The 144,179-nt window shown below is 42.2% G+C and overlaps 1 protein-coding gene across 1 annotated transcript; it reads left to right on the plus strand.

The window, feature by feature from the left end:
- Positions 1-30,530: 30,530 nt before the first annotated feature.
- On the plus strand, positions 30,531-111,730 carry LOC126162002 (uncharacterized). The gene is made up of 4 exons (XM_049918226.1): positions 30,531-31,599; positions 51,046-51,222; positions 98,241-98,339; positions 109,749-111,730. Exons 1-4 carry the CDS (start codon positions 31,492-31,494, stop codon positions 109,797-109,799), a joined length of 435 nt encoding a protein of 144 aa, XP_049774183.1. The 5' UTR covers positions 30,531-31,491; the 3' UTR covers positions 109,800-111,730.
- The last annotated feature ends 32,449 nt before the right edge of the window (positions 111,731-144,179 follow it).

Genomic DNA, 144,179 nt, shown 5'->3' on the forward strand with positions numbered 1-144,179 from the left:
CCGTTGTTAATTTTTGAAATTACTTACTGTTCTAAAGCACCCTCAGAGCGTATATTTCAAACATTCCCAGCTTATATTACTTATAAAACGCTTTGCTTTGTGCGTTGAATAGCAGATTACTATTCTAAAAAAGGAAGAATGACGAACGATTAGCATAATCCGTGGTTATATCTGTCTGTCAGCCTCCTGTTTCCTCACATGCCTGTCAAGAAGTAAAGCCTTAACATCAGAGTTATCCACTGTGCCTAACAAATATTGATATTGATTTAGTTAATGGACCAATCCTTGTTTATGTATTTATATTAGTAATAGATGGCCACATAGGACAATGAAGACGAGAGACACGGTCGTATATGTGGTATTGTCTGGATAGAAACTTGAGACATGTATGAACTCGGCACACTTATTGAAAATGCGTCTTCAACGACAAATACGGGAGAGAGTGAATAAATGATCAGTAAATAAATGATTTCTGTTGCTGTTGTTGTGCTCTTCAGTCCTGAGACTGGTTTGATGCAGCTCTCCGTGCTACTCTATCCTGTGCAAGCTTCTACATCTCCCAGTACCTACTGCAGCCTACATCCTTCTGAATCTGCTTAGTGTATTCATCTCTTGGTCTCCCTCGACGATTTTTAACCTCCACGCTGCCCACCAGTACTAAATTGGTGATCCCTCGATGCCTCAGAACATGTCCTACCAACCGATCCCTTATTCTGGTCAAATTGTGCCACAAACTCCTCCCCAATTCTATTTAATACCTTCTCATTAGTTATATGATCTACCCATCTAAACTTCAGCATTTTTCTGTAGCACCACATTTCGAAAGCTTCTATTCTCTTCTTGTCTAAACTATTTATCGTCCACGTTTCACTTCCATAATGGCTACACTCCACACAAATACTTTCAGAAACGACTTCCTAACACTTAAATCAATACTCGATGTTAACAAATTTCTCTTCTTCAGAAACTCTTTCCTTGCCATTGCCAGTCTACTTTTTATATCCTCTCTACTTCGGCCATCATCAGTATTTTGCTCCCCAAATAGCAAAACTCCTTTACTACTTCAAGTGTCTCATTTCCTAATCTAATTCCCTCAGCATCATCCGACTTAATTCGACTACATTCCATTATCCTTGATTTCCTTTTGTTTATGTTCACCTTATATCCTCCTTTCAAGACATTGTCCATTCCATTCAACTGCTCTTCCAAGTCCTTTGCTGTTTCTGACAGAATTACAATGTCATCGTCGAACCTCAAAGTTTTTATTTCTTCTCCATGGATTTTAATACCTACTCCAAATTTTTCTTTTGTTTCCTTTACTGCTTGCTCAATATACAGATTGAATAACATCGGGCAGAGGCTACAACCCTGTCTTACTCCCTTCCCAACCACTGCTTCCATTTCATGACCCTCGACTCTTGTAACTGCCATCTGGTTTCTGTACAAATTGTAAATAGCCTTTCGCTCCCTGTATTTTATCCCTGACATCTTCAGGATTTGAAAGAGAGTATTCCAGTCAACATTGTCAAAAGCTTTCTCTAAGTCAACAAATGCTAGAAACGTAGGTTTGCCTTTCCTTAATCTTTCTTCTAAGATAAATCGTAGGGTCAGTATTGTCTCACGTGTTCCAACATTTCTACGGAATCCAAACTGATCTTACCCGAGGTCGGCTTCTACTAGTTTTTTCATTCGTCTGAAAAGAATTCGCGTTAGTATTTTGCAGCCGTGACTTATTAAACTGATAGTTCGGTAATTTTCACATCTGTCAACATCTGCTTTCTTTGGGATTGGAATTATTATATTCTTCTTGAAGTCTGAGGGTATTTCGCCTGTCTCATACATCTTGCTCACCGGATGGTACAGTTTTGTCAGGACTCGCTCTCACAAGGCTGTCAGTAGTTCTAATGGAATGTTGTCTACTCCGGGGGCCTTGTTTCGACTCAGGTCTTTCAGTGCTCTGACAAACCCCTCACGCAGTATCATATCTCCCATTTCATCTTCATCTACATCCTCTTCCATTTCCATAATATTGTGCTCAAGAACGTCGCCCCTGTATAGACCCTCTATATACTCCTTCCACCTTTCTGCTTTCCCTTCTTTGCTTAGCACTGGGTTTTCATCTGAGCTCTTGATATTCACGCAAGTGGTTCTCCTTTCTCCAAAGGTCTCTTTAATTTTCCTGTAGGCAGTATCTATCTTACCCCTAGTGAGATAAGACTCTACATCCTTACATTTGTCCTCTAGCCATCCCTGCTTAGCCATTTTGCACTTCCTGTCGATCTCATTTTTGGGACGTTTGTATTCCTTTTTGCCTGCTTCATTTACTGCATTTTTATATTTTCTCCTTTCATCAATTAAATTCACTATCTCTTCTGTTACTCAAGGATTTCCACTCGTCTTTTTACCTAATTGATCCTCTGTTGCCTTCACTATTTCATTCCTCAAAGCCACCCATTCTTCATCTACTGTATTTCTTCCCCCCATCCTGTCAATTGTTCCCTTATGCTCTCCCTGAAACTCTCTACAATCTCTGGTTCTTTCAATTTATCCAGGTCCCATCTCCTTAAATTCCCACCTTTTTGCAGTTTCTTCAGTTTTAATCTACAGTTCATAACCAATAGATTGCGGTCAGAGTCCACATCTGCCCCTGGAAATGTCTTACAATTTAAAATCTGGTTCCTAAATCTCTGTCTTACCATTATATAATGTATCTGAAACATTCTAGTGTCTCCAGGGTTCTTCCATGTATACAGTCTTCTTTCATGATTCTTGAACCAAGATTAAGTTATGCTCTGTGCAAAATTCTACCAGGTGGCTTCCTCTTGCATTTCTGAGCCCCAATGCAAATTCACCTGCTACGTTTCCTTCTCTTCCTTTTCCTTCTGTCGAATTCCAGTCACCCATGGCTATTAAATTTTCGTCTCCCTTCACTACCAGAATAATTTCTTTTATCTCATCATACATTTCATCAATTTCTTCATCATCTGCAGAGCTAGTTGGCATATAAACTTGTACTACAGTAGTAGGCGTGGGCTTCGTGTCTATCTTGGCCACAATAATGCGTTCACTATGCTGTTTGTAGTAGCTTACCCGCACTCCTATTTTTTATTCATTATTAAACCAACTCCTGCATTACCCATATTTGATTTTGTATTTATAACCCTGTATTCACCTGACGAAAAGTCTTGTTCCCCTGCCACCGAACTTCACTAATTCCCACTATATCTAACTTTAACCTATCCATTTCCCTTTTTAAATTTTCTAACCTACCTGCCCGATTAAGGGATCTGACATTCCACGCTCCGACACGTTGAACGCCAGTTTTCTTTCTCCTGATAACGACGTCAAAATGTTTCAAATGGCTCTGAGCACTATGCGACTTAACTTCTGAGGTCATCAATCGCCTAGAACTTAGAACTAATTAAACCTAACTAACCTAAGGACATCACACACATCCATGCCCAAGGCAGGATTCGAACCTGCGACCGTAGCGGTCGCTCGGCTCCAGACTGTAGCGCCTAGAACCGCACGGCGACTCCGGCCGGCGATAACGACGTCCTCGTGAGTTATCTCCGCCTGGAAATCCGAATGGGGGACTATTTTACCTCCGGAATGTTTTACACAAGAGGATGTTATCATCATTTAATCATACAGTAAAGCTGCATGCCCTCGGGAAATATTACGGCCGTAGTTTCTCGTTGCTTTCAGCCGTTCGCAGTAGCAGCACAGCAAGGCCGTTTTGGTTAGTGTTACAAGGCCAGGTCAGTCAATCAGCCAGACTGTTGCCCCTTCAACTACTGAAAAGGCTGCTGCCCCTCTTCAGGTACCACACGTTTGTCTGGCCTCTCAACAGATACCCCTCCGTTGTGATTGCACCTACGGTACGGCTATCTGTATCGTTGAGGGACGCAAGCCTCCCCACCAATGGCAAGGTCCATGGTTCATTGGGGGGGGGGGGGTAATGATTTCTAGGAAAAGAAAATCTATCAGTATTCTTCGTATTCGTACCTTTTGGTGTAGTGAGTCACAGTACATCAACCATTCACGCTTCGCCACAGGAAATCATTGGGAAGTGTCCAGTGTTATTATAATTGTGTATTCTTCCACGTCCAGAATCAATTGACAGAAAAGTCTTATGAGTATGGCAGTTAAACTGTATTAATGAAATTGCTCAGTACTCTTAATTTTAGTAATGGTTTGAACTTGAAGAACTTGGGAGATAATTGGACGAAGAATGTATAAAATGTTAAATAAATTTTGAGTGGGAGAGAAGCACTGCCTTAATTTTAACATTGTTGCAGTATGGCTTTCGTCACGCGGCAGCTGAAAATCATTGGCCAGATCAGAAGAAGTGTCATGAGGGGCTGGCGCAGGGAGCCATAGACAGGGAAAGAAGCAGTGTGTAATTTTGCAAGAACGTGCAAACGGAGTCTCTTCGGACTCCATCAACACCACTGACACTTTGAAACTACAGAAACAGCATGTAGCAACGACAAACTGGTTTCACCACACATCTAGACCCAGTTCCAGTCCACTTCCTTGTCCTGTGTAACAACGAGTATTGGCCTGGTTGAACCACCATAAATACTGCCCGATTCAACTATGCAGTGTCTGTCGCCCCCCTGTAGCCTTCTAAGAGAGGTTGCCAGTCGTCTAGTTGCTGGTACCAGACCCCGCCTTTACTTACTGTGGAACTACTGACAGCACCTAGAACTGGTGCTTTTGGGAGAAGAATTTGTGCCTTCCAGCTGAGAGACCATCTGCTGGTCGACTTCTACCGACTTCAGGGTGTCTGCCTGAAGATCCATGGTTCGCACCTGGGCCTGGCTGGCTGCCGAGCTGCTGCTTGCATTGCGCTGGCACAGTCCACTAATGTAGGCATATATCTGCGAACCACTGACGCCACATTTTATGGTGGGATCGTTGGTTCAGCTCTGTTTCCTGCGTTGTTTTTGGAGAGGTGGTCTGCGACGATTTGTACGCTTGTGTTTACAGCTAAGACCCACGACCGACCACTGTTGGCATCAGTGCGGCTTGGTGGGGTCGGTACGTTATAAAGTTTCTGACTTTGTGCAGAGAAACATTTTTCTCGGGGACTCTGTTCCAGTCAGCTGGAGATAGAAGACGTATTGTAGCAAGTGGAGATCAGTCGAATTAAGAGTCCTGAAAGCCCGGACAGAGTTTGATAAGTGCTGATCCAGACTGCTAATCGATATAGCTCTGGTTCGATATGGGGTCTTATCGGAACATCGTCAGTGGTTGCAGCTCTTCGGGGTGATCAGCAGTTCTTATTGCAGCCTGTAGTTCAGCCCATTGCTGGTAGCTGACTCCACACGATTCGAGCATGGCGTCTGGTAAAGTATTTGGCAGCTCCGCCAAAAAGGGATTCAATCAGTTAATCTGACGCCATTAGCACCACGTCTTTTTACACAATGCCCACATCATCCAATTTGCATGTGGGGTTTTACACTCCTGGAAATGGAAAAAAGAACACATTGACACCGGTGTGTCAGACCCACCATACTTGCTCCGGACACTGCGAGAGGGCTGTACAAGCAATGATCACACGCACGGCACAGCGGACACACCAGGAACCGCGGTGTTGGCCGTCGAATGGCGCTAGCTGCGCAGCATTTGTGCACCGCCGCCGTCAGTGTCAGCCAGTTTGCCGTGGCATACGGAGCTCCATCGCAGTCTTTAACACTGGTAGCATGCCGCGACAGCGTGGACGTGAACCGTATGTGCAGTTGACGGACTTTGAGCGAGGGCGTATAGTGGGCATGCGGGAGGCCGAGTGGACGTACCGCCGAATTGCTCAACACGTGGGGCGTGAGGTCTCCACAGTACATCGCTGTTGTCGCCAGTGGTCGGCGGAAGGTGCACGTGCCCGTCGACCTGGGACCGGACCGCAGCGACGCACGGATGCACGCCAAGACCGTAGGATCCTACGCAGTGCCGTAGGGGACCGCACCGCCACTTCCCAGCAAATTAGGGACACTGTTGCTCCTGGGGTATCGGCGAGGACCATTCGCAACCGTCTCCATGAAGCTGGGCTACGGTCCCGCACACCGTTAGGCCGTCTTCCGCTCACGCCCCAACATCGTGCAGCCCGCCTCCAGTGGTGTCGCGACAGGCGTGAATGGAGGGACGAATGGAGACGTGTCGTCTTCAGCGATGAGAGTCGCTTCTGCCTTGGTGCCAATGATGGTCGTATGCGTGTTTGGCGCCGTGCAGGTGAGCGCCACAATCAGGACTGCATACGACCGAGGCACACAGGGCCAACACCCGGCATCATGGGGTGGGGAGCGATCTCCTGCACTGGCCGTACACCACTGGTGATCGTCGAGGGGACACTGAATAGTGCACGGTACATCCAAACCGTCATCGAACCGATCGTTCTACCGTTCCTAGACCGGCAAGGGAACTTGCTGTTCCAACAGGACAATGCACGTCCGCATGTATCCCGTGCCACCCAACGTGCTCTAGAAGGTGTAAGTCAACTACCCTGGCCAGCAAGATCTCCGGATCTGTCCCCCATTGAGCATGTTTGGGACTGGATGAAGCGTCGTCTCACGCGGTCTGCACGTCCAGCACGAACGCTGGTCCAACTGAGGCGCCAGGTGGAAATGGCATGGCAAGCCGTTCCACAGGACTACATCCAGCATCTCTACGATCGTCTCCATGGGAGAATAGCAGCCTGCATTGCTGCGAAAGGTGGATATACAGTGTACTAGTGCCGACATTGTGCATGCTCTGTTGCCTGTGTCTATGTGCCTGTGGTTCTGTCAGTGTGATCATGTGATTTATCTGACCCCAGGAATGTGTCAATAAAGTTTCCCCTTCCTGGGACAATGAATTCACGGTGTTCTTATTTCAATTTCCAGGAGTGTATATTGAATCCTATTACTCGATCAGTTTGTTAGGATAACCTCTCACTCATAATAGAGTAAAGGGAACTGTAGTCATTTGACAGGCGCCCACATTCAATTTTCCAACTGATAATTCACCAAAACTTGTTTCAAGTGTCACGTACTCGAATAGTCATGATTTGTCATAACATCTGAAGACTGCATTCATTTGTGCCTAAAATCAATAAACCTCAATGTGGTAATAAGTTTGGCTATCGTTTCAGTACGTTATAGAACCACATTAGGACAGCCCGCATTTACACACATGTTTGGGAGAAGTTATTGAGTATATTGTTAATTACGTAACGGGGGTTAATCCGTGAATTATCGTTAAAGACAGAGCCAAACAGATACTTAAGCTTTCTACCATGCTTACGTGTTGTAGGGAGAATGACCGTTCCTGGAGGTGGTGTGTATCCTTACAACAATGAGATACAGGTTTCATTCAAATCAGCGGACTAGTTTCACCGCGTCACCAGGCAACCTTTCACTGTTACATGAAGCCACTGTTTGAGGTAAGCAACATTGTCGGACCTGGACCAGCCTGTATCTCAGGAGGCTATCACTGTCTAGCAACACTACAACTGCTGTATCATTTGATTGTAATAAGCTTATCTATGTGACTGTTGTTTCTATGACTCACCTCGGAGATCCTCCTGGCTTCAATCTGCTAATCGACACTCAACGTCAACGCAACCTCTAGCGGAGTACCTGAACTCATCTGCCATCCTGACGCTCCATATCAACTGGCAGTAGGAGTGGCTGACTGCTGACAACTAGAGGCAGATCTGGCCAAATGGATTTGAAACGATATCAACAGACGCAATGTACAGTTTTGCGGACACAGCCAATTGAGTACAGTAACTATTTTCTTCCGTGTGCGATTCTTCTGAATGCATTATGGCGCATATATTAAACTACCTTGGCGATGTGCCAAAGATTGAGCTCATTTGGTATGTTTAATGAAACCTACTTGAATCAAGAAGCATGGCTCAATCATAACTTTCAGTTTATCTTGGCGTTAAATATGTACAACATCTCAGGTGGAAACATAGAGTTACACGAATAAGTTTTATTACAGTTGATTGCCAAAACAATCGTAGATTACACGTTTGTAATTTTTTATTACACATTTCCCTGGTGGAGTTCCTTCAGATAATCTGCAAGTACACGTTGAGGACAAGATTATAAATATCTGACGTGATCATATTCTGTACTACCAAGACCATTTAATAGTATAAATTGAGAAGAGAGAAAAAGTATAAAAGTTTGGGGGCTCACTTTAAAATTAATTCCAGGTACTTTTGTCACATGGAAAGGAAGACCAGAACTGAAGACATTACAGATGAAAAATAAACAGAAGTCATTTGGATAACGAAAAAATTAAAAAAAGACACTTGCCTGTGCAGTATTTAAAAGATAGAATTACCAATTACAAACGTAGTCATAGCAGCAGAGAATACACAAATGTACTAAATTTGAATAAAATAAGTAAGTTGTCCAACAGGTATAGAAACTTGAGAAGGGTAAATGGTGGGAGGATACGATTAGTATTGTTTTTAATATTATTTGTGGTTCCTAATTATTAATTCTGACTCTCCATATTGATTACTGCAGTGGTAGATTCAGCTACTTCTTTTTGACTAGGGAATCGTTCCCTCGTCACCTGTACTGACCTACGCTTACCTTTCTCCTCTTTTCTCCTATTAACATGCATTGCTCCCTTGCTAATCAGCCTTGATGTTAAGCCTAAACGTCTCATAAGCGATGTGTCGCGTCATCGCACAGTGCCCAGGTGATTCTGGAAGACTCTAAACTTCGCATCCCCCGCACGCTAAGAATACACCGTTGTATCTGCTACGGAAAAGTCGCAATCGTGTAGTAACCACATCTATTTTCATTCGCCTCCCGGAGTGCAGTGTGTTCGTTTCCTGCACTTCCGTATACTGTTCCGGAACATTTTCGCTCCTCCTTCACACATTACATAGTGCATCATAATTACGCAACCCTGATACAGCAGATGAGTGAAGATGAGTACTCCATAACCAATGATTCTGAAGTCACAAACGATGTTTAGGATAACGAATCAAACCAAAAATGTATTAAGCGAAAAATATACAAAAGCTACGAATGATGCTTAGGATGACAAATCAAACCAAAAAAGCATTAAGCGAAAAAATATCTCCTGACAATTCCAGAATCAGGTTCTGGCCTCACCATTCTGTTTACACTTACCAGTTGTTGCTCAAGTTACCAACCTTAAGTTCTTCCATTAGTAGACACACCAGAATCATAAAACTAATCCATGCCTTATTCGTCTCCAAAAATAAACAACGAGTTTGTCCCTATTTTCTCATCCTCATATATAGCAAAGCTATGAAAGCTTTCTACAAAAAATTGTCTGAATGTGGAATATTTTGTCTTCCAAGACTTTCTCCTCACATAATGTGTACCTTAGATACCGAGTTGAATTGCTGAGCATGAATCACTGTTGGTTCGCCCTGTGTTGCGTATGTTAGCTGTATCGTGGAACAAAACTTTAAACTTCATTCAAAATTTGAAATTAAGAAAATGATTTTAATTGAATCCCAAGAGAAAATAACGGTGTGCTCAGCCAAAACCGTGTAAATAAAACTCAGTACCGAAGTACCTTATGAACGTTGCGTGACACGAAGTGCAGTGTTTCACTAGGAATATGCACAAAAATAAATTACAGCTCTACTCGGAGAAAATAACTGTTTGAAATTACCAACAATCTTTCCTAAAAATTAACCTACTTGCATCCACCACACCTGAAAATGCAGAATACACACTGTTTCCTCAAGAATGCAAAGTTGGATCTGACACGAAATAAAAGTTACGTACTTCATGCTCAGCATGCTGCTTTTGTTTCTGGGGTACCGACTTTCTCGAAAGCAAATACAAATCAGCCGATGCAGCAGTTAACGGAAAATAAACTAATCACTACTAATTTCTTTATTTTTGCTTGCAAGAAACCACCCGTGACTTCATGTGTCGTAAGGTGCAATGCACACACGACAAAATATTCAGGTCATGTAGGTGCCGATGGTGTCGACATTGACGGAGCCAGCTTCTCGCGGATTTGGGACTACTGGGACGCTCATGGAAGTACCAAGAGCAGCAGCGAACAGGAACGCTGTCCCATCAGGCTGCAGTCGTGGGTTGGAGCAGCAGCATTCACTGCTGTCTCAACGATGGATGTTTCGTCGTCTACACCGTCAGTCCACGCAAAGGTGCATGGATGGTGTGCGTCTAACGGAATATCTGTCGAGTCAGAAGGCGTTGTCACATCGGCGGTGGAAGACTGGTGCTGGCTCAGCTGCTGTTCAAAGCACGACGCCAGGCGCATGAGGAGGTGGTAGTATTTCCGAGGGGTGACAGGCTGGTGCTCCCACCACGGATTCGTCCATCGGGCGAACATCTTGAGATGTGTGATCCTCATCGTATTCATATTGCATCCTGCAGGTGTCAGACTTCAGGCTTCATACCTGAGGGTTCATAGTTCGTGCCTGGACGCAACTGATTGTTGAAACATGCTGGATATTACATGGACCACTTGCTGAACTAAGAACATTTATCCGACTGGGGTCAGGATGCGCCGCAGCCTGCTGACCATCACCTGAAAACATTACGACTGTATCCTTCGTTCGGAATAAGCGAATCTGTTTAGTATGACTTATTATCGGACTTCCATCTACCTATATGAATATGCCACACTGCTAACGCCACTGCAACCTGTAGAGGGATACTTGACCTCACACACCATCCTGACAACCAGTTAGAATATTTTATACCACGTATTGTACTAATATGTCAAGAGAGGCCGTATGCTTCTGAAAGCGACACCCTTTTTCCGAAGTGCTATGCGCACCTTCAACAGCAATCACGTATGGTTGGCATGTGAATTGCTCAGTCGGTCGGTAGGTACAGAGCGAAAATGCCGAACAATATGGTACAATGCTCAGAAAATAAAAAAAAAAAAGTGATGGAGGCCGATGAAGACTAATTATGACTTATAATTACGCTAATTCTGTCACAAAGACAAACAAGTCTCCAGAATTTCCGCTGTACCTCCCAATGCAGTTCGTTACTTGTAACGTTATAAATTATTACGAGTTGTCGTCTTGCATTGAAGACGTAGCTTGCTATGGAACTGGGAGGAGAGCAGATTTTGGTTCGCATGCTGGCACAACTGACGCTGGATACTGGACTGAGCGAGACGTGTACTTGCCTAACGCAGCATTACGTTACACATATTTTCTGTGAATATGAAGAAGTACTGTTAAGTATTAATCGATCATTTTCATACATAGTATACCAAATTCTACGAATAACACTACCATACTATTATAAAATTTTAAATGAATAACTTCAATACTTTCGGAGGTATATATTTTTACCTAAAACACTTAATAACCATAATAGCACTGGGAAACTGAATTAGGAACTGTAATATACTCATCTACAGTATCAAGTGAAACTACGACCATGATGATAGGTTCTTATAATCCAATTTTATGGATTTTTTTTTAGTTTCATTACCATAGATTTGTGCCCTAATTAAAAGTACTTTGGAAAACTATTATTTCATCGTGTTCTGGTTGTGTGAGTGTTTTGGAGAGACAGAGAGTGAATGGAGGACATATGTAAAGTGAGAATGTGATATTTTATTAAAATTACGTAAACGCATGACTGAGAAAGTTGGACAATAGGGGAACTTCATACTTATGTCCGAGTGAGCTTGATTATGTGAAAGACAGCCAGAAGGGGCGTTGAACATTAAATTTATTAGTAATTTACTTTGTGGAAAGCAATCGTATTTTGTTTTCATTAAATGTTATTTAGTTTCGGAAGTACGAGATTTCTATTCTAAATTACTTGTGGTAATCTGATTGGCTGACATTAGAAATACCGCGAGTATGGTGCTCGAAATGATCTGATTGGCTGCTTAACATAACAACCTACAGGATTTCAGCATTTTCCGCACGTTTGAGTAGGGGTTTGTGCCTCAGATCTAAGAGTCGATATAGTCATTCGGCAACCGTCTTCTGGTAAACATTTGTGTTAAACCACGCTGATCAAATTTGTACCAAAATGGGGAAATTCGCTTGTTTGATCAGTTCTCGTGTCGGTGACAAAAAACCACTGCAATATTGAGTATTTTGAAAAAGTTTGAACTTTGTGAGTGGTATATTTTAGGTGACTATCTCGTGTTATCATCTCATGTTGTACGAGGGTTCTCATGTTGTACGAGGGTCAGTCAAATGAAAACCTTAAATATTTTTTTAAATATTATTTATTGTGCAGAAGTGGTGCAAAGCTGTATCACTTTTCAACATAATCTGCCCTACGCTCAATGCAAGTCCTCCAGCGCTTACAAAGTGCATAAATTCCTTTAGAAAAAAATTCTTTTTGTAGTCCGCGCAAACACTCATGCACCGCGTGGCGTACCTCTTCATCAGAACGGAACTTCTTTCCTGCCATTGCATCTTTGAGTGATCCAAATATATGGAAATCACTTGGGACAAGGTCTGGTGAGTATGGTAGATGAGGAAGACACTCAAAATGCATGTCTATGATTGTTGCAACTGTTGTACGAGCAGTGTGGGGCCTTGCATTGCCATGTTGCAAAGGGACACCTGCTGACAGCAATCCACGTCGCTTTGATTTGATTGCAGGCCGCAGATGATTTTTTAGGACATCTGTGTATGTTTCACTGGTGGCAGTGGTCCTTCTAGGCATGTAAAGCTCCAAAATGACGCCTTTTTTGTCCCAAAAGAGAGTCAGCATAACCTTCACTGCTGATGGTTCTGTTCGAAACTTCCTTGCTGGCTCTCTTCGTTTCCGGTTGGTGGAAGTGAACAGAGGTTTTCTCCCCAGTAACGATTCTTGCAAGGAAGCCATCGCCTTCTCGTTCAAAGCGCCGAAGTTCTTCACAAACATCAACAAGTCGTTCTCTCATTTCAGGAGTCAGCTGCCTTGGCACCCATCTTGCAGACACTTTGTGAAACCGGAGCACATCATGCTGAATGTGGTGTGCTGACCCATAACTAATCTTTAAACATGCTGCAGTGTCATTCAGTGTCACTCGGCGGTTTTTCTTCACTGTGGCTTCAACTGCTGCAATGTTCTGTAGAGTGACAACTCGTTGTGCCTGACCTGGAGAGGAGCATCTTCCACTGAAGTCACACCATTTGCGAACTTCCTACTCCATTCGTAGAGTTGTAGCTGTGACGAACATGCTTCCCGTACTGAACCTGCATTCGTCGATGAATTTCAATGGGTTTCACACCTTCACTACGCAAAAACCGAATAACAGAACGCAGTTCTTCCCTGGTGCAAGTCGCAAGTGGGGCGGCCATCTTTATACTGATACTGTGACGGTATGTGTACATCTGCACTATGCTGCCACCTACAGGCCATTCTGCACGCTGTTTGTAGCACGCTTACCAACTTACAAGATAACGGCGCGAAATCTCGATTTGTCATTACAAATTTAACGTTTTCATTTGACTCACCCTCGTACATAGACTCCAGATGGGGTGTTTCGTGCTGATTACGAGATATATGGCCAGCTCTTCTTTACAAGAAGTCTACTAAATGACTGCATGAGTTAACTTGCAAGTAGTCGTGGGTCAGTGACGGTTTAGGAAGTTCAAAATGTCGGGTCTGACTAAATATCTTCCGGCTGCTTTCAGGAATGAACTTGTAACAGAGGCAGTCAGTAATACTGCACAATCGATGTCGGGATAATAAATACGGACTTGATAGACATTTTCGGTCTTTTAAAGACAATAAACCAACCTAAAGGATATCTTAGACACTTTTTCAAACAAGGCATGCAAGAATTCCGAACTCTCTATAATTTAAGTTTCAGCTACTGCCCATTGACTGGAGTTATGTGGGTTTTGCGTGGTTGGTATTTAGTCGAATTTTCGTCAACTTTGCTTTTGTCGGCTAACCCAGTATCTATCATCGCAGAGCGAAGGGGCAGACAACCTGAAACCTTTCCAGGTAGGTGAACTGACTTTGCAGGATAGTGAGACCAACCCGTCCCGCCGCATACTCCTTCCGAATTCGTTTTTCATTTTCCAAAATAATCGCTTTGGTGCATGACCTTTTCTTCCTCAATGAAAATTGTTTCCTTAAGACGTGAGACTAAATTAACAGATGTCAAATGGGCAGATACACACTAAACGTAGTAGCTTCTTTCAATGTTACTAAGTACCTTCTACGATTAAATCAAGTTCTTCATTTTAAAAGAGCTGACATAGTATTCGAAATAAATTCATTTCTGTTGTTTATAAGATGTTTCTCTCACAAGTAGACATTAGCACATCTGTAGCTGTAGTACATTAATAATTAAGAAATTTGCACGGCCTCCATATTGCAACGACACAGTACAATGACATATTATCGACATGGAATACATTTCTCGAACAAAAGTAAATCATGTTCAGTTGCGTTTTGTTACTATATCCACAAGATGTATTTATTACTTAGAAATTTAATTATTATCTGGCACCTTGTGTGCAATAAATGAAACCACAATGCATTACGTTCTGAACATATCGAATCAGACGGGCTGTGAACGATTCCTTGAAAATATTGCATTGTTTTGTATTTTGGCTCCTCTAGCAGCGTGCGACAATCGAAACTTAATGGCTATCCCTTGAATGATCTGCCATTCGCTAATATCTCTCCACCACTTCTTCAAACCTGCCAGTCCAAATATTGGTGCTGTAAACATCCTTCAGTTCCATTATATAATTTGCCTGTGTAGGCGAGCAGTGTCGTTGGGTATGTCCGATAGAACAGACACAGTGCACACACAGGGCGTTCATTTTAAGTGAAGACACCGAATATCTCGAAAAGCTATAATTCCAATTTCTTTGTCTCGGAGGGGGACATCCCACGATACCACAATCGACCCGCCACTCCCGTGCGGTTGAGCCCCCGTTTTTTATTGCACATTACGATTCTACTGAGAAACCTACTTACGTTATGTCTGAAGCCTTTCCTCAGTTTCGCCACAGTTGGCGCCGTAATCGGAGGAAAAGGAATGGGTGCACTATCGTAATTTACCACATACTGCTCAATGGCCCTGGAATATCCAATGACACACCGAACTCCACCTCCATGCTGCGGGGGTAGGACAGGCAAGTATTTCATAACTTATAGCTTTAAACCCAATTCCCAACGTTGTATTCTTCCAACATTTCGAACAGAAGATCACTCGACACGCCACCGTGGCCGTGTAGCGAACTACGACGTATCATAACAGACAGTACACAGCTACTGGAGATTACGTATCCTGCAACTGTCGACAAATACCATTATATTTCTTGCGGAGTGTTTATTGCCTAAACACCTTCCACTTTGAGAATAGGCATGTTACAACTACAGCAGACAAAACAGAAATGATCCTGATTTGCGGAGAATTTAGGATTAATGTTGCGGCTACTGTTGTCTTGTATGCCGAGCGTTTTCCAACGAAAGCACACTCGCGTTCGTCCGTTTATAAGGCCTTCAAGTCTGATAGCAGCTTACAGTTGGCAAAAGGAAACGAAGTTAATGAAATGGCTGTACGAGCGGTAGTGCACCGCAACCCACGGGTAAGCACCCGGCAATTACACCACTTTTCCGTTATGTCCGTAGGTAGTATTGTCACAATCCTACATCGTCATAAGTATCATCCACACCACATGTCACGGCATCAATAACTTCATGGCGCCGATTTTCATAACCGGGTAGTGTTTTGTGCATGGACACGTTCTTTGCCGAGGTACTATTTTTCGATGAGCCTACGATCACAAACTACGCTGGCGTTAACCGGCGTAACATGCAGTACTGGAGTGTAGAAAATCCCCACTGGTTACGGAAAGTTGACGATCAACGTCCTTGGCTTCACGGGAACAAACTCTTTGGTCCGTATTTAATCGACAGCATGTTGAACGGACGCAAATGTCGAGTGTTGTTGGAACAGGAACTACTGGTACCACTATAGAGAGTCGCCTGGACGTTCGACAACGAACGTAGTTTCAGCTTGATGGTTGCCCAGTCCATTATGCAACTGGAGCACGGGAGGTATTAGACCGTATTGATACTGGTCGGTGAATCGGCAGAGATGAGCCCTATTACTTGCTCCCAAAGGTCGCCGGATTTGACGTCGCCGGATTTCTTTCTTACGGATATTTAAATAAGGTGCTGCAGCAAGTGCTAACATGGCGTACATACATGGTCGACAACATCAGAAACAACTGTACTGACGTTCCCGCAATACTGTTCTGTCCTGTGTACGGTCACTTTAAAAGCGGATCACTAAGCGTATTGCCGGCCGGGGTGGCCGAGCGGTTCTAGGTACTACACTCTGGAACCACGCGACCGCTACGGTTGGCCGGCCGGAGTGGCCGTGCGGTTCTAGGCGCTACAGGCTGGAGCCGAGTGACCGCTGCGGCCGCAGGTTCGAATCCTGCCTCGGGCATGGATGTGTGTGATGTCCTTAGGTAAGTTAGGTTTAATTAGTTCTACGTTCTAGGCGACTAATGACCTCAGAAGTTAAGTCGCATAGTGCTCAGAGCCATTTGAACCATTTTAACCGCTACGGTCGCAGGTTCTAATCCTGCCTCTGGCGTGAATGTGTGTGCTGTCCTTAGGTTAGTTAGGTTTAAGTAGTTCTAAGTTCTAGGGGACCGATAACCTCAGACGTTATGTCACATAGTGCTCAGAGCCATTTGAACCATTTGAACTAAGCGTATTGAAGTTGGCGATACTACGTTTGAACAATTACTCTAAGTGGAAAAGTAGAGTAGTGTTCGCCTGGAGCCACGGCCGCCCGCATCTCGTGGTCGTGCGGTAGCGTTCTCGCTTCCCACGCCCGGGTTCCCGGGTTCGATTCCCGGCGGGGTCAGGGATTTTCTCTGCCTCGTGATGGCTGGGTGTTGTGTGCTGTCCTTAGGTTAGTTAGGTTTAAGTAGTTCTAAGTTCTAGGGGACTGATGACCATAGATGTTAAGTCCCATAGTGCTCAGAGCCATTTGAACCATTTGAGCCACGGCCACCGTGGCGCGTCGAGTAGTCTACTGTTCGATACGTCGGAGGAATACAACGTTGCGAATGGGGTTTCCAGTTAGAAGTTACAAAATACTGTCCTGTTCTACCCTTGCAGCATGCAGGTGCCATTGGATATTCAAGGGTGATTGAGCAGGATGTCCTATATTACGTTGTATACCCATTTCTATTTCTCCGATTACAGCGCCATCTGTGGCGAAATGAGGATAATGCTTTACACAAAACGTATGTAGATTTTTCAATAGAATAGTAATTAGCACGAAAAAACGGGGGTTTCAATTAAAGATTTAAAAGTTGCCTCCACCACCCACGCACAGTGTGGGTTGGCGTGTCGAGTGTGATTTCGTTTGACGTCACGCTCCGTGACAAACAAATTTGATATATAACTTTTTTTGACCTGATTTATAGTTTTCGAGATATTTCAATGTCTTCAGTAAAAATGAAAACTCTGTATGTGTATATACAGGGTGTCACCTAACGTTACCGCTGGATATATTTCGTAAACCACATCAAATACTGACGAACCGATTCCACAGACCGAACGTGAGGAGAGGGGCTAGTGTAATTGTTTAATACAAACCATAGAAAAATGCACGGAAGTATGTTTTTTAACACAAACCGACGTTTTTTAAAATGGAATCACGTTAGTTTTGTTAGCACATCTGAACATATAAACAAATACATAATCAGTGCCGTTTGTTGCATTGTAAAATGTTAATTACATCCGGAGATATTGTAACCTAAAGTTGACGCTTGAAACCTCTGATGTTCAGTTGCGTGTTGTAACAAACACGGGCCACGGTCGGCGAGCAGCATCTGCAGGGACATGTTTACGATGACGATCGTGTTTACGAGTGTGGCTGTAGTACACTGTTGTTGTTTGGTCTAGCTGTCGCAGTGTCCGCATGTAGCGCTTGCTGCTATTGTTATTCTGCGTTCGTCTCCACACGCAGACCAACTGTAGTACACCGTGTTACCAGACGTCTGTGATAGTGTAGTGTTGTAGGAACTGTGACCATGGTGTATTCGAACTCTGAAAAGGCGGAGATGATACTCATCTGTGGCGAGTGTCGACGAAATGCAGCTGAAGCCTGCAGGGTTTATGCAGAACGGTATCCGGACAGAGAGCATCCAACGTGCCGCACATTGCAAACATCTACCGCCAACTGTATGCAAAAGGTATGGTCGTAGGACCCAAACGGGTCCGTAACAGGCCCGTCACAGGAAAAGCGGGTGCAGTTGGTGTGTTAGTTGCTGTTGCCATGAACCCACACATGAGTACACGGGACATTGCGAGAGCCAGTGGACTGAATCAAAGTAGTGTCATGCGCATACTGCATCGTCACCGCCTTCATCCGTTTCATGTGTCGCTACAACAGCAATTACATGGTGATGACTTTAATCATCGAGTGCAATTCTGTCAATGGGCATTATCAGAGAATGCGTTGCAGTTCTACCTGTTTACCGATGAAACGGGTTTCACAAACCACGGGGCAGTGAATCTACGGAACATGCATTTCTGGTCCGTGGACAATCCTCGCTGGCTCAGACAGGTAGAGCGACAGCGACCGTGGACTATAAATGTATGGTGCGGAATCATTGGCGACCACCTCATTGGTCCTCACTTCATTGCAGGGGCCCAAACAGCTGCAACATACATCGCGTTTCTACAGAATGATCTGCCAACGTTGTTCGAAAATGTCCCACTGAAAACGCGTCGACGTATGTGGTATCAGCATGATGGTGCACCTGCACATTCCGCTATTAACACTAGGCTGACCCTTGACAGGATGTTCGACGGGCGTTTCATAGGACGTGGAGGACGCATAAATTGGCCAGCCCGTTCTCCTGATCTTACACCTATGGACTTCTTTCTGTGGGGTACGTTAAAGGAGAATGTGTACCGTATGGTGCCTACAACCCCAGAGGATATGAAACAACGTATTGTGGCGGCCTGTGGCGACATTGCACCAGATGTACTGCGGCGTGTACGACATTCATTACGCCAGAGATTGATTGCAATTGTGTGCAGCAAATGATGGCCACCACATTGAACATCTATTGGCCTGACATGTCGGGACACACTCTATTCCACTCCGTAATTGAAAACGGAAACCACGTGTGTACGTGTACCTCACCCGTCATGGCAATGTACATGTGAGTCAGTGAAAAAGACCAATAAAAAGGTGTTAGCATGTGGACGTAATGTGCCGTTCCAGTCTCTTCTGTACCTAAGGTCGATCACCGTTCCCTTTGGATCCCTACGTAATTCGGTGCTCTCCGATACACACGATCGAACAGCGAAGGAGTGGTACTAAAGCATAAACTTTAGGTTACAATTAACATTTTACAATGCAACAAACGGCACTGATTACGTATTTGTTTATATGTTCAGATGTGCTAACAAAACTAACGTGGTTCCATTTAAAAAAACGTAGGTTTGTGTTAAAAAACATACTTCCGTGCATTTTTGTATGGTTTGTATTAACCAATTACACTAGCCCCTCTCCTCACGTTCGGTCTGTGGAATCGATTCATCAGTATTTGATGTGGTTTACGAAATACTGTATATCCAGCGGTAATGTTAGGTGACTCACCCTGTATATCTTCAAATCTATGAGCGTGACCGCTCTTGCAATTATTTCAGTCGGACGTACATTACGTCGGAATCAGGATGAGCTGGCAGCAGGAGGAGAATGGACAAGGACGCTACTTGCGTACGACAGGACAGGAATTTGGGTCGGATGGGAAGCGTGCCAGGATAGCCGAGGCGGTCAAGGCGAGCGCTCGCTGAAAATCCGGGTACGAGTCCTGCTTCCTCAAAGATTTTCACCTGTCGTCGTTGGACTTATTTCAAAGACGATTGCGGCTAATGTCGTGGGTTTCACTTACCTAACGTTAGAGATAGTTTTTATAAGACTTAGGCGTTTCACTGTATTGATCTTTTGATGAGCACACAGCAATTAGCCTTCTTAAAAAAACCACGGTCATTACTCCGACGACGTTAGATCAATGAAACGACTGGGAGTGGTACCAACATGCAGAGTGGAGAGAATCAAGTACAGTGCTCTAAGAACACAGGCTCAATTGACTGGAACGTGAATTTAGCTACAATTCTACTACTTCGAATGAAGTACGTGAGAGTTAAGAAAACTAACAACATAATCACGAAACCTCTTGCATCATTTAAGAGACGACGTGTCATCATCCTTATATTTCATGACAGCACAGAAAATGTCACTTATTTGTAAGTTAATCCATGAGATCATCGTTTATATTTATGATCAGAGATTGACCTTTGCCAATCTATCATTGAGGGTGTAATTCCGTGGATGAGAAATCATTTCCTCAAAGAAACTCGAAGTTTCCTACTTAGGTGCTTGAAGCAGTCCTTTTGCACCAATGATAACGATAATGATGATCAAATATTACATTCTTCACATTGCATGATAATCAACGAACGCTTCACATCTAATATTTAAAGAACGTCACAGTGCCCAAGCTGTGTGCTTTTACCTTGCAACGTGGCTGCTACCTCTTTGGCTTATAGTTCAAGCTTCCACCGTTAGTCGGCACTGCAGCGGCAGTGCCCGCAGTCGCGGTCCTGAAGTCACTGGCGGTGGTCAGAAATTCAAGAACCCAAGATGGACAGCGATAAACTAAAGGAAATAAGATCAGTTTGGTACGAAATTTAAGATCTTTAAGACGCAAGATGATAATAAGCAAATAAATTAAATAATTACAAGAACTGAATAACTTATGACATCCAAAGTTGGAACTAGCCCAGTTGTGCATTCCAAACCCTTCCCTCCTTGTCACTTTGCCCCTACACTCACTCTCCAGTCAATCACATCCCAGTATCTCAGTAGCCATTAAAATGAAACAGCCAGTCACAATTTGGCCCACAGCAGGCGTCTTGGCTGTGCTCAAAAGTGTACGGATGATGTGAATCTTTTGCACTATGTCCAAAAGCATTTGTCCCAAAAATTCAAGGATTGGTGTATCTTGTAGTATCTAAAATATATCAGCAACACACACACACACACACACACACACACACACATATATATATATATATATATATATATATATATATATATATATATATATATATATATTAACTGAAAATTCAAGAATTGGTGTATCTTGTAGTATTTTTACATCTAAAATATGTCAGCAACGCACACACACACACACACACACACACACACACACACACACACAAACATATCAATGAAATGTTTAATACTATCCCCACATCTAAAATATGTAAAATGTATTGCAAATTCTATGAACTGCTTTCACCTGACATTTCTACAAGTGCCAGTTTAGAGAGAAAGAAGACAATACGTCATGTTCTCTACTAGAAATGATAGTCGATTGTAGGGAACGGCAATTATTGCTTTTTATTACAAATATTTCAGGCTTTTCGAGGTTACATTCAAAACCAACTTTGGGAAAGACTCCAACGTTCACTGGTCGGAAATATGCTGCCAAGACCCTCTAAAATTTATTTCTCAAGATTACGAGGGCTATTCAGAAAGGGAGGAACGATCGGTCGCGAAATGGAAACCACTGTGAAAATCCGACGAGGCTTTTCACAGACGTTTTGGGCAATGTCTCTAGTATGCCCGTCGATTGTATCAAGATGCTCTTTTCTAGTGTGAGTGCACTGTGAGCGAGTAGAGGTGCCTAGAACAACAATGCCTCTCACCAAGTAGGAGGGGCCGCTGAGAAGCTTCTCCTTAATGAATGCAGCCCACCTAACACAACTATCACGTATTTCCTTCTCCATAGTAATTCTCAGCCGCACACTGCAGGGGCAGTGAAGACGCTCCTGCAGCCTTTTCGATGGGAAGTGTTCGATCACCCACAACACAGCCCTAATTGGCTCGTCCTGAGTATCATCTCTGTTCACATGAAACGCTGGATACGAAGACAACACATGAACGCAAGATACGCGCTATAGACTAGCGTAGAGAATTATCGGAAACCAAAGGTGGCTGCCTTCTATGTCGATGGAGTTGGAAATTTGGTATAACGCTCCGAAAAATGTCTAAGTCGGAGCGGCGACTATGTAGAGAAGTACCTGGAAGGTGTAGCTAAATGTGCAAAGAAAACGGTTTTGATTTTCACTGTGGTTTCCATTTCGCGACCGATCATTCCTTACTTTCCGAACAGCCCTTGTATTTACGAAACAAAAAGAAAGATCTAATCATTATACAACATGTAGAAACACCGACAAACGAAGTAGTCAAGTACTTTATAGGGTGAGGAGAATGTGTTTGGACGAGATAATTGTTGTTGCGTATCGCTTAACCTGCATATTTTCCATATATGCAAGGGGAACTTCATACTGCAAAATTTTGAAATACAGTACAACATGACCCAAGACAGAGGTGGACTGGAATAAGATGAGATCTGATTGAAGACAATTGTAGGATAAGATAGAGATGAAAGGTTGACATCTCAAAAATACAGCAGAACGGAGTTGTCAAAATAAGTTAGGATTTTGAGCGTACACAGACGCCCCCTCACGCGCGCGCGCACACACACGGACACACAAACACACACACACACACACACACACACACACACACACACACACACAGGTTTGATACAAAACACATGTGGCCTTATAGTTGTAACTTAATTGTTCTGTGACATTTAAAAAAATCATATGACTTGCATATTGGTACTACTGATAAAACTCTTAGGTTAAGCAGCACTTTTTTGATGACCAATGTCAGATTTCCGTACAACACATTGCAGACACAGTGGAGCCTCAAATTAAATAATTCACACCAAAATTGTCTGAATTTCTGATCAAAATAGACGTAGTTCGATTATTGGCACTACTGAAATAAATTAGATATTAGTCAACGAGCATAATACGACATTTTTACCACACATTAATTTCATAAAAATACATAAGAACTGGCTATATAATGAGATATGGTTAACTTACAGTTTAAAGTCTACATATCGATGAAAATATGCTGCCAAATGACTATTTCGAAAGTACTCCTGGTGGACAATAATGGTCAGTAGGGACAATGATGATCAGTTCGCAGTGCGACCACCATTACTTCTGTGAGCACCTTGATGGTCATTTTACAAGGTTACAACTTACCCCTAGGTGGCAATTTCTGTTATTTTACAGGATATCCACCGTTATGCCTGAGGAGCAAATGACGGTCTGTTTACAGGTGACCCATGTGGCAATAACGGTCAATTTACAGGTGACCACCATTACGCCAGGCTGTCAATGACGGTCACTTTACGATGTTGGTAAGAAAGGTGTCAGAATTTCATTCACACAGTCCATTAAATAAACAGTCGGAACACCCTCTATGTGTTTTAGACATAAAGATATGACTGTAATACTTGATATAAACAATGTGTGTGTGCGTGCGTGTGTGTGTGTTTTGTGTGTGTGTGTGTGTGTGTGTGTGTGTGTGTGTGTGTGTGTGTGTGTTGGGGGGAGGGGAAGCACATCGATGTTTTTTGGAATGTAAGAAAATGATATTGACAGAACATTATGTTGCTAACATATTTTTCCAGACATTTTAGTATTAGAAAGAACATTGTGAGACTTATAGTGTTAAACATGGCTGTTGCTCAGCAACCATATACTACTTTCAACATAGGATTATACGGCCAACTGGCTACATATAACTGTTTGGTACATTGGCCTAGGTTTCGACATTTTCATTAATTGACTAGAAGAGAAATTCTTCAATAATTTTTCAACTATTGATCTTGGTACTTTGTCTTATGCTCGGTACGTAGACAGTATTTTGATCATGTACAGTGATGCCAGGGAAGGAATTCGGTATTTGTTTGAAGTTTCTAATAGTCTTCATGAAAAAATCAGCTTCACTTGTGAATTAGAAAATAACGACCGTAAGCCAAACAACTGGGACAACGACAGACTTTCTTTCGGTATTTTTCGAAAAACCACTAGTAAAGATGAAATTCTGTGCGCTAGTTCAGTGCATCCTCATTCCCATAAGAAATCATTTTTCCATTCAGCAATTCATCATGCAGTTTCCGTATCTTTGTCATCAGACATACTTAATAAAAATATGAACATAGTAAAATCTATTGCAGTTGATAACGGCTATGATTCCACGTTAGTTGACAAGATCTTCAAAGTTAAAACTGACGCTAAAGTGATAACTTTAGTCAACAGTACTATTTCTGGCAGTAACGAGTACAAAATTGTTTTCGCCATTTCATTTTTAGGCCCTATTTCGTATGAAATTCTTCGTCTTCTGACTAAAAAATACGGATTCAAATTTGCCTTTTCCACGAGCAATAACTTAACTTGCAAAAGAATCTCATTCACAATCTCATGTCCACAGTTGCTCCTATACACAATCCAGGTGTATATAAAATCACTTTTGATACGTGTTCCGTTTATTACATAGGACAGACTGGAAGGTCTTTCAGTGTCACGTACAGGAAACATATGTTGGGAGAAAGAGGCACAATTCTACTTTTGCTGATCATTTGCTGATTTCCGGACACAAACCAAAATGCACTGAAAAAAATTCCATTTTACATAGAGAAAAAAATGGTCTTAGTCACTATGTACTCGATGAGCTGGAGAGTTTAAAGCATATTTCTAAGAACGATGGCCTCATCCTCAATGAATAGTTACAACTACGTAACTAAAATTTTTTCAATGGTTTCAAACCACTCCTCGCTGAACTTTGATTACTGTATATACTATTTTTTAATACATTTTTCGTGCTTCTGTTTCCGGATCATCATTTTCTTCGATTCTCATTTATATCTTCTGCTAAAGTTACCTTCACGCAAATGTTTTCGGGATTGTACAGCTGTTTGGAAATCTGTTCTATATCACTCTGTTCTTTGCGCAATAGCAACTACTGTAATGCCTAACAGATCTCTCTTAGTTATACTTAATCTGCTTGACTACTGTGTATTTTCAAATAGACATTGTGCTCTCTTCCTTTATGTTTTTTTTAATTAACTGTCTTTTTACATTTATTTCTGTTATAATGTTTCCACAGGGGACGTGTCACTCTTCGCACCTGATAGGCGGGCAGCTTGTATTGTTTTCGTGGCTGCAACCTAAGCCTCTGGGCCGATCAGTCTGATATTGTTCCCAGTTGGGGACATGTGGCAAAGGTTGGAACGTTTTATTTCACTTTTGACTTGAGCATAGCTGCTCTAAATTATAACTACTGCTTTTTAGTAATGTAATCTTGCGCCAGTAACTTTTGTATGTGAAAAAATTTTCATTTTGGTCAATATGTTTTCGTCATAGCTAATTTTCTATGTATAATTTAATAGAATTTATCAACATTTCATTTTGATGAAGACATCCTCAGTAGGTGTCGAAACCTAGGTCAATGTACCTAACAGTTATGTGCAACCTGTTGGCTATGTAATCCTATGTTGATTGTGACACTTGAAAAGCGTCACAGAAGTTTCGATGGTAAGAGACGATATATTGTTGTAAATAAGGTTGTTCTGACCGGTTCCGAGTCGTGCTTGGGTAGCTCAGGCGGTAGGGCACTTACTCACGAAAGACAACGATCCTGGATTCGAGTCCTGGTGTGCCACATAGTTATAATCTCCCAGGACTTTCCATCATAGAACAATTTAGATGTGGAAAATATTTCATTTGTGGGTCAGTTGTGCCCTATAATTTGGTACAGTGATCAAACTCTATGTTCACAAGTGCTGCTTAACATGTAAGTTCGTAGCACAAACTTGTATGTATGTGTGTGTGTGTGTGTGTGTGTGTGTGTGACTTGCTGTCTTATTTTAAATGTGGAAACACTAAAAGTTGCACTCTTTTTATAATTGTTTTGGATAAATGTTTTTGAGCATGGTGTAGAAAATTCAGATCGTTTGGATACTTTAGAGCCTGGCCAGTATGAGTGCTCAGGAACTTCACTGTGACTAACTGTTTAATTTCAATTGCTGCTAAAGTACTAGGCTGTGATTGGCTGGAGAAGGAATGTAGGCGGATGGGGAGGAGGGAGGTACAAGGCACAACTTGACTGGTCCCACCATCGTAGAACATTTGATTGTTAAATATATTTTTTTAAAAAACACAACCTTTTATTTTGCTGATTTCTAATATAATCGAACTAACAACCAGCGTCACACGAGCACAATCTTGGATTGTCTAATTTCCAGCAGTCCTCTACTGTCAGCAACTTCAGCGCCGATTGTAGGTGGGTGCTTCAGCTGTGAGCCTAAGATCTGGTATTCAGCTGTACCCAATAAAAAAGGACTATCTGAATTAAACGTCCACATTTAAGGCAGTATAATAAACTGGAGAGGGTCTAAGAGGCGAAACTGACCCTGGCATTGCTGTGCCAGCACGCGCGTAAAGTGGATTATGGGAACATCTTCAACTTCTGTAGTCCTGTCTTCCTCACTTGCGTGTAATATTACGGGTAAATTGATAATTTTTCCTTTTTGGACCGTCTGACTACAACTGAATGAAACACAATTTTCGTGTCATACGCGTTTCGCCTTTATTCTGTGCAAGGTCCACCCCCGGTAGCTGAATGGTCAGCGCGACAGAATGTCAATCCTAAGTGCCCGGGTTCGATTCCCGGCTGGGTCGGAGATTTTCTCCGCTCAGCGACTGGGTGTTGTGTCGTCTTAATCATCATCATTTCGTTCCCATCGACGCGCAAGTCTCCGAAGTGGCGTCAAAACGAAAGACTTGCACCCGGCGAACGGTCTACCCGATGGGAGGCCCTGGTCACACGACATTTTTTCTCTGCAAGGCTTCTTCAGTGGCAGGTTGCGTGGACGATATTATACATATTACGCTTCTGTTCCTAGTGCTGTGAATGTGTTAAAAACCGAAAGTGGCAGTTATAAGAAGAGGAACGGCATCACAAATGGAACAGAAGTGTAATATTTAGAAAATCGACCACGCAACCTGCTACTGAAGATGCCTTGCACAGAATGAAGGCGAAACGCGTAGGGCACGAAAATTGTGTTTCATTCAGTTGTAGTCAGACGGTCCAAAAAGGAAAAATTATCAGTATACCGTAATGGATTATGGGAACTCGTAGACAAAGAAAATCTTGCAAGCCCTGCAGGGATTCCAGTCTCAGCCTTCCGAAGATAATTGTTTGAACTATTGTTCCGATCTGCTTGATAGGTAATTTAGGATCAGGTAAGTTGTCACGTAAATAAAAATCTGGGGAGATTCCATTATTGTTGCATCGTTGATGATTGGAAATTGTCATAAAGTAATTCCCTGCATCCTGATACGGCCCCTTGGCGACGTTTCAAACAGAAACGTATCGACGCAAGCGACAAGAAGTTCATGTGAGCTATAATGATGTCACATTGGCACTAAATTTCACCAAAATTCTGCCCGTACACGTGTCACACAATGGGAAGGTCATCACACACCTATTTAACTACATTTCATCCCTTATTCTGAAGCCTATGTGATGAAGCTCAGATGCGTGACACCCACATTTGAAATCACGCAGTTTCCTTAAGGGCCACCAAGGGAAAGATTTGATACACCCTGCCGCTCAGAATACACACGACAAATCCTTAGGAGGTGTCATAAGGAACGTCAGTGAAACCACCCCGTCCCTTTGGGCCTTGGTTCCCACAGTCCCGCTGTTGGAGACGACAGTTCGCTGTGCGATGAGCAACAGGACGAAGTTCTTGACTATCTTTGGCACTGCTGACACCTCCCGTACGCTTCAAACCTTCTCTGGCGTCAGGGGTCGTCAACTGCGCTAAATGTGATTACGTCCATTTGGAGTGCAGGGCGACCACAAATTTGCTCTGGTGTGCAAGGTGGAACCACTAGAGGCCTTTCAACGAAATCTTAATGCCGAAGGAGCAAAGGTGTTTACGCTTTCTCAATTCTCCTGTTTCATGCCTTGTTGTGGCGTGATAACAGAGAGGCGCACCACTGACAGATGTGCGAACAGAAGGGAAAGGCGTTCTTCTAAGACCCCTCAGTTTGGCAAGTCTCGTTGCTACTTACCCGACTTTGTTGAGCATTTAAAAAAGTATCTGAACAGAGACACCACGTCTCAGGCAGGCAACCCCCTGCACACCACTTTGATGCCGGAAGGCCCACTAGCAGGCGCAAGAGCAGCAACGTAAGCTGCTTGCCTGGGACTGTCGCCATGGGTTCTATCTCTTGAGGTACATTTTTCAGGTACCCTACAAATGATATCGAGGGTGTTCCCGAATGGGTGCTCGTACAGGGACACTTCGCCGTTTTGTTTGTGCTCGGGTGCACGGGTGTGATCATATCGCAGTAGGGTGCGAAACAGGAGGGCTGAAAAAGGATAAACACCCCTTGCTGCTTCGAATCACGTTCAGATTTCTTCGAGAGGTTTCAGACGGTCCCCACTGATTCAGACCCGTACACCAGCCCAAACATTGCAGTCGTGCTGCGCTCCGGAGTGGTGCGGTCACGTTCAGTAGTGTTACTGGCCCACAGCGCCTTAGAGGAGGGCTGGGTCAACCGAAGGATGTGTGCTGTGTCAGTAGCTCTGAAGAACGTCGCTCTATTGCTGATCCTACGCCCAACTGTCGTCTTCGGCCGCGTAGGAATCGATGCCCAAGGAAAGAATTTCTTCGCCACCCGTAAGAAAACTGAGTAATTGCAACGCTGGACGTCGCGGCTCTGACTTCTAACAACCCTACCACAACAAAGGTCAGCATTTAATAACGATTGTGGTGTTGCTCACGCTGCTAAATACCGCATTTTCGGGCAACAACAGTCATATTACGTGGCAGGTGTCATTAGAGCACAGTTAAAATAGTCATTTCATGTAATGATGAAAAAACTAGGCACTCATCTTTTTGTGTTTCCCACGCTGGTCTCGTTGTATTATCATGGCTCAATCGTTGAAAATATAGGTGGTTATGATTCCAAACTCGGATGCAAAGAGGCCTAGGTTTTATCCTGCTATATTCAAAAGGTTTGTAGATGCGCTTCACAAACTAATCTTGAAGATTACACTTTTGCTGGATAATGGTGATGTAAAAAAATAATCAGCAGCCCGAAATTAAGTTACACTTCCTTTTAATTGCATTTATTGCAATATCACGTAACACACAAAACATCACTTCACAATACAAAACATACTTGAAAACATCTTCCTCACAGTCACTGTTAAAGTTCACATTTTATAAGCGGACTACGTTATGCTTCTTTCCAACATGACGTCCAACACTTGACTTGGTCCGATTCTCTAACAAGTTAACAACTAACTAACTAATAATCGATTACGCGCCCAAAAATCAGAGTTACAAGTACGTCAAAGATCATAGTGACAAAAAGAAAGAATACGCATAAGAATAATATCATTGCAGTATAAACATATCGATGTATCAAAAATGAAATCAAATCTGAATGTTGTCTCAGAAATATGTTAAGTACTTTGCAGAAACACAGTAGAATATAGCTGGTATCGAGAGGTTCAGGTGAGGTGCCGTAATGGTTGCGTAATTCAAGTACCATTACAGACTCCATCCCAGAAGCGTCAAAATAAGGGGTGAATGCGAGTAACAGGGACTGTGATGACCTTCCAGTCGTGTGACACGTCCGCGGTGCCGTTGGGCAGAATTGAGGTGTAATTTGGTACCAATGTGAATTCACTACAGCTCACATGAACTTGAGAAGTGTATGGCTTTTTTTTTCGCGTGGAGGGATACCTGTTGGCAGTGTCGGTCGCCGAGCTCGAGGTTGACGTCTCAGTATGCCACCCTTTCTCACCATTACAGAGGAAGGTTGTAAGCACCTTTGAGCCAAATTTCGACGTTATGCGTTGCAGTAGGAGAAAAATACAGCGTTTCGAAGAACTGAATCTTTAATTTCGTTGCGCAGTTCGAAAGCAAGGAATAGTGCGTGGATGAAAATGGAGCCATATTTGGTGTGTCGATGTTGTTCTGAAGCAGTGGCTTGAATAGTCCACGTCTCCAGGTCGCATAGGACACCCAGTTGATATGGAGCAACTCAAATCCTGCGAGCATATTCGGTCTAATTCTACTTGAATGCTCGGGCTCGTTTGCCAACGCTCTAGGAACAGATCGCTGAGTCGATGGTTAACTGCTGAGCGGAAATAACTCCAGACAACAACATCCATCAGTAAGTGTGTGGGCGTAGGCACCACCACACAGGCCGTCGCAGCCAGCGTGAACGTCGCAAGCCTAGCCTACTAGGAAGGCGTCAGCTTACGCGCTTCTGTAGACCGCGTGGGCGGTGGGAGGGGATGCGTGGCCTGCTGCCGCTGCCGGGAGGCGGAGGTGGCGGAGGCGGAGGCGGCTGCGGCGGACGTGGCCAGCGCGGCACACCGCCAGTGCCAGCCTCGACGCAGGGACCGCCAGGTGTCTGCACACGGCCGTTGTGGGACCCCTCCAGCAGCGAGGACACAGGCTGCGTAGCGAACCTGCACGTGACAGCCTTAGCTCCAAGATCCGGCCATATCCTCGGAATAAGTCACGGTGTAAGACGGATCAGTGCAGAGTCTTTGACCGATTGTGAATGCAGTGTCGGCGTTTAATTTCTACGTTCTGTTCGTTAGTTTAGAGCACGTACAGTACCGCATCAATAAACAATTTTCCAGGGCGTAGATGGCAGTAAATCCAAAAAGCACATGTGTTTGTTGCGGACAATTTCTTTTCGTGTGCAAAATGTGAAGAAGACTGGAGACCTCTAGGTAAAATAGCCTGATCCTGTAAGTGAAGCATTCCAGTAAATATGCGATGTTCATGAACGTAAGAATACATGTTTAGTGATTTCGGCGAAAGATCGTTGAGCTGTAAATAGTCAGAGTGTGCGAAGAGTTTTCCGCTCTAATGTGCGTATATTACTCCCGCTCGAATTGTCTTACAGTTGTTCATTTTGTGCTTCTCATAAACATCATATGTACAGACTGGAATTTCCCTTGAGAGATCAGTTGACATTTAGGAGCTGTATCGTGTAATCAGAATAAGTCGGCATGTAGCCTGACGAAAGAGCTGTTGACACTCCTCTTTCTCTTGCCTGCTCAGTCAGCTGTCTTCGAATGAGCTCCAGTTACCATCTTCACCGGAGACAACGTATTGTGGTAGATTCTCCCCTCATTTGTCCGCATATCACTATTTTACGACAAGAGTGAAAGTGTTTACCGTAAAATCCGTCGTAGCTGTAATTATTGTTTTCGTATCTTATTAAAGAAATCGAGTGCCTGAAATGGTGCAATGTGCGACAGATGTGAACGTAGTTAAATATTTGGTACTTGTAAATACCTGCACCGAAGTTGAGGAGGAATAAGGCAGACTGTTCATCGAAAGTGAAGGATGATGCGAGAGTGCTAGTCGTTCCATCGCCCACTGGCGGAATGCTGAAAACGGTTTTTATAGACGAGCTTCCATTCGCCACAGAAAGCTCACTGCTGTGAGTAGCAACACCGGCGTGCAGTCTGGAGTGTGACTACCCGCTGGAGAGTCGTGGCTGCCCAGTGATGGTGGAATCGACGCAGAGCGCGGGCGCCGCCCCTGGAGGCCAGTCTGCGACCGGCGGCAGCGATGAGGCGGTCCCCAGCGCGCCCACCACCCGGTCGCCGGAGTCGGTGAGTGCCGCCGCACACGTCTTAACACTCTTATGTAGGCCGCAGTGCTTCGAACAAGACATGTTACTTCAGTTTTCCGACCCTAACAACTGGCAGTTTCGTTAGATTCAGAGAGACTTGAAACTTCCTGGCAGATTAAAACTGTGTGCCGGACCGAGACTCGAACTCGGGACCTTCGCGTTTCGCGGGAAAGTGTTTGCCCGCGAAAGGCAAAGGTCCCGAGTTCGAGACTCGGTCCGGCACACAGTTTTAATCTGCCAGGAAGTTTCATATCAGCGCACACTCCAGTGCAGAGTGAAAATCTCACTGAGAGAGACTTGATCGTTTCCAGGTTAACCACACACAGCACAGATGTTCATAATTGCAACATATCTTACTGCGATATTTTCCACATAAGAAGAAATACATTTTCAATGGACATACTTGTATGTGCTTCATTGATTATGTTCTATTTCCTTACAGCACAATTTGAAATGCATTTCACAATGCATAACCGATTTCGACAAGCCAATGGTTGTCAACAGCTTTCGTTCTTTTGGGTGAATTTAGAAAAGTCTAGTTGATCTGTAAAGGAGACGACATTCCTCGATTTTTTGGGGTCCCCACCAGTTCAAAAAAACGGCTCTAAGCGCTATGGGACTTAACATCCGAGGTCATCAGTCCCCTAGACTTAGAACTACTTAAACCTAACTAACCTATGGACATCACACACATCCATGCCCGAGGCAGGATTCGAACCTGCGACCGTGGCAGCCGCGTTGTTCCGGACTTCCACCAGGTCAGATTAAAGGAAGATATAGAAGTAATTCAGAGGCGTGCAGCTAGATTTTTTACCGTTAGTATTGATCAGCATGCAAGTGTCGCGTAGAAGTTTCGTGATATTTAATGACGATCTCTGGAGGGAAGACGATGTTGTTTCTGCGAAAAACTGTCGTGAAAATTTAGGGAACTGGCATTTGAATCTGATTGTAAACAGATGCTATTGCCGCCATTTCGCGGAAGGACTCTAAAGACAAGATAAGAGAAATTAGGGATCGTACGGAGAAATACAGAGCGTCGTTGTTCCCTCCTTTTATTCGCGACTAAAGGGAATGACTAATGAAGGTTACCGCGTAAGTGTGTAGACGTAGGTGTAGAAAACGTTGCAGTTCTTTTATCTAGAGTAGATGCATGCAGCACGTGCTTTTAGTCTAATGATGGCCACTAGTTGGTCGAACCAGTTGCGCATTGTCCAATACTGTTTCATAGAAACGTTAAAAAGTAAAAGAATATTTTCTTTAGTTTACGGAAGCTGACTTTCTCAACACCTTATTAAAATTAGATCAAATGTTCGTTGTTATTCAGAAAAGTTGCTCAATTATGCATACCATTTAGGCTTTAATTCGCCAAATATTGCAAGAATTACACTACAAAATAGTTAACGTTATTAATCACCAAAACTACCCAAGATTGTTGCAGAAACTGTGATATTATGCTATTACTGAAACAGCTTCACAATATACTCAACACAAGAAACCTACAGCTTTCGTTTTTAAATACGCTCGTAATCAGCTAGTTGTGGTGAGTGGTTGATTTGTGATTCAAAACAAAAATATTCACCCAACTGCACTCTGTCTACCTCAAGACCACTACTATATGTCTACTTTATGGTAAGTCACACGAGGAATTGAGTAAGCTACTTCAACAAAAGTAGAACATACTTCTAGTTAGGTTTAATCCGTATTGACTGCAAAAAGATATGCATTCTTTATTTTCATTTTTCGTAATTTCAAAATCACATCCACTTTAGAGTGTTTATGTTAGGATTTGTCGGTTCACAATATGTCAGTCATTCATTTTCCACTCTGCTGCTGCGAATGGTTTCGGTATTTTCCCCTCTACGGCTGAGATTAGTTTTGGTACTATGCCAACTCCTTGCCTGACTCGTCTTTCAGTTCTGAATTTCTCAATATGCTGATAAAAGTCTAATGGAAACTGTAATAAGCAGGTGCATAAAATGGCAGTATGCTAACATAGTTTGGACTGATGCCGTTAGTACAGACTGGACTGAAAGACAGTTATAAGTTTTCTCGCCATCTGTGGACCCAACGCAGAGTGCTAACTCATACTTATCGCTTCACTGAGTGTGTATAATTCCGAATTGAAAATGGCCCTTGTGCTACATCCCTTCCTATATCCCTTCTATGGTCAACGTACTCCTACACTGAATGAATCTTGCTCTATTAAGGTCCTTCATTCGATATTAGCACTTACCTACATTACAGACAACCACTACAATGTAAGTACCAAAACAAAGGTGGCTCGAGCATGTTAACATTACACTACTCCTTCAATTTATCAGTTTAGGCGATAAGGAAATTCCTTGCCAGAAATATGTTTTGCTTAAGAATTTCTTTCTATTTTGTTGAAGTGCACAATGATTGCAAATTTCATCACATCCATTTCAGAAATGTTTACCGCATAATGTTTACAAACACTTATATGTTTTTTCTCTTTAAAAAAGTGAGTTATTATAGAGAATGGTCACCTTCACCACGGTAGATGACACAATGTGTGGGAAATAGTTGATTGCGACCGAATCTGACGCCCAGATCCAGCGGAATTCTGGACATGCTACAGAAGCACACTACCATCACATCCGACCATGAGACAGTGTTACACAAAATTCATGGAATCCGGAAGTATTATAAAGAGTGATGCATATGTAGAACGGATGCAACATGCGTTTATCCGGAGCCCAACCAAACCAGTCCGTCAAGCGCCTCGACAACTGCGACTGCCAAAGGGATGATGCGCATGGTGTTACACAAGAGACTGAAGCTCCATGTCTACAGAATGCAGCTGCTGCATGCGACTCAGCGTGAGAGACCAAAACACAATGCAATTGCAAATTTCATCGACGATCACACAGACTATCCGAAAAGGTTAAGTTCACGAATGAAGATTTCTTCCATACGTCCGGGAACATAAAACGAACCAATGTCAGAATATGGATCTGTGCGACAGTCGAAAGGTAAACATGTGATGTTGTATGTTTAATTACAGTATGGTGAGACCGTTTTGCTCTGCAGAGGCGTCCATATCTTTTACTGTTAATCTGGACTTGTTGGAAACGTTTGCATTTACACTGGTCGAAGAAGTGCAACCTTACATCGGGCTGCATCATGACGGTACCACTGCTCACTTTGCATCGATCGTTCAGGTGGCTCAGGGCTACAACTTCAAGTGCGCTGGATTTGCAGAGGAGGACCTTCTTCTTCGCTCCCAAGGCCTCCGCACGCAAACCTGCTAGATTTCTTTTCTTTGGTGATTTGTGAAGTATGCTGTGTACCAGAACGCGGAGCGTGAACTGCAGGAACCGTGAGCTCGAATCAGAGCAGCAAATGCACATGTTAATGAGGACATGTCAACGCCGGATATGGGAGGATTTGTAATATTGCTTAGATACACAGCGTGCTGCATATGGAGCATACAGTGAACTCTGTTAAACGGCTACTAAAGCTTCAGCTGTGTGTGAAGATTATGGCGCCAAGCTTACCTTTCTACCAATCCTCATTTCTGAAACATACGTGATCGCAATTGTAAAGATTATTCAGGAACATCCTGTAGTTTGAATCAATGTCATTTATGTCGAGCACTGTCAGCGGAGACATTCCCATAACCTAACAAAACTCATTTTACCTACGTTGAAAGTTCAGCTCATTCGTAAGAGGGTGAACACGAGAGCTGCAAGTATAATTACTCACGTACAATCATATAAAAGAAGGAAAGGTTAGAAAACTGTAGAATAGGAACGAAAGCTCTGAAATAATAGCTACAAATGACTAGGGTCGCACCTGTGGGTTAAAACACAAAGTAGTGTTGTTTAATGCCAAATTGTGGCAGACGCACTACTAGAAGTGTAAAAAGTTTTACTGTCTAAGAAGAAAGTTTACACAAGATATCCTAAGCATCGTAGATATCAGAAACTGACACTGACAAACCATGGTTTCTCTAATTAGGGGCCTCTATTGATTTCAAATGCTCCTGTGGAGTTGGGGGGTGACACACAACATTTTGAGGAACATTGTCCTTCGACTAGCACACAGCTTCACATACGAGACTGGTTTGAAAAGTTCTCGGAACATCACTGAAACTTCTATTTATCGGTATAGTCTCCCTGTAGAATAATGCACTTGGTCCAAAGATGTTCCAGTGACTTGATGCCATCTCGAAAATGTTCCCTTAAGGGCTGCAAAATAGTTGTCATGTCCTGCTATCAGGTCTTCTTTTGAAGTGAATATTCGTCCACCAAGAAAAAGTTTGTTTTGGGAAGAGATGGAAGTCTGACGGAGCCATATCAGGTGTATAAGGCGAGTGTGGCAACAATTCATACCTTAGTTCGTGTAATTTTGCCATGGCAATGGCACGTGTGTGCGGGCGAGCATTGTCTTGATGGAAGATGACTTTCTTACTTGCTAAACCTGGTCTTTTTTCGCGCATCTTTTGTTGCAATTGGTCAAGAAGGTTAGCACATTACTCTCCTGTACTTGTTTGCCCAGTTGGGAGATAATCTACAGACAGAATCCCCATCGCATCCCAGAACACTGATGCCATGACCTTTCCCGCCAAAGGTATTGTCTTTGCTTTATTTAATGGCGGAAAATCAGCATGTTTCCACTGCTTTGACTGTTGTCTTGTCTCTGGCGCATAGTAGTGCACCCAAGTTTCAACTGTAGTCACAAACGGAAAAAATCTTGTTCGTTTCTCATAAAACGGGCAAACATCGTTCCGATATGTCCATTCTCACGCGTTTTTGATCCAGCGTCAAGAGTCGCGGCACCCATCTTGCCGATAATTTTTTCATTTCTAATTCTTCAGTTAAAAAGTGATATACGGTTTTTGATGACATCTGGAAAGCGTGAGTAATTTCACACACTTTCAATCGGTGATCCTCGATGGCCACTTTGTGCACTTTTGCAATGATTTCTGGAGTAGTGACACATCTTGGCCGACCACTGCGCGGATCATCATCTAAGCTCTTCCGACCAACTTTTCATTTGAATATGAAGGAGCAGAGTGCCCCCAGTGTATTCTGGAAATCGGCATGAATGTCCTTTACTTTCATACCTTTCTTTACGAAGTATGCTCGATTCTCGATTTTTTCCAACTTCGAAAATCACTAAGCGGGAACGATAAAAGAGCCACGTCACCGCCACAGCTCTCTTCCAAGAGCACTGACGTGGCACGTGTTTACAGGCAACAGTCCAATGAATATCACTTGAACAACCCGTTGCGCTAGCGCTGAACTCTCGCGGTGATTCCAAGTATTTAGGTGATTTTTGTGTTGTTGCAACAGTTTCGTCTCTACAATTCTGTTGAAGTAGTATGTGAAATAGCTGAATTTAATTCAGGGAACTCAAATATTTGGTAGTCAGACACGAAGTCATTGGCAGCCACTCGCTAACAGCTTGTCTCCATTATGACGACAACCTGCTACCAGAAAGTTATACAGTGTCCCTACGAACAGCATTTACACTAAAATTCAGATACATTGTTGATTCGCGTTCCGAAAAGTCAATGTCGATGTTGACTTGTGGCTATACACTGTGACCTGCTGATCTTAGTCTATTAATTTTAAAATCAATATTTGATGACTAAATTTAAAGAACCTAGCCTTGATTATGACGTTACTATATGTAAGTGGCATTTGTAGCACTCTCTAAACTCACAAGATATTTGATCTTTGAAAGTGTAAGGAGATTTAGCAATTACTTTCACAGCTAATGACTGTAAAAATTGTGATAGCCGACATCTGGACCATTGCTGTTCTCTGCAAACACGGCGGTCTGTCGGTTGACTAGTGTTGTCAATCGCGGAGTCAGAGTGGCAGAGGTTTGTTTGGTCCTGGCAGCGGCGGCGCGCGGCCTGTGCTAACCGTGTCAGAGCGGCAGGCCGCCGCGCCTTCCTCTACTATTTCTGTCCCCCGGCTATTGCGTACACAAGCTGTACCTGTCACGCAGATACGCGGACAGAACTGCTCTTTATCCTCGACTTTCGCAAAAGCGTTCAAGCAGTCCCAGTTATCCTTCCTGCAAATTTTCAAATCAAAGACGTTAGACGGGGTAGGGGTGGGGCGCATTTACAAGAGAGTGAACAAACTGTCATCCCGTAACACCAATTTGTGGGGAACAAAATTCTCTCTTTCTAGATGTGCATTTTGCCGAGAAAAAGTCTGCAGATTTAACTCCCAATTCAAGATACGTACAGCGTTTATTGCTACTTACATTAGATAAGGGTTCACTAAGTTGATGGGCAGATTTTCCCAAAGGCAGTGTAAAAATCTCACATTGATGACTATGTCATGAAAATTGTTCAGAACAGAACTGGATCTGGATCTGATATCATGAGCAGTCACATCTTTTAGGCCCGACCAATAGTTTTCATTTTACTACAACCGGAATTTCTTCTATAACATACATCACAGTAGTTCCTCTGGAGGAAGATTCGCTGTAATATTGTGGCTGGAAACCCATTTCTGAATATAACAGTCTTTATTGCTTCATTTCCTTTATTGGGAATCACATTGTATTCGAATTCGTTAACTACTAACTTTGTCATCAAGACTTCAGTCTTATATGTTCATTTAGCTTAGTGATTCAATTATTCGTGTCTGCCAGCGGTTGTAGGGATGTTAACGCGGTCGTACTCAGCCGCTGTTCTCCCCATTGGTCGGAGTTCTGCACTGCGTCTCTTTTTCCAATTTGCCATATTGGTTCATCTATTCCGGTCTCTTACTTTTTCTTTCCTATTTCATGCCTTTCCACCGTCTTCAGTATGTAATCTGAACACTCCTTATACTGCTCCCTGACCATATATCGTATTGCAACCGGGGACCTAGAAACAATGGGGAGGCTCCGTCCCCGCCCCAGCCGCAATGGTCCACAACGCCACGACGACTACCACAGTCCACTTCACCCCTCCGCCGCCCCACACCGAACCCATGGTTATTGTGCGGTTCGGTCCCCGGTGGATCCCCCAGGGAACGTCTCACACCAGACGAGTGTAACCCTTATGTTTGCGTGGTAGAGTAATGGTGGTGCACGCGTACGTGGAGAACTTGTTTGCACAGCAATCGCCGACATAGTGTAACTGAGACGGAATAAGGGGAACCAGCCCGCATTCGCCGAGGCAGATGAAAAACGGCCTAGAAACCATCTACAGACTGGCCGGTTCACCGGACCTCGACACAAATCCGCCGGGCGGATTCGTGCCGGTGACCAGGCGCTCCTTCCCGCCCGGAAAGCCGTGCGATAGACAGCATGGCCAACCGGGTGGGCCTGACCATATATCACTGAAAACTGGCAAAAAACGATTTCGAAATATCTGAGGTTGCTATAGATGCTTTCGGTCTCCATGTCCTGAAATTTATTGAAACATCCTTACTCCACTATGGCCTAAAGTTGCAGCACGTACTGCTACATCTCTCACTTCTTCGTTGAAATAAAAGACGTTTACGGGTCCGCCAGTTTGATTCATAACATCGCAGAATTTACAATACACGCGCTCATCAGAAGCTATTGCTGCAGCCATCTCACCTCCTTGTCTTGCCGACATATCTTGTAATATGAACTTGTATCACTTATGCGGTGCGGCCCTCTCACCACGTCCTTACTGGTTACTAATACCGATACCACACACAGCACGCAGTTTGTTCACACGATCACGATCACGCTCAGGCACTGGATAAATACAACTGGCACGTTATAGAAGGAAGAGCGGTCATCTCTGCATGGCTACCCGGAGTGAACTAAACTCGCCTCCATGCATGACATGTTCGCTCTCACTACTGTCAACCCTTAACTTCCTTCCTCTTTTACGACTATCGAATATAGCAGCCAGGAATTTTCAAATGACATTCATCACTCTTGAAGATCGACGTTTCTGATTTTCTATAACATCATTCCATGGCATTGCATTTCATTGTTTCCATGACTTCAGTTCAGTTGTAATTACAGGTCATTTCCTATTGCACAGATTTGAGTTTTCCTATAAAGTACACTAGTTGAAATATTTGTTGACTCCTATTTTCTCTTCTACAACAGCTTCCTTTTCATTGTCCAACCCCGTATTTTGCTCTGATATGAGTTTACATTTTTCTTTACTGGTTCCATCAAAAGCTTCTCGATTTAGTTCTATCGTAACTGTAACTACGGTTTTAGTTTCGCATTGCTTCACATTTAAAGAATCTTGACACAAAACTACTAATTATGAACTGGAAACCATAACAAATGCATGCCAGTTTCTGATAAACATTGCAACAGAGATTCTTTGTACACTGTTTCAAATCCTGTTACTGAGCGTAACATTTATATGCGCTACAGAGAGCTAGAGTCTGTCATAGAGAAGTCATATGGCACTGGTGTTCACGACCGCAACTGTTGCTCAATAACGTTGTAGAGTATTAGTCATCACTTCAGGCAGGAACTTACTAGACACTCTGCTGTTATGAATATGCCATCGCCTAAGCCATGTGGCGCATTTTCTACTTAAAAAAGTGCTCCTATCTTTCAACGTATGCCCTTGCTTACTGCAAAACTTTTTCTTGTTCTCATCCGGCTATCTCATCCCACAGTATCGAAAGCAAGAAGCTCGCAGTAGAATAGATTTGTTTCACAGTGTCTATGATGAAGAGGTGCTCGTAACTCTCAAGATAAGTACCTTAGAGCCCATGTTTACTATGCATTTTTGCTTCGAATGATCATTCCTGTCATGTCCCCCCTGGAACACCTTGTTAATCGAAAAATCATTTTTTATTGTTTTACGTCTAAGACCCTTAAGGGTAAGTCGTACAGCGTCAGAGAGTTTACATGGGCTTAAATTTCGGTAAAAATTAATTTTTTACGGAAATAACTGGGCTCTTGCGGGACGTACAGATCGAACTGCCATTATACATGGTGTTACAAAAAGGTACGACCAAACTTTCAGGAAACATTCATCACATACAAAGAAAGAAAATGTGTTATGTGGACATGTGTCCGGAAACGCTTACTTTCCATGTTAGACTCATTTTATTACTTCTCTTCAAATCACATTAATCATGGAATGGAAACACACAGCTACAGAACGTACCAGCGTGACTTCAAACACTTTGTTACAGGAAATGTTCAAAACGTCCTCCGTTAGCGAGGATACATGCATCCACCCTCCGTCGCATGGAATCCCTGATGCGCTGATGCAGCCCTGGAGAATGGCGTATTGTATCACAGCCGTCCACAATACGAGCACGAAGAGTCTCTACATTTGGTACCAGGGTTGCGAAGACAAGAGCTTTCAAATGCCGCCATAAATGAAAGTCAAGAGGGTTGAGGTCAGGAGAGCGTGGAGGCCATGGAACTGGTCCGCCTCTACCAATCGATCGGTCACCGTATCTGTTGTTGAGAACCACATGTTGTGTCGTACTTGTAAATAAAGGCACATGTTCTAGCAGCACAGGTGGAGTATCCCGTATGAAATCATGATAACGTGCTCCATTGAGCGTAGGTGGAAGAACAAACTAAAATGAGCTCTAACTTGGAAATTAAGCGTTTCCACATAACATCTTTTCTTTATTTGTGTGTGAGGAATGTTTCCTGAAAGTTTGGCCGTACCTTTTTGTAACACCCTGTATTTATGCAATCCTCTTATTAGCTGATGTGTGCTACAAATTTTTCTGTACGACATTTACCGATAGCTTATGTATAAACTTCGCCAGTATTCATTTAAAGAACTGAAGATTTCTTATCCTCTGCAGATGTCTGTTGTTGGCAGCCACATCGTCTTCATCTCGAGGTCTTATCCCTTGTCTCTGCGGGATCTGCTTGTTATTTCGGATGTGACATTTGGTAATAGTGTGTGCCTGTGTGTGTGTGTGGGGGGGGGGGGGGCAGCGATGTCCTTCCTGAAGTAACCAATCCCTCCTCCTACACACCCCCTCGGCCCCTTCCCAGGGCGAAATTTGTGTACCCCATCGGTCTAAGTCTGTTGTTATGGCAGGTACCAGTGCGACAGCGCATTATAAATGTTTCTGAACTGCGTAACTGAGGCGCGACGTAGGTAAAAGTCTGTATTCTCCATGGCGGTTATGGGAAATACTGACAGCCTAATATTCGCTGTCAAATACACCTCTACCACGTAGCTCGAACATTCACTTCATCGCGCTCGGCACTAAACGTAAAGACTATAAAGGAAAGGATGAAATGTATCCATAACGTAAACATATCATCCAGTTTATAAGTTTCAAACAGTACATTTGCATTCCTTTGAATTCTTATTTCTTGGTAGGTTTTGGAGAATATTGTTGTTATGCCGACACATCTGTTAAATATTTCCAAAGAACTAATAATTACTCAAAGAGTCCAAATATAATTGCGACATGTTCAATTCATTGATACTTCTGACGTAAGAGAGTGGATGACAAGCCAGTTACGTAGAAAGATGTCCCAAAGTTTCACATATCCCCAACTTCTTTTGTAGTGCGGAAATAGAAACTTTACTCACCTCTACCAAAGATTTATGGACTTCTCATTTCAGCGGTTGCACACTGTTTTTTTTTTCCCGCGGAGAGTGTTTGTGTACTTCCAGCAGGCTGTATCTGAGTACGACACAGCACGCGGCCACGTCCCCTGGTTGCTATTGCGTATAGATCGGAAAGCGGACCCGTTCATTATATTGAAAAGTGGCTATTTTATTCTATGACATGCCACCTTTTAGCGGACAAGGAATGATGGGTAAAAAGGTTCCGAGCTTTACCGCGCTAACGTTTTACTCATATGTTCACCTGAAGATGTGGCTTTTAGTGCCACGAAACCGGTAGTGATCCACTAATAAAGGACTAAATACAGCTGAAGCGATTATTACTACCAAAGATAACTACTCATAGCTGTGGTTTCCCTACCTACCTGGCTGTAACAGTTCTTTTACACGTTTTTGACATGGTTTCTGCATTTTAGAAAATCCCATTTTCGGCTTGAAACTAGTCATCGAGTAAACAAAAAAAGGGAAAACTGTAACCTTGGCTAGTCTTTCGTTGTACTAGAGCCTTTTGTCCTGGCAGTGACAGGAAACAACAGTAGTTGGTGTAGCAAGATTGTAGTCCTGTTAGTATGGCAATAAATTGGATATCTCATGTAGTCAAACACAATGTTTTTCCAAATTTGAATTTCTTTCCTATACAGCTATCATGAAAGCGCTACGAGAAGTGTCAATATACTATCATTTTATAATAGCTATTAACAGCTGAAGAACTTTATCAGGCTACTATGCTACTGATACTGAGAATAAACTGTTCATGTCATGCATCTCACCACCTGAAGTTACTACATAGTAATAACTACATCATTAGGCAGCGCTGCTACCTGCTAATACATGGAATTGCTTTAGTTAGAGAACACGAGGTAATATGCAAATTTCAGTTCAAAGCCACCATATTAACGAAATTTAACTTATTTAATTTTCATGATGTTTTATTTTTTGAACGGTGTCATGTTTAATGAAATGGGCTCACCCACTCCTTTTGCTCTTCCTTTCCTAACCCGGTTTCGTCAGGAAAATATTCCGTGGAAAGGTATGGTAATCTGTTCGTCACCTGCTCAAAGAGAGCAACAAAATCTACCCTCCGGGTTTGCTGGTTCGATGCATGCGTTCGGATAAACCAGCTAAATTCCCGGAATATCTCCCCAGTTGGGTTTGTTTTGGGGTGAATTTGCAAATAAAAACTTGCTTTATTTTGTGATCGATTAGAAAAGATCGTCAAATTTTCGTACCAAAGTTTCAGGCTTTGTTAGATATATCTTTGGGTGTCCCAAATCGAAGGAAGTAGTCTTTCTTGAAACTTTTGACAATGGGCCTTGCTTTGATGGACTTGGTAGCATACAATCGTACACGTGTACATTCTGCAGATAACAATAGGATGCAATTTTTCCCTTACACTTTTCCACCCCAAGTGCCCCAACACAACATACATCTAACAAATCATGTGATCCTGACAGGCATAAGGTATGCATGCACGCCATGATAAACACTCGGGTTTCTTACGGTGAAACATCACATAATTATACAATTTGTACAGTTTTGTTAATTTATTAGAAGATTGATCCTGTGCAATTTGTTTTGCCCTCTACCATCTGGAATCTGCATTTTGCAGTGCAGTCATATTCTCAAACAACTCACGATAATAGCGATGATGTGCCGTATATTTCATCACATAAATCTTGTAACTGGTCACCTGCACTACACGTTCACTGCATTCTGGCAACGCCTGGTAAGCTGAAAAGTGAATCCGCAATTAAGTTCTCACTACCGTTAATGTGTACATTTTCCAAACCATATTCTTGCAAGATTCCTCAAACACAACAACATAATCACCCCTTAGTAATTTGGCTTCCGACCTGAGCACAGCACAAGCCAACAATCTCAGCGTCTAGTGGAATACATATATACGAGTAGAGCTAGAGACGAGAAACATAGCAGAGAAGCGGTCTTTTTCAACATCGAGAAAACGTTCTATTATGTCCGTAATTATAGCTTAATATGTTGTGTAAGGCAAACATGTTAGCTCGATCACGAATGCTTTGAGCAGGGTCCTGCTGGGGTCGGTTCTAGGCCCCGTCCTTTACACACTCTACACCAATGGCGCGCCAGAATTGACACGAAATGAAATTGACCTCTATACGATACGGCGATATGTGAAAACACAGTAACCTAAACTTCATTGCACGAAAACTGCAATAACACGTAGATACCATCTTGCAGTGGTGCAACACATGAAAAATTCAAAAAAATCCAGAAAAAGTGTTGCTGTATGTTCACAAGCAATTAAGTGCTCCCGACCAGCAATCTCTGTGACTAGCAGAGTGTTAAGAGTTGAGTGGCTCCGCAACATACCTGGGCCTACAGCTCGACTGGCGCCTGTCATTCGTGCAACAAATAAACAGAGCAAGAAGGGAGGGCTGCACTGCTTACTACCAAGTGCACACTACTAAGTGCACACTACTACTGTGTGGAGAGGGAGGGCTATCAGTAGATACGAAGCTTAGTTTGTACAAGAATTTTATCCTGCCAACGAAGCTGTATAGATCACAACTACGCTCAATGGGAGCAAATACACATTTGAATAAGCTACAATCATTGCAAAATAAAATCCTCCCCATCATCGCAGACGCAGACCGATACATGCTACACACTCATTAAGCAGCTATTAGGCGAACCCTTCTTCTCCACATACATATGGAAGTAGTGTTAAAATCTGTATGGGTAGGCTTCCACTTCGCGCCACCGTCTCACTCGTTAGCTGCGTACACATTACTCTTATGCTTCAGGTAAGAGACTTGTATCCATACTCAGCAGAAACTTTACGCTATAACAATCATACATGAAAACAATCATTCAGATACACAATCATTGCCATTTTTCTTAAAACATTAAAGCCATGGTGGAGGTCAGACGGGCATACTCATGTGGTGCTTCAAGAGACAATTACACAGACATAAAACACGTCGCTTCTTGGTATTGTGGTGTTTATACCCAGGGAGCGATCTTCTTTAATACGTCTAACAGTTCTTGACTGTTGACGAGCCGATTGATAAAATATCGAATGAGTGGTGCTAAATCATAAAATGTCCTCTACTGTTTTACTGTGCAGGAGGAGGGAACTTCTCTATAGATTTTATTTTATCCTGCTCAGGAACATCCCGGTAGGAGATATAACGTGGCCTAACAACAATGAACTACAGACCTTGGCACTGGTGGGGAGGCTTGCGCTCCTCATCGATACAGAGAGCCGTACCGTACCTGCAACCACAGCGGAGGTGTATCTGTTGAGACGCCAGACCAACTTGTAATTCATGAAGAGAGGGATCCGTCTTTTCAGTATCATTCTGTGGAACGTGGCGTGGAATTTTAGATCCCTTAATCAGGCTGGTAGGTTAGAAAATTTAAAAAGGGAAATGGATAGATTGGAGTTAGGTATGGCGGGAATTTGTGAAGTTCAGTGGCAGGAGCGCAGGACATCCGATCTGGTGAACACAGGGTTATAAATACAAAATAAAATAGGGGTAATGCAGGAGTAGGTTTAATAATGAATAAGAAAAGAGGAATGCTGTTAAACTACTATGAACTGCACAGTGAAGTACAATTGTAGCCAAGATGGACACTGAGCCAACACCTACCACAGTAGTGAAGCTTATATGTCATGTAGCTATGTATATGATGAAGAGATTAAAGAAATGTATGATGAGATAAAAGAAATTATTCAGATACGTAAGGGAGATGAAAATTTAATACTGATTGGGGACTGTAAGTCGACAGTGTGGAAAGGAAGGAAAGTAGTGTAGCATAGTAGTAGTAGGTGAATATGGACTGGGAGAAAGGAATAAAAGAGGAACCCACCTAGTTGAATTTAACACAGCGTCTAATTTAATTATTGCTAAATTTGGGTCACGAAAGAAAGTGGAAGAGACCTATAGATATCACAAGGTTTCAAATTGATTATGTAATGGTAAGACAGAGATTTAGGAACCAGATTTTAAATTATAGTTCATTTCCAGGGGCAGATGTGGACTGTGACCACAATTTACTGATTAAGAATTGTACATTAAAACTGAAAAAATAGGAAGAAGGTACGAAATTAAGAAAAAGGGACCTGGAAAAGTTGAAAGAACGAGAGGTTGTTTGGTGTTGCAGAGGAAGCATTAGGCAACGGTTGACTAGAACAGCGGACAGGAATAGAGCATCTGACGAATGGGTAGCTCCGAGAGATAAAATAGTAAAGGTAGCAGAGGATCAAATTGGTAAAAAGACAAGTCCTTGTAGAAATCCTGGGATAACACAGATATTGAATTTAAGTGAGGAAAGGAGAAAATACAAAAATGCAGTAAAAGAAGCAGGCGAAAGGGAGTACAAATAGCTAGAAATGTGATTGACAGGAAGTACAGAATGGCTAAGCCGGAATGGCTAGCGACACAAATGTAAGGATTTAGAAACTTATGTTACTAGGGGAAGATAGATACTACCTGCAAGAAAGTTAAACAGGGCTTTGGGGGAAAGAGAAGCAACTGCATGAATATGCTCAGATGGAAAACGAGTCCTAAGCAAAGAAGGGAAAGCTGAAAGGTGGAAGGAGTATATAGAAGGGCTCTGCTAGGGAGTACCTGAGTGAAATATTATAGAAATAAAAGGGGATGTAGATGACGACGAGATGTGATACTTCGAGAAGAATTTGACTTAGCATCCGAAGATGTAAGTTGAAACAAGGCCCCAGGAATAGACGATATTCTGTGAGAACTACTATAGCCTTGGGAGGGTCAGCCATGACAAAATTCTTCCAACCGGTGTGGAAGTTGTATGAGACACGTTAAACACCCCCATTCTTCAAGAAGACTACAATAATTCCAACTCCGAATAAAACAGATGCTTTTGTTGTTGTTGTGGTCTTCAGCCCTGAGACTGGTTTGATGCAGCTCTCCATGCTACTCTATCCTGTGCAAGCTTCTTCATCTCCCAGTACCTACTGCAACCTACATCCTTCTGAATCTGCTTTGTGTATTGATCTCTTGGTCTCCCTCTACGATTTTTACCCTCCACGCTGCCCTCCAATGCTAAATTTGTGATCCTTCGATGCCTCAGAACATGTCCTACCAACCGATCCCTTCTTCTAGTCAAGTTGTGCCACAAACTTCTCTTCTCCCCAATCCTATTCAATACCTCCTCATTAGTTACGTGATCTACCCACCTTATCTTCAGCATTCTTCTGTAGCACCACATTTCGAAAGCTTCTATCCTCTTCTTGTCCAGACTAGTTATCGTCCATGTCTCACTTCCATACATGGCTACACTCCATACAAATACTTTCAGAAACGACTTCCTGACACCTAAATCTATATTCGATGTTAACAAATTTCTCTTCTTGAGAAACGCTTTCCTTGCCATTGCCAGTCTACATTTTATATCCTCTCTACTTCGACCATCATCGGTTATTTTACTCCCTAAATAGCAAAACTCCTTTACTACTTTAAGTGTCTCATTTCCTAATCTAATTCCCTCAGCATCACCCGACTTAATTTGACTACATTCCATTATCCTCGTTTTGCTTTTGTTGATGTTCATCTTATACCTTCCTTTCAAGACACTGTCCATTCCGTTCAACTGCTCTTCCAAGTCCTTTGCTGTCTCTGACAGAATTACAATGTCATCGGCGAACCTCAAAGTTCTTACTTCTTCTCCATTAATTTTAATACCTACTCCGAATTTTTCTTTTGTTTCCTTTACTGCTTGCTCAATATACAGATTGAATAACATCGGGGACCGGCTACAACCCTGTCTCACTCCTTTCCCAACCACTGCTTCCCTTTCATGCCCCTCGACTCTTATAACTGCCATCTGGTTTCTGTACAAATTGTAAATAGCCTTTCGCTCCCTGTATTTTACCCCTGCCACCTTCAGAATTTGAAAGAGAGTATTCCAGTCAACATTGTCAAAAGCTTTCTCTAAGTCTACAAATGCTAGAAACGTAGGTTTGCCTTTTCTTAATCTTTCTTCCAAGATAAGTCGTAAGGTCAGTATTGCCTCACGTGTTCCAACATTTCTACGGAATCCAAACTGATCTTCCCCGAGGTCGGCTTCTACCAGTTTTTCCATTCGTCTGTAAAGAATTCGCGTTAGTATTTTGCAGCTGTGACTTATTAAACTGATAGTTCGGTAACTTTCACATCTGTCAACACCTGCTTTCTTTGGGATTGGAATTATTATATTCATCTTAAAGTCTGAGGGTATTTCGCCTGTCTCATACATCGTGCTCACCAGATGGCAGAGTTTTGTCATGACTGGCTCTCCTGAGGCCATCAGTAGTTCTAATGGAATGTTGTCTACTCCCGGGGCCTTGTTTTGACTCAGGTCTTTCAGTGCTCTGTCAAACTCTTCACGCAGTATCTTATCTCCCATTTCATCTTCATCTACATCCTCTTCCATTTCCATAATATTGTCCTCAATTACATCGCCCTTGTATAAACCCTCTATATACTCCTTCCACCTTTCTGCTTTCCCTTCTTTGCTTAGAACTGGGTTGCCATCTGAGCTCTTGATATTCATACAAGTGGTTCTCTTCTCTCCAAAGGTCTCTTTAATTTTCCTGTAGGCAGTATCTATCTTACCCCTAGTGAGACAAGCCTCTACATCCTTACATTTGTCCTCTAGCCATCCCTGCTTAGCCATTTTGCACTTCCTGTCGATTTCATTTTTGAGACGTTTGTATTCCTCTTTGCCTGCTTCATTTACTGCATTTTTATATTTTTTCCTTTCATCAATTAAATTCAATATTTCTTCTGTTACCCAAGGATTTCTATTAGCCCGCGTCTTTTTACCTACTTGATCGTCTGCTGCCTTCACCACTTCATCCCTCAGAGCTACCCATTCTTCTTCTACTGTATTTCTTTCCCCCATTCCTGTCAATTGTTCCCTAATGCTCTCCCTGAAACTCTCTACAACCTCTGGTTCTTTCAGTTTATCCAGGTCCCATCTCCTTAAATTCCCACCTTTTTGCAGTTTCTTCAGTTTCAATCTGCAGTTCATAACCAATAGATTGTGGTCAGAATCTACATCTGCCCCAGGAAATGTCTTACAATTTAAAACCTGGTTCCTAAATCTCTGTCTTACCATTATATAATCTATCTGAAACCTGTCAGTATCTCCAGGCTTCTTCCATGTATACAGCCTCCTTTCATGATTCTTGAACCAAGTGTTAGCTATGATTAAGTTATGCTCTGTGCAAAATTCTACAAGGCGGCTTCCTCTTTCATTCCTTCCCCCCAATCCATATTCACCTACTATGTTTCCTTCTCTCCCTTTTCCTACTGACGAATTCCAGTCACCCATCACTATTAAATTTTCGTCTCCCTTCACTACCTGAATAATTTCTTTTATCTCGTCATACATTTCATCTATTTCTTCATCATCTGCAGAGCTAGTTGGCATATAAACTTGTACTACTGTAGTAGGCATGGGCTTTGTGTCTATCTTGGCCACAATAATGCGTTCACTATGCTGTTTGTAGTAGCTAACCCGCACTCCTATTTTTTTTATTCATTATTAAACCTACTCCTACATTACCCCTATTTGATTTTGTATTTATAACCCTGTAATCACCTGACCAAAAGTCTTGTTCCTCCTGCCACCGAACTTCAATAATTCCCACTATATCTAACTTTAACCTATCCATCTCCCTTTTTAAATTTTCTAACCTACCTGCCCGATTAAGTGATCTGACATTCCACGCTCCGATCCGTAGAACGCCAGTTTTCTTTCTCCTGATAACGACGTCCTCTTGAGTAGTCCCCGCCCGGAGATCTGAATGGGGGACTATTTTACCTCCGGAATATTTTACCCAAGAGGACGCCATCATCATTTAATCATACAGTAGAGCTGCATGTCCTCGGGAAAAATTACGGCTGTAGTTTCCCCTTGCTTTCAGCCGTTCGCAGTACCAGCATAGCAAGTCCGTTTTGGTTAATGTTACAAGGCCACATCAGTCAATCATCCAGACTGTTGCCCCTGCAACTACTGAAAAGGCTGCTGCCCCTCTTCAGGAACCACATGTTTGTCTGGCCTCTCAACAGATACCCCTCCGTTGTGGTTGCACCTACGGTACGGCCATCTGTATCGCTGAGGCACGCAAGCCTCCAACGGCAAGGTCCATGGTTCATGGGGGGAACAGATGCTTACAGGAGTGAAAATTGTCGAAATATGGGTTTAATAAGTCATGACTGCAAAATAAAGGGCGACAATTTTTGAACTATGTGAAACAACCCTAAAGTAGTTGCAAACTGCGGCTGGAACACACGCTTTATTCAACATGTAAACGTCACTACAGATATTCTGATTTATGTTATGACATGTTCGATATGTCTGCCATCTTTTGCGATGATGTGGCGCAGACGAATAGCGAAATTCTGCATGACCAGCTGATGTGTCCGAACATCGATGCTGCCGATGACCTCCTGAATGACTGTTTTCATCTCAGCAATGTTTGGGTTTTTTGCTGTACAGCTTATCTGTAATACGGCCCAACAAAAAGGAGTCGCTTATGTTTAAATCCGAAAGATATGTTAAACTGATTGCCTTTAATTTCAGGGTCACTGACTGCTATGGGCAAAGGCAACAACTGAACGGAGTACGCATTCTGTCATTATGTCTCTTCGTAATGGCCTGCCGACGTTTCTGGATCCTATCTGTAAAAAATTAGAGAATAGCAAAAATCATGTAATTATTCACACTGAGAGTAGGTAGATTTAAAATAATTGTAAAAGTTCTAGACTGACACCACATTTAATTGCTTTAAGCCAGCAAGTTTTATAGTTTAAACACGATTACATGTGTGTGGGCTAATACCTGTGGCAGGGTGTCCCTGTTGGTTAACTATGCCTGCCGTGTGTGCAGGAGGAGCGGCGCCGCACGGGCCAGTACATGGCGCTGGGCGTCGTGGCGGCGACCTTCCTAGTGGGCCTCTACCACGCCTGCCTGCAGAAGAACGCCGCTCTAGCCGGCCTGCTCGTACCCTCGCTCATCATGATCGTCTACCTAGCCTGGGTGCTCTACTCCGCCAGGAAGAAGAAGGTACGTTTCCCATTCGCACACTCCCTTTCTCGAACAGACGCTAGTTAAACTACAATGAAATTATCACTCTGCCGCGGAACGTGGGCTGATTAGAATCTTCAGGCAGAGTAAGTGCTGAACCGAGACTCGAACGCGGGACCTGCCTTTTGCGGGCGAGTGCTCTCCCGACATTTTTTTCTTGTATTTAGCTATTTTTTGAGAGACATCGACCACCTTTTTCCAAAAAAAAAGAAGAAACTGTGACGACAACTCCAAAGAACGATGAAGGGACTACCATCGTGCCCAGCGGGTATAGGAAGGTAGGAGAAACAGACACCGTTATTGTTCACAAAACCAGAGTATGTCCTTGTAACGTCATAACTGTTCTGGAAGGAACCTCGCTGCCGTCCTACCAGGCAGCAGGTAGTAACAAAAAAGTCAAAGTGAGGCCACCACGACAACCTTCAACATTGAAAAAGAAACATTCCGTTTCTAGATGTGCAACTTTTAGTTCTTTCTGGGTCGCATACTCGCCTAGTTTTCCATAGCTGGTCACTTATCACTTTGATTGGTCGGTTCCACCAACGACAGCACCGCCGCTCATCTTGCGCACCGGGCACACTCCAACTATTTGGATGGTCAGCAAAAACCATTCCTAGGAAGTTTGTATGCAAGTCCTTTTACTTTCACAGACGTAGCAGTTTTGTATGCCCATCTTGCAAGTATCGTCAGTAATCCAGTAAGTTCATATCTGCATCTGGATGTAGGTAATGGGCCGTCAGTCCTGTAATCCACGCCACTGTGTTCGTCTTATGACGCGGAGAATACATTTCCTCAGGAAAAAACAGAATGTCAGAAGAGACCGTTGGACGTATAGTGCACCGCATGAACGCTATGATCTTCCTTTCTTTCTTGGCAGAGTCCAGAGTGCCAACGTCACGCCACAAACCAATCGGTGGTCATCTGTATCCAACACTGCACAATGTTGACACATCGGTGAATTCGTCAAATTTATTGCTTACTTTTTGTCATTCGTTGGTTGTTTCCGATTTACGACGAAGTACCTTGTTGACCTGACTGTTGTAGGCATGATGGGGTGGTGTTCCGTGCACCACTTGCCAATTAACGGCAGGATGTTTCCTTTCCATCTTGTTTCGTGAGATATGTCGCAGAAGCAGATGGTACACGTCTTTCGATAGCGGCCGTCTGGACGTCGGTAAATGCGCCCGAACGTAACTGTGTTCAACGATGAACGTGCGCATTTACGTTAACGGGAGCGATATATCCGACACTGACCGGGGGAAGATGCTATGTTGGGGGGCGTCTTCTAGAGTACGTTGACTAACCCAGCGCTCCCTTCTCGCGCTGGGAGGATAAGTGTCTCGTACTGCACCTTAAAGAGCTGTCCCAAGCTTACATAGTATCCAAACACCGCCAGAATCCTCATAGACATAGTGCGGTGGCACATCATGGGATCAAGATAAGGATTAATGGGTGAACACGCATATCCACGAACCGTAGGGCGTTCAGTCGTTCTGATGTGCGAACTCTCAGCAGCAACCGTCGGTAGTTGTCCGCAGCCGTTCTTGGAGTCTCCTTATGGAATATGATACCCAAACGTCAGTGGGTTTGCACCGCAGGTAAGGGTCGTTTCGTCCCCGGTTCTAATCCACGACCCATATTAATTAAATGTGATTTTCGGAAGTTGACCTCGCTTCTAGCCACCATCCCATTCGTCTGTAGCCCATCCAGGACTGAGCGAGTCTCTATCTCATTCCGGGCGAGGAACACCATGCCATCTGCGTATGCTCTAGTACATACAAATAGTTAAGATTCTTAAATTAAATTCACAATGTATAAGGACATTTGCATTATACGTAAAATTACAAATAGCATAAAAAAATCTCAACTGTTCAACACAACGCTGTCCCGACTACAAACAGTTAATTAATGAAATAAACTCGCGACAGCACTCTGTCCCCACAACTAGATCACAAGTGTGGGATAATCCCACAACAGGACTTGAATATAAGTTCAACAAACATTAAATAAAAGACATTAAAATGCGTATATCTCCACTGGTTATTCTGCTCTCATACAGACAAGATACTGCCAAGCTGCCCGAAGGCTAACCACATGTAAAATCGAAGCAACAATAGTACTTCACTGATTGGCCACAAGCCTCTTCCACATAAATTACACTAAGTAGTTAAATAAACTACCGTGCCCCTAAAACACAATTAAAATCATCATGAGAATTAAACCCTCAATTTTATTTGCCAAAAGACCTTAACCACACGCTCACAAGGGTTTTACAATAACAGAAAGAGACAATTACTTCCTAATCCGGCGACACCCCAGCCGTGGCACGATTCCAAAAGAATAACGACAAACTACTCAACCTGAGGCTGAAACGGGAGATCTGCAGAATCGCGTGTGACCTTCCAAGATTTAGGCATCGTGCGATGGCGAGAAAGCCGTTAAAGCAGAAGGCAAATGCGCCCCTGCCCGAGACCAGCAGGGCAGCAAAGCGTCAACCACTGCCATACAAGGTTGTCAACATATAGCAAACAACAAACACCTAAACAAGTTTGACCAAAATTAACGTACACAGTAACACTTAAATGGGAAATTAAAAAACAGCTATTATAGCTTCCGTAAAGGAGTGACTTCCCAGCAATAACAAGACGATAAAAAAAAATAATTGCATAATAATTCAAACAAGAGTTTAAATAATCAAGGAATGTTGGGCCTCTTAGTGGCTAATAGGCACTGTAATTGGGATACGCACCAAATGGCAGACGCCGGTTAAACTGTACCCTTGAAAGGAGTCTACTGGGGCAAATTTGTATGTGGCACCCGAATATGATTTTACAAACGATGTATGTCTTTGACAGGCTTTTTAACCCTGACTGTGTAAGACCGCAGACCCAGAGTTACTGCTTCTGGTCTGAGATAATTATAGTGTTGGAGTAAAAGAGCGCTGGGCGCTTTGTCATAGGTAGCTGTCTGTGAGCGAAAGACGATGTAGTAGGCAGTTTTTGTGGTGTGTTGTGTGAAGCCACCAATTGTTAGACTAATGTAGGAATCACGAGAATATGTAAGCAGAAGTCTTCATGCAAGCGCGTTAATATAGATGAATTGGCTGATAATTTGTAATTGTTGAGTAACCACTCAAAGTACGTAAACCTTTTTGATAAAAAGGCTACTTAGATGTTTCACTTCTGTAATGCTTTTAAGATTTGTTAACAGAGCTATGTGTAATTTGATGATTTGCATTTATTTTGGATTAGTAAGGTTAGATAATACTTTCTGTTTAAATCTCATTGTTTGTGACTCAATTGTGGGTAATGTAACTTCAACTGTCACATGCTTTTTGCAAGCCAAACTTAAATTGCAAAATAATTTTGCTAAAAATACTCAGTGTTAATAATTCACCATAGTCAGTACCGCCTCCCTATCCAGGTCATATATTTTTTAAAGAACTTGCTTTTTCTTAAATGTTCTCATATATCAGCCGAAAGAATTTCATGTGCATTTCAAGTATTGTGGCCAGCATTGCACACTGCTCAGCCTGTAGCTAGAATATTTATGTTTCTCATCAGAGCTCAGAATTATTCGCGTTTGATCACTGCTGCTTTAGAGATAAGACAATTTAATTTATTTGTTATGTGTACAGAGATCAGAGTTATCAGTTTTGAACAGGGCCAGAGGTTTCAGTGCCTAAGGGGCTTAATGTAATTTGCAATAACTGTATTTCTTTATTGGTATTGGGAGTTGCATTGTCCAAACAATTCGTATAAAGTTTTGTCAATAATACCACAGAGTAAGTACACAAATTGCAGCTACAACACGCTCCACGACAATTTGAGTTTTGCATCCATTCCATAGTTCAGACATTCATTCAACGTAATCTTAAAGCTCCTATTTTTTTAAAAGAACCTTGCACTTGGCGACAGCTCTGTCTGTCGTAGGTTTTGTAAAATCTTTGATATTAAAATGGTCAGATATATATATTCTGTTCTCTCAACCACTCTGTAGCGATAACATTAGTTTGATTATTATTATTTTTTTTGTGCAACGCAGCTTACTAATTTGTACAAATTTTTTCCACACTTCATCGGTATTCTTATGCTCCGCCTTGAGTTCCAATGATTTGATTGTTCAATATTTTGTCTATGGATTTGCACCCTGTGTGTGATTCACGATTCAGCGCAGAAGTGTGAAGGTTCCGGCCCGTAGTATCACAATTAAAGACACCGAAATGGACAATTTACCGATTTTTTACAATGATGCTGAGAATGATAGTGACCACTCTGCGGTCTTACACAGTCCGCGATATAAAGCCTATCAAAGACATACGTCGTTTATAAAATCATACTCCGATGCCATATAGAAATGTGCCCTATTAGACTCCTGTCATTCTGTAACCCGGAGGTCTCCACAACACGGAGTAAGAAAGTGTGTGAATATAAGCATGCACACACAGATGAGCAACAAACGCATACCTTTACGCCAAGTGCACACAACTTTAGTTACAGGCAATGAGTTCAACAACACAGGAAGGACCATGAGGTCTACAACAAACAGAAACTACAATCAGTAGTATCAAACACTCAATAATAACAGACAATGATTTCAAGTACAAGATTAGCATATCAAAGTACTAGTTAGGCGCATCCAGAAACCTCGAGATTGAGACACACAGCCCTAAAGGGGTCACCGAAGGGCACAAAGAAACTGGATTCCTGGCCGGCAGACACCAGGCAGGATTAACAATCTTGAAGCATAGTGTTAGCTAAACCGTCTCCATAGATTATTTCAAATGCCAAGGCGGCCAATAGCTTCCCGACTCCAGGTAGGGCCGACCGGTGTGGCCGTGCGGTTCTAAGCGCGTCAGTTTGGAACCGCGTGACCGCTACGGTCGCAGGTTCGAATCCTGCCTCGGGCATGGTTGTGTGTGATGTCCTTAGGTTAGTTAGGTTTAAGTAGTTCAAGTTCTAGGGGACTGATGACCTCAGTAGTTAAGTCCCATAGTGCTCAGAGCCATTTGAACCATTTGAACTCCAGGTAGGCAATGGACAGTACTGCTGTGCTGCGCGTGGCTGTTAACACGTTGTTCAGTACATCTCGGCGTGTTTAGCACACCACGGCTGAGTGATGCACGTCGTAACCAGGTTGTACGCGATGAGAGCCGCTCCTTGCCCACTAAACTCGCCGATAGAAACGGTCAACGCTGTGGGAAAACGCGGGCCCCCACAGGCTAACGGTCAACAGTGTTAATTCGCTGCAATCGTCAGGACGCCGAATACTGACGCAGATTCATCAAGCTCGGTGTCCGACACCACTCGCCAGCACACAGCCCCAGAGGAAACACATAACCAAATACAGATGATACTACGGGCGCCAGAGTCGACGGAACGAGCGCACAATTGGCGCCAGTAGGATTACGCATGTGCCCTCACGGGAGTCACCTCGGCTCAACTACCACCATGTAAGAGATGAGATACAGGTGAAAGTAAAACTGCGAGGACAGGTTGTGAGTCACACTTGGGTAGTCTGTAGAGCACGTACACGCGAAAGGCAAAGTTCCTGAGTTAGAATCTCTATCACGAATTTTTATTAGTTAAAGTACATTGCAAATGTTTTGTACAGGACATAATGCAGACAGGCCTTTCTCTCTAGGTCATGATTACGCGCTGTAAGTCGCCCAGCATTATCGAAGGGTAGTAGTTTTCAGCTTTCAGTTGTAAAATTTACCGTTTCCTACAGAGAATCCAGAGAAGCTCTCTGCCAAAGACTTCATAGGGCTCCGCATATATGTATTTATGACATAATAACATTGCGAGTGAACATAAAAATTAATTTTAATTACGATACCTATAATGAGATCCTTCGAAATTACACAAGAAGACATAAAATTGGATAAAATTATCCCCTCCAAACTAAGTACACCAAAATACATTAAAAAAATTATGTTACATTTTCCATAAATACGTACATGAAATGTTTCCTCAGTAGTGAATATGGACAACCAGTTGCTGCGTAATGGTGTGACCACAATGGAGACTTGTGCCGAACAGTCACTCGAACTTGAATTTTCCGTTATCGGAAGCAGTACCATTTTTTTTCTTTACACTATCGAGCATAGCAGGAAACCGACATGGCAAGGAGAAGGGAACGGTAATTCGTCATAGGCACAGTGGGACTATCGAAGAATAGCTTTTTGGAGAAGAAAATTCCCATAACCAGAGAACATTCAATCGGTACTATGAGTGGAAAACGCGTGGATCAACTCCTCGTTGCTGTAACACCCCAACTCCGCGATGGGTTAACAAAAACACAGCAAAGGAAATTAGAGAAAACGTAATTGTTTTTTTGAGACTGCGGACAACTGCGCAATGTCTTTGGCTGAGGAAATGTCAAAATCAAGGACAGTTTTTCGTCGTGAGCAAGCAAGTAGTGAACTGCCTGTCCACAAATCCACTTCACGGAGATTGTGTTCGTTTGTAGGAAGTGTCCCTTGAAATACGAAACAGAACTCTATGTAGAAAAGATAGGGAATCCAGTATTATCATCTGAATTTAAAAGAGCTTTGCAAGACTTAATCAAATAAGGCAGAAGGGATTGATAATATGACATCAGAATGTCTAAAATCGCTGATGGAAGTGCCAACACAACGACTGTTCACGTTGGTACGGAGAATGTATGAATCTGGCGATACACAATCTGACTTTCGGAGAAAAATGTACATAATTTCGAAGACTGAAAGAGCTGAAAAGAGCGAGAATTATCGTACAATCAGCTTAACAGCTGTGACTGAAAAGAATAATATACAGAAGAATAGGAAACAAGTTGACGATATTTCAGATGACGATCAGTTTGGCTTTAGGAACGGTAAAGTCACCAGAGATGCAGTAATGACGTTGTTGTTCATGGTAGAAGTAAGGCCACAGAAAAATCAAGACATGTTCGTAGGATTTGTTGACCGGACAAAAAAGAGCCGCTATGTCTAATGGTACAAGGTGTTCGAAATTCTGAAGGAAATAGGGGTAAGCTATAGGAAGAGTCGTGTAATATACAGTAAGTACAAAAGACAGTAGGGAATAATAAGAGTGGACGATCAAGAACGAAGTATTCAGATTAAAATGGAAATAAGACAGGAGTGTAGTTTGTCGCCCCTACTGTTATCTACACGATGTTTCCGTAAGAGTGTGCAAAATTTTAACAGGACATAGAGGATGCTCCGCTGATTACTTGGTGTCAGAGAAGTGAACTTTTCTACGCTTTGTCTAGAACTACTGTTTTCCAGCGTATTTACAACTAACATGCGTACAAGCTAACACGTACAGTGCTGTTTATTTACATGTTCATTCTTTATTTCCTACAAGGGGGCAAGGAGAACGAGTCACATCTTTTACCTGGCTATCTGAATGGCCACCTTTACTAGAGGTTTGTGCAAAGAGTTCTGCCTGAGTTGTTGGAGGACGTAGCCTTGGCTGTTCGTGAGATCATGTAGATATAGCATGACGGTGCACCACCTCACTTCAGTGTGGATGTCCGCAACAATCTCAGTGCTGTGTTTCATGACCACTAGAATGGAAGGGGAGGTCCTATCACATGGCCTGCTACGTCAACTGACGTGAATCCCCTGGGCTATTTCCTTCGGGGATAACTACAGTATGAGACCCCAGTGGATTTGGAGATGGAATTAGTGGCCAGAATTGTGGTTGCGCGTGATGTCATTCGAAACACATCAGGGATATTTGTCAGGGTGGATCAGAATCTTGTTCACCGATGTCATTGTATTGTTTTGTATGTTAACCGGGGGCCTAGAAACGACGGAGAGGCCCCGTCCCCGCCGCAGCCGTAGTAGTCCACAACCCCACGACGACTACCACAGTCCACTTCACCCCTCCGCCGCCCCACACCGAACCCAGGGTTATTGTGCGGTTCGGCCCGCGGTGGAACCCCCCCCCTCCCCCCCCCAGAGAACGTAGAACGTCTCGCACCAGACGAGTGTAACCCGTATGTTTATGTGGTAGAGCAGGGCTTAACAACTGGCCGGTTTTGAGCGCGAGTACTCACGTCTGCTCAGGCTCGTGCTTGCGAGCAGGTGAAAGGTCACGGAGTAGGGAGGGAGGGGATGGAGGGGAAATGCGCGCGCACGTTTGAATGTGATCTCGCGTTCTTAGCAGATTTAACTAGCCATCTGAATGCTTTGAACATTTTACTACAAGGTAAAGATCTGCTAATTACTCATTTCATAGATCGAATACGAGCTTTTAAAATGAAATTGACACTTTGGGTGAGTCAGCTGGAAACAGGAAACCTAACTCATTTTCCTAAATTATCATCCATGCAAGATGTTCACAAAGACTGTGAACGTTATTCACATAGATCAGTTGATCAGCGCTTTCAAGTTCTGACAGCACTAGACAGTGATTTTGATCTGTTCTCTCCATATTCAGCGAATATTTAAGAGATTCGTCCTGAGCTGCAGCAAGAAATTATTGACCTGCAGTGTGACAGAGATTACAGAGACAAATTTCAGAACAAGAAAAACATTTTGGAATGCTACAGACACTTCCCTCAGGATAGATTTCCTCGTTTGCACAAACAGGCGGCTACAATAACATCAATGTTCGGTTCCACGTATGTTTGTGAACAACTGTTCTCTGCAATGAAATGTAACAAGACGTGCCTGAGAAACGAATTGCCTGATCGAAATTTAAACTGCACGCTGCGCCTAAAATGCACAATAACTATTACTCCGAACATAGATGCAATTGTAAAGGGCAAAAGTACAAGATAACCGAGAATCCCACACTTCAGTGACACCTTTTATTGTGTAACAGTTCACAAATTAATGCGAATGTAGAGGCTTACACTAAGCTAATAAAATTATGTGGCATGTGTACAGTCTCCTTTATTTGTTTCATTTGTCACAGTAATAATTCGTGAGTGATATCCCTGCAGGTGGCCGCGGATTTACAGTGACTGGCGGCAGCTGTTGTGTGCCCCACGTGACTTTCCCCACTCTCCGCTCTGGTCCTATAGTGGGGGTAGCGTGCTCGCCCGGCTCCGTGCTCGCGTCTTGCTGCTCACAGCTTGCTCCGCGAGCACGTATGTTGTGAAGCCCTGTGGTAGAGTAATGGAGGTGTACGCGTACGTGGAGAACTTGTTTGCACAGCAATTGCCGACATAGTGTATCTGAGACGGAATAAGGGGAACCAGCTCGCATTCGCCGAGGCAGATGGAAAAGCACCTAAAAACCGTCCACAGGCTGGCCGGCTCAACGGATCTCGACTCAAGTCCACCGCGCGGAGTTGTGCTGGGGACCAGGCGTTCCGTTCCAATCCGGAAAGCCGTGCGTTAGACCGGACGGCTAACCGGGCGGACTCACCGATGTCATACTTGCAATGACCGCCAGTTTCAGAACATTTTTTAAGATAGAGTACAAACGGTACGTTCATTGTGTCAACGATGATATTTGCAGTTAATGTAAATAAAAAAGTACACAGTAATGTGTTTTTCTTCCTGTTATCTCTTCGGACGTCAGGTTCCCTATCTCAAATTGCTCAGTGGAGCATCCTCTATGTCCTGCTACATTTTTGCACGCTCTTACGGAAACATCCTGTATATATTGAAGAAGCATTGACGGAAATAAAATGTAGGGTGGAAAGATATCAGTGATAAGATACGCTAGTGACATTGCTAATCTGAGTGAAAGTGAAGAAGAATTAGAGGAGTTACTGAAGGGAATGAACAGTCTAATGAGTACAGAATATGGTTTGAGAGTAAATCGAAGACGTACGAAGACAATGAGAGGTAACAAAAATGAGAACATCGAGGTAACGTCAACATTGGTAATTACGAAGTAAGCGAAGATAAGGAACTCTGCTGCCTAGATGGCAAAGTAACCCGTGACGGACGGAGCAAGGAGAATATCAAACGCAGACTAGCACTGCCGGAAAGGGCTTTCCTGGCCAAGAGAAGTCCATTAGTATCAACCGTAGGCCTTAATTTGAGGAAGTCATTAGTCTGGAGCACAGCATTGTATGGTAGTGAAACATGGACTGTGGAAAACCGGGACAGAGGAGAATCGAAGTATTTGAGATGCGGTACTATAGACGAATGTTTAAAATTAGGACTGGGATAAGGTAACGAATGAGAAGTTTCTGCACGGAATCAGAGAGGGAAGGAACCTATCGAAAACACTGACGGCAAGAAGGAACAGGATGGTAGGTCATCAGGAAATAACTTCTAGGGAACTAGTGGGAGATGTATAGGGTAAAACTGTAGGTGAAGACAGGGACTGGAATACTTCCAGCAAATAATGGAGGATGTAGGTTGCAAATGCTACTCTGAGTTTAACAGCTTGGCACAAGGAAGTAATTTTTGGCGGTCCGCTTCAAAGAAGTCAGAAGACTAACGACTCAATAAAATAAAATTAAATTAAACAAAGAAACCTAATCCGGGAGGAGGAGGAGCAGGTAAGAAGACATCTGATGAGCAGTCGTACGGGTAATTAAAGCCAACATCTGTCGCGACAAGAATAAGACACGTATCGCCTGACCGCATACCAGGCGATGCTCGTCTGCGTCCAGAACATCACAGGCGAGACACAACAAGGAGTCGCAAGATGAGTCTCGTGAAGGTGCGTCTGGCATACTTGCTTCGAATATTCGAATTGATCGTAAGGTACTCTGCAAACTAGACGCCAGTGACAAGATACGAAGTGCACACCGATTGCGGACGTAGCGATGCTTCTCCTCAACCACGATTGGTGATATGTTTTGCTGAAGAAAACCATAGACGACCTTCGTGGACATAAAGCGCGGTGGCAGTTTCGTATCATGGACATAGCTAGGTTCGAGGAAAAAATGGCTGAAGTAAAAGAAGGGCGATGGGACGTCTAAAAGCAGGAGAGCTGCCGAGAGAGAGCGTGGTGCAAGGGCTTTGAATAAACAACAAGCTAGTAAGGGGTGTAGGACAATGGTACCACAGCACACTTTAAGAGTTGGCAAAAAAGGGGTATCGCTCTGTCAGGGACAGCAGGGACATGATACAGTGCTAAACTGCCCTAGAACTGCGGGACCTTCGTAAGAGACAGTCGTCTCTCCTTACAATCTATGTAAGCGTAGGGCACATGAGGTTTAAACTCAAAGAAATAGTATCGACGGTAACTGAAACAAATGCTAGATAGGCGGTTCTGATCCCCCATTGTACACAAAACAAACAGAACACTATTTCAGAAGCAACGAAAAAAAACATGTCGGATTTAAAAGAATGCAAACCCTCAAGATTGGTCAAGTTCGACAGTAGATCGAAATTTAAAAAAAAATGGTTCAAATGGCTCTGAGCACTATGGGACTTAACATCTGTGGTCATCAGTCCCCTAGAACTTAAAGAACTACTTAAACCTAACTAACCTAAGGACATCACACACATCCATGCCCGGGGCAGGATTCGAACCTGCGACCGTAGCAGTCGCGCGGTTCCCGACTGCGCGCCTAGAACCGCTAGACCACCGCGGCCGGCCCGATCGAAATTTAGCCCGAACGTCATTGCAATATGTGTTTAATAGTTTCCACAAAGAAGCTTTATCTCCAAATATGGCGGAAAATCCAATGAGATTGTATTCGTATGCAAAGTACACCAGCAGAAAGGCAGAATGAATCCCTTTACTACACAATAACCGTGGTGATGTTACTAATGACAATGCCACTGAAGCAATGTTACTAAGTACGGTTTTCCGAAATTCCTTCGCCAAGGAAGACGAAGTAAATAATCCAGAATTTGAACGAAGAACAAATGAGTAACTTAGAAGTAGATATCCTCAGTGTAGCAAAGCACCGTAAATCACTTAATAAACGTAAAGCCTCCGATCCTAATTGTACACCCGTCAGGTTCCATTCAGAATATGCTGATACAATAGGTCCATACTTAGCAGTCACAAACAACCGATCGTTCGTTGAAAGATTCGTACGTAAAGGCTGGAAAGTTGCTTACGCCACACCAATACCCAAGATTTAAGAAACAATATGATTAGCAAATGGTTCAAATGGCTCTGAGCACTATGGGACTTAACATCTGTGGTCATCAGTCTCCTAGAACTTAGAACTACTTAAACCTAACTAACCTAACGACATCACACACATCCATGCCCGAGGCAGGATTCGAACCTGCGAACGGAGCGGTCACGCGGTTCCAGACTGAAGCGTCTTTAACCGCACGGCCGCACCGGCCGGCTATGATTAGCATTCTTCGTATTTTAGCAGACAGTGCTGTCATTTACCATCTTATAAAGTCACCATGTGGTCAAAACAAATTGCAAAACGATTTAGACTAGATATCTGTATGGTGCGAAAAGTGGGAATTGACTGTCCATAATGATAAGTGTTGCGCTAAATTACATACCCATATTTTGGAACATATGTTGTGTTCCATCTTTACGAGTTATCTCGAAGAAAACGATATACTGACATACAGCCAATACGGATTCAGAAAATATCGTTCTACTGAAACACAACTAGCTCATTATTCTCACGAAGTAATAAGTGTTTCACAGCGAATGTGAAATTGATTCCATACTTGTAGATTTCCAAAATACTTTTGACAGCGCACCTAACAGGTGATTTCTAATCAAATTGCTTGGCTATTACCTAACTTCTCAGTTGTGCTACTGGATTCGTGATTTCCTGTAAGGAAGTTCACAGTTCATAGTAACTGACGGAAAGTCCTCGAGTAAATCAGAAGTAATATATGTCCTCTGCCGTTCCTGATCTACATAAACGATTTAGGAAAAATATAAGTAGATTCTTAGAGACATTCCAACACAGGACATCGAAAAAGTTCAAAGAAGGGCAGCTCTTTCTGTACTATCGCGGAATAGGGGAGAGAGTGCCACGGATATGACACGTGAATTTTGGATGATCTTAATGAGTCCCACGTGATACGGGTCCCACACCGCAGAGCAGTACTGCAGACCATGGCGAACAAGCGCGGTGTAAGCACTCTCTTTAGTAGGCCAGTTTCATTTTCTCAGTTTTCTACCAAGAAATCGTAGTCTTCTGTTTGCTTTACCCACGACATTATCTACGTCATCATTCCAACTTAAGTTATTGGTAATCATAATCTCTAAGTATTTTGTTGAATTTATAACCTTTACATTTGTGTTATTTATCATTAACGAAAATTTTGCGAATTCCTTTTGGTACTCATGTGGTTCATTCACACTTTTCATTATTTATAGTCAATCGCCACTTTTCGAATCATAAAGATGTTTCTCTAAATCATTTTGCAATTTCGTTTGTATCATAGCCTGTGATGACATTATAAGACGGTAAATGGCAGCATAGTCTGCAAACAACCTAAGAATGTTATTCATATTGTATCCTAAATCGTTTATGTTCATCAGGGAGAACAGAGGGCCTTTAACTCTTCCATGGGGAACGTAAGGTATTACTTCTGTTTTACTCGATGAGTTCGGTTTTTTATGTCCATGCCAGGCTATACTCCATGCAAATACCTTCATAAGAGACTTCCTAGCAAACATAGCTATAGCAAATATTAGTAAATTCTTCTTCGTCACAAGTACTTTTTCCTGCTATTCGTAATCCTCTCTACTTCACCTATCCTCAGTTATCTTGCTGCCCGAGTAAACAACTTCATCTACTACTTTTACTATCTCATTTTCTAGTCCTCTTCCCTCGTCATAGCCTACATTAATTCTGCTAAACTCTATTACACATTTTCTCCGTTTGGTTACATTCATTTTGTAACCTCTTTTCAAGACGCTATCCATTCTGTCAAGAGCTCTTGAAAATATTTTGTCATATGTGGAAGAATTACAGTGTCATCAGGGAATCTCGATGTTTTAATTTCCCCACCCCGAAATTTAATATCCTTTTCAAGATAACCTTCCGCTCCATGAAGTGTATCGTCATAACTTCAACATTTCAAAGTATGCAGCTTTGTCCATGTCTACCAATGTTATAAACGTAGCCTTGCCTTTCTGTCATCTGTTCTCGAAGATGGGTCGTAGGAGCATTCCGTTCCTCCACTTTTCTGGACCCAAACTGCTTTTCCCCGATCTCGGCCTCTATCAGTTCCTCCAGTCTTCAGCAAATAATTCTTGTAATTTGAGCTCTTAATACCGCGTGCTTTTCTTTTCTTGAAAGGTCTCTTTAACTTTCCTGAAGTTGGCATCTATCTTTCTCATAGTCATGTATGCAGCTGCAGCCTTGTTTTTCTCATCTAGATTGCTGTTTAGTCAGTTTGTACTTCCTGCCCATCCCACTTTCAGATTTCTGCATTCCTTTTTGCCTACTTTCTTTGCTGCATACATTCCTCTTTCGTCGTGAATGTCGGTGTCTCGAATGTTATCCAAGGAATTCTGCGAGCTTTGACTATTTTTACTCTCAAAGCTACTCATTCGTCCTCTGTTGTATTCCTTTCATCTATTTGATTCAGTCGTCGCCTAAAATTCCGTTGAAAATCCAGACGTGTAGCATTATTATTTGTAGATTGACAAATATTGCAAGAGAAAGGTCTAATTCCCATTTCTAATAAAGATATTTAGTCGTTTAGACTAGATACATCTGGTGGGTAAGGCTTAGTTTTCAGGTAAACACACAGTCTTTCGACAAACAGCTCAGTGGTAAAGATCGATACTGAAAATGTCTTGAGTGTTAGCACTTAATTGGGCGCTGCTACAGGATTCAGGAAGCGGTCTTCATCAAGAAAACCTTCATATAATAATTTATTGAACAAAATTTCTTAGATAACTTACCTGAAGAACGAGCTGGCTTCAAAAAAGGGAAACATAACGGATAAAAAACTGTAATGTACCGTTATGTGTTGGAGGCGAAAATAAGGTATAATCAGGATAAAGTAAGAGATTTTTGCAATATTTCTAAATTGTTAGTTGTACTGTGTTCAAAATTCCTAAAATTATAAAAAATATGAATACGAAATTAGCAAAAGATAGTTGTAATGAAGGCGAATTGCTCGAAAGTTGTCAGGTTCGTTTGTAACTTATTACCAAAGAAAATTCATGTCCATGAAGCACCGAAAATAAATCTCTTTTCTTAGAAAACATCAGCTGTGGGCAGCATACTGAAAAATAAATGGAAAGTTTCAGTTGACTGGAAAGCGATGTGATCGAGGTGGTCGAATAATGTAATAGTTCAAAAGAAGTTCAAAAGTCGTATGATCTTTCTTCAATAAAAGGCCTCTAACGGTCCCAAAAATTCGTTACGGACATCAGAAAGTATGTGTACCTCTGTAGCAAGGCACTGTGTGGAACTGGAGTATGGTATGTAAGCAAGGTGAAGAAGCAAATGCAAGCATTTCAAATCCGCTCTACGAAACGGATCATAATTAAGTATACAGATTATGTGCGAAATGAAGAAGTACTAGATGCGAGGGTAAACGGCGATGAGGAATTTTTGCAGTGGTTAGTTAGTTTAGCAGTGGAAGTAGGAGGAGAAGGAATTAAAATGTAGGAGTAGACAATTTGTAGAGCATAAGATATTCATTATTCAGGTGACAATGCGGATGATGTGAAGAGATAAAATAATACAAAATAGGAAGAAATAGAGGGTGGCAGTTAACAGTTTTGAAAGGTTACTGACGTAGTGTTGGAGATCCGAAAAATATTGTTGCCTCAAGTGCAAGGTCTAGGCAGGAGCAGGCTGGGAACAGCTGTGCGTGTGAAGCGCGGAGTGCCACCTCTCAACGCAGACGGCGAGCTGCGACTTGGAAACTGCCTCGCCAGCCGGTTCTCCGCCCTGCTCTACTCGCTTGGGCGGCGCGGCGTGGCCGGGCGCTAGTATTTTTACCCGTGTCATGACTGGGCGCGTGTTTACGTGGCTTCCTCGCCGGCCGTTGCGAGGCGGTAAGCGCGCAGCCCGCTGGACAGTGACTAACACTGCGCCCGAACCGCTCCATCTGTGTGGGCGCGGCCTGCCAAACCTCGCGGTAAGTCATCTCCTGCCGCTCTACACCTCCTCCATCATCCGCGCGGGCTTCATTATCTCCCAGAGGAACTGTTTCAGGACTATTCATGAGACGTGAGAGTGTCTAATCACACTATTATGACGGCAACTTTGACTTCACGAGTACAGTGAATAAATTGTGTGTACCAAGTGATCAGTACCGGTGAAAAGGAGATAAGAGACTTTAAACATGTAGATCTCTCCAGCATTAGGAAAAGACGTGATTTTGTGCTGGTAGGTTCCTGTGGGACAAAACTGCTGAGGTCATCGGTACCTAGGCTTACACACTGCTTATTCTAACTTAAACTAACTAAACAAGTTTGTTTGTGTGGCCATCCTCCACAGCAAGCATATAAATACCTGAAAGAGGGGGGGCGGGGGGGTGGAGCGAATAGAGCCGACGAGTTGAATTATTTTTTTTCTTTGGGGGGGGGGGAGGGGTGTACTAGCTGTTAGTTTTCAGCCAATCGCTAACAGCTAGTACACGCCCTCCCCCCCCCAAAAAAAAAAAATCCGGGCTCTCCCCCCCCCCCCTCTCCTTCTCTCTCACACACACACGGTATAAACAGCATTAATAGAAGTTAGTCTCGAAAATATACTTCGTTAGGTTTTCAATAAATAGGTAATCATACAAAAGAAGATGAAACACGTAATGACGTCGCAATATTTACGTTGTGAAAAACAGTGCACGGCGATATAGTTGCATCGAGTGACAATAGAACAACAGTCCACCACAAAAAAGAGTGAGAAACATGGCGAACAGTGTGTGGAAGGCGAGAACACAAAGATGTGATTATATGGCAGTGATAAAAGTGGTAGTGCGACCTCCAGACCAGATGTGAGGAAACGCAAATCAGCAAATCGTAAGTAATTACTTTTTTTACAAAAAATCGCGAAGTGAACTGTTTGATAATCTATAACTAACAAAACTGTATCGTTATAGATCCCACTGAAGATGCCTTAGAACAGGAGAAGGCGAAACGCGTATGAGATAAATAAAGTAACTAGCAGCAAGTAAAGGCAGTTTTATTTACAAAACAAGCATTTAAATTAACTTACGCTACGAACAACACACACACACCCATGCCCAAGGGAGGACTCGAACCTCCGACGCGGCGTGCCGAGCGAACCATGACAACTGTCAGACTGCACGGCTACACAGCGCGCAAAGAAGCGATTTAATTGTATGGACTTCAGCGTCCTCCTGCAGTAACAGGTGCCTGGGCTGTAGTGGCATTGTCTGGTATAAGCATTTCTTAACTCATTTGGTTTATAGTTTGTCCTGGGAGACAGCGGTGCTGTGTTATTCTTTCTTGTGGAGAAACAGATATCTTATTTGAACAATAAGGCGTGGTGTTTGTTCTTTCAGACATGTCCAAAGTAATTGATTTGCCTCGATGGGCAACGGATCCACGACATTCAGTGCAGAAGCACAAATACGTCCGACCTCCTGCGGGAGTCCCAAAGCAGCGAGCACAGCACAGAGGAGATGGCCAGGGACTGCGAATAGGTGGTAGCAATGTGGGTGGGCCGAGTGGCGTGCCGAGCTAGTCCGCGCAGTTACGATAAGCACTCTGGCCGGGCTGCGCAATGGTTAACGCAACTGTCTAATGAGCAAGAGATACCGTGTTCGAATCCAAGTCTGGCACACATTTTCGCTCGTCACGACTAATGCCGCACAAATTCTTGATGCACCTGATATCGATAGACGTTTTCCTTTCCTTTTTCCACCCTACCTCAATTTACATGACAGCTACAATTGCATTTCTTTACTCATGATTCTTGGTGTAGTAATCCAGTTGAATTTAAATGCGTCAACAATCGTGCTCCTGGCTTCAGTCTCTCGCTATACTAACTGGATAACCCCGCTAACAACATGTCAGAAACAAGCGTCGCGTCTTAATGATTTCTTTTATAATCATCCCTCAGACTGATATGATGTGTTTCGCCAAGTCTTCTTCTCATATGCCAAATATTGTATCTCGTAGCAGCACTTCACCAAATATCTTCAGTTATTTTGTTGGATTTATTCAAATCTTTGTCTTCCCTCACAATTTTTCTCTAAGTTACTTCCTCTTGTGTCACGGAAATTATTCCCTGACATCGTAACACACGTCCCGTCATCCAGTACCCTTTTCTAGTTGGTGTGTCTCACCTACTCTTTTCCCCGCCAATCATACATAGAACCTCCTATTATTCCATTTCGTTTTCATCATTCTTTTGTAGAAACTCGTGTCAGATAGTCTTATTCTCTTTCTGGGTTATATCCACAATTCCCACGATTCACTTCCGTGTAATGCTCTTGTATAAATATAGATCTTCAGAAATTAATACATCAGAGTAAAGTCTATTATTGGCATGAACTTTTTTAGCGATGGATGCCATTTTCACGTATGCTAGCCCGCTTATTACATCCTCATTGCTTGTCCATCATTGGTTTTTTGCTTCCAAAGTAACATATTCCTAACTTCGTCTACTAATATAGTCCCCAATGCTGATGATAAGTTTATCGCTAGGTTCATTTCTGCTGTTAATTTCTGAGTTTCTTCAAATACTATCATTCGAGAAGGAAATGTTCACTCTGCAGCGTCGATATGAAACTTCCGGACCGAGGCACAGTTTTAATCTGCCAGGAAATTTCAGTATCAGCCCACATTCTGTGCTAATTAGACTGTTCATTCCATTCAACAGATCTTGAAAATATTCCACACATTCAATAAGGGTATGAAATTATCTTACGGCGTTATTGCCCGGTAGATTCCGCCTGTCATTGGTCGGTCGCTTCGTGCGAGTCTTTCTATTTTACACCACTTTGGGTAAATGCGTGTTTTTGAGACGAGGATGAGATGAAATGACTCTTTTGTGCCGTGGAGAGGAGCGTGGGGGATCATCAGTCTTCCTCTCTTATACCAACCTCCTCACCTCAGAATAGCTCTTGCACCCTGCGTCCTTAGGCTAACTATCTGACGGATTCATTCCAGTCTCTGTCTTCCCCTCCAGTTTTTATCACGTACGCCTCCGTCTAGTACCATGGAAGTTAACACGTATCCTATCAGCCTGTCCTTTCTTATTGAGTATGTTTTCCATGTCTTCCATTCTTCGGCGATTCTGCTGAGAGCCTCCTCATTCCTTATCTTACCAATAACTTAATTTTCAACAACCTTCAATAGCGCCACATCTCAAATGTTTCGATTCTCTTCTTTACCACTTGATGATTAGGACATCACAAACACCCAACCACAACTGAAGAGAATGTCTCACCTAGCTGGGAGTCGAACCTGGGACTCCGCGATCTAGAGGCAGCAATGCTAACAATTAGCCCATGAGCTGTGTACCACTGAGGATAGTAATATAATAACAGAATCTTATCTTTGTTATTCGTTTATTTCTTATCCTCTATTTCTGCCATTTTTCCCTTGATGTACGAGTTGACTAATAGAATAGAAACACCTATACCCTTTTTAACCTTAGTTGTTGTTGTGGTCTTCAGTCTTGAGACTGGTTTGATGCAGCTCTCCATGCTACTCTATCCTGTGCAAGCTTCTTCATCTCCCAGTACCTACTGCAACATAAATCCTTCTGAATCTATTTAGTGCATTCATCTCTTGGTCTCCCTCTACGATTTTTACCCTCCACGCTGCCCTCCAATACTAAATTGGTGATCCTTCGATGTCTCAGAACATGTTCTACCAACCTATCCCTTCTTCTAGTCAAGTTGTGCCACAAGCTCCTCTTCTCCCCAATTCTATTCAATACCTCCTCATTAGTTATGTGATCAACCCATCTAATCTTCAGCATTCTTCTGTAGCACCACATTTCGAAAGCTTCTATTCTCTTCTAGTCCAAGCTATTTATCGTCCACGTTTCACTTCCATACATGGCTACACTCCATACAAATACTTTGAGAAACTACTTCCTGACACTTAAATCAATACCTTAGTACTTATCCCATAATCTTCCATTGTTATTGTGCACGGTTACTACTCATCAGACACAGGGGTCAGGAATTATAAAGCTATCACTCCTATTAAGAAAACTTGTATTAAAATCTGGCCTTGTTTTACAACTGACACTTAATCCCGGGGGACTGCCTATGACTGTGCAGATTTCACAGTGAAACTTGCCATTATACAAGTATATCATGCTCTTTGATAGTCGCCCTGAGATATCGAAATGAGGAAACAAGCAATTAATATAGATTTCGTCTCAATCTTAGTCAACATGGGTTCAATGCCGACCGTCTGGAATACTTTTCAAACTTTATCAAGGTTCTAATACTAAACTATGCAACAGTTGTGATCCCGGTAACATGTTTCTGCTGCATAGCGACGAGATTCACTTTTAGAGATACTCACTATGCATAAAATCCGATTGGGAATTAGTCTGAAATACATAGCTTTCGGGGGAATATCTAGAGTATGTGGAATACATGCTGAAGGGAAACATGTAAAAGGAAACTCTGATTACGACTGTGACTTTACTACAATGATTCACAGTCTGCTCAGATTACATGAACTAAAATTAGATTAATAATAACATTTTTATAGTCTTTCAAATGTGTAAGTCAGGCATAAACGAAGTTGTAAGAGAGCATCAGAAAGGACGATCTCAAAGCCAATGAGATGAAAATTGAGAATCTATGTGTTAGGTGACTGTTTAGCTATTTAGAATGCTACAAACTCAATCCCTGTTGTCCTACAGGGAAGAGAAGCTCCCCATCAGATCATGCTAATTTAAGAAAAACAATGTCTTAATGACGGAAAACTATTAAGAGTGACCCAATCAAGTATGAAAATACGGGCACCACACCCCACATGCATACAGTAATGAAGGCGCTCACGTAACTTTAAAAGAAACTGTCACCATAAAAATTCTGTTTATTAGCATAGAGGTCAAACAACCGATTTACTCACCTAATTAAGTGTCTAATATTTAATACATGGATACAGGACTGTTATTATGAAATATAGCCTCGACACAGCTAGGTGGCCACTTGAAAGCATACGGTGAAACTACATCGTTGATATCGCCAATGGTTATGAAAATAGTTAGCGCTTTAATGAAATAACCCAGAATACTCGTAATACACTCTGGCAGCATCAGCAAAATGCATAACAGAAAAAACTAGCTAGCTGCAAAAGTTAAAACTTTCAAATTAAACCCTGATTCAAGTTGAGTAGGCTCGTGCCCCCATCGAATCAATGATTGGATGACTGGGCCATTTTTAACCACTCTTAAAAAATTTGAGTGCAGTAGATGGAGGCAGTAATTGATGGAAATTTTGAGTCCAGCTCTCTTGTCGTATTCATTTTTAATATGGAGACATCACTGTGTGTGATGCGTCAGCAGCAAGCAAGTTTTCCCTCATTGATCGCCTGGCTCTTGCAGTCCTCGTTCTCAGTTATTTGCTGGACGTATCCCGAGTCTGTATCTTCTACAGTTTTTACACTCTATAGGTCCTACTAGTACCACGGATATTATTACCAGTACTGTTCCTTCTTCTTGTTAGTGTTTTCCACACATTCCTTTCTTCACCAATTCTTCAGAGAATTCCTCATCCCTACCCTTACCAGTCCTTCTAATTTTCAACATTCGTCTGTAGCACCACAACTCAAATGCTTCTATTCTCTTCTGTTCCAGTTTTCCTACAGTCCAATTCTCACTATTGTGCAATGCTGTGCTCCAAACGCACATTCTCAGAAATTTATTTCTCAAGTTGAGACCTGTGTATGATACTAGTCCACTCCTCCTGGTCAGTAGTGCCCTTTTGCCAGTCCTCCTTGCTCCGTCCGTCAAGCGTTACTGTCTAGCTAACAGAATTCCTTCATTATCACCAATTCTGATGTTAAATTTCTCGCTGTTAACATTTAGGCAACTTTCATTAATTTCTTTCTTCTTCTATTCACTCTCAATCCGTATTCGGTACTCATTAGACTGTTCACTCCGTTCAACATGTCACGTAATTTTTCTTAACTATCACTGAGGATAGCAATGTCCTCAGTGAATCTTATCATTGATATCCTTTCACCTTGAATCTGAGTCTCACTCTTGAACCTCTCTACTACTTCCATCATTGCTTCTTGAATGTATGAATTGAATATCTGGGGCGAAAGACTACATATCTATGTTACGCACTTATTAATCTGAGCCCTTCATCCTTGGTCCTCCACTCTTATTGTTAGTTCTTGGTTTTTTTACGTATTCCACGTTACACGTCTTTTTCTGTTTCTTACCCTATTTTTCTCAGAATTTTGAACATTTTGCACCAATTTACATGGTCGAACTTGCATGCAAGAGATATTAAGTTGATTGTGCGAGAATTTTCGTAATTGTCAGCTCTTGGAGTCTTCGGAATTGTGTGGATAATATATCTATGAAGTCGGGTGGTATATCGCCAGACTCATATATTATACGCACCAACGTGGATAGTCGTTTTGTTGTCACTTCTTCCAGTGGCTTTAGAAATTCTGTTGAAATGTTATGTTTTCGTCCTGCCTTATTTAATCTTAAGTTTTCCAATGCTCTTTTAAATTATGATTTTAATGCTGTATCCCCAATCTCTTCTAACTCAACTCATGTTTGTTCTTCTATCACATCAGACAAACTTTCCCCCACATAGAAGCCTTAATGTACTCTTTCCTTCTATACGCTCTCTCCTCTGTATTTAACACTGAAATCTCCTTTCCATTCTCAACGTTCTCAACCTTGCTTTTAAAGTCATCGAAAGTTGTTTTGAACTTTCTATATGATGAATCAGTCTTTCCGACCATCATTTCTTTTTCTATTTGTTAACATTTTTACGCAATCATTTCGGCTTAGCTTCCTGCACTCCCAATCAACTCTGTTCGTCAGTGACGTGTATTTCTGTATTTCTGAATTTCCCTGAACATTATTGTATCTCTTCTGTCATCGATTACCTGATATATTTCTCTCGTTACTCATGCTTTCTTCGCAGTTATCTTCTTTGTACGTGTGTTTTTCTCCCCATCTTCTGTGACTGCTCTTTTTAGATGTATGTATTCCTCTCCAGTTTAGCTATTCCTTATTTCAGTATATATAGCCTTCGCAAACATCAAGCGTACTTCTTCATTCCTTAGCACATCCGCATCTCACTTCTTTACTTACTGATTCTTCCTGACTAAACTCTTCAGCTTACTCTTCATCAGTACTAAACTATGCTCTGAATTTTTATCTGCTCCTGGGTGCACCTTAAAGGCCAGTATCTGATATCGGAATCTCTGTCTGACCATGACGTAATTTAACAGAACTCTTCCAGTATCTGCAGGCCTTTTCCAAGTATACCTCCTCCTCTTGTAATTCTTGAATATATACACTCCTGGAAATGGAAAAAAGAACACATTGACACCGGTGTGTCAGACCCATCATACTTGCTCCGGACACTGCGAGAGGGCTGTACAAGCAATGAACACACGCACGGCACAGCGGACACACCAGGAACCGCGGTATTGGCCGTCGAATGGCGCTAGCTGCGCAGCATTTGTGCACCGCCGCCGTCAGTGTCACCCAGTTTGCCGTGGCATACGGAGCTCAATCGCAGTCTTTAACACTGGTAGCATGCCGCGACAGCGTGGACGTGAACCGTATGTGCAGTTGGCGGACTTTGAGCGAGGGCGTATAGTGGGCATGCGGGAGGCCGGGTGGACGTACCGCCGAAGTGCTCAACACGTGGGGCGTGAGGTCTCCACAGTACATCGATGTTGTCGCCAGTGGTCGGCGGAAGGTGCACGTGCCCGTCGACCTGGGACCGGACCGCAGCGACGCACGGATGCACGCCAAGACCGTAGGATCCTACGCAGTGCCGTAGGGGACCGCACCGCCACTTCCCAGCAAATTAGGGACACTGTTGCTCCTGGGGTATCGGCGAGGACCATTCGCAACCGTCTCCACGAAGCTGGGCTACGCTCCCGCACACCGTTAGGCCGTCTTCCGCTCACGCCCCAACATCGTGCAGCCCGCCTCCAGTGGTGTCGCGACAGGCGTGAATGGAGGGACGAATGGAGACGTGTCGTCTTCAGCGATGAGAGTCGCTTCTGCCTTGGTGCCAATGATGGTCGTATGCGTGTTTGGCGCCGTGCAGGTGAGCGCCACAATCAGGACTGCATACGACCGAGGCACACAGGGCCAACACCCGGCATCATGGTGTGGGGAGCGATCTCCTACACTGGCCGTACACCACTGGTGAACGTCGAGGGGACACTGAATAGTGCACGGTACATCCAAACCGTCATCGAACCCATCGTTCTACCATTCCTAGACCGGCAAGGGAACTTGCTGTTCCAACAGGACAATGCACGTCCGCATGTATCCCGTGCCACCCAACATGCTCTAGAAGGTGTAAGTCAACTACCCTGGCCAGCAAGATCTCCGGATCTGTCCCCCATTGAGCATGTTTGGGACTGGATGAAGCGTCGTCTCACGTGGTCTGCACGTCCAGCACGAACGCTGGTCCAACTGAGGCGCCAGGTGGAAATGGCATGGCAAGCCGTTCCACAGGACTACATCCAGCATCTCTACGATCGTCTCCATGGGAGAATAGCAGCCTGCATTGCTGCGAAAGGTGGATATACACTGTACTAGTGCCGACATTGTGCATGCTCTGTTGCCTGTGTCTATGTGCCTGTGGTTCTGTCAGTGTGATCATGTGATGTATCTGACTCCAGGAATGTGTCAATAAAGTTTCCCCTTCCTGGGACAATGAATTCACGGTGTTCTTATTTCAATTTCCAAGAGTGTAGTATTCACTATTACGAGGTGCATTCAAGTTCTAAGGCCTCCGATTTTTTCTCCGGACTGGAAAGAGATAGAAACATGCGCATTGTTTTAAAATGAGGCCGCGTTCATTGTCAATACGTCCTAGAGATGGCAGCACCGTACGGCAGATGGAATTTTACCGCCAGCGGCGAGAATGAGAACTGTTTTAAATACTTAAAATGGCGACGTTTTCCTTACTTGAACAACGTGCAACCATTCGTTTTCTGAATTTGCGTGGTGTGAAACCAACTGAAATTCATCGACAGTTGAAGGAGACATGTGGTGATGAGTTATGGATGTGTCGAAAGTGCGTTCGTAGGTGCGAAAGTTTAATGAAGGCAGAACATCGTGTGACAACAAACCGAAACAACCTCGGGCTCGCACAAGCCGGTCTGACGACATGATCGAGAAAGTGGAGAGAATTGTTTTGGGGGATCGCCGAATGACTGTTGAACAGATCGCCTCCAGAGTTGTCATTTCTGTGGGTTCTGTGCACACAATCCTGCATGACGACCTGAAAATGCGAAAAGTGTCATCCAGGTGGGTGCCACGAATGCTGACGGACGACCACATGGCTGTCCGTGTGGCATGTTTCCAAGCAATGTTGATGCACAACGACAGCATGAATGGGACTTTCTTTTCGTCGGTTGTGACAATGGATGAGACGTGGATGCCATTTTTCAATCCAGAAACAAAGCGCCAGTCAGCTCAATGGACCAAACAGATTCACCGCCACCAAAAAAATTTCGGGTAACCGCCAGTGCTGAAAAAACGATGGTGTCCATGTTCTGGGACAGTGAGGGCGTAATCCTTACCCATTTCGATCCAAAGGGCACTACGGTGATAGGTGCATCCTACGAAAATGTTTTGAAGAACAAATTCCTTCCTACACTGCAACAAAAACGTCCGGGAAGGGCTGCGCGTGTGCTGTTTCGCCAAGACAACGCACCCGCACGTCGAGCTAACGTTACGCAGCAGTTTCTTCGTGATAACAACTTTGAAGTGATTCCTCATGCTCCCTACTCACCTGACCTGGCTCCTAGTGACTTTTGGCTTTTTCCAACAATGAAAGACACTCTCCGTGGCCGCACATTCACCAGCCGTGCTGCTATTGCCTCAGCGATTTTCCCGTGGTCAAAACAGACTCCTAAAGAACCCTTCGCCGCTGCCATGGAATCATGGCGTCAGCGTTGTGAAGAATGTGTACGTCTGCAGGGCGATTACGTCGAAAAGTAAAGCCAGTGTCATCGATTTCGGGTGAGTAGTTAATTAGAAAAAAAATCGGACGCCTTAAAACTTGAATGCACCTCGTACTAGCTGATATTTATCACAGAACTCAATTGGTCTTCCTCCTCTCTCACTTCTATTATCACGCTCATATTCTCCCGTAACCCTTTCTTTTACTCCTTCCCCTAGAATTCCATTCTAGTTCCCATGACTATTATACTTTCATCTCTCTTCACGTATTGAATTACCCGTTCAATATGCTCATATACTTTCCCCATCTCTTCATATTTACCTTCCAAATCGTCAAGTACACGTGAAATATTGTTGTCGGTGTTGATTTGCTCTCCGTTCTGATGAGAACTATTCACAGTAACACACTCTCTGACCTACCTTCCCACTCATAACGAATACTAAGTCAGATATACAATTTTCTGATGCTGCTGATGTTATCCTATACTCATCTGACCAGAACCCTTGCCCTCCATTTCGCTTCACTGACCTCCACTATGTCTCGATTGAGCCTTAGAATTTCCTATTTCAGATTATCTAGCTTCCCTACCACGTTAAAGCTTCCGACATTCCAAGCCAAGACTCGTAGAACATTATCCTTCCATAGGTTCAAATGGTTCAAATGGCTCTGAGCACTATGGAACTCAACTGCTGAGGTCATTAGTCCCCTAGAACTTAGAACAAGTTAAACCTAACTAACCTAAGGACATCAGAAACACCAATGCCCGAGGCAGGATTCGAACCTGCGACCGTAGCGGTCTCGCGGTTCCAGACTGCAGCGCCAGAACCGCGCGGCCACTTCGGCCGGCAATTCTTCCATAGGTTATTCTATCTTTTTCTCGTGGTCACCTATCCCTTGGAAATCCCCTCCCTGTTATCCGAAGCGGGGACTATTGTGGAACTTTTTGCCAATGGAGAGATCATCATGGTACTTTTTCAGTTACAGACTATATGTCCTGTGGAGACACATTGTGTGTCGTTAATGTAATGGATCCGATTGTATTCTGCATCCTGTTACCTTTGACAAATAGTTATTTTTCCACTTTTAGGGGCAGTTTTTCACAACAAGGGCATGATAGTGGTTGGCAGATTCCTACAATGGCATAAAGAGCAACTTTAGAGGAGTTAAATAGATGACACTTGCTACCGGGAGGTCGATGAGTTTACACTTGCTGCCAGCTGATCGAGAATAGAACATGTGATGCCAAGTGAACAGTGAGGGAACACTTGCTTGCTGCTGAAGTGTCACGTGGAAAGATGTCTGCATATTAGAACTGAGCACAGAGGCCGAGATGGACTCAAAATTTCCAGCTTTTACTGTTGCCGTGTGCTGCACTCATAGCATTTAAGAGTCTCTTTATGTCAATTTTTTAGCGCTGGTTGCAGGACTCGGTTGTTCGATAGAGGTTGTCAAATTATACGGCTTTCAGCTACCAATTTTCAACCTTATTTTATTGGACAACCAGTTTCAGCGTTTTACTACACCATGTGTACAGACAACACTCGAATTGGTATGAAACAGGTAACCAGAAAAAAGGGGCATGAAGCAAGTTTTATGTACAGTGGTAATATGTAATAACGTAACAACAGTACCAACTTGTATAAGAAGTTGTATATAGTTACAGGTAAATTAAGGAGTAAAATAAGAGAACAGTGCACGCCATATTAACTTAAACTAGTGAACAAAGTATATACATAATATAAATGTAAAAGGAATCTACTAAATGGAGGTCAACATTTCATGTTACAATGCTAATTCAATACCCTTGAAAGAAATGGAGTAAAAATGTAGTCATATACTGACGAGTTCAGACTAAACATAAAATGTTTGACTACATGCTGTGATATATTACTAAAACTGATCCACTTACTGGATGTCAGTTCTATAACGATCTGTATCATCATCAACTATTAATGAGTAATAAAAGGGGAATAAAACTACATCAGTGCAATTTATCGATCATAATTGAGGAGATGCAACCTATTTAATAAAACATTTCTAGTGAATCATACTGTGAATCTAATCTAATACACCGTAACTAATTCCCTCTAAGCGATAAGTACTGAAATATGGAAAAGGTAAAATCACATTATCATGAAAGTGATAAGTCTGCCAGTAACAGGCGTGTGGCTAGGCGATATACTAAATCATAAGTTATGGAATAAACATAAAAGAAATGTACTGCGATGCATGATCAGTGTATCAGAAAGACACTACTTATAATCAAAAACCAAAGGCGTTTAGTTCTGCATATCATGTAGACCTTACACAAGTGAGGAGAAGAATAGTAAGCCATACGACGGAAAAACCACCCAAGCACATATATCGGAGTATATCACACAATGGCTAAGACGTCAGTTAGAACCTTTGAGAATAGATGGTTAGTTGAGAACGTGGATATCAGGGAATACCCCGCTACACTGTGAGGGGTATTATCAAGGCAACAGATGTTCACGTAAGCAACCTGAATAAACACCCATGTTAACTAATGAAATTAGTAATCGCTTGAAAACTAACACTCGTCATGTAACATAAAAACAGTGCAAAGAGGGAAAGAACGCACAACACTAACACCATAGTACCAACTAATGTAGTGAGGCAACCGTCGTGATTACATGTCGAAGAATGAACGTAAGCAAGTAAGTAGATGGAGGCACCGTTAACCGACATCACCCAAGACTCATCAAAGCTGACGACATCTGCATTATTTGAAGAACAGTAACTGCACGGCTGTAGTGTAGCCCAGAAAAATGACGTTACAATGAAGTAATGAGTATATGTAAGGAAAATACAAGTTGAAGATCAATAAAAACAATTGTGTGTGTCGTTACACGTTTATTGTACGAAATTGTTAGCGAGAAATATGAAGGTCACAAATACAATTATATTTTTCTCCCAGAGTGGTGTCTCATAAGTACACTAGATACGAAAGCGTTGCTCTCACTGCTGATTCATAACCAGGAAACTATGTTGATGTATTTTAATACACTGGCACACATAAATGTAAAAATAACTGACAATGATCAAAATGATCAGAGATTTAAAACCTCTGTGTACATTAGTCTACAACCATACATGCGAAACATAGCCCCTGTATTTCAAGTAGATTAATTCTAAAAGGAAAAAGAAAGACTATTTTGCACAAGTCATCGACCGTGGTTATGGTATAAATCTCCTTACGTGAAGAATGTTTAACACACTGGCATGGACTAAACAAAGGGGGAAAAACACAGAGCAAAAAAGTATGTCCGTATCAGATTGAGAACGTCATGTGTTACAGGAAATCCTGTGTTGGAAATCATTAATAATAAACCGTTACAATGTGACAACGTTAAACCAAAATGGGAGACCCATGACGTTAGCACATAAAGTGCTATAGACATCGTAAAGTTGTCTAAATAACAACTGCCAATTCAATTAAACCAGTGGAAACCCAAGTGATGTTCTGATGTCTAACCTCAGTAAAAAAAAAAAAAAAAAAGAGAGAGAGAGGGGGCACACTATATGAGAGATGGCGTATTTGGTGTTAGAAATGAAGGAGAACTAGTGGAGGTAAAGGAGTTAGTAAGAGTGGTTCCATTACCTCGTGTCAAATAACGTCATGAAACTGACATAGTTTGTTGAAAGTCCTCGAAACATGGCTTGCCTAACAATTTGAGTATCTTGTGGAACATAGGTCCCTCTGTTACGTATAAAATACCATATGCATAGACGTAAAGCCATACAAATTTACAAGACCAATAACACCAGAACCACATCGAAGTATGTAACTTATTTTTGTAACGCTTGAGGACGTGTCGTTACCAATCACAGTTAGTGCTTAACGGAATGGGGGAAATACTACGTAACAACTCGTGACAGCAGTACAGTCAATACAAATCAAAATACGATAGGGTAATGAAAGTAGCACATTCATTAACGTTACCTACTTTAGGTGAAATTCAACTGAATTAGTGTTATGATACTGTACGAATGGGAACACCCGAATAAGTAACTAAATGATAATATATGTGTGGTAGAGACAAATACTATGTAGTATAAACCATAAAAAGATACACACAGAGAGGGACAGCCTCTAATGCTTCTACATAGTTAGAACCCACAACTGTTGCAAGTACGTCACGTGTAACCATTGCTGCATTACTAATTACATGAAATGTAACACTAATGTGGCTACCAAAGGTCTACCATTTTTAATCATAACCGTAATCATCATATGTGTAAAGAAAAAAGGAAGTAAAATGGAAAATAAAATACTATGAAAGTACATGTTGTCAACAAAACTGTACTCATTCTAATTCTAATGAAGAAATTAAGAGAGAACGAAAAAGAGAAATATAATCTAGATATTGTAAAGGTGCATATATTGTCAATAACTGAGTCATATATACTCAAAAGCTGATGAGGTTGTTATGCGCCAAAACTTGACACAAAGACACGCGAAAAAACAATATACGAACGAAAGCCTACCCTGTCCGACGTGTGGGAATAATCAGTCTCGCTTGTGGCCAAAACAGGAGCCAGCAATACTGGTATTGGCAGATATCTGTCCAAAAGAAATGAGGCATACAAGGTGACAAATGAAAGAAACCATAACTGAAGTGACCACATAAGATACAAAGTACCAAATGTACCTACTTATTGCAGTGACTACTTCATCATCACCTGCCGACTGGCAGATAAACATTCAAACCATACCCGCCAAAGATGAGAACCAGTGATGTCCAGAGACATAGGTCCTAGTCATAGGAAGGCATCTAAGTGCAAGTCACTATCGATCCAGGGGACATCTATCAAAACTGTCGTAACCAAAAGTGTAGCCAGAAATGAAAGCTCGACATGTCCATATGCTGATAACCACAGGAATACCAGTACCCTAGTAAAGTATGCTGAGCACTCAAACAGATAGAAAAAGACCTATACATCATGAAAGATAGCCAGAGAATTACTAAGAAGTACATTGCAATAATGAAAATTCGTAACAGTTAACAAATGTGTGCATACAAATCTAAGTGCATAAAAAATAAAACAGTCGAAAAACCATTTGTTCTTGGATTCTGTATGTTCGTTCAGTAGGCTCATAGGCTCCATTTGTAATTGCATATAGATCTTTAGATTTTGTAAGAGGTCCATTGTGCCCACTTTATCTACGAAGTGTAAAACCTTAAGATTTTGATTAACATCTGTGGTAGTGTGCTTCGCTGCTCTTCGGTGTTCTCTAAATGTAGATTGCTTAATCGTGTAGAGGAACATAAGTCGTCGGTATCTTTCTCTAAGTGACTTATCTGTTTGACCTATATAAATGGAGGGACAATTGTCACACGTTATTTTACATATACCTGATCTTAGTAACTGGTCGAACTGTTACAGAAGGCCTCAACAACTTAGACAACGTACTGTAGTTATTAAACACCACGTTAACGTCTACTTTGCGAAAAACATGTGCAACGCTAGTCGAGAGAGGACCAATATTATTCATGCTGGTAAAACCTTTTAGGTTACTTCTGTGCCGTTCAAGGGAGACCTCATTTATAAGACCAGAGTTCTTTTGAAGAATTTTTGAATGTATACAGTCGATCAATCCTGGTTGAAATCCGTTACTAAAAGCCATGTCTTTCAGTATATGTATTTCACGGTTCTTTTGATATGCCTCCAAAGGAATTTTTGTTACTCTACTGACCCAACTGCAGAAGAAGGAAGTTTTATACCTATTGAAGTGGGCAGAGTGAAACGGAATAATCGCGTCTGTTGTCGTTGGTTTTATGTAGATAGAGAGCCTATGTTTTCCATTGTTGTTCGCTAATGTAACATCAAGAAAATCAATTTTTCAATTTTCTTCCTTTTCGTATGTTAACTTCATCTTGTGACGCATGTTATTAAAAGCCTCTAAGATTTCCACTAAAGTAACATTATCATCTCGAAATAATAGCAATGCGTCGTCAACATACCGATAATAATGTAAGATCAAATCGGCTAGTTCTTGTTGTTGCAAAAAACACTTTTCCTCAAGGTGATTGATTGAGATATTAGCCAGTGTACCTGATAATCAACATCCCATTGCCAGCCCATCATGCTGTCTAAAAAACTCGCCTCTGAAGGAAAAATAGTTGTACGATAGCAAAAGCTTTAAAAGTTTTAAAGAGTCGTCAATCTCGCCAATGGACATAGTTCATGTCTAATAAGATTTTTCCTAACAAGAGGTGTTACCTTCTTTACAGGGACATTAGTGTACAGGTTTACTATGTCTAATAACATACATGTATAGTTACCTCGTATCGAACATTCTTAATTTTCTCAACCAGGTCGTGAGTATTTTTGACAGAAAACTGCCGCTCGAACTCATTATTTTTGAATAAAATATTATTCATCGTATTACAGAGTTTGCAATCTGGACTACCAATGCAGTTAACAATGGGTCTCACTGACCTGTTTATTTTATGAGTTTTAGGTTGTCCCCTTAAACAAGGGGCCCGTCGGTTCATAACTCTAAGTGATGTAGAAACTCTATCATCGAATAAGAAAGATATTATCTTGTGCGTGTTCTTAATCTGTTTCACAAACTGTTTGGTAGGGTCGTGTTCAAGTTTCGAAATTGCATCATTTTCAAAAACCTCCTTAAACTTGGAAATATACTCATTCACGGGTACCATCTCTAGGATATTCCCCTTACCACCTTTCAAAACCACTGCATCATCCTCTACCAATTTCAGATTAATACCGCGCACTAGTTCTTTATCGTTATTAAACTTATTCATATTACCTTTCTTACCTTTACTATAGTGTTTTGCAACTGAATCTGCACCATTGCTGGCAAGGAAGCTCTGCTGTGTCTCACTAAATTTACAGTTACTAAGTGTTCTTTTGATTTCTTGTAACAAAAAACTAATGTCTTTTCACCCCTACTTTTTATTAATAGAATATTTACTACTATAAATGGGATCGACTAGTTGCACTGATGTAGTTTTATTCTCCTTTTATCAGTTGTTAGTAGTTAATGATGATACAGATAGTTATGGGGTGATATGTAAGTTTTAATATACTGAACTTGTCAGTATATGAATATATTATTTTACTCCAGTTCTTTCAAGGGCATCGCATTAGCATTATAACGTGATCATCTAGGCATAACATGGAATGTTGACTCCGTTTAATAGATTCCTTTCACGTTTATATCACGTACATACTTCTCTCACTAGTTTGAGTTAATATGGTGTGCAGTGTTCTCTAATTTTATTCCTTAATTTATCTGTAACTAAATGTAGCCTTAATTTATCTGTAACTAAATGTAGCTTAGTCCGCCCTCGTGGTCTCGAGGTAGCGTTCTCGCTTCCCGAGCACAGAGTCCCGGGTTCGATTCCTGGCGGGGTCAGGGATTTTTCCTGCCTGGAGATGACTGGGTGTTGTTGTGTCGTCTTCATCATCATCATTCATCCCCATCACGGTCGGAGGAAGGCAACGGCAAACCACCTCCATTAGGACCTTGCCTAGTAAGGCAGTGCGGGTCTCCCGCATCGTTCCCCTACGCTCTGTAAAGAAGCATGGGACTCCATTTCCATTTTTTTTTTCAAATGTAGCTTCCTGTACTAAGTGATATTGTTGTTGTTATGTTATTACGTATTACCACTGTATGCAAGACTTGCACAGGGCCCCCTTTTTGTGGTAATATATTTCATATTATTACCATTGTTGTCTGTACACAAGACCTGAATATGGTGTAGTAAAACGCTGAAACTGGTTGCCCAAAAAAACAAAACTGAAAACTGAAGGTTGATAGGGGTTTAATTTGACATCCGCATTTAAGAATGGTTAAAATGTGCTGGCGATGCTATCGCTGAACTGAGGGGATGAGAGGCCTGGTTAATTTATGTGAAGCGTTTAATTGCACGGTTATAACGTTTACAGCCAGCTAGTTGCTTCAGTCATCCACCATGGCGATTCTACCAGTTTGTACTTTCGTTTCTGGGGTCAATGCTTTCAAGTATCCACCAACCTTTATCAAAGCTACATTATATATATATATATATATATATATATATATATATATATATATATATATATATATATATATATATATATATTCAATGTTTACATACTTAATTGAGTGGGTAATTCATTTGTTTAATCTTTTCTGGCAGCAGACCAAGTTGTTATAATGATTCCCAATTTCTTTTGCAGTTACATGAAGTCCTTCATCAATACATCCATGTGTGGTGTCGTACCAGTACTTTCATGCTTAACTGGGACGTCGTTAGCAGTTTTCCTTCAGTAACGTATTTCCGTTTAATGGCACTGTTTATCTTAAATGTGCGTGACGTTATGGGGAGCTTCCCTTCACTGTAGGTCAACAGGGACTGCTAAATAACTCAGCTGATACCTCACACACTGAGGTTCTATGTAAATTTTATTATTAACTTAATGTCAAGTCTGGTATTCTGTATAAGTTACCAATTATTGTAGAAAACTCTCAGTCTTAACCAGAGTTGCTTTTTAGATCTTTCCCCTGTCTATGTACTCGCACATTCTCTAAATATTCCATCCAGAAGCTGTAGATTTCCAATTAATTCTTAAATGATCCCAGTGCACTATGAATGTCCTTGTAAGTGCGTTTCATCACCATGTAGTCGAACCACGTTACGGAATTTAGTATTAAGATCTTGATAGAGTTTGAACATCGGCCAAGACGTTCAGCATTCTCTGCACAGTACCTAATACTGAGCTCAAAGATCCATTACTTATAAGCTTCCTCATTTCGATACGTCACAGCCAGTATCAAATTCCATGATACATGACGGCAGCTGTCAGTACTACTTCTACACAGTAGTAGGCAGACATGTGGGATTAAATATGTCTTGTAAAACAAGTTCAGATTTTAATACAAGTTTTCTTTGTGTAAGTAGCAGCTCCTATCAAGCAAACAAGTTCAGATTTTAATACATGTTTTCTTTGTGTAAGTAGCAGCTCCTATCAAGCAGTAACCATGCAACAATCATAATGGAAGATCCAGGTAGAAGTGCTGAGATTAAGAGGAATGTGTTTCTATTCTATTATTCAACCAGTTTCTCATAGAAATAATGACGGAAATGAAGGAAAGTTTTAGGAATGGAATGTCAACGATAAGATTCAGTGATGTGTTACTATCCTCAGTGGTTCACAGCCCACTAACTAATGGTTAGCAGTGCGGCTGGGTAAGAGGTTTTCTTCACTCGTGTACTGGCTGTTTGTACTGCCCTAATCAACAACTGGAAAAGAAGAGAGTCGAAGCGTTTGAGATGTGGCGCTATAGAAGGATATTGAAAAGTAGTTGGACTGATAATATAAAGCACAAGGAGATTCTCTGCAGAACTGGAGAAGAAACTACAACACAGGAAACATAACAATAAGAAGGTTCAAGTTGTAGGACTTCCATGGAGTTTAAATGGAGTTATAGAGAGTAAAAACTGCAATAAATAACAGAGACTGGAATGCATCCAACAAGTAATTCAGAACGTAGGGTGCAATTGCTACTCTGAAATGAAGATGTTGGCATAAGAGTGGAATTCATCACGGGCTGCATCAAATCAGTCAGAAGACCTGTTACCCTGTGACCCTCCTCCCCCAAAACCTCACAAAAATCATTTTATCTCATCATCTTCATAAAGAAAGACATGTGAGCAAGGCGTCGTCAAATAAAGAGACTTGCACCCGGAGGTCGAACCACCACTTTCGGAGTATGCTGGTCTATAATGCCTTGAGATCATTTCATATCCTCATTGCAAGCAAGGAAAATTTTCAAGACCTATTGATTGGAATGTAAAGTCTTATGAGCACAGAACATGAACTTACAGTATTTGGAGAAAGAAAGTACTGATGTAGGGAATAACAGAAATGAAGTCAATGACAAACTTATCATCAGTATTGGGGACCATGCAGTAGACGAAATGAAGGAAGCAAAACAACCCACGGCGGTCGAACATTGAGGGTACATGCAGCAGGCTACAATTGGTGATGACGGCATTCATCACTAAAGAAATTCATATAAAAACGGGCCTTATTTTGAGGAAGCAAATTTCTGAAAACGTTCGGTAGTACCAAAGTATTATACAGAAGTAAATCATGTGCTGAGAGATAACTAGAAAAGAGAATACTCGGTCAGTTGTTACAACAGAATGACGCAAATGTAGTCGACCGATGAGAGGTTGTATGCAAAATTGGTAGGGAAAGGAATAAGTTAAACATAGCAAGTAGAAGAAGATAAGGAATGGTATAACATACATAAGACGTCAGGGAATAACTTCGTTAATACAAGAGAGAGTCACACAGAGAAAAATTGTGGAGAAAGACAGAGACTCGAATATATGCAATAAAATAACAAAAGATGTTCGGCAAAGTGCTGCTACGAGGTGGAGTGTTTAGCAAATGAGAGGAAAACGTGGCGAGCCGCTTCACACCAGTCTGAGGACTGATGATAAAAAATCATTAGGATTTGACGGTTGTTTCTGACATGTTGTCAGCGGGGCTATTCAGGCAGTACGTTGAAAGACTCAAAGCTACGAACAAGACTATTAATGCATCTCAGTTCAGTTGGATTACTACACAAATATACATCAATAAAAAAAGCCATTTTCAGCCTTCTTATCATACTAAGAGATGAAGCACCCATGGTCCAGGTCTAAAAATTTCGACTATTAATCAAAACGTTCTCGATCCCGCGTCTGAACAATTAACTGCTTAAAATTTGAATAAATAGTCATCAGCAAACTTCCTGGCAGATTAAAACTGTGTGCCCGACCGAGACTCGAACTCGGGACCTTTGCCTTTCGCTGGCAAGTGCTCTACCATCTGAGCTACCGAAGCACGACTCACGCCCGGTACTGACAGCTTTACTTCTGCCAGGTAGGAGACGAGATACTGGCAGAAGTAAAGCCGTGAGTACCGGGCCTGAGTCGTGCTTCGGTAGCTCAGATGGTAGAGCACTTGTCCGCGAAAGGCAAAGGTCCCGAATTCGAGTCTCGGTCGGGCACACAGTTTTAATCTGCCAGGAAGTTTCATATCAGCGCACATTCCGCTGCAGAGTGAAAATCTCATTCTGGAAACATCCCCCAGGTTTTGGCTAAGCCATGTCTCCGCAGTATCCTTTCTTTCAGGAGTGCTAGTTCTGCAAGGTTCGCAGGAGAGCTTCTGTAAAGTTTGAAAGGGAGGAGACGAGATACTGGCAGAAGTAAAGCTGTGAGTACCGGGCGCGAGTCGTGCTTCGGTAGCTCAAATGGTAGAGCACTTGCCCGCGAAAGGCAAAGGTCCCGAGTTCGAGTCTCGGTCGGGCATGCAGTTTTAATCTGCCAGGAAGTTTCATATCAGCGCACACTCCGCTGCAGAGTGAAAATCTCATTCTAGTCATCAGCAAACGGTGGCCGAAGATTTCCGGAGTAGGAAGTTACTTTCATTCTGCCAACGTCCATGTAGAAAAGGGAGAAGGAGTGGACAGCGGTTGAGCGCACTCACTAGCCCTTGGGATGGGAAACTACTCCTAAAAGTAGGAGGAATCAGCAATGATCAACGGCATGAGAATGCAGGAGGCAATGAAAAACATTTCATGAAAGACACCTAATGTGTATCCACAGGACACGTGGTCTGTATTGGGAAAAAGTGACATGATGATCCCTCCACTGACTGAAGATTCCGGAATAGTCCACCATTCGGATCTGCTGGAAGAGACTGCCAAAAAGGAGGGGACCATAAGAAAGAGACTGATTAACAAACCAAAGGACAGTGATCTACGAGTCGGGGCGTTGAATGTTAGATCTTAGAACTTGTAAGGGATCCATAAAATATGAGAAGCGAAATGCTAAGGCGCAGTCTAGATACAGTGGGGCTAAGTGAAGTGAAATGGAAAGAACACAAGTAGTTCTGGCCAAATGAGAATACAGTAATATCAACAGCAGCAGAGAATTATATAATGGAAGCAGGATTCGTTATAAATAGAAAGGCAGGGCAGAGAATGAGTTACTGCGAATGGTACAGCGACAGAGTTGTTTTCATCAGAATCTATAGCAAACAATGGTCCAGGTCTACATCCTGACGTCAGAAGCGGAAGATGAAGATATATAGAAAGTACATCAGGGTATTAAACGAGTAATTCAGTACGTAAAGAGAGATAACAATCTGATAGTTATGGGGGACTGGAATGCAGTTATGGGGGAGGAGTAGAAAAAAGGGTTATTGAAGAATATCGGCTAGTAACAGCGAATACTCTGTTCAAGAATCGCAAGAAGAAGTATTATACTTGGTAAAGGCCAGGAGACACTGGAAGATCCCAGTTAGAACTCACCATGGTGAGGTAGAGATTCCGAAAGCAGATATTGGATTGTACGGCGTACACATGAGCGGATCACAACTTTGAAATGATGAAGAGCAGAGCGAAGTTTAAGAGACTACACAGAAAGTATCAATACACAAAGAAGCGGGATGCGGAAATACTAAGGAATGGAGAGATATGCTTGAAGTTATCTGAGGCTATAGGCACTGCTATAATAAATAGGTCAACCGGCAGTTCACTCGAAGAAAAATGGACATCTCTAAATAAGAAGTCCAATCACAAAAGTTGGGAAGAGAAACATATGTAAAAGGAAGGTAATTGGGAAGAAATGATGGATAACAGAAGATATGCTTCAGTTGGTCGACAAAAGAAAGATGTAAAAGAACGACCAGGGCAACTCAGGCATACAGAAATACAAGTCAGCTAGGAATATAAAAAATAGGAAGTGTAGAGAAGCTAAGGTAAAATGGCTGCATGAAAAATGTGATGAATCGTAAACTAAGTTATTGTTCTAAAGTACAGATTCCGCATGTCGAAATGTCAGAATAACATTCACTGAAATTAAAAGTAAGCGCATTAACATAGTGTGCATTGGGGTTTTCAGTGTTAAATGCAGGGGAAAGAGTAGGTAATAGGACTGAGTACATTGAAGGCCTCTATCAGGTTGAGGACTTTTCTGATGAAATGGTAGAAAAAGAAGTAGGAGTCGATATGGGAGAAATAAGGGATGCAATACCAGAATTGGAATTTGAAAGAGATCGAGGTAGGCAGATAGGATGGATAAAATTCCTTGGGAGTTTCTAAAATCATTGTGAAAAGTGACAACAAAACGACTATCCACGTTAGTGTGTAGAACATATGAGACGGGCGATATAGGATCATATTTACGGAAAAACATCATCAACACAATTCCGCAAATAGCATGAAATGACAAGTCCGAGAATTATCTCACAATCACCTTGAGAGTTCATGCATCTACGTTGCTGACAAGAGTAATTTACAGAAGAATGGAAAACAAAACTAAGAATCTGTTACATGAGGAAAAGTTTGGCTTTAGGAAAGGTAAAGTCCGCAGAGAGGTAATTCTGATGTTGAGCATGATGATGGAAGGGCGCCTGAAGAAATATCGAGATACGTTCATAGGACTTCTTGTTGACCTGGAAGAAGAGTTCGACAGTGTCAACTGGTAAAGATGTTCTAAATTCTGAGTAAAATAAGGGTACTAGGTTATACAACATGTGCAAGAGCCAAGAGGGTATAATAAAGAGTGGGAGGTCAATAACGAAGCGCTCGGATTAAAAAGGGTGGAAGACAGGGAGGTAATCTCCCCCCCCCCCCCTACCACCACCACCCTACTCCTTATTCCTTACTGTTCAATCTGTACATCGAAGAAGCAATGACGGAAATAAAGGAAAAGTTCAAAAGCGGAATTAAAATTCGAGGTGAAACGATATCAGTGATGAGATTCACTGATGACCGTGTGAGAGTGAAGAAGAATTGCAAGATCTGCCGAATGGAGTGAACGGTCTACTGAGTACAGACATTGAACTGAGAGTAAATCGAAGAAAGACCAAAGTAATGAAACACAACAAAAGTGAGAAAAGAAAGAAACTTAACATTACGATTGATGATCATGACGTAGATGAGGCGAAGGAATTGTACTACCTACGCAGTGAAATTACTCATGACAGTTGGAGCAAGGACGACATCAAAACCAGGCTAGCACTGGTAAAAAGGCCGTTCCTCGCCAAGAGACCCCACTAGTATCAAACATAGGCCTTCACAAGAAGTGTAGAAATCACTGACAAAAAGGGACAGAATGGTTGGACAATCGTTAAGACATCAGGGAATAGCATATACGGTGCTACAGACATATATAGACGCTAAAAACTGCAGAGGAAGACAGATGTTGCAATACATCCAGCACATAACTGAGTTTGTAGGTTGCAAGTGCTACTCTGACATGAAATGGTTGGCACAGGGGATGATTAGTGGTGGGCCACATCATGCAATGGTTAACTAATGATGGTCTGATGTGGGGAGAAAGGCAGAAAATGTCGACCACTCCATGACCAGTTTCTAACCCTGGCTAGTCGAAAGGCTTATACATGGACATGTGTGGAAACTTTGACTTCTACAGAAATAATCATTGTGAGCCAATAAGAGTGTCGATTACTAGGATTTTAAACAAACATTTTTTCATTATGTGGCTGCAGAGAAATTGCCAGTCTCAATGATTTACCACTCTGAAGTCTACACCTGGCTTACATTTCATCTTTCTTTAAAGGATTTCTCCTAATGTCTCACACAAAGCAGTTTTATGGGAAACAGTCCACCCATGAGTAGCGGACGTGAAATGTGACGAGAAAAACTCTCTGCTTAAACCTGCTCAGTATGGCTGCTTTCAGCTCTGAACAAGATTACGACTTTCAGGGCTTTTAAGTAAGTTTCCAAGTTTACAAGCCAGCTAATAACAGTTGTAAGGCTGCCATAGATAACAGGCCCAACTTACCATAATAAAGGAAGGAGCAGAAGAAGTAGTTAGCTGAGAAATAATTGGCAGTATTGAATATTATCTGCAGTTACGATGCAGCGTTAAAGAATCGACTGTTACTGACGTGTTACATCATAAAATACGTCGCAAGTCAGTTTGTACAAACTGTAAAATGTGTAAAAAAGGAGGATAGCCCTGTATTAATATTAATCAGATTCGAACTGTTTCTTGATTGAAGGAATACCATTGATGATGGCGCATGGTCCATGTTGCCATGAACAGAGAGAGAAATTTAATTCAAACATCACTAACGAGAATTGTTCCAAAAGAATTCCACGACTTGAAAAAAAAAAAAAGAAAAGTTCCTGATAGGTTGTCTAAATTGAGTATTTTCCTGACCCAAACCGGCATGTATCCTCACCAACCAAAACACAAAGATGTACCACAACACGTTCGGAATAACACCATGCTTACCACACCAACATCTGGACGAAGAGAGAGGATCCTGTACCAGCCAGTGACCATTGTTGTGCGATATGGGTAGATTACTTTGGTGTATGGAATGTATTTGACAAGGATGCTGGTGATTATAAAAAATAAATACTGCCTAGCCATATGTATTCTCTTCCCAACGGACTACAATACACAGAAAAACCAAGTGCTATACAAATATCTACAAAAATAAAATAAAATAATATAAGAATGAATTTTTTTTTAAAATCAGAGCTTAAGTAGTCATATTTCATCGTTCCCTCTTGAATATTGGACATATTGTCTATTACCCTTCTAGACATATAAGTTTTTCGCTGAATTTCGAAGATGTAGCGCCATTTTACACTTTCGATGTTTTTTATACATTCAAAAACACTATGGATGTGTCTTGCCTCCATTATCGAGCACAATGACAGAAATTTCTCTCTGATGCGTCGAACTGATAGTCACCTAACAGAACCTAAGCTTTGTTTTCCACACTTCTCTAAATTCGTCTTATTAATTTTTAACTCTATGTAGCATTGCATATACATTTCCTGGGATTCATCAGGATTGTGTGGATGATATTCTTCCGCAAATTTGATGGTACGCCTCCACAGATTCTACATACATAGTTTGTTTTGCTATGCCCCTCAACGATTTTAAAAATTCTGAAGGAATATTATCTGTGCCCTCTCCCAAAGCTCTGACGAACTCTAACTCTGAAAGTAACAATCATGTGTCTTTTCAAACAGCTTCCCTTCTTCTTCTGTTACTTCAGAATGAAGTTCCTCGCCCTCAACGATGCCAACAATGTTCTGTTTCTACTTATCCACTCTCTCCACTGCATTCAAGAATGGAATCCCCATTGTACCTTTTATGTCAACGACCTCACCTTAATTTCTCCGAAAAGTATTTTAACCTTTTTGAATGCTGAGTTTTCACATGAGCCCTGCAGACATTTCCTTAGCTACCATGCAATTCCAAGTAAAATGTATTGCGGAGTTTTTGTATTCTCTTTTTTCGTTTATCAATTGAAGTATTTCTTTCCTTATAAGTCAAGTAATTGGCGTGTGCGCTGCAAATGTCCACCAGTCTGATTACTGAAGGGTATTTATAATTAATTAATGTGGTCTAGAGGATTATATTTTAGTCTATTACTAGTACATTGGTATTCACTTGTTCAGGTGGCAATGCAATTATATATTTCTGCAGTCGGTCTACGAATACGATCAGGTTAGCCACACAACTACTCATCGTAAAGAGAAAGAGATGAGATGTCTACCACGGCAAACGTACGTCTATTTTTACCTCAGGAATAGATTAAAGTGACTTTAATAAGTGAATTTCCTCTTGGTGACTTCCTTCATAAATAAGAACAATTCATGAATTACCTGATCTTGTGCCAAAGCACATTTGCGTTCAGGATCGTTGTTCTAATTAACAGGAAATTTTGTTTTCCAGTGAAGGATTCTCTGACATGTATTTTTTTCGTACTGGAGTCCTCTTTTACTATGTGCTATACACCAATAATTGTGTTATCATTTGGAGAGTAGGCAAAGAGGAGAAAAGATTTTGCTTGCCCACAGACACTAGCCATTATTGATCGTACATATCAAAGAGATGTTTGTGTTTGTGTGTGTGTGTGTGTGTGTGTGTGTGTGTGTGTGTGTGTGTTTGGGTACAAGGCCATCAGTATCGAATTTTTGCTTTGATTAATGTTTCTCTTGTAGGCTGAAGTGGTAGTCCAGCTGATTACTGATGGTAGTGAGCGACTGGAAGAAACTTGACTTAGAAACTCTTTTTCACTTATCATTTCACTTAGTAATAAACATCTACTACATCTACACACGATAAAACTCTTACATCGTTAATATTTCACATAAAATGTGGTTAGCTCTTCGGTTTAGATTTATTGGTAGTGGTGGTTTAAAAATAAGAATCTGTAATTGGATATACTAAGATGTTCCTGTACGTCTAGCATAGTTATATCACTGACCCACCGAAACAATAATGAAGAAATTCCTTATGAACGAAATTAAACAACGATATTAATTAACTCATAAACTATGAAAATGGAAGAGAAATGGTTGAATAATAATTCGTAATAAAAGCTAGAGCCCTGACAAACCTGGACAAGGGATCTGGAATACGATTTAAACAAACTTGTGTCCGGATAAAAGATTTACATTAACGTCCGTCGTACTGTGATTGCCAGAGGCTATTGCCACAGACAAGAAATACTATAGAAGGTGTGCATTTTCATCTATGGCCAGGGTTGGCCACATACTGAACCTCTAGTTGCAAGAAAATTTTGAGAGATAAAACCGCAGCTACTGAGCACCGTTAAAAATGACGCGACTTGCCTACTGATGCGACTGGATCTAACCATACTCATTATACAAAATTGTTAAGGCTTTCGTGGCCACTTGTTGACAAACTGCCTGTTGGCTTCTGCCTCGGGATTTTTGGCCGACGTTCGTCTCATGACTTTATTGACGTTCCGCCAGCACGAATGGCTGATATTGTCAAAGATTCACCCTCCAATGCCGGTGGTGAACTAGAGCCGAGGTGGCGGCCGCAGACTATATGAACCCGGAGCACCAACGTTCGAACACTTCTCCGCGGTCATTTCCGGTGCGTTTTTCCTCTTGCCCCTTTTCTGGCTCGAGTGGCATGATTAATACGCTCGTAACGCGAGCAGGACGAATATGTTAGTCGCAGCACCTCAGACGCGAAATGAAACTCCTGGAAACTGATCTGAGGAGCAATGGGTACTCCACAAATTATATTAGAAGTGTAACAGAGCCAAACACTCGGCGAAGTAAGAAATCAGGAAAAGAAATGTCGGGTACGGCCTTCCTGCCATATATTTCCAGAGTGAGAGACGGAAACGGCCGTATATTGCGCAAACACGGCGTAAAGACGATTTTCAAAGCGACAAGGAAGATCGAAGAGTGTCTTAGATAGGCAGAGGGGAAGAGGGACCCATTTGCACTGTCGATATTATACCGCATACCATGCACATGCGGAAAAGTTTATATCGGAATGACTGAACGATCGATCAACACCAGGATCAAAGAACATAAGCGACATTGCAGGTTGGGGTAGGTGGAGAAATCGGCCGTGGCAGAGCACGCACTGAGTGAGACCAACCACGTAATAAAATTCTCCGACAAGTAAGTTCTGTCTGTAGAGAAACACTATCACACCCGCTTGTTCAGAGAAGCTGTAGAAATACAAAATCACGGGAATAGCTTCAACAAGAAAGGGGAAAGCCTTAAGGTAAACGGATCCGGGCTTCCTGTGCTGCAGCGAACGATCGTCGCAGGTGAGAAGAGGAGAAGCGCACCGGAAATGACCGCGGAGAAGCCCTCGGACGTTGGCGCGCCAGGTACATATAGTCTGCGTTCGCGAGCTCGGCTCCAGTTCACCACCGGCAATGGAGGGTGAAGCTTTGACAATGCCAGCCACTTGTGCTAGCGAAACGTCAGTAAAATCATCAGACGAACGTCGGCCGAAGAACCCGAGACAGAAGCCAGAAGGCAGTTTGTCATACTCATTATATACATATGGCTGCAGATGTGGTTGCAAAATCGGCCACGGGCTCTGTATCAACAACTTACGCTCCATCTGTGTATGAGTTCAATTCAGTTTGATCAGAACCTTCTCGCTTATGAAGTAAAGTATGCGTATGAAGACCAGGAGACTGCATGGGAAGGTGCGTTTCGGTGAAGTAACTTTCTACGATAGGCATCTAACAATAGACTTCTCTGCGTTTTTCAGCGCCACATACTTTTGGTTGTCTGAATAATAAATAGTACGAGTGTGACCAATAAGATGTCTTAAAAGATGCTGGTCTCCCTCCTTCACTCTCATTTCATATCGTTAATCAGTTAAAAAATTCGTTGCAGTTGACGCAGCAAAACTTCTTCTGCTTTCTGCGTCTCTCTGTCAACATGTGTGTGCTGGCGAAGAAAGGATAAGCGCAGCGGTTTTTCTTACCGCCAATTCTAAATTATTTAGATTCGCCGATGGTAGTTGTTTCTACAGTTCCTTAAACATTTTTCCTACCAGGATCTGTGAACATGGTGGTGGTGTCTCACAATTTTCAAGGTGCCCTAAACTTCTCTGTTCCTATTCCATTCCCTTACATGTTATCTCAAAGTCGTTTGTATTCTCTCTCGCATGTTGTCTTAAAGGCGTGTGCACATGAGAGATTTCTAACTACCTGCCATAGAATACACAGTAGGAGCTCTTCCAGCACTCTGCCAAAAGAGTACCCATCCACAGGCCAAACACAGCTCGTTAAAACTGTCCTCCTTGCCGCAGCACAGCCTAGAGATACAATCTGCGTTTTTACTATCAGTGTGTCCGACACCAAGTCAGCTTTTCTCGAAGCTTGGTCCATTCTGACTGATGCAGTAACTCCCTGACATTCATGGGAGTACCCCAGCAGGCCCTCTGCGAATTCTGCTACTGTTATTTCCTCTGCAGTTTATGACCCTTGGGGCATGTCCCGTCATCTACACTCAAATGTAGGCAATTCAGTATAGGAAATTCTACATAGTTCATCACTGGCAAGTTCGGTGGAGGTTAATTTATTCTGATTTGATTTACCTTTTCATTCTGGTTTTTACAACAGTTACTGGACAGTTTGCGAAAAAAATGGTCACACAACAATATACTACAGTCTTTCCTCCTCACAGGTTTTGGCTCCTGTTGTTTCTTACACCTCAGAACGGTTCTCGTCCAGCACGACATTACCCATTTTTCAAAACTCTTTGTGTTCTTTACTAGGACCATGTACAAGTTCAGCAACTTTGATTTAAGCCAACCATCTTTTATCTGATGAAAGTGAAGGAGACGTTTTGTTGTGAAATTTAACCTACTACAAACGAATTTTAATTAGTGATAAACATTCCTAAACAGAAAATAAAGTGAGGTAAAATTAAATAAACGTAAATGGGTCTGCATTACATCCTAAGTTATCTATATGAAGAAAGAACAAAGAAAACCACTACTATAAAGTTGCGTACAAACGTAAATATTCTGCAGACGTCATTTCTCCACAATATCGTCTAAGAAGAACAACACATCAACAAAAATCTCATTGTGCTCAGCCCCTCTCTATGTAAGCTGCCGATTTCTTGTTATTTTGCTTCACGGAGTAGTTGTGATGTAAGAAACTGTTTCAGTAATTCTGCTCCTGATTCATGACGGGGTGTATCTTCCAAGGAATGTATTGTGATTACGTGTTGTGTGTACGTGTAACCCGCCAGGGTAACCGAGCGCGCTAAGGCGCTGCTTCCTGGACTCGGGTAGGCGCGCCGGCCCCGGATCGAATCCGCCCGGCGGATTAACGACGAGGGCCGATGTGCCGACCAGCCTGGATGTGGTTTTTAGGAGGTTTTCCACATCCTGCTAGGTGAATACCGGGCTGGTCCCCATGTTTCGCCTCAGTTACACGACTCGCAGACATATGAACACATTCGCACTAGTCCATGGATTACACTCGACTCAAACAGTTGGGATACACTAATTCCGTCCCGGGAGGGGGCGGGGGGGGGGGTTACAGAGTGGCGGCAGGAAGGGTATCTGCCCCCCCCCCTTCTAAATTAACATGCCAACTCCGATTAACGATGGCTGACCCTGCGTAACTGCGGGACAAGGCTCAAGAGATAGGATAGAATACTTGTGTGTACGTGTAGTTTCAGCACTTCCAGGAAATGTATTGTGATTACGTGTTGTGTGAACGTGCCGTTGCAGTACGGGGAGAGGAGGCGCAGCTCGGCGCTGGAGAGCGGCGGACTGACGCCACGGGCGGCGCGGCGGCTCGCCGAGCACTGCTACAGCAACCCGCAGCAGGTGAGTCAGCGGCTGCAGCAGCAGCAGCAGCAGCGTGATAGGCCGGCTGGCGCCATAAATGTTAGCAACAGCGCACTATAAGAAAAAGGTGTACTTATTAATTTTTTAGACTCTGTCATTGCAGTTGTGGAATACACGATCGAATATGTTTTATATTCCGAAGGTATCTGAGTCTGACCGAAGTCGATACTCTAAACATCTAATAATACCTATGATGTAGTTCCTAACATTTATGAAGGCTGTGCAACACCACCATAGAAAAAATAGCGTCGTAAAGTTTTGATCATTGAGCTGTGACACAGGCATGGATGAGAACACGGCCTGGTTTGGCTACAGTTGTAAAACTACTGTAGGCTTCTGTAGACCACCGTAAGTAAATGTAGACTACAGAGGTTTTCCTAGTAGCTTTGGTTCGTTAAGGTCGTACCTGCGTTACCTGTACATTGGGTGTGTTGCATACCTTCTGGGGGTTATCTCCAACGATCACTTTCTTTACATATGCGATTAGAATCTTAGTGGGTTTTCCCAAACCCGGAAGTGGTGAACCAGCTAGATACTGAGTAAGCAAACATAAAGGGCAGAGTAAACTGCAAAACATTTTTATTCTCTAGAGTTCTCCCCCTGTCTGTTACTTCAGAATAAGTAATAATTGTAGCAAAACTGGAATTGTAAATGTTTAATTAATGTTTTATTCCAACATTGTTGATTTGTAGCGTGAAACAGAAGGATGTAGTAGTAAAAATAAAGAAAACAACGCAGATTTATCATATAGTGCTCCAAAAAGCATTTTCCTCGACGAAAAGACAAAATAGAAAAAAAAATCAAAGATGGCTTCAATATTCGTCGAACTTACATAAAACATATTTCTGTTACTCATAAACAGCTTTCGCATTTATAACAGGAAACTCTTGCCTTTGATCATGATGAAAAACGTTACCTTGATTACAAAATGACAATGATAATTCTACATATTTTTCATTATTTGTGTTTACATCAAAAGTGTTTACTTTGGTTAGATACAAACGCAGATGTTAAGCGATCAGCTAATTATTGTCGCTTGTAAAATACAGTTTACATTCTGTAAGAATATAAAACACACAATGGACAAACACTGAATGATGTTCAGTTCTAATTACATAAAAAACAAACAAACAAACAAAAAAAAGGGAACTCGTCACCTCCCAGTTCCTCTCTTACACATTCATTTATTTTTCTTTCCCTATCAATTCCACAAATTCTGCCGGCAATCCTACCATTTACTAAGTCATTTATGTTGTTTTGGTAGAGTGCAACTCTACTTTTGACAGATGAAAGGCTACGACGCGCGCGAGGCTGGACGTTCGGTAGGAGGTAGCAGCGTCTGGGAGCAGGCTGCTTTACCCAGCAGGCGACAGTTTCACACTCTGCAGTTGGTAGAAGCGAGAGGCCACGTAGTAACGTGGCTTGCAGAACAGTAGGTAACAGCGAATGTTTGTTACCACCTGGATTACTGCCGCTGGAATAACCCAACGGCTTTGGCGTTAGAGGACCCTGATAATGTGAGGCCCCAACAAGGTGGAATCTCAGCTGCTGAAAATTCATTTCATAGCCGCAAAATACATACGAACAAAACCATTACATATCACAGTTAGCAAAAATGAGACAAGAACGTGCGCCTACACGACCTCCTGAAGCATCAAATAGAACTTAAGCTATTCAACATGCAAGTTTTGTAAATATCCACGATTACATGAAATTAATAACTTGAAAACGACATAACCTGCAGTAGTAGCACTCTAAAATGAAATAGCGCTCTAAAATGAAACGCAAGTAGTCACATGGACTACAGGTGCCGGCCATTTTGTCAACTAAGAAAGAAGCATGCGAATTATGAAGAAAAATATATTTTGTTTTTTATGTGTTGCCCATAGTAATATTTACTGAAAACTGTCAACAAAGCTTAGCGTATTTCGTCATATTTGAAGGAAGAACAAAATTTCAACAATAATGCACAGTTTTAACTAAAATGATGTCATTGAGTTTGGCTGAGTTTTTTAAAAAAAATACTTATACTGATAAATGCTAATCTAATTGTAGCTTTCTGAACCAGACATACAGACAGTCTCGGAAATACTGTGTTAAATGAATTTATTACACGCATTACACAGTTTTCGAGTACTTCTATTTCGTATACTTCGGCAGCGATAGCAGCGACCCAGGGAACTCTGTGTCACTTCAGAAATTGATGCCCGTCATTCAATAAGAAGAATGCCAGAACAATCTTGCAGATTATTGTCCCCACTATAGAAGTCAAGAATATCTTTCTTGTTCCCAGTCTCCTCTAGCCAGGCTAGTATACGGGCTTCTACTCTCCGATCGACGATTTTAATGAAATTTAATCAAATTACACGATTGTTCCAATGGTTACGTATTCTAAAACAAGAGTTTGTCAATATGATAAACGTATTACAACAAATATCTCTGGGAAAACTGCTTCTACTCTCCGATCGACGATTTTAATGAAATTTAATCAAATTACACGATTGTTCCAATGGTTATGTATTCTAAAACAAGAGTTTGTCAATATGATAAACGTATTACAACAAATATCTCTGGGAAAACTGCTACAAGAAAGAACTGTGTTTCAAAAACACGTAACTGGTCGGGCTGATTACAGCGGCAGATCGCTGACTTCGCGAGACCTCCGTGACGCCACCACACGCGACTGGCCCTCGCACAAAGCTGAGAGGGTCTCCAACAATCCATCATAAAATTCATAGCGACTTGAATCATAGTCCGTACCCGAATCACACATTATTTTTCTTTAATTTCCACAACTGTATTACATATACGTCATCCTCGCTAATGCTGCAGGTTTAAGTTGTTTCGAAGACCCAGGTAACCACAGGTAGCACTTGATCATTTCTACCGAAGCTTATTTCCAGAATTTTTATCATCGTAATACACTTTAATTATAAGCTGCAATTTTCACTTGGAAAATTAAAAATTTACTTTAACGAAAAATAAATTATAAACTGGTAAGAGTAGCGACAGTATGAGAAAGTAGGATACAGTAGCTAGTTACAGTCACGCAAATCTCACTACGTTTTTATAATAATTAATTGTAAATTCAGATAAATGAACTACTCCACTGATTACAATGCAAATAGCCAAAACTGAGAACCCCAGCATCACGGGAAAGCTGGTGTAATTGTGGTCCATATTAATACGAAAGATGTATGGTGGCTATAAGTTTAAAGTCTATTTCAGAATTCCAATACGACAGATCGAAGTCATCAAGGGCAGCCACCACCTTGCGACGGGACAGTTGACTTTGAGAGTTGAAGGAGATCAAAACATGGTTCAAATGGCTCTGAACACTATGGGACTTAACATCTGAGGTCATCAGTCCCCTAGAACTTAGAACAACTTAAACCTCACCTAACCTAAGGACATCACACACATCCATGCCCGAGGCAGTATTCGAACCTGCGACCGTAGCAGTCTCGCGGTTCCCGACTGAAGCGCCTAGAACCGCTCGGCCACACCGGCCGGCTGTAGGAGATCAGATCAAAAGTATCCGGACACCCCCACGTAACGCGGAAATGACAACTACATGTCAAGAGAAGCGGATCCAGCAGTTAAAAATGAGCGGGGAGTATTGTGTTGTCAGTAGAGCAGCAATAACAGCAAAATGGGTCGACATGAGAGCTCACTGTCTTTGAACGGGGACTAATCATTGGATGTCACTCGAGAAACAAATCCACCAGTGATATTCCAACCCTTCTAAGGATGTCGTCGTCGACTGTTGATGATGTGATTGAGAAGTGGACACGCGAAGGAAAAACTATAGCTAAACCAATTGCAGGCGGACCTCACGTACTGACGGAGTAGTACCGTCGTGCATTCCGCTGGGTGGTTGTAAGAAGTCTGAAGAAGTCATGGAAGGAATCAATGACTCTAGATGTGATTCTTAAATTTCTCCAGGCGTGTTTTATGGCGAAATAAATCTCGGGTGAACAGCCTGGTATGTGTGTGCATAGGACACAATATTTTGGCAATCGACCACGTTGCCATCATGGTGCAACGTGGTCGATTGCCGAAATATTGTGTCCTATGCACAAACATACCAGGCTGTTCACCCGAGATTTATTTCGTCAGTGACTCCAGAGTTCCAAAGTGCTACCAGTAGTACAGCTAACATAGTAACTGTCTCCTGAGAGTTAAAAAGGATGGGATACAATGGTCGAGCAGCTCGTCGTAAGCCACATATTTCCGTAGGTCAATGCTGACCCACGCTTTAGGCGGTGTAAAAAGCGCTGTCACTGGATAATCAATGACTGGAAACGACCGATTCAACGAATCACGCTATGCACTGCGCTAGTCCGACGGAGGGGTATGGCTTTTCCGAATGTCTAGAGAACGTTATCCGCCATCGTATGCTATTGCAAGACTGCAACATTGATCAGAGAGCCCTCCTAACCAAATGAAAATTTGTGATTTGTATCCGCTTGACTACATAGATAAGTGGAAAACAGGCGTGCCCAAACCACCTCACGAAGAATGTGGTGTTATGATGTGCTAATATTTCTCTTGGGTAGAGTCTAGGCCCTCACTGCGCCTAGGAAACCGCTAGATGCGGAAGGATATTAAGAAATTTTACGGTAAAGTTCGTCGCATACAGTAGACGGGACGATGAATTTTCGTATCAGCATGACAATTCATCGTGCCATAAAACAGCATTTCTGAGGCAATTGTTTGTGGACAATAACGTTCCTGAAATTCCCAGACGGTGTCCCAACCTAAATCCAACGAGATGAGGCTGAACGTCGACTACGCCCCACACCGCTGAGTCGAATATCTCTTGTTTCGGGTATTGAGGAGTAATGGGTCTCATTCCTCCACAGACGTTCAGACACCTCGCTGAAAGTGTCCCCAGCAGAACTGAATGCGAAGGATGGACACTCTCCATACTAATAACCATTAACAGGTGTCCGAATACTTTTGATCTGATAGTGTACGATCCGATGAGCGGTGTGTTGGTCGCAAAAATAAAGTAATTGAAGTTTTTCAGAGGACAGTTTCTTGAACTTGTAAAAACTTGTTGCAGCACTTATGAGAAAGAAATTTTTCGGACAACAGCTTCATGGAATTCCGAAATATCGAGCAGAAGTCCTGTTACCTTAATTTTCATGAGCCATTTCCTGGACTAGCTTTTTAGAAAAAGCATGGGATCTATAATGTTTTATGTCCATTATCAGGGAGAATTAACATTTACCAGAAGCGCTAAACTTGCAAATTTTTTTCGACGGTCAGCCACATTGGCTTCGGTATTTAACAATAAGGTGGTGCGCTGTAATTGGCACTGCAAGGGACTGTATGTCGTTGTGTTACTTCTCAAACTTGAAGACTCAGTAGCATTTTATTACTTCTAAACTTAAACAAGCTGGTTTATCGAAAATTATTAATGTTATCCACTGATCACAATCGCAACTACGATTATTAATTATTAAGGAATTAGCAGAATATTTTGTTAGGTGATGCGGCAGGAGTCATAGACACGCGTCAAACAAAACCTACTGACTTGCCAGAAGTTCGGTAACAAGCACAGGGTGAAAGCTACGTCGCATCATTACATCGAAGAATTAAATCTCCGACTATAAAACTATGGGGTGCTGTAAGTCCTCTGCGTATTCACCAATCATTGCAATACATTTTTACCACCGATAGACAACTTGGTGGAGACCTTGGTTGTATACGTCAGCATTCTGGCTAGTCAAGAAAGGTTCCATCTCAAAAACCGTTTCTTAGAAATTCAGCAAATGGCTGTGTCATCCAACAGTTTCTTCATCTAAAGAAAGACTGCCACGTTACTAGAATGTGGGGGAATGAGAAAAAATTCGATTTCCCAAAGAAGCATCGTGTGGGACAGTGTCAAGTCCTTTCGTGGAGTGAAAACACCCCACTGCACAGATTGCCGCGAAGTCACCTTGTCAGGAGATACTGGTACTGCGCTCCTTTGATGGTTTGCCCTTTACGAATATATTCTGGTAAAACTACACCATGGCTGTCCGTAAGCAGCAACGCCTTCTCCGTGTATGGTTGGATCTTCGCTTTTTTTTGACGGATGGGAATTTACATGTCTCCGGTGATTTCATTCCTCATTAATCTCAAAGGTTTTAGTGATACCCCCAGCACAGATCCATGCTAAGTAGGTGCTAAAGAGGTCATCTATAATGGCCTGACATTGCTGCCGTGTTCCCACTGTCGCCTCAGTTATAATGAATTCTTAAATTGGTGCGAGCAGTCCTGGAACACAGGACAAGGTGTTTAAAACCCATGACGTTTACTTTATTCCACAATCGCCTCCATCTTCATACGTCGGTGTTTGAGCAGCACAGCCTCCACTTGCCATTGTCGGTTCTTCGCTGAGAGATGGTCTGCCACTTCATTCTTCGTCATTCGACCTTGACAGATAACAAAAGAATAGTCTGGACCACGAACCCATAGCGCCGTATGGTAGTGCATTAAACGCGTACACTAAGTACACAGGAAACAAACTACCGCATGGTACGACGGCGATAAGCTTTTAGTGTGTACGACATCTGCAGACTGCAGGCTACTGTAAACAAACATGAAAATTAATTATGTAACTTCAAGACCATCTCTCGTACTAATTACCGGTAATGAGTGGTAAGGGGCGACTGTATGTTAAAGTAGTTGCAAGGAGGCTACTGTATTAAAAACTGGACTAATAGAACAATTACTTCGTCAGATACTGATTTAGAGAAACTGTGTCTTGTAATCAGTGAATTCATGAGACAATAATCAATTTTGAAATGGAGACTGGTTTCAAGGACAGAAAACGAATTTATCACAATGGGCACACAATAAATTGTACAACTAGTAATTGGCAGCTTTAGCTTCTGTAATTGACCATGAAATACTCAGAGTCATTCGTACACTCCGATCAAAATTTTACAGAGTACAAACTATCTGCTTAAATGAGGTGTTTGTAAATTCCCGTTAAAACCTGCTAGGACTTGTAGAGGGGAGTGAGTAGATAATACACTCCTGGAAATGGAAAAAAGAACACATTGACACCGGTGTGTCAGACCCACCATACTTGCTCCGGACACTGCGAGAGGGCTGTACAAGCAATGACCACACGCACGGCACAGCGGACACACCAGGAACCGCGGTGTTGGCCGTCGAATGGCGCTAGCTGCGCAGCATTTGTGCACCGCCGCCGTCAGTGTCAGCCAGTTTGCCGTGGCATACGGAGCTCCATCGCAGTCTTTAACCCTGGTAGCATGCCGCGACAGCGTGGACGTGAACCGTATGTGCAGTTGACGGACTTTGAGCGAGGGCGTATAGTGGGCATGCGGGAGGCCGGGTGGACGTACCGCCGAATTGCTCAACACGTGGGGCGTGAGGTTTCCACAGTACATCGATGTTGTCGCCAGTGATCGGCGGAAGGTGCACGTGCCCGTCGACCTGGGACCGGACCGCAGCGACGCACGGATGCACGCCAAGACCGTAGGATCCTACGCAGTGCCGTAGGGGACCGCACCGCCACTTCCCAGCAAATTAGGGACACTGTTGCTCCTGTGGTATCGGCGAGGACCATTCGCAACCGTCTCCATGAAGCTGGGCTACGGTCCCGCACACCGTTAGGCCGTCTTCCGCTCACGCCCCAACATCGTGCAGCCCGCCTCCAGTGGTGTCGCGACAGGCGTGAATGGAGGGACGAATGGAGACGTGTCGTCTTCAGCGATGAGAGTCGCTTCTGCCTTGGTGCCAATGATGGTCGTATGCGTGTTTGGCGCCGTGCAGGTGAGCGCCACAATCAGGACTGCATACGACCGAGGCACACAGGGCCAACACCCGGCATCATGGTGTGGGGAGCGAACTCCTACACTGGCCGTACACCACTGGTGATCGTCGAGGGGACACTGAATAGTGCACGGTACATCCAAACCGTCATCGAACCCATCGTTCTACCATTCCTAGACCGGCAAGGGAACTTGCTGTTCCAACAGGACAATGCACGTCCGCATGTATCCCGTGCCACCCAACGTGCTCTAGAAGGTGTAAGTCAACTACCCTGGCCAGCAAGATCTCCGGATCTGTCCCCCATTGAGCATGTTTGGGACTGGATGAAGCGTCGTCTCACGCGGTCTGCACGTCCAGCACGAACGCTGGTCCAATTGAGGCGCCAGGTGGAAATGGCATGGCAAGCCGTTCCACAGGACTACATCCAGCATCTCTACGATCGTCTCCATGGGAGAATAGCAGCCTGCATTGCTGCGAAAGGTGGATATACACTGTACTAGTGCCGACATTGTGCATGCTCTGTTGCCTGTGTCTATGTGCCTGTGGTTCTGTCAGTGTGATCATGTGATGTATCTGACCCCAGGAATGTGTCAATAAAGTTTCCCCTTCCTGGGACAATGAATTCACGGTGTTCTTATTTCAATTTCCAGGAGTGTATTTCGAACAGGAAGCCATATCCGGAAACGTAGCGTTTCCGTTCTACGACGGTTTCAATTGAGATGTTTGATTCATTATTAGGTAACAATTCGATAGGAAACATCACGGAACAACGGCTGTGTTCGCCACATCGAGCCGCTTTTGTGACGGCGTAGTACTGTTCTTTACTTACAATACGCTGGATTCTTTTTGGTTTCTGAATAATGTAACATGGAATATTCAACTGTTAATTCAAACAAACGCGCGTAAGTGATAAATGGATGTTTCATGATGTTTCCTTTCGAACTGTTACCTACTAACTGTACTGTCACGCCCAATTCATTTCCTCAAATAGACGTGGACGAGTTAAGCATCTGAATTGAAATCGCCGTAGAATGGAAGCCATACGTCCTATGCAAAATATTATGTACGCACTCCCCTCTATAAGTCTAGAAGTCTGTAACGGGAATTTTCCGACACTCTGTAGCTGAATGCAGTGCAATATCATCGTCGCTCTTAACTGTGATCACAGTTCTTTAATGTGAAAGTGACTTGTTCAGATTATTCGAATGATGATGCGACTCTTAAAACAGAATTTTTATAAACAATTATGAAATTCTGAAGAGATCAGCACCATTTTAATTATTTGCAGGTTTTAATTATTTGCGCTGTTTCTAACCACTGAATAAGCGAGAGGGTAATCATTGCAACAGGAGCACACAAGACGGTATCAGACAAGGAATGCACCATAAATAGGTATAAATAAGCAGTAGCTGGTGTAGCAGCAAAATCGTATGAAATATCTATATTGCCTTCAAATCAAGAAATATTGGACTGAAGCCATTTGAAATTCACTATACTTGTGAAACAAACGTCGAAATTTTAGCAATGACAAACATTCAAGTTCCGCATACGCGATTTCCATCAAAGCATAGACCACTCTAATGTGCAGGAGAGAATGACGAAACCGAGTACATAATACGGAGGACTGAATGTCTGAAACACGATTCAGTAAGCAGCTTATGAATAGCACAATGACACTCAACTTCTCGTTTAAATTTCAGTTGCCTTTGTAATTCATCACACGTTTTGCACGCGAAGCGAATGAAGAATAAACCGTGCGATACGAAAATCACATGAATGAAGTGATTCAGAACTTCCGTATAGCAATCTCTCCAAATAAACGATCTCACCAAATCCGAATTGCTGAACTGCCACAACTCACCGCTCGATATCCTGGAACAAAGGTGCTTTTCACTTAGCCGAAAACAAGTCTCCTACTGGCTGAAAGCGAGAGGAACTCGTCAAATGTAGGCAGGCTACCCTGCAGCGCCTCAGTGCCCCCCCCCCCCCCCCCCCCCACCCAAGTGTTCATCTGCATAGTGCAAAAGTTTGCAAAGACCAAACCGTGCCTTAAAGAGAACAAAACTGTTGCAAAATTTGAAAATGAAACTTCGAAAGTGACTTAAGCCATAATGGACAGAGGAGCAACGGCTGCCACTGGGTACTGAGGGAACTTTAGGAACCACCTTATGAACCATTTCTGTGAATGGGTATTTCCTTTGTTAATGCGGAGACTCTCACAACATGCTCTAACAATTGCTGACTAATATCGTGGCTTTCTGTTTCGAATATAAGGTGAATTAAAGGAATGTATATTTCGTTAAACCACGAAAACAATGATAGGCATACTTTCGTCAAGTATCAAATAAATCAAGTTGGTACGGGATCCGTCGAAGTTACTAGAGATGAATGTGATTGGAATATGGCTATCGAAGTACAATTTCGGTTATTTTCATTTTCCAGTAAGGCGACAAATGTACGAAATCGATCAAGAGAATATGTCCCCCCCTCCCCTGTTATGCCAGCTCCACCTCTGCTCCCTGGCAATCAATAATATATGTGTCAGAGCTGGAGCGTTTTATTTTTGCTTGTATCGTCCTTGAACGGTATCAATATGTGCCAAAAAGCCAAGTCATAAAATGAGTATTTTAGGAGGTCGTATCTCGGGTTCTATTGATCACAGAGATAACGTGTCAAGTGTTTCGGATAGCGTTTGGCCTAACGACCATTTCTATACCTATCGGAACAACGGACTTCCTGTAGATAGGCTACGGACGGGAAGAACCAGTTATAAGGATGGCCACTTCTATAATTTCTATTCATGGCAATCGCCAAAATTTTTACAAGCATCTTCGAACCTTTTTTCGATATCATTATCCGTTCATCTGTCCGAAATTACCTTACTTATGCACGTATTATCCAACATAATGCGTAAATGTAGTATTACATGACGTAGTGAACAGATGCTAAGGGCTCTAGAGTCATCGTAACGGTTCCGACGTTACCAAATTATACAGAGTAAAAGTCTTGCCCTGATTACAAAAATTTATAACAGTACAACCGTTTGACATAATAAGTTACATTTGATGTCGTTATATAGGTTAGTGTTACTAGGGCGTAATGTCTGGATAGCCCGGTGGCCAGGGTTTAGACCGTTCCTTCCAACCCACCGATCCGGACGTTACTCCTCTCTCCAGACATTACGCCCCTTGACTTTCTTTTCTGGGGCTATATCAAGGACTGAGTCTTCGTCACACCAGTTGCTGACGTCGACGAACTGAAGGCTAGAATACAAGCTGCTGTGGGTACTGTGTCAGAACACATTTTACGAAAAACCTGGCGGGAACTGGAATACTGCCTCGACATTTTCCGAGCTATCAAGGGAGCACACGTTGAGGTTTACTAGCGTAAATGGTCTTAAAAGAAACTAGTAACACTAACCTATATAATGGCATCAAATGTAAATTATTATGTCAAACGGTTATTCTGTAATAAATTGTTATAATCAGGGCAACACTTCGTGCTCATCCAGTACATTTAATCAGCAGTTTTTCACCCAAAACACTGTTTATCATTTAGCGAAGTATTACATAAAATTTTTTGATGCTGTTGCAGGACATCACCGCCACGGAACTGAATAATGCAACAAATATTCGGATCGCATGACGCAGCCGTGTAGCTGTGTGCTGCCACGCCCTCGTCGTGCTGCCATGTTCCGTGGCTCAAAACGACGACCACTCCTGGATTCCAACGAACCTCCCAAGAAGAAGTGCTGGTTCGCCAGCGGGAAGTCCTGCTTGGTTTACGTTCCAGCATCAAAACATATGATCAAACTGTTGTTGATTTTAAAAAATGCCATTTCTCATCATCTACACGACGTTAGACAATCGTATCACGTTGAAAGTCTGGTTTTGGGAAACAACTGAGTCCTTTTACCCAATTTGAACTTAATACTCTTGTTATCAGCCCGTTTGTAGAGACTGTTCAAATATGCCATTCCACGTTCTCTTATTTTCAGTTTGTTGCAATAGACGTCAGAACATTGCTGTCTGGATCTAAGCACAGTAGGAGTATCTAGATGTTTTTTTAGCAGTCAGCATTATTAGGGAATACTTCCCGGTTTGGGTCTGCCATTTCACTTGCTTTCGAGGAAATGGTTCACGCATGTCTCTGGAGTGTCTCCCGAAGAATCGAGATGAGTAACATTTGGTCTTATTCTTCACAAATGTTGTTTTTAACACACCCATTGAGCAAGGTAAATGGAGCTACCTGTAGTATGGCGACAAAAGGCAACTGCGTCATGATGGTCATTTCTATAGAAAGAATTAGTTATAGTACTGAAATAAGAATTTTAATCTAACAACAGAATACTTATCTACAGGGAAACTTTTTTTTTATAGATCAAAAGATACTTTTAGTTTATCGACAATACTACAAATTTCTCATTTCTGTCCTAAAGCATGGCTAAATTCGTCCACTCCAGAGAGCAAGTTTTCAGATAACATCATACAGGTACTGTAACAAAAAGCTTCTAAAGCAATTTATTCAGTGTTGAAAGTTATCACGTTCAGTACTAATCTTGTCCGAAAACAGTGTCCTTTTCTTCAAAATTTTATTTAACATTTAACACTTTTACGTAATCACATCACATACATCACATACCAGTACGTAACAGAAAACATAACTCATTTTATGAATAGTTATACAAAAAATTCAGTCTTTAATACGGAAATCTGTAAGATATTGTCAGGTCCGTAATTTATTAGGTGACACTTGTGTAGAATTTACATTACGTTTGAAAGACTTGAGTTCACATATTTTCTGAAATTTCCAGCCGATTACATTGAATTCATTCTTAGCTGTTGCCAAAACAAATTCAAATGTGAAAAATATTGACCTACCTACGAGCACGTGTGGTTTGAACAGTTGGCATCCACTACAGGAGATACAAGTTCAACGTGATATCTGAAAGAAGACAATATTTTCTAACTGGTCTTTTAGACACAGATACAATGTGTATAAGACGCCCCTGAGACACAAATACTAGGATACACCGGTAGTGAACGAAAGGAATTAAATAATTTAAATGAACACGTGGCACACTGCCTGGCTTAAACATTTTGGTTTGACAGCACCTCAGCGGCAGGTATCCGAATGTCGCCGCTTATTTACCGCAACGACTTCACATTTGGCTTCAGGAGTCGAATGCACGCTTTCTTTTTATAGTAAATAAATATCCACGGAGCTTACAAGGGAACTTTAGGTCAACAGCTAGAAACGCTAGCCTCCTGACCACGAAGGTGTTCATGAAACTGATAGTCCCAGTATATTAGCTCTGAGTTGATGTACTACCCATCTTCAGTTCATAATAAACGTTTTCTCGCAAAATCTGTTACAGCAAATACATGAATCACCTCAACAGTGAACACTTTGAATTTTGTGATGAACAAGCATAATATTACATATATTAGTTGACATGGTGGATTTTGTGAGAAATCTAATGACTGGTACTTATTCATTAAAGACGACAAGGAAGTAATTGGTACATTTTACACACATTGAAATATTTTTGCATAAATGACTGTTTTAAATATAATAAATATACTAATGAAACCTCAAGTGCTTCGGGCACATGATTTCTATTTAGTGATTCTTATCTTCCGCTTTTCCTTATCACTCAAAATACCAGACGTATCTCTCTCCTGGAACTTCGTCTTACGCCAAGCGCAAAAGTGGGATTGGAGGTAGACTCACTGCTCTTTCCATTCAATTTTACTGCTCCAAAGACCTGTGGCATAGAGGGAACAAAAAACGGCAGTACCACACAGTTTTGTTTTGAGCACTGTCTCAGTCGGCACGCGGGAGGGACTGAATCGAACATTTTTGTTCTAAACAAGGCGTACATACGTACCACTGATCTGAAGGCATTGACGGTGCAGTACGTTTTCTTTGGTCCACTGTATCTGTTTACTGTACCTACACCGATGTTTCCGATGGCGGGCCATGTTCAATAATATCGTTTGGAAGAATTGTAACCGTTTGTTTTTTCGTAGTATACTGGATAAGTCCATAGCGAAGATTGAGATATGACCAATACCTGTAATTCTATTTACCTCTTCTTTTACATAGAATTTAGCTTCATCTGCAAGCAATACGTCCAGATAGCGTGTTACCCATTCTGCAAACTGAATCTGACGATCTGTATCGTCTTCGATGAGATGCAACAATCATATTTTGTAAGGGCTCCATTTACGTGCGGCCTAAATTCTCGTTTTTGATTTACAGCCGGCCCTCCTTTTCTGCAAGATGGTGCGAGTACTGCGCCGTTGCCTCCTACAGCGCAGTACTCGTACCATCTTGCAGAAAGATCCGTATCCAAAGACTGCAAAGTTGAACACGCCACACCAATATTCAAGAAAGGTAGTATGAGTAATCCACTAAATTACAGGCCCATACCATTAACGTCGATTTGCAGCAGGATTTTAGAACATATATTGTGTTCGAGCATAAGGAATTACCTCGAAGAAAACGGTCTATTGACACATAGTCAACATGGGTTTAGAAAACATCGTTCTTGTGAAACACAACTAGCTCTTTATTCACATGAAGTGCAGAGTGCTTTGACAAGGGATGTCAGATTGATTACGCATTTCTGGATTTCCGGAAAGCTTTTGACACTATACCACACAAGCGGCTCGAAGTGAAATTCCGTGCTTATCCATAAGCACGGAATTTCACTACGAGCCGCTTGTATCGTCTCAGTTATGTGACTGGATCTGTGATTTCATGTCAGAGAGGTCACAGTTCGTAGTAACTAACGGAAAGTCATCGAGTAAAACAGAAGCGATTTCTGGCGTTCCCCAAGGTAGTGTTATAGGCTCTTTGCTGTTCCTTATCTATATAAACGATTTGGGATACAATCTGAGCAGTCGTCTTCGGTTGTTTGCAGATGACGCTGTCGTTTATCGACTAACAGAGTCATCAGAAGATCACAACAAACTGCAAAACAATTTAGAAAAAATATCTGAATGGTGCAAAAAGTGGCAGCTGACCCTACGAAAAGTGTGATGTCATCCACATGAGTGCTTAAAGGAACTCGTTAAACTTCGGTTACACGATAAATCAGTCTAATCTAAAACCCGTAAATTCAATACCTAGGTATTACGATTATGAACAACTAAAATTGGAAGGAACACACAGGAAATGTTGTGGGGAAGGCTAACCAAATACTGCGTTTTGTTGGCAGGACACTTAGAAAATGTAACAGACCTACTAAGGACACTGCATACACTAAGCTTGTCCGTCCTCTTTTAGAATACTGCTGCGCGCTGTGAGCTCCTTACCATATAGGACTGACGGAGTACATCGAAAAAGTTCAAAGAAACGCAGCACGTTTTGTATTATCGTGAAATATGGGAGAGAGTGTCAGAGAAATGATACAGGATTTGGAATGGGCATTATTAAAAGAAAGGCGTTTTTCGTTGCGACGGAATCTTATCACGAAATTCCAATCACCAACTTTCTCCTCCGAATGCGAAAATATTTTGTTGACACCTACTTACATAGGGAGGAACGATCACCAAGATAAAATAAGCGAAATCAGATTCTTTCCCCGCGCTATACGAGATTGGAATAATAGAGAATTGTGAAGGTGGTTCGATGAAACCTCTCCCAGGCACTTAAATGTGATTTGCAGAGTATCCATGTAGATGTAGATGAAAAGGAGGGCAGGCCGTAAACCAATAACGAGAACTTCGGCCACACGTAAATGGAGCCGTGGTCGTTGCTTTCTCCGTAGCATTTTTCGGTCGTCACACCTTCGGTTTGCTACGACAGAGTCAGTTCCATGGAATTTCGCGAGAAGTTTTATCGGCGAAATGTGATTAATGGGTTTCTGTCCGAGTGGTGTCCGCTGAAACCCTCCGCAATAAGGAGCATGATCGCCCCTCCTAGTATCAGGACGATCTTAACATGTTCGGCTTGTGCTAACGCCCTCATGTTTCATGACACATTTAAGGAAGCGACATCAGTCATAACCCAAGGATTAATAGCGCTATGCTCAAACGAAAGGAACCATAGTTTTTCTCCTGAAGTCTTCATATGATTACAAACATCATGCACTTTTGATTTGAAAATTGCCAGTTCAATCTGATGACAGCTGATAAAATGACAGCTAGTTCGTAAAATTGCCTCACAGGGGTTTATCCCTCTCCGATCTCATACTACTTGACTTAAAATTTCTGTATATCCATCGATTTTTGTATTAGAAGAGTGGTTCCACACATTTGTAGACTTTCGTCTACTACACATGACGAGACAGCCCAAATAGGCGAGGTAAAGTATACCGAAAACATAGCAATATATTACGGAGCTGTTTCTCACAAGTTATTGCTGACAATGAGGCCAATTTTCTGACGTGTGAAAATAATTTTTAACGTTAACAGCTGTCAGATTAAGACGCTAATATTGATGTATAGAAGTATCTTATTTTTGAAGGAGAATTCAACATAACATGTGTGGAACTTGATCACATCTTAACGAGGTAACTTGTCGAAAACCACATTCTCACCGGCAGTAGATCTCACAGTCATCTGCAGTACTGTGCCAAATGTAAATAAAGACGTAACATAAGTACGGTTCTCATTATTTATTATTATGATAGTCATGTCAGTTGCTCAAAATGTTGATCATGCTTTGAGGCGATTCTAAAATGACAAAACTGCACGCTGAATATCATCACGACAGTGGCCCGTGTTATACGATTTTTCAGTTCATCGGAGAACTTGAGTTTTCCATGTAGACCTCTTGTTTTCCCTAGAGAAAAAAGCCCAGATGTGTTAAGACTGATGAACGTGCAGCCTATTTCGTGTTTCGAGCGACCGTTCAACGGCCTCCCAGTTTTATTAGAAAGGTTTTGTAGTTATTACTTTGTCATTTTGATAATACAGCGGTCTGATGAGCAGCGGGATGTCTTCCAATAATTGCGGCAGCGTTATATGTTAGGAACTGCAGATACTACACAGAGGCTACTTAGTGTCCTACCAATAAAATAGCGACGAATGATGTCTTTCCTGAAGAGTGATAACCACTCGTCGACAAACAAAAGTCGTTGTCTGTCCTCTCTTAGGTACCGTCGATTTTCCACTGCCCTTTAATGAATAACCTATGTCAATATGACAACTGCGGCGATTGATTTATGCACGATTTGCAAAAGATGATTCAACCGTTGACAAACTCTCCATCGAAACTCCATGTCGCGCCAACGTAGCTCTGCACAGATTTCGCAACCCTTTGCCACGTGTGTCAGCTATCTGCCTGCGGAATTCCACTTCCCCAGCCGAAATATTTCTGAGGCGACATGGTGGAAGACCCAGTCCGCAACAGCGGTGAGGTGAATTACTTCATGCAGTGGGCTGACAGCTGCGCCGTCTGGTCCGTACTTGGACAGAGGCCCGCTCATAACAAAGCTGGACAAATATACCATAAATACTCGCTGGCTAGAGCTATCATTCCTTTCCTTCGACTTATGCTGACACAGAGGGGTCCTCTGTACCAAGCGACAGCCAGTGGATCACCCAGCCTCGTATACAGCCATCCGCTGCCTCCGATACCTGGTGGTCTAACGGGCGCTGCTGGAACTGATGTTATCGGGGACTGAACTAGCGCCATTCAGCTGGAGCCATCTCCGGGCTCTGGACGTTTCCAGAGGTCTCAAGTTCGGACTCAGCACACCACCAAACCGACTGCCCGTCGCAGCGACTAGCTGTTTTACACCCACGCCTGTGGCTTGCCAAGCGCCTGACGTCCCTCTTGTCTCAGCAAAGCTTCTTGCCGCTGTCTTTCACTAAAACAGCACAGAGCCACCTTGGCACCCTGTCCTCCCACAAGTCGAGTACGTTGACTTGTACTTTGCTAAGTCAGTCACCGTTGCCGGGGGTTTCAACACATGCCTTCATCACCGTCAGTCATTTTACGAGAATCAATGAATAAAGACTGTAATTAATAGTGCAGCATTTTTTATTTCACAACCACGGAGAAACGGCACGCAGCTTACGTCCTTCGTGGCATCCCGAGTCGACCATCATGTGTTATTTTCGTATTCACAACTCTGACGCTACTACATAGGCATCACTTGCAATTTTCGGTGAACTTTAACCGATTCTCAACTCATTGTCATGGAGCTGTTGAAGAGCAAAAGATGGATGGATGAGATGCGTCGGGACGTAGCGCTGCGCTGCAAAAACGATGTACTTGGCATGGCTGGGAAAAAATTATGATACCTTCCTCGTCGTTTTCTCACCACTGCACACCTTGAATGAACCGACATTCTGTATTTCATGGAGTTGATCAGTTCTTCCTCGCAAAACTCGCCGCACCATAGCTCTGAGTTTCTGTGGTGGCTTTCCCCGTAGTCTCCAAAACACTCCCTTTTGACAGTTGGAGCTGTAGTTCTCGATTTCATGTCATTTGCCTTTTTTTATCATGTACTATACCTAAGCTGACAAGCTCTTTGGGTATGCTTTGGAAGTTTTGTTTTTCCCGCATTCGGAGATATTTCTTTGACGGCCACCGTCAGCCCACTATCTGGCTGCCATGACTTCTTCTGCATTGAAATTAAGTGGCAATTCGTTTCCTTCTGCAATTTCGATCGCAATTTTCCTTACGTTCGGCATGCTTAAACCGAATGTCATCTCTTCAAATATAACGTATGCCCTTCCAATTCTTTGGAAAAAACAGGTTACTGCGGCTAAAACATTTTATACCTCACTGGACATTTTCGTTTTTATTTCCTTCGTGCCTCTTAGTTGCTGCCTTAGGCACATGTTGTATGCGGGCGAGCCCATTCACTTGATCCACAGCCCACATTTAGACGCAATATTGTAGCTAAATGCTCCACTCTCCGTAACGTCTTACTGTTTCGATACGGTAATACAAAATAACTACTTCATTAATACCTTACGATAGAGAACACACTAGAAAATTTGCACATCGTCTCTAAATATGAAATGAAATATCGTGTGGCTAGGGCCTCCCGTCGGGTAGACCGTTCGCCTGGTTCGATTTGACGCCACTTCGGCGACCTGCGTGTCGATGGGGATGAAATGATGATGATCAGGACAACACAACACCCAGTCCTTGAGCGGAGAAAATCTCCGACCCAGCCGGGAATCGAACCCGGGCCCTTTGGATTGACAGTCTGTCACTACCACGCTGGATTTATAATGGTAAACACATTTATTTAAATTTAATACGAACAAGTTTCTCCAATTATACCGGAACAATCTAGGAAACTTTAGCCGTAAATCCTAGTCACCGTCATCATTTTCTGTTTGACGATTTCCTGAAAACGAACCACAACGAACACAGACCCACGAGTGTCTGAAAACTAAGATTATTTCATGTATCAGGCCGTGCTGAAAAGTAATTCCTCCGAATATTTTACGAGGAAACTCTTAAGACTTTCTAAACAAAGCAAACGTTACTAACGTTCTACATCCTTATTGCGCATATATATATATATATATATATATATATATATATATATATATATATATATATATATGCGCAATAAGGATATATATATATATATATATATATATATATATATATATATGTTTTCCACTTTCGTCATGAACACATTTTCAAAGTTTTTTGATAATGTCACAGTTGAATGTATACTTTGTTGACGGAACTACAACTTCACATGTGCTTGCGCTATTTCTGTACTGTAGACGTGAAGTCCTCGAAGGTATTCTTTAAGGTTAGGAAACAGATGAAAATTGGATGGAGCACCGTATGGAGAATGATCGATGACAATGAGTGCAAGAAGTCTGATTGTTACAGATGTCACTGCGCTACTGTTTGGCCTGACGTTGTCATGCTGGAGACTATGTTTCATGGGTGGGCGAACTCTTCAATTCGAAATTCTATTATAGCACGCTATTTCTCAAGCACAGACATAATTAGGTTACACACGGCCATGTTACACTCTACCAATTCGAAGCCCTCTAGCGGCAAAGGGCTGCAAATATGTAGACATGGAGAATAAAGATATAGAACATTAATAACGCTTGTTTTATTTTGAAAGCTATGAAAGTTCGTAAGAAATTCGCAGACATTACTTTTTAGCACCCACTCGCATATTCACCATAAATAAAACTACATGTTGCTACTTACATTTTAACAGTAATTCTCTTCGTTACGTTCGCGAAAATTTAAATCAGAACTGCAACAAAATCAACCTTGTCTTCAGAAGATGTTTCTCATCACAAAAGAGCCTGTAGCTGACACAATACCTGCAGGAAGCACTTGTTTGACGCTGACCTTAGTAAATGTTAGTTAGTACAAGAATTAAGAATTTTATAGCAGTGGCAAAAATAGAGGCCGCTAAAATATAGGCAGCTCTCCACTACGCCCCGTACTAGTATAAATAATCGTTCTTTTTAGTCTAGGTATGTAGTCTCCCGCACATCAGTCTCGAGGTGGGACCTACGACTGTCAACGAGTTGACAAGTCTACCAGTCAGAATTACAAGTGTGTATCTCTCAAATAGTCACCCTCTTCGGGCTCTGATGGTGCTATCTGTGGTACTGCTGCTGGTGCCGAGTCTGACGCTGTGGCCTTACCAGTCTCCAAATGGCGGCTGCCTGCAGGGTCCATTTCAGTTACATCCACCATCCATCCTGGAGGTCTCTTGTTTCCGTCCAGGGTCGTATAGTCGCTCCTCTGCGATCGCCAATGCGGGCAAACTTTCAGCTGCCTCGTCTGCTCTTGACAGGCGCTGCTGTTTGGAGCTGCCATTTCCATCCTGTTTTGTTATCCTCGGCCGGCGCTGCTAACAGCCTCTAACCGAACCGGTTGACACAGAGTTCATGTCCTGCTGGGTCATCGGCCTCGTAGTGCTGTTACTTCCTCCTCGCCACTGCCTGCTGACTGCGTTACCCACCTTGTTGATCGCGCATTTTATGTCCTGTAGACGTTGGCATCCTGGAACAAAGACATGGCAAATGTACTTAGACCAATAAATAACTGGTTTTCGAATGCTGTTTCTCTGATGTCTCCCTGGATGCCTAACAGGCACACACTCACCACTCCTCTGCAACCGACTCCTTGGTTGGTGGTGCTCCGACATCCTGAGGACGATTATCTACTCCACCATTCACCACAGCTGCAGATCAACTACGGTAGTTATAATAATAACTGCAGAAGACTTCAGTGAATGATGACATTTGATTCCATTGAGTAACAGTTGGAGCCAGCGAGTGCATTTATTACAAGTAATAAATGGTACAGCAATCAGTCGCAAGTAACGTGAGTAGTTGGACAAATCGCAGTGACGTTGTGGTGGGAAGCTCAAATTTTGGCAGAAAAAAAGGTCAATTGGACTGCTTCCACTAACCCAAACGCCTTCGATCTCCCCTCCCCTCCCCCTCCCCACCTGTCCACCCACAAATCTGGAAATTGGAGGGAATAGGACATGGTCTGTGCTGGGCTGCTGGATAGGATGGACATCAGTATGCATTGTTTATTTAAACAATTTGAGTTGTCATAGACAGTACCTCCAACTGGTGAGTTCACCATGAGGTCTGGAGACCAACTGACAGCACCACCACCAGAGGGTGAAGTTGGTTCTCCCCCACTTCCTCCCATGATGTATTTCAAGATGGCGCTCTGGGGAAAGAAAGGCAGGAAAAGGACCAAGTCTGTGCTGAGCTTCCAAGAGGCTGGACACAATTGTTTACTGGGTTCAATGGATGAGATGACTGTGTGGGAGAAGGAGGAGGTTAACTGGTATATTAGATGCAACCGCGCATCTGAGGACTGTGCCGATAGCAACGATATCTGTTGAAGATGAATACACTTCGTGAAGTAATGAAGATGCAGCAGGATAGGGTTAAGTTACACTTCGCAACTCATACTGAAAAATGTGTGCGCTCTAACAGTAGATCATTCGATAAAAGTCCAGTCAGTGTTCCAAAGCGCACGAGACAAGACACTGACACCAGCGTGTGCACTACTTGCCCTCAGAGGCAATGTGCTGGCTTATGGCATGTGGACATGCTACCTGCATGAGCAGCTACATACTTCCAGTTGCGTTCGAAACACCTACGACCTTCCTCGTTCCCATTCCCGGCGCACGAATATACTTTGTCTTTGTACATGAACTGCTGCAGGAGTTATTACATCTGGTGTTGTGGCCTATTGTCACATTCATAACTTGAAGATGTCACATGAACTAAATGTACCGCTTCACAGAGAGAGAGAGAGAGAGAGAGAGAGAGAGAGAGAGAGAGAGAGCGAGAGAGGCAGCTTTAGCTTTGTGTAAGATGTGAGAGTATTTAGAGAATTATGCATCTTATTCTGAGGCATATCTCCGCGGCCACACTTGAAAATGTACTCTAAAAAGATTGCGGCACACTTTTGAAACCATCCCAGTGACACATCGCGTTTTTGTGAGAGATATTCCTATCTCGAGCACGGGTTGCTTCAGGAGTTACTAAATCCAACTCAATATGTCTCTAAATACACCTTCAAAAAAAAAAAAATAACTGCACAGTAGTTTGCGTCAATTTTGCGATGTATACCGTCACACTCGAACATGGACTCTCGAAAGATCGCTGCACGCTTTTGGAACCTGACTGAGACACTTCACATGCTTTTCTGGGAAACAGATCCGGAAACCGAATCAGCTGCAATTTGTGATTTTACAGGACGAAAAGACGATTTTTGGAAGTCGAAATAAATATCTCCCATAACTCTAAACAGGATTCTCACCACCATTCAAGTTATAGCTGTTTGTTTGAAGGCAGAGAGACAGAGAGATCCTACAGCTGCTGTGGTGATCATCAATTTTTTGAAATGGTGAGTAGACATAGTTTCATATTTGCTGCTGCTGGAGGCTGGGACGTTATTTCCCTCACTTTTAGAAACACACACTAGTGTCTAAGCACAGATAGGAATGTCAGAACAATTACCCAAACAGATTTCGAAGCAGGGTCCTACAGACAAGAAAAATGTCAGGAATTATCGGTGTCCTACAGCTGCTGGTCTGGAGATGTTCTAAAGCCACATTGGTGGATGAGGGACAGCATCCACCAGGGATGGATAGTCTGATTGGACGTATCTTTGCACACTCGAACATAGAATGCGTCACATTACTCTCAGACGTCACTGCACTTTCCGTCTATACCTTTCCCCATCTCGTTCGAACTAGTCTATAGAGGCTCCTATGCCCCGCACAAAGGATGTCTTGTGAATGGAGCATTCTGATTGGCTCTTACTGAGTTTACATGCCAAATTGCTGCTACACTGTCAACCATTTTCTGCAGACAGACAAATTACGAGACTTTCAGCGGAAAAACTGTTACGTAAAGATCGAAAAAAACCTACAACAGTCATACTGCACTGACAGTTAAACCCTGCAAAAGTGACCTACAGATCATGAAATACAGAAACTATCGTCCCAGACACTTCCTTAATTAAATTGCTCTGCTATTGCCGATGATAGCTTGAATTTTTCTGCATGAAAGCGATCCTCAACCAGGACGTGTAACCACATAATATATCCATGTAGTAAATAAAATTCGTATTATGCATCATACAAAATCTTCACTTCTGCACCGAGTGAGTGGGCGGAGAGGTTAGCACACTGGACTCGCATTTGGGAGGAAGACAGTTCAACCTCACATCTGATCATCCTGATTTTGGTTTACCATGATTTCCCTAAATCGCTCCAGGTAAATGCCAGGATGGTTCCTTTGAAAGGGCATGCCCGACTTTCTTCCCCGTCTATCCCTAATCTGATAAGACTGATGACCTCAATGTTTGGTCTTCTTCCCCAAACAACCCAAGCCATCACTTCTGCATACTGCATATAGCTATCGACCACCAGAATCTCGAACATATACTGTGAAGACAGACAGATTCAAAAAAAAAAAAAGAAAAAAAAGAAAAACGTAAGCACAGACACAATACATATAGCCACATTACTAGATATTACCTACAAGTGTGGTCAGTCATGCGCCGTGGCCAATGGTCACGAGTCAACTGCCCTCAGACACATCCTGGCCTGAAGCGCACTAAGAGCGCCCTCTATGTACAGCGGTCACTCTCTGAACTGTCGTACAAATGCTGGTCTGGTCCCACTCCCCCCCCCCCCCCCCCAGGACACAAAGACTTTACTGTTTCTGGCCCCGACCTGCTTGTTTGCTTCCTTGCTGCCATACTTTCTACGCCCATCCCCATACCCTGATACCCTGGGATTATAAGAAAACATATATTTGTACAAGGTTTGCCAGAACATCGTACCATTTCCGCCATAGTCTTGATATCAAGCACTTGCATAGTATAATTCCGGAGATAAAGAGTGGAAATTATTTCTCTAGAAATCCGAAGCTTTAGCGAAGTGCAGCAAGGTGCACCATGCTGCAAACCACTGAGTCACTAGAAACTTATCACGTCTATGTTAATCTTTATGTGAAAAATCGTTAAAATAGAGTAATCTGATAGCTCGACTCGTGTTTTTTTAAAGAATACCGATGTCAATGAGATAACAGATTCCAGATCATCCTTCCACTTTTACAGTGTCAACTAAGCTGTATCTCATGTCTAGAGAACCCGCAAACATCTTTTCCATCTCTCTTTCTCTATCTACATACACAAGACAGACTCCAAAATCGATGTTTCCTTAACCAAATAAAGGTGGGAAATGTGTAGGAGCGGTCAAAAAGACTATTTATATGGGAGGGAATATTGTTCAGTACAAACACACAGCCATATTGAATCTTCTCAAAATTCCACGGAAAGATATGCGATTATGAAGGCTACCCAACACATACTGAGTATTAGTTCCCTATTACCCTCCAAGAGGGCGACAGTGTTAGGTTAGCTGCATTCTTGAACTCCAGGTCATCCAGTTGGAACGGCTACTACCATAAGACAGAAATGTCTATCATTCCAGGCAGTTTCTACCACTGCCACATGCGCTGCCACACGGCAGAGTCGTCCTAGAAAAGCAGCCACAGTTATTTTGTCACTGTACTTATAATTACATATTGTGACTGCAGCCTCAATCTGATGACATTCGACATAGAGCAAAGAAGGGAAAATATCGTCTCCTGACGACTGTGGCTTTGGAAATATAAATATCTATATCGTTCTTGTGACTGGATATAATTTTCCACGTAAAAAATCTTTTATCCCTCTTATGGCTGTAGCAATTTTCCTTATCAATTTCACACCTTCCTTATGACAGGACACAGCCATTTCATTTTGCACATGTCGGAACACTGACCACAGTACACATACTTTATAAGCCTGCTGACCACGACAAATGGGTCACGTATCTCCTACTAAGTAAAATATTTTTGCAATAACTGAATGCTTGTGATACTAAATAATATCGAGCGAAAATCTGCGATGGAAGGACAGGCCTCATACGTTTCTCTTGCGAGTGGTACCAGTGTGCCTTAGGAACAGGCACGTTATCGTTTTAGAAGGACTAGTATTAAGAAAACACGATTGGAATGGCTATGTTACTGTCTCAAACGGTCTTGGCCTTACCGGCGCACACAAGTATCCCTAATGGTATCCATGTCAAATGATATACAAGCTTTATAAATAAAGGTATGGTATTACTTATGAATGAAGTGGTCTTCCACACTAACACCACGACATTGAGTATAGATGGTGATCGCTTGGGTGTATGTTAACAGACTGAAAGTGTGCGATACACATCGGCGATGGTGTAAGCGCACAATAAAATCACCAAGTTTAGAAAATGATAGGGCTAAGGAACATGGTACGAAGCCACTAGCTGCAACTCCATCATGCTAAAGCTAGGTATTCCTCCAGCGGTTGAAACACATTTTGTGTAGATGCCATGTTATAGATTCTGTGATGTATCCACTGGGTAATGGGCGAGGGAGGGTAATGGTTGACTGAGAATGATCACATACAGTAGCTGGTGTGCTATGCGACAAATCACTTTAAAAAAATTCTATGGTAGAATGCAGTCTTAACAAATGTACAAAACCCTATTAGCAATACACTGAGCCTGCCGGGGTGGCCGAGCGGTTCTAGGCGTTACAATCTAGAACCGCGCGACCGCTACGGTCGCAGGTTCGAATCTTGCCTCGGGTATGGATGTGTGTGATGTCCTTAGGTAAGTTAGGTTTAAGTAGTTCTAAGTTCTAGGGGACTGATTACCTCAGAAGTTTAGTCCCATAGTGCTCAGTGCCATTTGAACCATTTGAATACACTGATTTTTCGGATCTACTGCGTTAAAATTTTTGGTAGAAAATCTGTCTGTGATTTGGAATCAAGTCTTTGCATTCAACCACATACCAGTATTGGACCCTATGAAGGTTATTAGAGCCACAAGGGAAACATATTCGTGGTTCTCTCACATGTCAAAATGAGTCAGATTTTTTGCAGTAAAACTCCCACGTAGTTTTCTAGGCAGCCCCTATGCATCTTTTAACTGTTCCTGAGTCTCTGCCTCACCCAAACCGCTGCTTTGTGGGTGTGATTGTTCCAATTTCAGTCGGAACTGAGCAGCAGTCGCATAGTGCTATATCTACGACCCTTCTGCAACCTGTCTAGAAACTGGGTGAGCTGAGTTAATGCGACAGGACCATGTTATGACGTTTCAGTGGAAATGGGAACATGTTGTTGAAGCTCTGTCAGCAGTTTATATGTCTGAGACTAACGCAAAATAAAGCTTTCTCCTGCAGCATGAGGTAGCAGTAGAAAAAGACAGTATGGGAACTGGAAGATGGATGAGGATCCACTTCCACATTGCGGAGCATCTCCAACTACATACACGTACTGCAGTCCCAAGGACATTTGTGTCCTCAGGATGCATTCACGTCTGTCACCCAAACATTCTCTATATCATCGTTATATTGTACTATCCAACAGGAAATAAAAAACTGTGAACTATAAAAACACCACTAACGTCATCCAGTAGAGAACTCGATAACATTATATGCCTTCCAAAACATAGATATAGAAAATAAATGCCGTTAGTGTTAGCGTATTACTGTGTCTCTGTATTCTATATACATCGAAAACAAATACCATCTGCATGTTGGCATCGTGCATATGTGCTACAGGTATTGACTCACTCAGTGATCGAAGTCGCCTCCACAGACCTTTCGGTGGAAATGGGATCATGTTGTTGAAGCCCTGCCAACAGTTTACATGTCTGAGACTAACGCAAAATGAAACTTTGTCCTGCAGCATTCCCTGTACTGTAGGTGAACCATATCCCACAGACTACGGCTGCGAGAGCCGGTCTCTGAGTTGTTGTTTGATACAGCGTCTTTTTCTTCTGTAACATGTCTACATCTACATCTACATCCATACTCCGCAAGCCACCTGACGGTGTATGGCGGAGGGTACCTTGAGTACCTCTATCGGTTCTCCCTTCTATTCCAGTCTCGTATTGTTCGTGGAAAGAAGGATTGTCGGTATGCCTCTGTGTGGGCTCTAATCTCTCTGATTTTATCCTCATGGTCTCTTCGCGAGATATACGTAGGAGGGAGCAATATACTGCTTGACTCTTCGGTGAAGGTATCTTCTCGAAACTTTAACAAAAGCCCGTACCGAGCTACTGAGCGTCTCTCCTGCAGAGTCTTCCACTGGAGTTTATCTATCATCTCCGTAACGCTTTCGCGATTACTAAATGATCCTGTAACGAAGCGCGCTGCTCTCCGTTGGATCTTCTCTATATCTTCTATCAACCCTATCTGGTACGGATCCCACACTGCTGAGCAGTACTCAAGCAGTGGGCGAACAAGCGTACTGTAACCTACTTCCTTTGTTTTCGGATTGCATTTCCTTAGGATTCTTCCAATGAATCTCAGTCTGGCATCTGCTTTACCGACGATCAACATTATATGCTTATTCCATTTTACATCACTGCTAATGCGTACTCCCTGATAATTTATGGTATTAACTGCTTCCAGTTGCTGACCTATTTTGTAGCTAAATGATAAAGGATCTATTTTTCTGTGTATTCGCAGCACATTACACTTGTCTACATTAAGATTCAATTGGCATTCCCTGCACCATGCGTCAATTCGCTGCAGATCCTCCTGCATTTCAGTACAATTTTCCATTGTTACAACCTCTCGATACACCACAGTATCATCTGCAAAAAGCCTCAGTGAACTTCTGATGTCATCCACCAGGTCATTTATATATATTGTGAATAGCAACGGTCCTATGACACTCCCCTGCGGCACACCTGAAATCACTCTTACTTCGGAAGACTTCTCTCCATTGAGAATGACATGCTGCGTCCTGTTATCTAGGAACTCCTCAATCCAATCACACAATTGGTCTGATAGTCCATATGCTCTTACTTTGTTCATTAAACGACTGTGGGGAACTGTATCGAACGCCTTGCGGAAGTCAAGAAACACGGCATCTACCCGTGAACCCGTGTCTATGGCCCTCTGAGTCTCGTGGACGAATAGCGCGAGCTGGGTTTCACATGACCGTCTTTTTCGAAACCCATGCTGATTCCTGCTGAGTAGATTTCTAGTCTCCAGAAAAGTCATTATACTCGAACACAATACGTGTTCCAAGTAGCGTATGACACAGCTTTATACATTGCCATACATTTTTTTCCTCCATCGCGACTTAGAGATCTGTGTCAGGTTCGAAACTTATCTTAGTACTTTTAGATCCATTGGCTGTGACTGAAAGTTGAACATAGCACAGTGTAAATTATGATACTGCTCCTACAGCTCACACACAGGATGATTTTGTGTAAAAGACTGTCACAACATAAGGAAATTGGAAGAATTTTGCTGTGTTACGGAGCGTTTCCAAACAGCTATCTAAAGGTGACTGACCACCTCTACCTGCCAACGGTGAGGTTTCCATGAGAAAAACATTGAATAATCAATGAAAGGATAACGTTCTACGAGTCGGGCTGTGGAATATCAGAAGCTTGAATGTGGTAGGAAAACAAGAAAATCTGAAAAGGGAAATGCAAAGGCTTAATCTAGATGAAGTAGGGGTCAGTGAAGAGAAGTGGAAGGAAGACAAGGATGTCTGGTCAGATGAGCATAGGGTAATATCAACGGCAACAGAAAATGGTAGGATTCGTTATGAATAGGAAGGTAGGGCAGAGAGTGTGTTCTGTGAACAGTTCAGTCACAGGGTCATTCTTATCAGAGTCGACTGCAAACCAACACCTAAAATGATAGGTCAGGTATACAAGCCGACACTGCAAGCTGAAGATGAAGAGATAGAGAAAGTGTATGAGGACAGTGAAAGGGTAATACAGTATGTAAAGGGGATGAAAAACTAATACTCATGGGGGACTGGAATGCAGTTTTAGGGGAAGGAGTAGAAGAAAAGGTTACAGGAGAATACGGGTTTGGGACAGGGAATGATAGAGGAGAAAGACTTACTGAGTTTTGTAACAAGTTTCAGCAAGTAATAGCGAATACCCTGCTCAACAATCACAAGAGGACGAGGTATACTTGGATAAGGCTAGGTGATATGGGAAGATTTCAGTTAGATTAGATCATGGTCAGACAGAGATTCCGAAATCAGATACTGGATTGTAAGGCGTACCCAGGAGCAGATATAGACTCTGACCACAGAGTAGATATAGACTCTGCCCACAATATAGTAGTTACGAAGAGTAGGTTGAAGTTTAAGACATTGGTCAGGAAGAATCAATACGCAGAGAAGTGAGATACGGAAGTACTAAGAAATGACGAGATAGGCTTGAAATTCTCTAAGATTATATAGCTGTAAGTAATAGCTCCAGCAGGCAGTAAAGTTGAAGAGAAACCGACATCTTTAAAAAGGGCCATCACAGAAGTAGGGAAGGAAAACATAGGTACACAGAAGGTAATTGAGAAGAAAGCATATGTAATAGAAGAATCCTTCAGTTTATTAATGAAAGAAGGAAGTACAAAAATGTTCCTGAAAACTGAGGAATAGAGAAACACAAGTCGCTGAGGAAAGAAACAAAAAAAACAAAAAAAAAGAAAAAGGTAGGGAGTGCAGGGCAGCTAAGATGAAATGGCTGTAGGAAAAATATGAGACATCGGAAAAGAAATGATTGTCGGAAGGACAAAGTCGGCACAGGAAAGACAAAACAACCTTCGGTGACATTGGCAGCAAGGGTGGTAACATTAAGAGTGCAACGTGAATTCTACTGTTAAATGCAGAGGAGAGCTGATAGGTGGAAAGAATACATTGAAAGCCTCTATGAGAGGGAAGATTTGTCTGATGTAATATATCTACTTCAACATCTACGTGATTACACTGCTGTCCACAAGTAAGTGCCTGGCAGAGGGTTCAATGAACCACCTTCAAGCTGTCTCTCTACCATTCCATTCTCGAACGGCGAGCGGAAAAGACGAGCACATTATTCTTCTGAGCGAGCCTGATTTCTCTTATTTTATTGTGATGATCGTTTCTCTCTACCTAAGTGGGTGTCACCAGAATAATACAAAACGAGCCACCCTTCTTTGAACTTTTTCGATGTCAACTGACAGTCCTACCTGATGCGGATCCCACACTGCACACAAATATTCCAGAATAGGGCAGACAAGTGTAGTGTAAGCAGTCCTTTAGTAGATCTGTCGCACCTTCTAAGTGTTCATCAAAGGAATCACAGTCTTTAATTTGCTCTACCCGCAACATTATCTTTGTGATTGTTCTAATTTGTAATTGTAATCCCTAAGTATTTAGTTGAATTTACAACCTTCAGATTTATGTGACTTACCACGTAATCGAAATGTAGAGGATTTCCTTTAGTACTCATGTGAATAACTTCACACTTTTCTTTATTCAGGGTCAACCACCACGTTTCGCACCACACAGAAATCCTATCTAAATCATTTTGCAATTTGTTTTGGTCGTCTGATGACTTTACAAGGCGGTAAACGACAGCATCACCTTCAATTAATCTGAGAGGGTTACTCAGATTGTCTACTATCTCGGTAATATAGATCAGTAACAACAGAGGGCTTTTGACACTTCCTTAAGGAACGCCGGATATTACTTCTGTTTTACTCGATTACTTTCCGTCTATTACTACGAACTGTCACCTTTTTGAAAGTAAATCACGAATCCAGTCGCACAACTGAGGGAATATTCCATAGGCACGCAGTTTGTTTAGATGACGCTTGTGAGGAACGGTGTGGGAAGCCTTCTGGAAATCTAATAATATGGAATCAATTTGACAGCCCCTGTCGATAATACTCATTACTTCATGGAAATCAAGAGCTAGTTGTGTTCACAAGAACGATGTTTCCTGAATCCGTGCTGACTATGTGTCAATAAATCGTTTTCATCGAGATAATTCATAATGTTCGAATACCGTATATGTTCCAAATCCCTACTGCAAATCGACGTTAGGGATATGGGTCTGTAATTAAGCGGATTACTCCTATTTGCCTATTTGGATATTGGTGTGACTTGAGGAGTTTTCTAGTCATTAAATACGTAATTTCTACGAGAGAGCGGCTGTATATAATTGCTAAATATGGAGCTATTGCACCTGTATACTCTGAAAGGAACCTGAGTGGTGTACGATCAGGACCGGAGGCCTTGCCATTATTAAAGGATTTAAGCTGCTTTGCTACACCGAGGACATCTACTTCTACGTTGCTCTCTTCGCAGTTGTTCTTGATTGGAATTCAGGAATATTCACTTCGGCTTTTTTTGTGAAGGAGTTTCGGCAACCCTGTTTAATAACTCTGCTTTAGTAGCACTGAGAAAGCATTCAGTACAATTCTGGATGTCCGGCATATCGAGGGTAGACTGAAGTCACCACTGACTATAATTGTATGATTGGGTTACCAGTAGTAAGTGTTCAATGACAAGGGGTACGCCGGCGTTGGGGGGATGGGAAGGAGGAAGGCCGTCGGTATTTCCAACGTGACAGGAAGTTTTTGGCTGCTCCTGCAGCTACAAAGGGGCCGTGCCGTAAGCCGGCGCGTGGCCTCTGACCACAGTGAACGTGTTGCCTCTTTAAAAGAACGACTGGATTTTTATTGTACGATCTACAGTTACCGCACATAACATTTATCAGCTTGAGATGTGAAGTGTAACTTATCCCCATCCTGGTGCATCTTCGTTTCTTCATGAAGTGTATTTGTCTTTGCGAGATATCTTTGCTGTCGACACGGTCCTCAGATGTATGGTTATTGCTAATACCCTGGTTGAACTCCTCCTTCTCCACTACAGAAATTCCATCCACTGAACACAGTAAAGGTATGTCCATCATCTTGGGCAGCTCAACTCAGACTGAGTCCTTTTCCCATCATTTTTTCCCCAGACCGCCGTCTTGCATTTCGTCATGGGAGAGGTGAGGGATCCTCTGGTTTTGGTGCTGTGAACTACGTCAGTTGGACTCTGGACCTCATGGTGAACATACCGGATGTAACTACTTTCAATGACAGCTCAAATTGTTTAAATAAACAATACATACTTACGTCCATCCTATCTGGCAGCCCAGCACAGATTGAGGCCTTTTCCCGCGAATCCATCCTATATGGCTGCCTAGCATAGAGTGAATGCTTTTCCCACCAATTTCCAGATGGGTGAGGGGCAGGGAGCAACATATACAAAATGAAGACCTATGTCTATCCTATCTGGCAGCCCAGCACACATTGAATCCTTTTTCCGCTTTTTAGATGGGCGAGGAGGGAGGGTGAGAGGGTAGGTGGCAGGGTGGGAGATTTGGGTTAGGTTAATGGAGGTAGCCCAATTGACGTATTTTCCCACCAAAGTTGAACTTCCCGCCATGAAATCACTGCGATGTTGCCACACCTGTGGCCATCGTTTTGGATCCGCCATCATGAATAAATTTGGCAAAAATACGAGTCAACAGTCAATGGCTTTGTTTCACTACTAACGTGTATTTAGTCTCCGTATTTTGGTCACAGTGTGCTCCATTCACTGATAAAAGACCTATAGAACCAGTTACAATACAGTAACATGCATATCTTACTAAGTATACAGTTGTGTATGCTTCAAATGTGAGTTGGCCATGAAATACGTAACAGTTAATGTAGGTCACAACATTAAAACCACACATATATACACATGGTCCCAACTGGACTGTTCATATCAGAGGTTGAGTTCACACAGAGGCCGCTATTTACAGTTACAACTCAGTTGACTGTACATTTATGCGATGTATACCAAAACTAACTGTGTTGTAAATGTAAACAGCCTTTGATATGAATAGTCCAGTAGGGACTATGTGAATAGACGTGGTTTTAATGTTTTAACTTACATGTACTGTATTGTATGACTTTCTCACATTTAAGGCTTATACAATTGTACGTTTAATAATCCAGACCTGTTACCTTACTGTAACTGGTTCTGTGAGTCTTTTAGCACTGAAGGGGGCCGCACAGTGTCCAAATCTGGAAACGCAACAAAGATTATTTGCGACTGATTACTGTATCCTGAACCCCTTGATTTTACTGGATAGTCATATTTAAGCTACTTCGTAGTGACGTTAGATTTGTGAGCTACTGCTGCTAAATCTCAGTCGCATTTATTTTATTTACTGCTACAATTCTTACTTGGTATAGTTTGCTATTCATATTCCTTGAAATTTTCTATAACGTTTACAATTACAAATCTTGACATGTTTGCACAATCAGGACACCTTTTACCATATAATTCCATTGTTGTTCTAACAGACATTCGCATTAAAAAAATCGATATCCACTTTTGCGGCTATCGAATGCCTTCTGTAATTCTGAATAGCTCTACGAACAAGTGGTCTGATGGCTACAACAGCAGAGCACAGACTGACTGGATTCAAGCGCACTCGTAACCACACCAAAAGTTGATGGAGCTGTCTCTTCCATTTGACAATTGTATTGTGTGCAGCTGCATTACACATTTCAGGAACTACAGTCATGTAACATGGTTTCTATTTGGTGAAACATTTATGACCAGCCGGCCGGAGTGGCCGTGCGGTTCTAGGCGCTACAGTCTGGAGCCGAGCGACCGCTACGGTCGCAGGTTCGAATCATGCCTCGGGCACGGATGTGTGTGATGTCTTTAGGTTAGTTAGGTTTAATTAGTTCTAAGTTCTAGGCGACTGATGACCTCAGAAGTTAAATCGCATAGTGCTCAGAGCCATTTATGACCTAGAAGATGAATTTCAACTCAGATATTAATTTTTGCTTACTCAAAGAAGCCACAAAGCGGCTGATCTTGCACCAATGTGAGTACTGGTTAGTTAAAAATACACTGGAAGTGCTCTTTGAGTTTAATACATCGTCACATGTGCACGAGCCCATTTCTTTTATTGACATGACCAATGCGACTTGTTTTGCAGATTCCGAAAACAGCTCTTAACGTAAGTAATGAAATCATCCTCATAAGGGCTGTTTGCAATTTACTGAGCGTCACCGAAACGACAGTACTGACGACAACGATGAAAAAAAAAAGTCAGATAAAATGTTTTACTTGTCGATTCTCTAGTCATACTTTGAACTTGTCTTCGACTTAATACATTACTAGTCCACACTACCAGTTCACTGCGCAGCGCTGCAACACTCCTTATTTATCGATCTTCAAGCTAAACGAAGTTACGTAAAAGGAGTGGAGAGTGTACACTCCAGGAAATGGAAAAAAGAACACATTGACACCGGTGTGTCAGACCCACCATACTTGCTCCGGACACTGCGAGAGGGCTGTACAAGCAATGATCACACGCACGGCACAGCGGACACACCAGGAACCGCGGTGTTGACCGTCGAATGGCGCTAGCTGCGCAGCATTTGTGCACCGCCGCCGTCAGTGTCAGCCAGTTTGCTGTGGCATCCGGAGCTCCATCGCAGTCTTTAACACTGGTAGCATGCCGCGACAGTGTGGACGTGAACCGTATGTGCAGTTGACGGACTTTGAGCGAGGGCGTATAGTGGGCATGCGGGAGGCCGGATGGACGTACCGCCGAATTGCTCAACACGTGGGGCGTGAGGTCTCCACAGTACATCGATGTTGTCGCCAGTGATCGGCGGAAGGTGCACGTGCCCGTCGACCTGGGACCGGACCGCAGCGACGCACGGATGCACGCCAACACCCTAGGATCCTACGCAGTGCCGTAGGGGACCGCACCGCCACTTCCCAGCAAATTAGGGACACTGTTGCTCCTGGGGTATCGGCGAGGACCATTCGCAACCGTCTCCATGAAGCTGGGCTACGGTCCCGCACACCGTTAGGCCGTCTTCCGCTCACGCCCCAACATCGTGCAGCCCGCCTCCAGTGGTGTCGCGACAGGCGTGAATGGAGGGACGAATGGAGACGTGTCGTCTTCAGCGATGAGAGTCGCTTCTGCCTTGGTGCCAATGATGGTCGTATGCGTGTTTGGCGCCGTGCAGGTGAGCGCCACAATCAGGACTGCATACGACCGAGGCACACAGGGCCGACACCCGGCATCATGGTGTGGGGAGCGATCTCCTACACTGGCCGTACACCACTGGTGATCGTCGAGGGGACACTGAATAGTGCACGGTACATCCAAACCGTCATCGAACCCATCGTTCTACCATTCCTAGACCGGCAAGGGAACTTGCTGTTCCAACAGGACAATGCACGTACGCATGTATCCCGTGCCACCCAACGTGCTCTAGAAGGTGTAAGTCAACTACCCTGGCCAGCAAGATCTCCGGATCTGTCCCCCATTGAGCATGTCTGGGACTGGATGAAGCGTCGTCTCACGCGGTCTGCACGTCCAGCGCGAACGCTGGTCCAACTGAGGCGCCAGGTGGAAATGGCATGGCAAGCCGTTCCACAGGATTACATCCAGCATCTCTACGATCGTCTCCATGGGAGAATAGCAGCCTGCATTGCTGCGAAAGGTGGATATACACTGTACTAGTGCCGACATTGTGCATGCTCTGTTGCCTGTGTCTATGTGCCTGTGGTTCTGTCAGTGTGATCATGTGATGTATCTGACCCCAGGAATGTGTCAATAAAGTTTCCCCTTCCTGGGACAATGAATTCACGGTGTTCTTATTTCAATTTTCAGGAGTGTATATTATATCTCCTCGTATGCGCAATGGATGCATACAAACTACCCGTAACAGACGAAAGAACTAAAATCTGCGACATAGTCACAATATAAAAACAGGAAGTAAAGAAATATTTAATTCAAGAATCGCAAATCAGTTTTCGTCAGATTATCGATTTCCGACCATAGTGAACAGCTTATATTACCCTCTGGCTTACAAAAATTGAGATAATTTAAGGTTTCTTCTGTTTTAATAATATCTGAAGATGGGCATTATGAAAAGAAATCGATAGTTTGCGATTATTGAATGGAATTAAAGAAAGAAAGACGTAAGAATCTTAAGCATTGCCAAATTAGTGAAGCCTACTTTGGGAATCGGGGTAATTACAAATTCTGTCCTCACTTTAAGTCATGATGCTTTACTAATGTAAGAAACCATGCTATACACTGGTTTCTAATTTCTTTTGATAGCAGTGTTGCTTAATTTGTAAATCAAATATAAATATATTAAGTCAGACACTTTGTTCTATTGCCACTATGGTTAATGTATGGTATTGCCTTCATTATTTATTTTTTGCTTGCATAGCCTGTATTTCACCATCGATTGATGAGCCCCTACAGATAAACACAGCTTTCTGAGGTTTATAATAGTCATGTAGTCTCTGCACATCAAATGTACTAAGATGGTGAAAAACTAATTATTCCTATCAAAGTCGCGTACACACACTATGTTATGAGCTGACTCACTCGATCAAAACAGAGTCTTTTATTTTGTCTAGCATGATAACCGTACTCATACAGCCCAAATAAGAAGTATTTGTTGGACATTATTAGTGCTGTAAGCGTATTTATTCTTGTTTGTTCTGATGGCGTTTCCATGTGATTTAACGTGAGAGTCCTAGTCATCAATAATTAACACGAGTAAAATGTTAAATATTATCTACACCTTCGTCTGCCTATTTTCACGGTTGTCTGTAACAGAGCATACGAATGTTCTGCTCACCTACTTTTATACTTATGCGACAATGGTAAATGTACTTGACGTTTAGTGTTTGCGGATACTGATCTAAAGCCTGAAACACGGCAATACGTGTCTCCTTCAAGGTAAAGTAATTGTTCTGAGGAATATTAAATTTGGGACCCAGCTTTGAAGTTTTCCACATCAAAGGGACTCATGCAGCTTAATCGCAAAGACCAACGAAAAATTTAGGACAACAGTGAACTCTAAATATATTTTCCAATAATTCCAGGCTTGCTTAATTAAAAACTCGTAATGAATGTAGCGAAAGTGTTACGTTAAGCCACGCAGAAGAGGGCAGAAACTTACCTGCTTATCCAGTGTACAAGTTTTAATGAGAACAGTTTTAAAATTCGTTCATGTCCCTTACACTAATAGCTAAATTTTCAATTTTTTTTAACGAAGAGGTGTGAAGACAAGCGGCCTAGGCAGCAACAAGGCGAACACAGAAATTATTCATAATAAAATGATATATCTCTGTGTAAAAAAGGTAGCACAAAAATTATTCATAATAAAATCATTTATCTCTGTGTAAAAAAGGTAGCACAAAAATTATTCATAATAAAATGATATATCTCTGTGTAAAACACTCGTATAAATCAACAGGAAAAGAGAACACAGCGAAACACAGGACAATACATTTGTATTCACGTAAGTGCTTAAGTGCTTCTATGTAGTTTGTCGTTTTTGACGTTAGAGCTAGTAGCTGTTTGCGTTGTTATATACAAATAGGAGCAACATGCTATAGATGATGCATGAGTCCAAACTGAACTGTGATATAACAATTCGGCAACGTGTTCCTTACGCTTCTGGAAAAACTTTTGGTTCGATTCGTGTTGAGGGGAGAGAAAGGAACACATGAGAGAGGTAAAATACGTCTGCAAGTTTTTTTTTTTTAATTTTCTGGATGTGTACTGCATATTGCGGTATCAGAGGCTCTGATTTTCCTCTTAATATTCTACGTAATTACGCATTTGCTTTACCTGTTATGACCTTAAGGTCTCACCGTAATTAGACATAGCAATTTTCACAATTGGATAAATTTTCACGTATGGACGAAATGTTGCAATAGTTAACGGAAATGATGGCACTTATAAAGGTACTAGATTCACAACAGTACGGTAATATTAAGAGCGGTAGTTTTACTAGACAGCAGCACTGTTTACATACCTGAACCCATAATCTCATTTGAGAAATATCACATGTCACCCTGGATGATTTACCAGTTTACTGGCAGAAAAAAGATTTTTAATTATTTTATTAATGTGTTTAATGGCACTTTACCGTTTATTTGAGAGCTGTGACTCCATCCTCTCATCCTACTACACGTTACTCCCGTCAAAATTCGCCGGCATTGGCATTCCGGTACAGAAATCGTCAAGAAGTTTCCTCCTTCGAAAAGTAGAACTCCTTTTGGCAATTAGTTGGTTAAAAGAAGATGCACAGGAAATGACTTTTCTTCTTTTTAAATCAGCTGGTGGAATTAATAAAGTACTTGTAATTGACGGCATGATGATGGCAGTTCAAGGTGAATGCAGTTTTTTTCAAAACTCTTCATTTCACCCATTGTAAAAGCAAAAGAGAGAGAACGTTCTTCTTTATGAACTTATCTTTTATATTACGATTTTTGATACTAGTGATGGAGTATCTGAAGTGATCGGCTACCCAAACTTATTATATTTGACTGTGCGAAAAAAACTGGAATCGGATTTCTCAATACCCGTGTCGTCGATTCTGCGTGATCCGATTCTGCTCAGAAAGCTAGTTCTTCCTAAGTGTAAAGCCGTAACTGTATTTATACATGGCATAGAATTTTGTGACATGGGACCTCTATTACATAGCGCTGGCTGTGGTATGGACTTGAGACTACAGTCTGCTTGGTTTTTCAAGTGTTGGGTGCAGCTCTGTCACACTTGACGAGGGAACGGAAGACGTTATCTATGTTGGTCTTGACTGAAACCAAGTTGTTTCTTGGTATGTGGTCGCTGTTGGCCTAGGGAATGGGTTTTTGGTCGTTGTTGGTCTAAGTGAAGGATTTTCTATGAACGTCCGACAAATTGCTGCTGTGAAGTGTCAGTTGCACGGTTTATCATACCCCTAAGATGCTATTAGTCTGATCCCTGCTGCTCTTCAAGGAAGAAGAGCTCCCCACAAATGTATGTAAATTTAAGAGAAACAGTGTCATGAAATAGAAAAAGCATCTAAGCAAATAAAAATTACTAGGGGTGAGCAGTTAAGCATGAAAGCATGGATACGACATCTCAAACAGATATGTCAACGAAAGGTCTCATCTAACTACTAAACGAAACTTGCAGTCGTTACAACAATAAGGTTTACTGTCCGTATGCAGGCTCTCACGGCCATTGTCACTGAAGTTAAAATCTTCTGCGTTATTAGACAGCGTCATATTTCCTATAAAATGATCAACGTTTCTACCCCACTGCTGGGAACTTACTCGGACTCTTCTGGTGTCCACTTCTAGCTGTAACGGACACCGGAAGATCCTGAAAAAGATCCCAGCAGAGGGGTTAAAAACCTGGTCGCTGTGGGCGACCGTTGCTAAGCGCTTCAGTCCGGAACCGAGCTACTGCTACGGTCGCAGGTTCGAATCCTGCCTTTGGCATGGATGTGTGTGATGTCCTTAGTTGGGTTTAAGTAGTTCTAAGTCTAAGGGACTGATGACCTCAGATGCTGTCCCATAGTGCTTAGAGCCATTTGGAAAAGAAAAAAATAGGTTGAAACGACAGTCATTTTAGAGGAAACATGACGCGGCCTAATAACCCAGAAGATTTTAACTTCAATAAGGTTTACTGCCATGAGACATAAAATCAAATACTTAACCACTGAATCAAGCTTATAAATATTTAATAAACAGACAAACCGTTGTAATTATGAACTATAGCCTTGGAAGAGATTGTTGGACAAATGGAATCATTAAAGAGGCTATATCCTTAGTGTAGCTAATGGCAGAAGAAGTAGTTAGTAATTTGAAGGAAGATCCCCTCAAAAGACGTATGAGCATCAACACTTCACCAAAGCACACGATTATGATACTAGCAGGCTGTAATTTATACAACTGCGCAAATGAACTTTGTTGCGAGTTAACTAGCTTTGCATTCCCCTCACCTCAGTATTAAATGTTGCAAGAGCTTAACACTGAAACGTCCCCTTAGAAAAATTGTACATGACTATGTTTAAACTTACACACAGTATTTTTAGCGCAACGGAATCTGACTTTCAATAATCCCTACAAAAGAATGGCCCTGACTAACCTATACCTTTCACAAATCACTTACCTCACAAAAATCTTCGTTATTCGACCTACTGCAATACAGCAAGCGACACTACTGCCAGCTAAATAAAAGATTCAAACTACTGAAGGCACTAACTTCTGATAGGCATAGTTAGCAAATGAAAGATTTTGATAGAGAACAAACAATGTATTTACCTTAATAGTGTTCAAAAGTCATAATATATATAGCAGTTTGTGACATCCATTCTTAAAAATGTACTTTTTATGATGGACACACGTCCAGATCATCCGCCCTCAAAAATCCGCCATCTCACTTCCCCACATCCACCACTGCTGGCGGCTCACCTCCAACTGCTCAACGCTACGCGCTTTTAACAGCCAACTGCCCAACACTAAAATGGCAGACAACAATGCAAACTAGTCACTGACTGCACACAGCACAGCCAGTGATTTTCATACAGAGCGCTATGTGGCCACAGAGTCAGTCGAAGTTTTGAAGAATATTGGTAGGTAGGTCATCACAGAGCAGACCCACTGTAATCCTGGGTAAACAATTGAGAACTGTAATGACACTGATAGGCAGGACCTTTTTGAGATTTTACAAGCACATTCCACAGTTTTTACTCACAAAACAGGAACAATCAAGGGATTTCAATACCAATTTAGTGTTCGTGAGCATACTAAATTTTGTGTTAGACCATACGTAATTTCAGCACATTATAGGGACCGTTTTAGAACAGAAATACAATCTATTCTTGACGAGGGCATTATTGAGCCTGCAGTAAGCTCATACAACAATCCATTACAAGTTGTTGAGAAGAAAAATGGATCGATCAGGCTTGTCTTGGATTCGAAACAAATCAATACTATCATCATTCCTGAAACAGACAGGCCGCAAACGATGGAAGACTTCTTCAAAATTTTAATGGTGTGAAAGTGTTGTCTTCTATTAATCTCAGATCCAGCTTTAATCAGATCGAACTTCATCCAGAATGTAGGAAATACACAGCTTTTCTTTGTTTCGACGTTTGTTATCAATTTCGGAAACTTCCTTTTGGTTTGAACATTTCTTCGGCAGCGTTCATTCATATTACCTGATTTCTTAAAACGTCACACCACCTTATATGTGGATGATATTCTAATAACAGAAGCCTCATGGGAACAACATAATCGCATCATCAACAGTTTGTTACGTATTTTTGCAGAATATGGAATTACAGTTAACTTGGAAAAGTCTGAATTCGGTACGTCAAAGGTGAGGTTTTTGGGGCATTTTATTTCTTCTGAAGGCACTCAGCCGGATCCTGAAAAGTTAGAAGCAATCACAGCCATTCCAGTTCCATCCACAAAAAAACAAGTCCGCAGTTTCCTAGGTCTCGTAAATTTTTACCGTCGTTTTCTGAATATGCAAATTCTAGTTACACCAAAACTTTGTTCTCTCACTGGTAAAAATACTATTTGGAACTGGGACGAACAACCACATTTGGAATTCAATTCTTTGAAAGAATCGCTACTTAACGCACCAATACTAGCTCATCCAGATCTTTCACAAGATTTCTGCCTTAGCACGGATTCTTCTAAAGTCGGTCTTCGTGCCCATTTATTTCAAGAAGCCATAGAAAATGACACTACTGTTCAGAAAACCATTGGTTTTGCTAGACGAGTGCTAACAAAATCTGAAAAAAATATTCCGTTACTGAATTAGAAGCTTTAGCTATCGTTTGGGCATTTAACAAATTCCGTTTCTTTCTTTCTGGTAAGCACGTAAAAGTATACAGTGATCATCGTGCATTACAATTTCTTATGTCTTCAAAATTAAATTATGACAGGTTAAAACGTTGGGCATTGTTTCTGCAAGAATTCCACTTCACAATAGTCTACACTCCCGGCAAGCAGAACATTGTTGCGGACGCACTGTCACGCGCACCGGCTAGGCTTGAGAAAAGTAACACAGAAGGCAACCTCGAGAAAAATTTCAGTATTCTTTACATTCAGAAAGTCGCCTTTGAAAACTTCATCACCACATCTTTAAAGCACATTGCTCATGAACAAGATAAAGATCCGATTTGGAAAGACATCAAAAGTAAATGGCATGAAAAGACACACACACAGTTTCGGCATTATTATCTGGTTAGAAACAACATACTCTTCAAATGCTGCACTGTTGATGACAAGCTATGCGTACTTTGCATTCCAGACGATTTTGTTAATAAGCTCATTTGGTACTTTCATTTCAGCTACGCACATTTTGGTCCACGAAAATGTTATCATATTCTTCGAACGGCTTGTTATTTTAACAATATGGAAAAGAGAATTCGAAGAGTTTTGTCTATTTGTAAACTTTGTCAAAAGGCGAAACCATCTACTATCTCACATCGTGCTCCGTTGTTTCCTACCATTCCTTCTAAATTAAAAGAATTTGCTGCTGTTGATCTCTTGGGACCCCTGTCAGAACATCGAATGGATTTTCGCACGTTCTAGTCGCTGTTGAACTTACTTCAAAATTTGTTTCTTTCACTCCGTTACGTAAAGCCACTGGACGGTCTGTATCCAACGCCTTTGCTAAAAATTTCTTACGTGAAGTTGGACACGTTAGTAAATTCATTTCAGATAACGGACCGCAATTCAGATCTGCTGTTTGGTCACGCATGCTTCGGAACCATAAAATCAAACCTGTTTTTATTTCATTGTACTCACTACATTGTAACACGTCTGAACGGATTATGAAAGAAATCAATAAGCTTTGCAGATTTTATTGTCACAGAAAGCATCAGCATTGGGACAGATATTTACTCTTATTTCAAAACGTGCTGAATGAAATGCCTCATGGTTCCTCTGCTTTACTACCTATTCTTGTACTGAAGAATGAAGAACCACCGAACAGAATCAGAGAGCTTGTACCTTTCCCGAATACACGTAAACTTCAACACAAAGACATAATTGATTTGGCTGTTAAAAATATAAATTCTGCAGCAGAAAAAAGGAGAAAACTATACGGTAAAGCAAATGCAAAGAAATTATATATTGGTCAGAAAGTTCTCATTAAAGCTCATTCATTGTCACATAAGAAGAAACACTTGAGTCACAAATGCTTTCTGATTTGCAATGGACCTTACAAAATCCGACGTATACCACATGATAATTGCGTTGAAGTTGAAACTCTGCGTACTAGGAAGAGTAAAGGTTTACACCACATTTCACATGTAAAACCGTTTATTGAAAGATAATCTGCTTTTTAACTTTCTTTTTGCCATAAAACTTTTCACTTCACGTTTCTAGTACTCTTTGTCACACTTAGAAACTGTTAACATGCAACTATGTTTTAAGATAAACTATCCAGTCTAGAACCTAGGGAACACATTTAGACAGTAATTACGAATGCATTGTTATAGTGAACAGACGATACAGTGTTATTATGTGTGTACATTCTTGCTTGTTAGTTGCACGATTACGTAACGACTATAAGGCTTACATACTTAGAACATATACAGGTACTGCTAATGAGATTTTAATGCAACATTTTGGTTTACTTGAAAATACATTCTTTATTTGAAGTACTTTCTGTGAGATTAAAGATGACTTAGTATTTGGATTCTTTGACAGCTACACGATTATATCACGACGCTACTAATGTGTGACACAATTTACATTGTTGCTTTTGCGGTGTATCTGTTTTATATCTGCACAGTTTTTATGTATTATTCTGGAAAGTAAAACATCTTTTAGTAGTAACTTTTGTGGTATAGCTACAATGAGACAGCCTTTTCCGTAGCACAACAATACGTTACAGTACAGTACTTTCTTCATCACGGCAATAAGCATAATAACTACGATATCTGTACGCAAAGCATTTCACTTTTGTTTATGATGATGTGAGTACATTGACTTCAGCAGAACTTTGCTTACAGAGGACGATAACTGCGACACTTCCACAGAGTTATCTTACAGCAAGACGCACTATTTAGCGCTACAGGACACGCATTTGAGTAATTAATTTTGTACTTAAAACATTTTTTTAAAGATTTTTGAATTACAAAGAAAGTTTTCCGTGATACATTTTATTCCATTGCTGTAATCTGTAACACCTGAGGGTATAATTACATTAATTCTCAGGGGGTACACGCCTACATTGTGTACTATGTGTCTGGCAAGCACAAGGAGCCCTAGCTAATATGGTATTTGCTTATACAACTTTACACATCGGTACCATATTTCTCTAACACATAAATTACACAGCTATCTGATCATTTAACTGAGGGACAAACTTTTTCTACTACAACAGTGACACATGTTTACACAATTACACAGTTGGATAACTTCACACTTATGAAACTGTATTTTGTCTGTACTGAGTGAACTGTTAATATTTTTTCGGAATCATTGTGATACTGTGAGAGCTTTGAATGATGTTTTTGGTATGGGATCATGATTTTTAAAGTACTTTTGAGGCAGATGACACTATTTAAATGAGCAGAGAATTTTTTTAGGTTTTGAAATTATTGCAGAAAGCTACGACGTTTTTGAGATTTGGCTGAGTTTTTATGATGTTATTATTACGATGACAATGTGTATTATGCTGTTGAGGTATGTTTATGATCAATAAGCTGATGCTATTGAGGAATTTGATTATGCTATGCATTTATTATGGTGAAATATTGAAGAAGTGTCGACGAATATGTATATGTGTAATAAGGTAAGGAATAATGAGTAGTGGTTAGGAACTCTGACTTGTGAAAAAGCATGTTGTAAACCAAGAATCGTACTTTAAGAGTTATGAAATGTGTGTAAATGCTTGAATGTATCACAATGCCGGCGAAAATTTTTTGGACACTGTTATATTTATAGGATTTTGTTTCTACACATTTCTACTGTAATTTCTCGACTTGTGAAATTTTATTTGTATCAAACTGTCACTGTAGCGGAAACTTCTGTTGTAAATTTCGGTAATAAAGCTAAGTGACCTCGACGTAATGCGTCGTTGACGCCCAGCTGTGCGTCGCCTGGAGAAAAAGCCATTAGGTAGAGAAAAAAGAGGCCATTAACCTCGATATTGACAGTTCTTTGTATAAAGCATCGCAAATACGACACGCTCAAACATGAAAACATGATTGCACTGTAGAGTTCTTAATTTATGATATTTACTGAAATGAAATGATGAGAAACATTTCTCGTCTATTGTCTTGCTAGTTGAAAGATTGTTTGCTGCATTATGAAATGCCATATGGCTAGTGAATGACGTTTCACGACTTGCTTTGCCTATTTTGTTTAATATGTAATTTCTAGCTGCACTGCAGCATTGGTTAGAATAAAATTTAATAGATGTACTAATATAGATATTTTATGCCTACAGATCCAGTAAATAATAACTTTATGATCTACTGAAAAAAATCGAGGGAGCACAAAAAGACATTTCCCCTCACAGGAAATGCATATATAACTTTTGTCAATGACTGGTAACTTTTTAGTAGTGTAAGTTAAGGTGATGCATCACTCTAGTGTTAAGATGTGACATAGTTATTAGACATTTCATATCTTTACTGAAATATTCTGCCTCCTTGAGCTTTATCATGGTTAGGTATAAGTCATTGCATTTGTTGCTGCTGTTTGCCAGGCGTAGTTCTACTGAATTTTACATTGTATTAAGCTAGTTTTACTACTGATTTATTTTTCTTGTTGCTGCTCATTGCCTCATATTAGTTGTATTTGCTTTGCTAATTTCTATAATGCTGCTTGCTTTGCCAATTTGCATTTTTTGTC

Source organism: Schistocerca cancellata, chromosome 1 (assembly GCF_023864275.1).
Source record: "Schistocerca cancellata isolate TAMUIC-IGC-003103 chromosome 1, iqSchCanc2.1, whole genome shotgun sequence".
Taxonomy (NCBI): Eukaryota; Metazoa; Arthropoda; class Insecta; order Orthoptera; family Acrididae; genus Schistocerca; species Schistocerca cancellata.

Coding starts and splice junctions, on each gene's coding strand:
- LOC126162002 (XM_049918226.1), top strand. CDS start 31,492: ATGGTGGAATCGACGCAGAGCGCGGGCGCCGCCCCTGGAGGCCAGTCT. Junction 51,223..98,240: donor ACTCCGCCAGGAAGAAGAAG/GTACGTTTCCCA, acceptor GTGCCGTTGCAG/TACGGGGAGAGGAGGCGCAG. Junction 98,340..109,748: donor GCTACAGCAACCCGCAGCAG/GTGAGTCAGCGG, acceptor ATGCTGTTGCAG/GACATCACCGCCACGGAACT.